Source organism: Leguminivora glycinivorella, chromosome 22, assembly GCF_023078275.1.
Source record: "Leguminivora glycinivorella isolate SPB_JAAS2020 chromosome 22, LegGlyc_1.1, whole genome shotgun sequence".
Classification (NCBI taxonomy): Eukaryota; Metazoa; Arthropoda; class Insecta; order Lepidoptera; family Tortricidae; genus Leguminivora; species Leguminivora glycinivorella.
In genome coordinates, this window is record NC_062992.1 from 9,970,128 (window position 1) to 10,104,128 (window position 134,001).

General features: G+C 39.4%; 5 protein-coding genes and 1 long non-coding RNA gene across 10 annotated transcripts in view; 3 read left to right on the forward strand and 3 right to left on the reverse strand.

The window, feature by feature from the left end:
- The first annotated feature begins 362 nt into the window (after positions 1–362).
- LOC125237710 (trifunctional enzyme subunit beta, mitochondrial) lies at positions 363–51,376 on the forward strand. Its single transcript, XM_048144868.1, has 11 exons — positions 363–566; positions 5,280–5,451; positions 7,344–7,531; positions 12,755–12,942; positions 14,412–14,586; positions 14,840–14,970; positions 16,120–16,221; positions 17,300–17,413; positions 18,328–18,402; positions 35,787–35,864; positions 50,215–51,376. The coding sequence occupies exons 1-11, from the start codon at positions 503–505 to the stop codon at positions 50,347–50,349; spliced, it is 1,422 nt and encodes a 473-aa protein (XP_048000825.1). The 5' UTR covers positions 363–502; the 3' UTR covers positions 50,350–51,376.
- LOC125237711 lies at positions 40,606–42,997 on the reverse strand. The gene is made up of 3 exons (XR_007178364.1): positions 42,959–42,997; positions 42,417–42,491; positions 40,606–40,763 (listed from the first exon to the last, which is right to left on the reverse strand). It is a non-coding gene; the product is annotated as an uncharacterized LOC125237711 (long non-coding RNA).
- Positions 51,377–54,746: 3,370 nt separating the features above from the next.
- On the forward strand, positions 54,747–56,782 carry LOC125237868. Its single transcript, XM_048145096.1, has 2 exons — positions 54,747–55,165; positions 56,568–56,782. The coding sequence occupies exons 1-2, from the start codon at positions 54,977–54,979 to the stop codon at positions 56,721–56,723; spliced, it is 345 nt and encodes a 114-aa protein (XP_048001053.1). The 5' UTR covers positions 54,747–54,976; the 3' UTR covers positions 56,724–56,782.
- A 1,047-nt stretch (positions 56,783–57,829) lies between these two features.
- LOC125237714 lies at positions 57,830–61,501 on the reverse strand. Its single transcript, XM_048144874.1, has 5 exons — positions 61,303–61,501; positions 60,269–60,556; positions 59,091–59,306; positions 58,530–58,734; positions 57,830–58,052 (listed from the first exon to the last, which is right to left on the reverse strand). Exons 1-5 carry the CDS (start codon positions 61,364–61,366, stop codon positions 57,917–57,919), a joined length of 909 nt encoding a protein of 302 aa, XP_048000831.1. The 5' UTR covers positions 61,367–61,501; the 3' UTR covers positions 57,830–57,916.
- Positions 61,502–61,644: 143 nt separating this feature from the next.
- Positions 61,645–112,960, reverse strand: LOC125237712 (von Willebrand factor-like). Of its 5 annotated transcripts, none has more exons than XM_048144872.1 (13): positions 112,837–112,960; positions 89,356–89,424; positions 86,802–86,933; positions 77,326–77,448; positions 75,870–76,016; positions 74,990–75,100; positions 74,084–74,142; positions 69,976–70,140; positions 69,385–69,513; positions 67,130–67,168; positions 66,345–66,492; positions 65,685–65,831; positions 61,645–64,064 (listed from the first exon to the last, which is right to left on the reverse strand). In XM_048144872.1, the coding sequence occupies exons 1-13, from the start codon at positions 112,892–112,894 to the stop codon at positions 63,931–63,933; spliced, it is 1,461 nt and encodes a 486-aa protein (XP_048000829.1). In that variant the 5' UTR covers positions 112,895–112,960; the 3' UTR covers positions 61,645–63,930. The 5 variants fall into 5 exon arrangements, with proteins under 5 accessions (XP_048000829.1, XP_048000828.1, XP_048000830.1 ...); XM_048144871.1 differs by having other exon boundaries at positions 69,385–69,516; XM_048144873.1 differs by lacking the exons at positions 69,385–69,513; positions 69,976–70,140.
- Positions 112,961–132,363: 19,403 nt separating this feature from the next.
- The window catches only part of LOC125237841 (EARP and GARP complex-interacting protein 1), a 13,336-nt gene continuing 11,698 nt past the window's right edge, over positions 132,364–134,001 (forward strand). The window contains exons 1-2 of the mRNA XM_048145058.1: positions 132,364–132,515; positions 132,706–132,840. Of these exons, the coding sequence (XP_048001015.1) occupies positions 132,474–132,515; positions 132,706–132,840 (177 nt within the window). The 5' untranslated portion in view covers positions 132,364–132,473. The remainder of the gene's footprint in view (positions 132,516–132,705; positions 132,841–134,001) is intronic.

The following is a 134,001-nucleotide window of genomic DNA, read 5'->3' on the forward strand; positions in this document are numbered from 1 at the left end:
GAAAGGGAGAGTCTCTCGATTGGGTCGTCCTTACGTTAGGGATTCCCAATGAAAGGCTTGTAGCGCGGAAGGGGTTGTCCGGTCCCTGGTCACCACAAGCCATCTTTCTGTTTTCGGGTTTATTTTTGATTCATTATGACTTTTTATCATGTACCACCAAATTAATATTTTTTTCTTCTTTCTTTTTTTAGATTCTCATGACAACACTTGACTAGTAGTCCCCATTAAAGAGTATTGAATTACTACGTGATCCCATTTAATTTTCAATCCAAATATTGCTCAATATAGCTGGGCGTCTGAAGATGCCATAAGCTGCGTCATATTTTGCTACTATATCTGTGGTAGAATTGAAATTTCACATCGTCGATCTGACAGGTCAGAGTCCAACTTTCATGAAGTTTATAGCAACTTTTAGGGCATTATTATAGTATTTTTAGTTACTTTACATCGTTCCAGAGTCATCTCAAGTTAGCTGTGATATCCCGTAGGAGTCCACTCAGCCATGGCATCCCATATAGCGAAAACTTTGTTGAAATCTTCACATGCCAGCTCGACGATCAAATTTGGTAATTTATTTCAATTATTTTCAATTAATATATCGTTATTTTTCAATAAAATCCGCCGCTGCATTATTAGGTAACATCTTGTTGCATAAAAATATTTTTCTAAGGTTATATGAAGGTAGTGAATATTTTTATTGAGACATAAACTTTGGACTTTTTCATGGTTGGCACTTGGACAAATATATTTATAAGGAATATTTCATAAGCAGCGGTTTGTCAGCTACCGTGTTCGTGTAGGGCGGTGACATAGGTCATATTTTGAACTGTATAATAATGCAAAACAATGGGGGTTACATGTTTATGTGTTTCAATGTTGATTGGATAAAAATAAAACAACCATCCAGTTATGAAATTAAGGTTCATCTGGAACTAGGGTCTTATCAGAAGGATTTGTATTACTACTACCATATTTAGTTCAAGATGTTAGAAATTCTCCAATATTTTCTCCAATATTCTGTTGTTGTTATTAGTTTTATTTATGGCTTAGATAGTGTACTATTAAATAATTTCAAGTGATCATGATGTCAATACCAAAGTGTAAGTTGTTTGTATTTACTGTTCAAATCCTATCAATAAACTATAACCCATTAACCTTCCATATTAAATAACCTAAAATTTGTAATTTATATCCTTGTAGCACCCACCATACAAAATTTTTGCTAGGGATTTTTGATTCTTATTGTACTTGAGATTGAATTCAATTTCATTTGTTCGAAAAGTTTTAGAAACAAAAGAAATTATATTCTATTTGTTTACATGAAAGTTAAGATTCCATTGAAACCATTATGTACTTTAGAAAGTACATTGCCACGAGGATATTGCAGTCTTAATAAACACATCTTGTATGTTGATCATATTATACATGGTGTAACATGAGGATCCCTCACTGTAAAACAAAGAGACAAACTTGCGAAGTGCCAGAGAGCTATGGAGAGGAGTATGTTGGGTGTAAAACTGAAGGATAAATGCCGTAACATCGACATAAAATCATCGACATCGACATCGACTGGGTTCGAATCCCGGTAAGGGCATTTATTTATGCGATGAGCACAGATATTTGTTCCTGAGTCATGGATGTTTTCTATGTATATATGTATTTGTATATATGTGTTTGTTAACAAATTTAAAGAACACATCTTAAGAAAGAATTGTTGGATACAGGCAACTATCAGTTGTTATAACTGCCTGCCTGATTAATAAATAATAATAATAATAATAATAACAACTGGTGTTACTTTCCTGCTCTATAAGTCCGGTAGTACCACGGAAGCAAAAAACTACAGACCCATTACGTGCTTGCCTACACTTTACAAGCTCCTTACATCCATTTTGAGAGCAAAAATTAACGCGCATATTGTCGCTAACAACATTCTGGCTCCCGCTCAAAATGGATGTAGGGTTGGGTCCCGTGGTACTAAAGAGCTCCTCCTCATAGACATGACCATCTGCCAACAAGTTCGGCGGAACAAGGGAGCCATCTCGGCCGCTTGGATTGACTATAAGAAGGCCTATGATTCGGTGCCTCATTCATGGCTGAGAAGGGTATTGGAGCTGTATAAACTTGATGCAGCTTTAATATCCTTCCTGACTGCATGTATGAGGCAGTGGACCACAGTCCTTCGTCAACCAGGAGGCAGGGATGGCCCCCTGGCCCGCAGGACTTCATAAGGATTGAGCGAGGAATATTCCAGGGTGACAGTTTGAGTCCATTATGGTTCTGCCTAGCTCTGAATCCCCTCAGCACGCTGCTGAAGGATTCTGGGCTAGGTTGCCGGCTTCGGAGAGAGGGTGAAGTCATCTCTCACCTTCTGTACATGGACGATCTCAAACTATTTGCACCGAACACCCAAGACCTGATGGTGCTATTGAAAACCACAGAAGTTTTCAGTACCGCCATCAGAATGGAGTTTGGTGTCGATAAGTGTGCGGTCATGCATGTACAGCGGGGAGGTTGTAAATTCAGAACATTTTCAACTTTCTGAGACGATGTCGTTCAGATCTATCTCTGAATCAGAAACCTATAAGTACCTTGGTATGTCACAGTCGTTGGGTATTGAGGATGTTGGCATTAGACGGTCGGTGAAGGAGCGCTTTTTCAGTCGGCTCACAAAAGTCCTTAACAGTCTTTTGTCAGGAGGCAACAAAGTGCGCGCCTTTAACGCCTGGGTAATGCCTCTACTCACATACTCCTTTGGCATACTACGGTGGACCCAGACTGAGCTGGACGCCCTGGATCGGAGGGTCCGTTCACTGCTTACCACACATCGTATGTTACACCCGCGCTCGTCTGTTATGAGATTGTACATCCCACGGAAGTGCGGAGGTCGAGGCTTCCTAAACGCCAAAGATCTCCACAACCGTGAGGTGTACAATCTCAGGAATTACTTCCTTAACAACGAGTGTGGGATGCATCGTGATGTGGTGGCAGTTGACGGAAACCTCACGCCGCTCTCCTTGGCGAAAGAGAACTGGCGCAAACCTGTGGTACTAAGTACTGCGGACCGCAGGGCGGTATGGGAGAGCAAGCAGCTACACGGGCGGTTCTACAAGGCCCTCACGGGACCCGATGTAGACCTACTCGCATCGGTGAACTGGTTACGATTCGGGGACCTCTTCGGAGAAACCGAGGGTTTTGCCTGTGCAATTGCGGACGAAGTTATGATGACGAACAACTACCGGAAATATATCCTGAAGGACGGTACGGTCGACATTTGTCGGGCATGCCGCCGTCCCGGAGAGTCACTCAGGCATATCATTTCCGGTTGTTCTCATCTTGCTAACGGCGAGTACTTGCACAGACATAATCTCGTAGCCAGGATTATTCACCAGCAACTTGCTCTTCAATACGGCCTTGTGGACCGCGAAGTACCGTACTACAAGTACTTACCTGCGCCAGTTCTTGAAAATGGTCGTGCCACGCTCTATTGGGATCGATCTATTATCACTGACAGGACTATTGTAGCCAATAAGCCTGACATTGTGATAATAGATCGACTGCAACGCCGGGCAGTGCTCGTTGACATCACCATCCCCCATGATGAGAATCTCGTGAAAGCCGAGAAGGACAAGTCCAGTAAGTACCTAGACTTGGCGTGACGAGATAACCGCCATGTGGGATGTTGATTCAACGATCATTGTTCCGATAGTCGTTTCAGCGAACGGTCTCATAGCGAAGAGTCTCGACCAACATCTTAAGAGACTCTCGCTAGGTGGCTGGATCAAGGGCCAGATGCAGAAGGCGGTGATCTTGGACACGGCGCGGATAGTCCGACGGTTCCTCTCTCTGCAGCCCTAACCACCGGCAGCTTGGGCCCTGCCCCGCTGCTGGCGGCACCCTAGGTTAGGTTTTTTATAATGTGTTTATATGTTTTTTTATATTGTTTTGTATGTGTTTTTGTATTTTACTTTTATATCCATATTATAAACAGCCTAGCCTAAGATAGAAAATAAATACTGGGAATAATAATATATTATATACATCGTTGTCTGAGTACTCACAACACAAGCCTTCTTGAGTTTACCGTGAGACTCAGGCAATCTGTGTAAGAAGTCCTATAATATTTATTTATTTATTTATAAGGGAAAGAACCAAAGTTAGAGACATCCTCACACACATAGATATGCAAAAATGGAGGCGGGCCGGCCACACTGTAAGATGTAAGACCGAAAAATGGAGTCAAAAAGTCCTCATGTGGCACCCCAGAGATGGTTCAAGAGCTCAACGCCCACCACTCAAACGATGGGAGGACGAAATTATAACCACTGTAGGGCCTTTCTGGACTAGACTGGCCAGGCAGAGGAAATACTGGAAAGAGCTGGAGGAGGCCTATGCCAACAGGCACACTGAACTACGCGACTTTATCTAAACAAACAATCATAAACACTAGACCACGTTCAGAAGAAAAGGCTAAATAGAAATAGAATAGAACATGAGGGAACCGAAAGATTTTTAGCCTGCATTTCTGAGGGCAAAATGAAGATAAAATGTTGTATGTATAATGTTCAGCAAACTTCGCCAAAAGAAATTTTTTTTTGTTTTTTTTTTGGATGTATTTCCACATAAAAAGTAAATGTTGTTCGTAAAACTGGCACTTAAAATAAAAATTTACATTTTTTTCTAAAAAAATACTTCTTTGCAATGAGTTACTAGTTGTTTTTTGACATCTATCAACAAGGATAGTTAGATTATGTCTGATAACAGCATCATCACTATGGAAACAGCATTTTGTTCTGAGAAATAATAAGTAATTGTTATTTTTTTAATGCTTATAATTCTGAAAGTAGGCAAAATCAAGAAAAGTTTATATGACATTTTGCTCCTCTAATATGTTAAAAATATTCAGTTTCTTCATGTTACACCAAGAAAAGAAGATCTGGTCATCAGCATATCAAAGTTTAAGTAATAGTGGTCCAATTAATAATCCAATTAATGAGCCATGATGCTAACAAAAAATAAATAGTTGTCTATTAGTTTTTATTTAATCTTAGGTTTGATCATCAGACAATTGTCATTAAATATTGTTTTATTATTTAAAATACGTAAAATATCTAGAATTATTATTTTTTCTTTTTTTTTACCTACTTAGAAATTGTTTTCATTTAATTTTAGTACCTACATTAGTAACTAAACAATTTTTTTTTTAATTTTATTAAGGTAATAAAATGAAATGAAGATAATTCAATTTCTCTTTAATATCATAATTATATCCTTCATAGATACTGCTAGGCGTGCCCTGAGCGTCGGGGCAGCTCTTCAGCAGAAGAAGACCCTCAAAGACCGCACGGGCAAGAATGTGGTGCTTGTGGACGGCGTCCGCACCCCCTTCCTCGTGTCCTTCACCGACTATGCCAGGATGATGCCCCATGAGCTTGCGAGACACGCCCTGCTGTAAGTACTGATATGTGCCATTATCTGGGTAAAAGGACTTTATTGTCGATGGCACTTACGACGTTATGAGGGTGAATCAACTTTTTCTTACTTGTTATTGCCATGGTTTCGGTCCCCTGAGTCACGCTGGTTTTATGCAAAATTATGCCACTGAAATTATGCAAGCATGCATGTAGTCCTAGTCCATGTTTGTAGGTGGCAAATTAAGGGCTTGTTAACACCAGTAAAATGCATGTTTGCATAGTTTAAGTAGCATGATTTTGCATAAAACCAGCGTGACTCAGGGGACCGTAACCATGGCAATAATAGGCAAGAAATAATTGATTTACCCATGAGCGTTGCTTGTGGACGCCGCGGGACGTAAGCGCCATCGACATTATTGTTACCTTATGGTCCCATTACCCAGATAACGTCACATATAGCTCGTATGATAAAACAAGTTTAAGTTACAAATAAATCAGCAATGTATTCCATAATATTCTTATAAGCTTTTCATCACACTTGCTCAGTAAGTGTACGATTACATGCAGCAGTAGTGGGACTTATAGAAAAACGTTTTTCCCAATATGCAGTTCCTTGTACCAAAATTGCCTTTTTTAGGGTTCCGTAGTCAACTAGGAACCCTTATAGTTTCGCCATGTCTGTCTGTCCGTCCGTCCGTCCGCGGATAATCTCAGTGACCGTTAGCACTAGAAAGCTGAAATTTGGTACCAATATGTATATCAATCACGCCGTCAAACTGGTAAAATAAAAAGTGGAAAAAAATGTTTTTTTAGGGTACCCCCCCTACATGTAAAGTGGGGACTGATTTTTTTTTCGTTCCAACCCCAACGTGTTGTTGGATAGGTATTTAAAAATGAATACGGGTTTACTAAAATCGTTTTTTAATAATATTAATATTTTCGGACATAATCGCTCCTAAAGGAAAAAAAAGTGTGTCCCCCCCTCTAACTTTTAAAAATCACAAAAGTAGAACTTTATAAATACTTTCTAGGAAAATTATTTTGAACTTGATAGGTTGAGTAGTTTTTGAGAAAAATACGGAAAACTACGGAACCCTACACTGAGCGTGGCCCGACACGCTCTTGGCCGGTTTTTTAACTTTTACACGTTGTGTGTGTGTGTGTGTGTATTTTACATACATATAACGTCCTCACTCCATCGTAGGCCACGTCTTTGCCTTTGGCTAGTCTGTGGTCAAGAGTAAGCCCATTCATAATAAAAAAAATATATTGTGTGTAACTCAGGCGTCAGAATGTTACAGACGCGAGTCTTTAACTCACCTGTAACTCCTATAAATAAACTATACTTTCGTTATTTAAACTATAAAACTCCCGTTATCAATTTGGAAGAAATCGCTCTTTAGCGATAAGACCGCCTGTTGTTTACCTTTGTTCGTGTTGCTTCCTTGTTGTATTTTATCAAGGTGTGCAATAAAGAGTATTTGTATTGTATTGTATTGATACTCAGACATATTAAAAATATATTTTAAGCGGGTTACTCACGTATTATGTCGATATAACGCTCGACATGTTTCGATCCATTTCCGAGGATCCTTTTTTTTCTTTTTTTAATATACTCTCGTTTGTAATATTTAACTTACACCCCATGTTGCATGGCAATTTAATCAATGAATTCATTCATAATCTCTCCATGCAATTTTTCAGCTCACTTGTGCTATTGCCTTTCTATAATGTCCTTTTTTTTTATTGCAACCATGGTATTTATACAGTTTTTATAAATAATATTACAGTCTCTCATGGACCCTGATGAGGGTGTAGCAAGTTACAGTCAATTTAACATTTCTTATATAATGTATTACTAAGTACTAAATGTTAAATAATAAAATCAACATTTTTTTTTTGCTTCTAATAACATTTCAAATGTCTTAGGGGTCTCCTGCAAAAGACCGGCATAGACAAGGAGCTGATTGACTACATCATCTACGGAACCGTCATCCAGGAGGTGAAGACTTCCAACATCGGCCGCGAGGCGGCGCTAGCGGCCGGGTTCAGCGACCGCACGCCGGCCCATACCGTCACCATGGCCTGTATATCCTCCAACCAGGCCATCACTACTGGTATGTAGTTAAATAAGATACATCAAGTATTTAGGAATTTTAGCAGCTGATTAGCCTTTTCACATTATCCATTATATTTAAGCAGCCATCTTTGATTTTTGCCTTTGAAATCCGTCCGACATCCGATATCGGATCAGATAATGTGAAATGCATTAACAGACGGGTTCAGGGCCTGCCTATAGTGTGGCCATAGTGCCCTGTATATACTACATCTAAACTAGGCTGATTAAATTTTTTGGCATCAGTTGATTCCGAATCATCTAGACCTTTGATTTTTGCCACCAACCAAAAAACTTGAAGCTAATTATTACAAGCTTTTATTCAACTTGCCTTGTTAGTATGTCAGCGTGCGTCAAAACGTAGAAGCTAAATTTGAACCACTTCCCGGTTTCCGATTGAGCTGAAATTTTGCACACATGTGTAAATAAGATAAGATAAGATAAGATAAAATTTATTTCATAGAAAAATGTCTAAAATTAAAACGATCACAATTCTCTTAAATAATGCTTAAAAACTATAACTATAGGTACAAACATGGTTTAGAAAAGACATAAATAACAAATAAATCTTGTAAGCAAAAATTGTAAGCAGGTCAACATAACATTATTTTACGCCAATACCTGAACTAAGTAACTTAATACTTGTATCTTAGGTATTTCGTGTTAGTAGGTCAGTGTAATGTAGTTAGGTGCTTATTGAGCAAAACAATAAAGGTTATAAATTGTAAGTAAGTAGGTTTACATTGACTTAAATAAGTGGTAATAAAACGTTTCTACTTAGACATAGTATAAATAACAGGGTAGGTTTTTATCAGGAAGCATAATTAGGTTCCGTCATAATCTATGGTATTTAAATACCTTATAAGAGCACTTTTTTTTTCCCGGGCACGAATCATCTCCAGTTTGGTGGTCAGCTGGTTTTTTGAATCGCATACATGTAGCGCATTTTGGTAGTTCAAGTATCTTAGGGCATTCTTTGTTGGTGTGTCCCGATAATCCGCAGTGGCTGCATGTGGATTCAGCTTCTCTGCAGTATGTAGCAGAATGACAATATTGCTGACATTTGTAGCATCTCGTTAACATAGTATAATCTCGTGCTGGGCAGGAAGTCCAATTGATAAAAACGCGCTGTTGCTGAATGAGTATCCGTCTTATGTCGGCAGAGCACTCTAATATATAATTACATGTGGCTTGGTCTTTCTTGCCAGATTTATGACTTAGGTTTATAGAGCTCATAAATGTGTCCTTAGAAATATTTGGCTGTTGATCTACAATATTTTGTTCATAAATGCAGTCGAAAACTTCGTTCTCTGTTATATTTGAAGGCACGCCCAACAAGATGATTTTAGGTCTTCTTTTGGTAGTTTCTTCTAATTTCAGTCCTGATTTTTGAAGCTGCTGGGATGCTCTTAGTTTTTCTAGGTCGTCCTTGCGATCGGTATTTATAATAACGCCTCCGTTTTTCGTTTTTCTCATTCCACGAACATGTAGCTTGAGAGCTTCTGGTTTTATCAGGTCCTGTACAAGTTTTTTGGTATCTTCACTGGATTTGTCCTTCTCCTTAGGGTAAATTACTATAGAGTTGGTCTTGGTAGGTACTATAGATGAGTTGTTACCTGTTCTCACTTTGTCGGCGAAGGATATAGTTGGTTCTATTTTGGGGGCAACTTGTAAGCTATTCTGGAGCTCTTTGATTTATTCTCGGATGTTATTCTGTTCGGATACAGCTTTTAGATAGGCACTGTTGACTAAAACTTGCTGCTTAACCGCCTGGTACTGTACGGCAAGCTGGGACACCCCACTTGATATATTAACAAGCTGAGCATTGTTAATCCTTATTTTCTGGTCCGAGTTCAGTTTCCCCTCAGTCGAAATATTACATATTTCACTCAAACATTGTTCAATCGACCGGTGCGGGCTGCGATGGATGTGCTGGCGAAGGCTGTGCTGAATGTGCTGGAGAAGGATGTGCTGAAGTGTGGTCCATATTCGCAAGTCCTTTTTCAGGGGGAGGAGTCCTTAGAGTGCGCGAACTTCTGTTAAATGCGTCTTCCATATTTCCGTAAACTCGTCCCCATTAGGTACACTTTTAGATAGCCAAACGTGCCAAACTCACAATTATGTATTGAAAAGTGCTGATTTAGACTTGACACAGATTACTCAATTTTTGTTATTAATTACGAGGGCTGATTGAAAAGTTCGCGGCTTAAATATGAAATCAAAACCAAAGTTTTTTTATAATATTTTTATTTCTCTACGTAGTCCCCGTTAAGGTCTTTGCACTTATTCCATCTGGATTCCAAAGCCATTATACCACTTTTAAAAAAAAATTCCTCCAGGCCTTCAAAATAGGTATCCACTTCAGCTTGGACCTCGTCGTTGGTCAAAAATTTCTTACCACCCATGTGTTTTTTTAAATTTGGAAATAAATGGAAGTCCGATGGTGCCAAATCGAGTGAATAAGGCAGATGCGGCAATAATTCAAACCCGCAATTATGAATTTCTGCCATTGACTTTAGTGGCGTATGCACGCGTGCATTGTCCTGGTGGAAAAGAACTTTCTTTGTCAGCACTCCAGGTCTTTTTACTTTCAAAGTCGACGTAATCGACGTAAAAGTTCGCAATAATAGTCCGAGTTTATAGTCGTACCTTTTTGGAGATAGTCAACCATTATTACACCCTTTGCGTCCCAGAACACTGATGCCATAACTTTATTTGCCGACAAAATGGCCTTTGCCTTTTTGGGTGGCGGAGATCCAGCACGAACCCACTGTTTTGATTGCTGTTTAGTCTCGGGCGTATAGTGGTAGACCCATGTCTCATCCATTGTAACATACCTGTCCAAAAAGTCTTGAGGGTCAGCTTCATACAGGTCTAGACAGTCGCGTGAAATTGTTAGACGAGTAATTTTTTGTTCCACTGAAAGGAGCTTTGGAACCCATCTCGCCGACACCTTGGAAAACCCTAATTCGTTAACTATAATGTTTTGAGTTTTTTCATAGGAGATGCCTACGATTTCGGCTATTTCTCTCACTTTTAACCGTCGGTTTTGGATTATCATTTTGCATACAGTTGCCACATTATTTGGATTGGTCGCAGTAGTTGGCCTCCCGGAGCGAGGGTCATCTGCGATACTGACTCGTCCCCGCTTGAATTCAGCTGCCCACTTTTTTACCATCGTATATGATGGACCGGATTGCCCTAATGTACACTGCATATCTTCATAAATTCGTTTCGCAGTCAATCCTTTTTTATGAAGATATTTAATTACATCACGTTGCTCCAAATTGTCCATTGTGAAAAAACTGCTTACACGTATTTTTAAATGAGAGGAAAAACTTATTTTAAAATATTGCATTTAATTAAAATTTCGCGGGATGACAACTAAATAATGACAGTTCAAAATGACGGCAGAAAAAAGAAACTAGGTTTTTTTTTTAATGGTCAGGCCGCGAACTTTCCAATCAGCCCTCGTAAATAAGTTCAGAATATTAAATGACACGACCGCCCACGACAGCGATCGCGAATCACGTGACAATGCCACAGTAGTAATTAGTAGTACTTATGGTATGATGGAGCTGATCTGATGATGGAGCAGAAAGGTGGTCATAGGAACTCTGTTATGAAACGTCGTATCCCCATCGAGTAAGGGGTTTTTAGAAACGTCTCGGAGAGTACTTAGATGACTGTTGAAAGAAAGTTACAGTGGGCGAAAAGCTTGTGCCAGAAATGAAATTTTTGTAAAAAGACTTATTAACCTGCTCAAATATTCGTACCAGGTACAAGAGCTGCGAAATTGCATGGAGAAATTATAAATTAACCCCCTTTTTCATAAACGTTCACTAAATTATCCGAGCTGATAAAGTTCGTTTGTCCCTTTCCGACGTATTGTTGTGATAGAAAGGGACAAACGAACTTTATCGGCTTGATAACTTTAGTGAACGTTTATAAGGGGGTTCTTTTAATTATATGATTAATGCCTAGACACAACGCCAAATCAACTTTACTAGACAACTTCTTCTTCCTCGGTTTCTCATGGCTGAGGGTCGCGACCACATGAGGTCGTTATTTTTCGCACCAAAGCCCTCCACTCCGCACGGTCTTCTGCAGTCCTCATAATAGGCGCCTGTGTTAATCCCTGGCAGGCCTTCTTAACGCTACCCAACAACAACCCAGACAGTTCTACCCAGAGCTAAACTAGCTAATAATATGTATTGAACTTTGTTCCCATAGTTTCAATTTATTCATAACATACATACTCAATAAAGATTCCTACTACAGTTATTTGGCTCCAACACATGGAAATACTTACATAATTGAAATGCAGCCAATCTAGTGTTCCTAGGTGTCTGAATAGGTCATGGTTACAGATGTTCTAAAGATAGACTTTGGCTGATTGATAAATTCTAGAATCATATCTATAGATAAAAACGTAATATAGTCCGGGTTTTAAGATCAAAGTACACTACTAACGAAGAAAACATGAAAGTTGCCATAAATTTAGTAGATAGGTAAAGCATAAATGTTTGAAAAACTTAACAACTCCAATGTTTCTTATAAAATACACCTGGGCCCTCTGGATATCAAAATACTTATTAAGCATTTTTTTTTTATGTATGAAAATCATAACTGTGTTTCAGGAAATGTTTAACGCTGTCTCTGTAACCATCACTCTAGATTGACTACGCTCATGATTTAATTTTCATACCTTGCTTTCTCGGGTATCAGTAAGGCATTAGGAGAGGATTAGAGTAGCGTCAGTTAACACGCGTAGTATTGCGTATGTAAACCTTGTAAATTCTTAAGAGTGTAATAAATGAACGGAACATTATTGCACAAGTACCAATTTCGTACTTCGTTCCTAAAAGCATTATCTACCACAAATTGCAACGCTTTTAGAGTTTCGTACATAAAAGGTACAAAAGGAACCCTTAGGCAGCGTCCCCACTCAGGCGACGCATGTCTCGCGGCGCGGAACGGACGTCTCCGCCACGCCGCCTGAATGTAATTCAAAAAACGTGCGCCCCGCCGCCACGACGCCTGGGGCGCGTCTTACGTCCTTCCTATACAAAATGTACTGAGGAGACGTTTTTTGAATTACATTCAGGCGGCGTGGCGGAGACGACCGTTCCGCGCCGCGAGACATGCGTCGCCTGAGTGGGGACGCTGCCTTATGGTGCGACTCTGTCCGTCTGTCTGTCACATTACTATTTTATTTTCCCAGGTATCGGCATGATCGCAGCTGGCGCCTACGACATCATCGTCGCCGGCGGCGTCGAATTCATGTCCGACGTCCCAATCCGTCATTCCCGCAAAATGCGCTCTCTACTACTCCGCGTCAACAGAGCTAAGACCCCTGCTCAGAGGCTGTCACTACTGGCTTCTATCCGCCCTGACTTCTTTGCTCCTGAGGTACTTATACAAGTCTCTCTAAACATTCCGATAGCGCGATGTAGAATTCGCCGTGCTCGGTTCAGCGACATCTAGCGGGATAATCGGTAAACACGCGTGATGAGTTCTTGTACGACGTGCCGAACCGTCATTTTCGCAAAATGCGCTCTCTACTGCTTCGCGTCAACAGAGCTAAGACTCCTGCTCAGAAGCTATCGTTACTGGCTTCTATCCACCCGAACTTCTTTGCTCCTGAGGTATGGAATGTACTTATACTATATATGTAAACATTTCGTTTTTGCGATGTAGAAATCGGCGCAAACGGTACAGCGACATCTAGCGGGATATTTGGTAAACACACAACCACAAATTGTTCTATGAGATTTGGTAAAAAAGCAGCTCACCTTTAATAATTCTGAAAGTGAATTATTACGAAAGTTCATAATATCCGACGTGCCGATCTGTCACCTCCCACAAAATGCGCTCTCTACTGCTCCGCGTCAACAGGGCTAAATACTCCTTGCTCAGAGGCTATCGCTGTTGGCCTCTATTCGCCCGGACTCCTTCGCTCCTAAGGTGATTTATACAATTTCTGTAAACATTCCGATAGCGGGATGTAGAATTTGCCGTGTTCGGTACAGCGACATCTAGCGGGTTAATTAGGATACACGCGTGATAAGTTCATATCCCGTCGTCCCCATCATCCGTCACTCCCGCAAGATGCGCTCTCTACTGCTCTGCGTCACGTCAACCAAGCTAAGACTTTTGCTCAGAGGTTGTCACTGCTGGCCTCTATCCGACCTGGTTTTTCGCTCCTGAGGTACTTATACAATCTCAGTAAACATTCCGTTAGCGCGATGTAGGAATTGTCGCGAGCGGTACAGCGACATCTAGTGGAATATTTAGTAAACTAGCAGCCACGAACGAAATCATGTTGATGGTACTTATACAATCTCAGTAAACATTTCGTTAGCGCGATGTAGGAATTGTCGTGACCGATGCAGCGACATCTAGCGGAATATTTAGTAAACTAGCAGCCACGACCGAAACGTGTTCGAGGTTCTTATACAATCTCTGTAAACGTTCCGTTAGCGCGATGTAGGAATCGTAGCGAACGGTACATCGCCATCTAGTGGATTATTTAGTAAACTGGTAACCACGAACGAAACCTGTTGGTAGTTATACAATCTCTGTAAACATTCCGTTAGCGCGATGTAGGAATAGTAGCGAACGGTACATCGCCATCTAGCGGGGTACTTGCTAAACATGCTCTTACCCGTTTCAACCGAGCTAAGACACCGCGTAACGGAAAATCCCACCACAGTAAGGCCTGATTTAGACGGCGTGCGAACTCGCATGCGATTTTAGTTACATTGCGGGCTGTTGAGGTTACACAATTTTGCATAGCCATCAAATACCACAATGTAATAAAACTTGTATGTGAGTTCTCGTACCGTCTAAATGGGCCCTAACTGTTGACTTTCTTCTAGCTTCCCGCCGTGGCTGAGTTCTCCTCCGGAGAGACCATGGGTCACAGCGCGGACCGTCTCGCCGCCGCTTTCGGTGCGACTCGTCAAGAGCAAGACGACTACGCCCTTCGCTCCCACAAGGCGGCCGCTGAGGCGCAGGCTAAGGGATACTTCACCGATCTCATCCCTGTCAAGGGTAAGTTCCTATAAATAAAGTGTCCTATAAGTGCACTAAAATGTACTTTGAATAAAGTGTCTAAGGTGTAGTCCAAAGGTTACTAAATAGCATTTTAATGCGGACTACATTTTGTTATCCCCGGAAATAAGTTTTTTCAGGGACAGAACCTAAAGAAGAAAAAGTTAGGTCTGGCAAAGCTTGATTATCCTGGCGATGTTCCGTAACTAGGCGATTTGCCTATTTTTACATGATATATTTTATCCTTTTCCAGTGGACGGCAAAGACGGTCTGGTAGACAAGGACAACGGTATCCGCGTGTCCACTCCAGAACAGCTCGCCAAGCTGAAGCCGGCCTTCATCAAGCCGCACGGCACCGTCACTGCCGCCAACGCTTCTTTCCTGGTAACTATCATTATCATCATGCGTAGATGGCAGCGACACCAAAATAGGGAACTTGACTGTAGTTAAAATAGAATATTTTATACCATGCACGAAATAAAGCATCAGATAATTATAACAAAGAGATGGACATAAGTTATTTTTAAATTCAAGTTCTATTTAATAAGTCAAGTAGAAATTTATAAAGTAACTGAGTTGACCGTGACGTCACTCAATTCAATTTCATATAAACTCTATATTTAGCAAGTCGTTCAAATTCGTTTTGACAGTTCTTAAAAAGAAGCTGACTTGACTAGGAGGCAAGTAGCCTATAAGATGTGGTCAAGGTACTATCAGCTGCAAAAGTGCATAAGGAAATTATGAATGAATTCATTGATACATTTGCAAAAGAACATTTTAAGCAGCCCACACCAATGATATGATTTTTTCCGGATCCGATGAAATGGGGTGTTGCCTTAAACATCAAATGAGGTAGTTCGAATTTGTATTATTAGCAGAGATCGGACGGATTTGCGACATTCTTAGTGACTTACGTCATTTTAATGACTTTTAGTATGAAATGACGCACAAAAATCCGATCTCTGATTATTAAATATGAAGTAGTAATGTCATATACAATTTTCCACCTCGAAATCCCAAGGAGTCAATCGAAAGCGCGGTATTTGAACCCGAGACCTCCACATCAGACGAACGGTTTACAAATAATACAATATACATAGTTAATGAGATAAATATTAGGTACACGGCTATACCGTGGAATGGAATAATAGGATATTAACATTGTTTGTAAGGTAAACTAAATTCAGGTGTGGTAATTTCGTTAGTAAAATAATAAGAATCATGTACATTTAGGGCCAGTTGCATCAACCACATTTGACAGACACATCATCGTCATGCAGCAGACATCTATGGAATTTCCCATACAATAAAATTTTACGAAGGCTTTAATGGTGACGGACGGTTTGATGCAACCGGCCCTTAGTATGATTTGACAAAGTTCGAACACAGGGTCAAATCTGGATAACACCCTACTCACTACTGTTAATTTTTCTACCGATGTATATTTCGTTAGCGCGATGTAGAAACCGCCGCGACTGGTACACTGCCATCTAGCTGGATATTTGTTAAACATGTATTTATCGTGTGTTGTAGACTGACGGCGCGTCGGCGTGCCTGGTGATGCCGGAGGCTAAGGCCAAGGAGCTCGGCTTCAAGCCCAAGGCCTATCTCAGGGACTTCACCTACGTCGCTCAGGTACTTGTAGATTATGTCCGTTCCAAAAGGGTCCTTATGCTTCCGACAGACGTTCTGGTAATAGTACATTACAATACAAGTGCGTAAAAAAGGAAGATAGAAACGAGTGGCAATAAATTAAAACACGACCACAGAATATATAATAGTACAAGTACAGAAGGCCCACTGCTTTGATGTTCACGAAATGCCGCCTTTTAAATGCCTACAAAATTCTAACAAAGAAACGAGCCGCACGTGCGCAGCGTCGGACGATAGGGTTGCCCATGTATAAAATGTTATACTATTGTTATACTATCTTGGGTACTTTCTAGGTATATGTATATACAGTATTTATATATTTTTGATTTAAGTCCCAACAGCACAAGCCTTATTGAACTTTTCCGTAGGACTTAATCAATATCAATAGTAGATCTGTCTAAGATTGTACTATTTTATTCACGATGTCTATTTAACTAAGCACTATTAGCCATTCACACGCGGACATCGCATATAAAGCTTTAAAAAAACTCGCGACGTAAAGTAACAATAGAAAGTGCGAACGTGCGTTTCGTAAGAACGCGCGCCACCCCTGATTAGGCCGCGAACTCGCGGCCGCCAGCATGTACTTGTAGCGCGGCGATAGTATCGCGGAGTGAGCCGCCCCTGACACGACCGAAGGGAGTGTTTTAAATCGACACGAGTTACGAATTTCCTTTTCGCACGTGTATCGTACAAATAGACACACACACTTTCCCATTTATAATATTACTAGCTCTCTCCATCCCTTCAACTATCTCCACCCAAAAAATCACGTCGATTTGTAGCTCCGTTTTGCCGTGAAAGTCGGACAAACAAACAGACACATACACTTTCCCATTTATAATATTAGTATGGATTAAGTATGGATTTTGTCATGAAGTCTGAATCCTTAATAATCAGTATTTATTTATAGTATTACGCCCATTTGCATTTGCAAACCACTACCTATTAAAGAAAGTGGAACTACTGATGAAGACCATAAAATTATAGCAGTATAAACGTCGGTTTATTTATTAAAACCTTAAGTCTTTTCATGTTATTAATCTCCTTTTTTTGCCAGGACCCTGTTGACCAGCTGCTCCTGGGCCCCGCGTACGGCATCCCCAAGGTCCTGGACAAAGCCGGACTCACCATGAAGGACGTCGACTCCTGGGAAATCCACGAGGCTTTCGCTGTAAGTATTCAGACAGACGGACAGAGTTGCACCATAAAGGTTTGTTTTGTACCTTTTTAGTACCAAACCCTAAAAATAATTGCAGAAGGAACAAAGGTCTAAAAGAGAGAATTAGCCAACGGTACAATCGTTCACTCTCTGTAGCGAAATGAAACGCAACTATCGCGTTAATATGGAAGAGTGATAGAGAGACACAATGCGTTTCGATATTAAAGCGCAAGCGATTGTCCTGTGGCACCCTGAACCCAAATTTATTGACCATATGTTTTGCCGGTTTTTTGTTCAGAATAGCCACCTTGAAAGTGATTACTAATATATTTAGGGATGTTACGAATATTTGCATTCGCATTCGCATATGCGAATGATTCGCATTCTTTTAAACATTTGCATTGACATTCGCATTCGCTTCAAACGATGCGAATGTTTTGCGAATGCGAATGTGTGCAAGTCGCAGCTTGTTCCTCGCCCGCGCCGGCCGCTCCAATTGCTACTTGTCGACTGTCGACTCGCGCATGCGCAGATAGGTCAAATTCGTACGGCGTGAAGTTCGTACTCGGCATTTTGACCAATAGTAAGCATTTTTAATTTTTTACCTAGCGGGTTGTTGGTGATTGCTTGGTTTTTATTTTGGTTTTTTATGAAATTCAGCGATATTCGCATTCGCACATTCGCATTCTGAATATTCGCATTCGCATTCTGAATATTCGCATTCGCATTCGCGAATGTGACACATGCGACATTCGTGACATCCCTAAATATATTATACTCTCTAAAAAGTTTTGAAAGGGTCAATATTTTATTCCCGACCACAATTACACATATGCTTAATGCTACAATTATTACAATCTCTTCCTATATTTAGGACTACCTGCGTGTTTTTTATAATATTTTTAACTTAATGTTTTTTTTTTCAGGGTCAAATCTTGGCCAACTTGAAGGCCATGGACTCTGACTGGTTCGGGCAGACCTACCTGAAGAGGCAGGGCAAGGTATGCGTGTTCTATTTTTACAAAAATATCTTTCTTCCTTTTTTGTCAAAGGGGCCCACACTGCAAATCCGTCACTGGTCCTCTAGTCATTTATTTAGGATACTGTTCTCTTTAATCAGATCAACTTGATGAAATAACCTCTTGAGCTTTTATAGCCGGTCATTTTTAACCCTCGACGGGGTGTTATAAGTTTGACGTGTCTGTCTGTGTGTGTGTGTGTGTGTGTAACCTGTGAATTCGGCCGGGTAACCTCCGTCGGGTAACCCACGTACTCGTGCGCCGCACTTATTTTAATTGTGAACGTCGGTAAAATGTCGTTAATAGCTTTGGAAAGTGTCATTCGTGAGCTACAAAGGACAGTGACCACACTCGTTAAAAAAGTGAGTACTCTACAAACTACAATAACTGAGCAAAGTCGATTATTGCAAGCGCAAGCGACAATGGCTAACCAGCCAAATATAGAAGACGCTGATAAAACCCCGAAGACTACCCGCGAGATTTCGATTCCTGCCGCACCAGCCCCAAAAGCGCTGCAGCGCCCTGCGCGCCAAGCGCGTCTGAACGCTGTTGCCGCGCTAAATAATAAACGCAGCGCTGCAGGTAAGCGACAGCCGCAGGTGGACGGAGTGCAGCATCTGAGTGACGTAGCGCCACAGCCGGCGACACCCGATTCTTCACGATCTCTGTCGAATACACCGTCAAGTGTTGGGGCCACTAAACCAGAGGTTAAAACTCCACTGACTAGCGCCGCGGCGGCGCACAATGACGAACTATGCTCCCAAGATGAAAATGACTGGCAAGTGGCGAGCGGAAGAAAAAACGCAGGCCGAAGCGCAAAATAATGGTTGGTGTCGGAAGCGAGGATGATGAGTTAAAGTCTGTCGAGCGAATTAAATACCTCCAGGCTTGGTCATTTCAACCTAATACTACAGAGAATAATGTCAAAAACTTTTTAAACAAAATTACAAACAGTCCAGACTTTTACGTCGAGAAACGCAATATAAAGTCGACGAGACACGCATCATTTATTATTGGTATACCCGAACACTTATTTGATCGCTTCAACTCGCCGACGGTATGGCCGCCGCGCGTCCGCATATCGCAGTGGTTTCTCGTGCGTCCCCGCAACGGGCGTAGTCGGGTAGCGATAACTTTTGAGGTTTCGATAATATTCATGTTGCTTATTTTTTGCATATGGTTTTCAGACTATTGATCAAATATAAAAATAATATTTTGGGTCGTCCTAGGTACTTGCTTAGCTCGAAATTTAGGTATTTCTATTTTTAAGCAGTGTTCAGTCAAAAAAATATTCGAGAAGAAATTATTTGTATCTATGTAAAAACAACGTGGTTGCCGATGTACATATGCATTTTGGGTCATTTTCATAGATGGGTTTAATTATATTTTAAAAATGTCTAATATTGGCCCTTAAACACCTAATAAAATATTAGAGTTGGTAAGTGAAGTCTTATACTATTCAGGACATTGTTATATATATATATTTTAAAAGTGTGTCACATTCATCCAATGCTTAGGTTAAAAAAATTTTTTTTAATAAAAACCCTGTCAAAGCCTCAAAAAATTTTCATGTTAAAAAGTTGACGTCTACATAATTATAATATGATATCAAGTCATCATTTTTAATTTGGGTCACTTTCATCCATGGGTTTTCAATATTTGGCAGAATAAAACGCAACGCAATAGAGTAGTATTTTAAATTTTCGCGCTGTGTGGCGCGCAACCGATAGCCAATCAGGTTGGCGCATGCCGCTGGTGCGACGCCGCGCTGTGACACGAGGCGTAGGTACCTACTTCTCGTGCGCAGTCATACATAATTTAAGATTGCCAGAACTGCCAGAAGTTCGGGCTTTGGCGGGATTCTCCTGATTTTTTTGGCATGTCTTCCCAATTAAAACTTATACATTACTAACCTTAAGAACTGTATTACATTAGTAATGAAAACAGACCAATTATAAATCTCGAAAACACGTAAAGGTATCTAAAATAAACGAATTAAACTAGCTAAACTATAGTTAAGTTTTATTGTGGTGCATTAGGGTAATACCGAATGACAAAAATGCTGTGGTAATTCCGAAAAGGGAATCTTGATATGATGGAAATAATGGTGATTTTTATGTGACTTTCGTAATTAGACGACTTTCGGAATTACCCTAATGCACTATTATTTTATTTTACATTTCCCTCGAATTTCCGGAACCCTTTGTTCCGATATTGAAGTGCCTAATTCGATCCGGCACTCCTATTCATATACCGTGATTAATATTATTGTAACTATTGATTTCAGTTTTTAGTTACACAATACAGGGTGTAATTTTTATGACGGTAAATATTTATGGATGCAAATAAATACAAAACCCAAAAACAGTAAAATAAATTGTAACTTGAATATTATTTCCCATATTTTCCTTAATTTTCATTTATAATGGACACGAAGCGCACGGCGGTATAATATATCTCTACACCTTATAAAACAAAAGTCGCGTGTGTCTGTGTGCGCGCGCGTGTGTGCAAACACGGGTGGTGAGACTGCGGTAGCCATTATTGTTATTATTCTCATTATATGGCATAAGAATCCTTTTCACAGACTTTCGACATTATCCCAATTGGTTAAGAATTTAACCCTACCTTAAAAAAAAAAATGGTAATTGTAGTGGGTATACTTATAAACATAATGTGGGTACTTGGGTAAATGCACGATAGTTAATAAACCAGTCATACGCCATCAGCTGTTTGATTTACATCTCGCTCCATACTACATGGTGTCAGGTGTGGTTTTAAAGTGTGTTTTGGTGCATAAAAGTGATTATATTGTGTATTTATTGTTTGCGAGACTAACGTCGAGTAAAGTATATAAGAATGGGTGACAAAAAGGTCGGCGTGTACGCGGCAATTCAGCAGCCAGCGCCGTTGCAACAGGAAGGCAATATGGCTACCAATTGGCGTGAATGGAAAATGTCGTTTGACTATTTCTTGATTGCCTCAGACAAGGCATCGGTTACCGACGCAGAGAAATGCGCATTATTTATGCATGTCATAGGAAAATATGGCCGGGAAATCTATGAGGAGTTAGATGTTGCCGAATCGGAAAAATCTAGTTATGACGTTTTGTGCAAAAAATTTAGTGATTATTGTGATCCTCTAAAAAACGTCAATTATGAAAGACATATGTTTTTTGAGACGTATCAAAATGACATGACTTTTGATAAGTTTTTAGGGGTGTTAAAAGTGAAAAGCAAAAATTGTAGTTTTGACAGTTTGAAAAATAGCCTAATATTAACGCAACTTATACGTGGTTTAAAAGACGTACAAATGAGGGAAAAGCTGCTGGCGAAAACGTCGTTAGGTTTAGAAGAGGCGGTGACTTGGTGTCGAGCGGCAGAACGAGCGGGTCAGCAAGCGGTAGGCTGCAGCGTGCAGCCCGCGACAAGCGGCGGTGGCGCGATTGAGCGCTTGTGGCGCGATGGCGCGCGAGCGGCGGGTGCGCCCGCGGCGCGGGGCCGGTGGCGCGGCGGCCGCGGCGCCCGTGGCGGACAGGGGCGCGGAGCGTCTCAACGTCAGGCGTCACGACAGTACTACTTCAATAATGTATGCAACAAATGTGATTTAAGGCATAGTGTTAGTGACCGGTGTCCGGCGTCGGGAATTTCGTGTTATCGGTGCGATAAGGTTGGACATTTCGCGAAGTGCTGTCGTGTGCGACCTGTGCAGCCGCAGGTCCGTGAGATGGTCAGCGGTGATGGCGGTGACGAGGACGGTGACGTAAGCGAGGACTTTGGTGAGCTTATTTTGTACAATATTGATATTGATGCGGCCGAGTGTACCGAGTCGTGGATCGAAATGATTAATGTAGACGGGGTGGATATCAATTTTAAATTGGACAGTGGCGCGGCCGTTACGGTAATGTCATTAAATGCATACATAAAGGCAGGTTTTAATACGCAAAATTTAAGGCAATGTAACACTGTACTAAGACAAATCGACAAACAAATTTTACCGTTAGCAGGTTATTTTAATGCGTCCTTGGTATGTAATAACAGGAAAATAATACAAAAGGTTTATGTTTTGCGAGTAAATTGTAATAATTTGCTAGGGTTGAAGACATGTATTAATTTGAATCTTATAGCCCGAACTAGTGATTCGACTAAGAGTGATAGTAGTCTGAAAATTAGTGCAGTTAATATTGATGAGTCAGTTTTCGAAGGTATAGGTTGTTTGCCAACGGTGTGTAAAATAGAATTAGATAAGGCTGTAACGCCGGTGGTTGCATGTTCGCGGAAAATACCAATAAAGCTGCGTCCTCGTTTAAAGGAAGAACTCGATAATATGGTCAAGTTGGGTGTGATTGTAAGGGAGGATGGGCCCACGGACTGGGTCTCAAACATAGTGGTAGTGGAAAAACCGGATAATAGACTCCGTATATGTTTGGATCCTAAACATTTAAACAAAGCAGTAAAACGGAGTCATTTTTTGCTTCCCACTCTGGAAGAGATAACTAGTAATCTCGCGGGAGCCAAGTTTTTCTCAAAATGTGATGCAAAAAATGGCTTTTGGATGTTACGTTTGGATGATGAAAGCTCTAAGCTTTGTACGTTTTCAACTCCTGAGGGTAGATTTAGGTATATTAGGATGCCGTTCGGAATTAATTGCGCACCTGAGATTTTTCACAATGAGATGTCAAAAATATTTAAAATGGAAGGGGTAGAGGTCTATTGTGATGACCTTTTAATCTGGGGAAAAACTGAGCAGGAACACGATTATCGATTACAAGAGGTTATGAGACGGGCTTCGCTAAATGGGGTGAAATTTAATAAAAATAAATGTGTATTTAAAGTGGCCGAAATTGTTTTCCTAGGCCACAGTTTCAATACTGAGGGTATGAAACCAGACAATAGTCGGGTGAAAGCAATAATTAACTTGCCGAAACCAACTGATAAAAAAGACCTGGAGCGGTTCCTAGGAGTTACTAATTATTTGTCGAGATTTATTCCACACTACTCAGACATATCGGCTCCGTTGCGCAGTCTATTAGCAAAAAATGTTCAATTTGAGTGGCTCCATATTCATGACAAAACGTTCGAAGAATTAAAGTCAAAAATTAGTAATAGTCCAGTATTAGCATACTATACACCACATAAACCGGTGTGTGTATCGGTAGACGCAAGTTCACGTGGCCTTGGCGCGTGTCTGATGCAGGGCGGGCGGCCCGTTGCGTATGCGGCGCGCACGCTCACGCCTGCGGAGACGCGCTGGGCACAGATAGAAAAGGAGTTACTTGCGGTGGTTTTTGGGTGCACTCGATTTCACCAATACATTTATGGGCATGGTGTTATTATTGTTGAAAGTGACCACAAGCCGCTGGAAGCTATCATGAAAAAACCACTCAATGAAACACCGGCGCGCCTGCAGCGTATGCTTTTAAAATTGCAGCATTATAATATTGATCTCCGCTACAAGCCCGGAAAGGAGATGTTTATTGCGGACACTTTGTCGAGAGCGCCTAGCGAGGCAGGCGTCGATAGTGACGTGTGCAAAGATGTGGTTGTACACGTCAACATGTTATATAATAATGTGGAGGCGACACCCGAAATGCTTGGTAAAATAAAGGATGAGACTATGAGAGACCCCGTATTGATGGCGATTTGCGAATACTATCATAATGGGTGGCCCGATAACAAAAGAGAGGTCAAGGACATCGTGAAGCCTTACTGGGAAGTGCATGGTGAGCTTCACGATGTAAATGGTATTTTATTTAGAAATGATAGAATTGTGATACCAGCATCGTTGCGCAAAGAGATGGTGCGTCGAGTTCATGAGGGACACCTGGGCGTAGACAAGTGTCAGCGGCGCGCGCGCGGCGTGATGTGGTGGCCGGGCATGGCGCGGGACGTGCAGCGCGCCGTGCTGGCGTGCGAGACGTGTCAGCGGCACCGCGCGGCGCCCGCGCGCGAGCCCCTGCAGCCGCACGAGGTGCCCGAGCGCCCGTGGCAGGTGCTTGCGGGTGACATTTTTGAGTTTAGAGGCAAACAGTTTTTACTGGTGGTAGATTATTTCTCTAAATTTGTTGAAATCAGCTATTTAAGTAACTTACAAAGTGGTAGTGTAATTACATCACTTAAACAAATATTTAGTCGTCATGGGATACCAGAAAAATTTGTCACCGACAATGGGACACAATTTACGTCTATGGAATTTAAAGAGTTTAGTAAACAATGGGAATTTGCTCACGTCACCAGTTCACCATTGTACGCGAGATCTAACGGTCTCGCAGAGCGAAATGTGCGCACGATAAAGGGATTAATGATAAAAGCATATGAGACTGGGGGTGATTGGTACCTAAGTCTTCTGAATTTCAGAAATTCTCCTGTGACAGGAGAAACTTACTCTCCAGCTCAATTATTAATGAGTAGAAGTTTAAAAACACGATTACCTGTAACAGATGCGTTATTGACACCCCGCGCAATTGATCGTAGTTTATTTAAAGACGAACGATCAGCCAGAATAAATAAATATAAATCTGATTATGATCGCGGGACAAGGGCCCTGCCAAAATTAAATCCTAATGATACAGTACGCGTGAAACAAAATAAGGAGTGGGTAAAGTCCCAAATAATTGACCAAGCTCAAGACGGTCGTTCATACTGGCTACGGACTAACGACGGGGAGTTTATAGAAGGAACCGTCAGCACATAATTAAGGTTCCAATTCCAAATACGACCAGCGAATCAGTGACTCGTAGTCCACCTAACACTGGCCGTACACGAGGTTATTTAGACTGGGACCAGTTTCAGGGCGCTGGGGGACCGACAGCCGGCGTCGCGAGCGCCAGGCCCCACCTGCAACCATCGACTTCAGCTGATAGGTATTATGTAACTCGAAGTGGCAGAGTGGTACAACCGCCTCAGCGATATTAATTCATTAATTTTTTACATTGTAGGTACCTAATGTTTATAAATGTGAGGTACCTATGTATGTCAAAGATTTTTTTTTACATTATGTCTCATAGTCTAATTTATGTGTATATTTAATTTCAATCAATATATGCTCATTATATCTGGTATATAATTTGGTATACTATAGATAAAAATACTGTTTAATACTAATCACTTTTTATTAAAATAATTTATGAACATTATTCTGTAAGAATAAGCACAGTCAAACACCTATAAAATCCAATAATTTGTTTAATGGTTTAGTACTATAACTATTGTATTAATTTCATTGTGTCCCTAACATTGCTTTTACACTTTATTGAGTATTTTTTTCATAAAAAATTGATTTTATTTGTAACATTTCTGAACACTAGGGCCATTTTTTTCAAAGTTGTCCACCCCACTTTTTTTTTGGATTTGGATTTTTTTTATGTGGTTTCCACTCAGATTCGCGAGCTCTTTCAAGTCTAATAGGAGAAAAAAAGTGTCCCAAGGTTTTTTTCCCATTCCGTTACCATTTTTTCATACATTTTGTATGGCGGTAACGGAATGGAAGGTTCGAAAAAATGTATGGAAATCTTGGGACATTTTTTTTCTCCTATCAGGATCGAAAGAGCTCGCGATTCTGAGTATTAATCGCGTAAAAAATACCCATGTTACAAAAAAAGTGGGGTGGACAACTTTGAAAAAAATGGCCCACTAATGGAAGTAAGTACTAGAAGTACTACATGTGTATAAATAATACCACCTAATTAGAAATAAATATGTACCATTGATAATGCACTTAGGTATACGAATTTTAAAGAAGGGAGAAGATAATAGATAATGAAAGATGTTCTATCATATTCTTTAGTGTCATTATCAAACTATATTGTAATGTTAATTTTAATACACGATAGTTTGTACATTGCATGAGAGTTTAACAGTAAAGGTCAAAGACCTGTATTTATTCATTGTATAAGAAGGAAGATGTAGTGGGTATACTTATAAACATAATGTGGGTACTTGGGTAAATGCACGATAGTTAATAAACCAGTCATACGCCATCAGCTGTTTGATTTACATCTCGCTCCATACTACAGTAATCAAAATAGGCACAGTATAAAGCAGTAATAACTCTTCTAACAAACTTCACTCCGAGTGGTGTGTCGAAAACTACTCTCCATATGCACCGAATACATGCGAAACTGGTAAGTATTGGGCTGGACAGTCGGGGCCGCGTTCGCGCGCTGTGTTGACGTGTTGAGTTCGGGAGAAAATGACGTCAGCACCGAAGACATATTTTCGTTACTGTAGTGTTTATGGGTGTATGGAGAACAGTTCTCAAAATGCGGAAATGTCAGAATGTTCTTTAGAATTCCTAGACACCCAGAAAAGTAAGTGGTTGTTATATTTTTTGCAGTGTTAGGTACATTATTGCTTACGTAAATGGCGTAAAAGTGAGATTTAAAGCTAGAATGACACATTAAAATCAATAAGGATTTATCTGTAACGACATTTAGGTAGATGCTGCGATCTATCTAGCTCGAAAGTTTGGTACCTACTTTTTATATATTTTTTTTTATACAACGTCGGTGGCAAACAAGTATACGGTCCGCCTGATGTAAAGCGGTCACCGTAACCTATGGACGCCTGCAACTCAAACAGTGTCACATGCGCGTTGCCACCCCATTAGAAACTTGTACACTCCCTTTTGCTGTGTGCCTACTTAAATATTGTGCAAACATCTATTCAAACATTTTATGTAAATACGATTTCGTCAGTATTTAAGAAACAAACACGTACTTGAATCTTTATTAGATAAAAAGGTAGAAAGAGCGTTGGTACTAGCATAGCGCCATACACAGTTACTACGAGTAGGTCAGTAGCACAGGTACAACCCTGCGTGACCTTGCGCAGTAGTAACGACCGCGTCGCCGCTGCCGGAGATTAACTACTGATTTATCCTTATACTGTGAAATAGGTATGTAATTTTTTTACTCACATTTATCTATCCATACTAATATTATAAATGTGAAAGTATTTCTGTTTGTTTGTCCGTCTTTCACGGCAAAACGGAGCGACGAATTGACGTGATTTTTTAAAGTGGAGATAGTTGAAGGAATGGAGAGTGACATAGGCTACTTTTTGTCTCTTTTTAACGCGAGCGAAGCCGCGTGCAAAAGCTATTATAATATAAAGCTGCAACACGACTGACATTTTTCCAAAAATAGCCAGAAGGAGGTTCCGCCGGTGGCAGTGTTTAGTGTGGCCGTATAGAGGTTTTTCCTGCGACCCTATAGAAATCCGACCGTCGGTCTACCTATTCCGGGTAAAAAAATATTGGACGGCCTGGCCAAACGGCGGGAGATAGCCGGGGGGTGTTCGACCAAATGTCATAGAGGATCTTGGGCTGTTTTTGACGCCGCCATTTTTTTCTAAGTGGCCGACTATTTTTGACGATTTTTCAAGTTTGTCGTAGAGCACTCAAATTTTGGTCGTAGAATCTCCAAGCAGCCTTGATTGGAATGAAATAAATTTTTTTTGGAAAAACCGGCCAAGAGCGTGTCGGGCCATGCTCAGTGTAGAGTTCCGTAGTTTTCCGTATTTTTCTCAAAAGCTACTGAACCTATCAAATTCAAAATAATTTTCATAGAAAGTCTTTATACAGTTCTACTTTTGTGATTTTTTAAATATTTTTTAAACATATTATGATTCATAAGTTAGAGGGGGGGGGACACACTTTTTTTTCCTTTAGGATCGATTATTTCCGAAAATATTAATATTACCAAAAAACGATTTTATTAAACCGTTATTCAAATACCTATCCAACAATATATCACACGTTGGGGTTAGAATAAAAAGAAAACCAGTCCCCGCTTTACGTTTTATTTTACCACTTTGTCGGCGTGATTGATATATATATTGGTACCAAATTTCAACTTTCTAGTGCTAACGGTTACTGAGATTATCCGCGGACGGACAGACGGACAGACAGACATGGCAAAACTATAAGGGTTCCTAGTTGACTACGGAATCCTAAAACTGCTGCAAATGTGAGAAAACTGGCCACTTTTGTTTTATATGGCAACTTTTAAATCGTAAAAGTTAGCCGGGGGTGCTCGACCAAATTAATGTCATACAAGTCTCGGAGTAGAAAAAAGTTGTACTTAAAAATAATTCAAAATGGCTACTAATAATACTACTAATACTTTTTTTTTATTTCAAAATGGTCCTAGCGCGCTGAGATTTGGCATACGAGTGGATGGCCACCTCAAAATTAGTATTCAAAAAGAATATTTTTGAAAAATTCAAAATGGCGGCCTTTGAGGGCCAATTGAAATTTGTGTGGAGGTTTTTTTTAGTCGCCATGGTTCCATAATAATACAAATAAGTTAAAAGTGCTTGAACAAATGTTGTACAGTCATCTGAGATCCATCGAATGACATTTAAAAATAAAACAAAATAGCCGACTTTTTTTTTATATTTCAAAATGGTCCGAGCGCGCTGAAATTCGGCACACGGGTGGACAGCCGCCTCAAGATTAGTATACAAAGTGGCGGTCTTTGAAGGCAAATTGAAATTTGTATGGAAGTTTTTTTAATAACCATATCTCCGTAACGGTTGGAAAAAGTTCAAAAAAGCTTGAACTACACTATTTCAAAATGGCCGACTTTGATTTTTTTATCTTCGGTCCGAGCGCGGTAAAATTTGGCACGAGGTAAAACCGGAGGCCAAAAATAGGAATGAGAATTTTTTTTTGGGAAAGTCAAAAACGGTGGCGTAACGGTGTAACGTTAATCGATCATTCATTGGGGTTGTTTCTTTTTTAAATATAAGAAATACATGATTAAAAATTGTCTTATTTAAAAGTCCTTTTGTAATCTATGTATTATTTCTCAATGTTCAGATTTGAGGAGTTTGGTTCTGACCATCATCAGCAGCTCCACTGCACCAAATGTCACTGTTCTGGACGAGAGTGCACGCTGTTCTTATAAAAATACCAAAGTCACTATAAGCGTGCCGTTCAGATTTGAGGAGTTTGGTTCTGGCCATCATCAGCAGTTCCACTGCACCAAATGTCACTGTTCTGGACGAAAGTGCACGCTGTTCTTGTAAAAATACCAAAGTCACTATAAGCGTGCCGTTCAGATTTGAGGAGTTTGGTTCTGGCCATCATCAGCAGTTCCACTGCACCAAATGTCACTGTTCTGGACGAAAGTGCACGCTGTTCTTGTAAAAATACCAAAGTCACTATAAACGTGCCGTTCAGATTTGAGGAGTCCGGTTCTGACCATCATCAGCAGTTCCACTGCACCAAATGTCACTGTTCTGGATGTAAGTGCATGCTGTTCTTAGAAAAATACCAAAGTCACTATAAGCGTGCCGTTCAGATTTGAAGAGTTCCGTTCTGGCCATCATCAGCAGTTCCACTGCACCAAATGTCACTGTTCCGTACGTAAATGCATGCTGTTCCTTTAAAAACACAAAAATCACCATATGTACACCTTTCAGATTTGAGGAGTTCCCTCGATTTCTCCAGGATCGCATCATCAGAACTGGGTTCTGAGAAAAGTGGGACCAATCTGTATGCATATTCATTCAATAAAAAAAATTTTTTTTTCAAAATCGATCCAGTAACGACGGAGATATCGAGGAACAAACATAAAATAAAAAACATACAGACGACTTGAGAACCGTCCTTCTTGAAAGATTTGAGGCGACGGTTAAAAACACTACGTGACGTCACGCGAGGCAAGTCCATTGGGCGTTTTTTTTTACTATGATGCAGTTTTACTTAGTGTTTTGTATTCGGTAACAGTTATATGACTTCACCTCCTTAAATATTGCCGGTTATAAAAAGTACATCCTGTATTTTGCTTTATAATCCTGTATTTTATACAGATAAATTCCTCACCGTTTTATGATATAATATTTTGAAGTACATGTGGGCATAGACGTACCTACGTCGATGCCCACATGTACTTCAATATAAAATATAAATAATCGGCGGTGCGTGTGTTAGCTCATTGAATTATATATTATTTTATATTGGGTTGGCACAAAAGTAATGACACACTCTACAAAACTCTATACATTTCCTTTCTTAAGTTAATTGTTTTCGATAATATTCTAGTATGTTGTAGAACATTCTAGGTACTTCTAATGTGAGGGTATATAAAGCCGCCCTCGTGATTGGTTTAGTTAGATTGAAATAAAATGGACGAGCGACAAGTTCAAACACTTTACTTATACGAGTACTTGTTAGGCCACAGTGCGCGGGCTGCGGCTGACAATATCAACACTGCATTGGGCGCTGGAAGTACAAGCCATGCCACGGTGTCCAGATGGTTTGACCGTTTTAAATCAGGAGACAGGAGCCTTGAAAGTCAGTCACGCTCAGGGCGACCACCTGCATTCAATGATGACGATTTACGCCGCGAACTACAGTCGAATCCTGATGCTACTACTCGTGAATTAGCGGAAGCACTTAACTGCAGTCACCACGCTGTGGAATACCATCTGCATGAGCTTGGGTATCGAAAAGTTTTGGCTCGATGGGTACCACACATCCTTACCGACGCCAGTCGTGCAGTCCGTGTCGCCATCTGTCAATCACTTTTGCTGCGACCCCGACGTAAAGAGTTTTTGACTGATCTGGTTACGGGAGATGAATTATGGATTTATTATGAGAACGATACACGTCGTGCTTTTTGGCTGCCTCGAGAAGAAACGCCACCAACTCAACCGGTGCTGAGTCAAAAGAACCGCTTAAAAGTTTTGCTTTGTTGTTTCTGGGACTCGCAAGGCATGCTGTTTCATGAACTATTACACAATGAAACTGTAAACGCTAACAAATATTCAACACAGCTAACCGAACTATCTTCTGCTATCAAGAAAAAACGACGAAGACGAGCCACTGTAATTTTACTACATGATAACGCTCGACCTCATGTCGCATCTACCGTTCGCCAACAGCTGCAGAACTTGGGCTGGGAGACGATACCCCACCCACCTTATTCTCCAGACCTCGCACCATCAGACTTTCATTTGTTTAGAGCCCTGAAACGACATTTGCGGGGTAAACAATTCAATGATTTCCATGATGTACAGGTGGAGTTGAACAACTTTTTCGAGGCACAGCCATCAGAGTTCTGGGCGAAAGGCATCCAAACTTTGCCGGATCGTTGGCAAGAAGTCATAGATGCTAATGGTGATTACATCATCGACTAAGCTTTTTGTATTGTAATAATAATAAAAAATATAAAACGTAAACCAAGTGTCTCATTACTTTTGTGCCAACCCAATATATGTGGATTCATATTGAAAGATAAGCGCTCTTCAATCTGCATAGTGAGTGACACGCTTAATATAAGTATAATTTTAAAGTAAGAAGATAAATCGACTAATTATTTGGCAGTAGTAGTAGTAGATTCCACGTTGCATACTAAATTTATTATTTAGAAATGAAATTATTTTATTGATGCATGTGGAAAATAGGTATATTTAATTAAAATTGCTACTCTAGTGGTCTTATCAAATACAACCTTTTCAGGCTTAGCATTAAATAGCGTGATTCGGGCGCACAGTTGAAATAAATTTGCGTTTTGTACGCAACGTGCGGTTTGTCGAATATCGAGAGAGGTCATTGCCCTTCCCTGCTCCCGCGCCACGGCCGCGCGGACGCGCCCGCTTGACTTGATCGAACGCAAATATTAATACCGTATTATTTTTCGAAGCATTCTATTAAACTGACCCAAATTCATGTATCTTATTTACCCTGTCTTTTTAGTTATTAAGATGTGAACTCTAGTAACTTTAATATTTTTTTGTAATGGTAAGAACCTATTTTAGCTAAATTATCGCAAATTTTATAAAGCATTGGAGTAGAAAAACACAATTTCAGTTTATTGATATATTTAAAGGAGGTAATGCGGCTTTACTAATTTTTTTTAACATGAATATTTTTTTGCGTCTGTTTCGCTAGGTATGACAAATTGTCATATAGCATTCGAGGAAATTAACACAAACTACGTATACACGCTAAAAATGTCATACTAAATGCATTACAGTTACATTTTTATTTCTCGAATATTTTTTTGACCACATTAGGTGAAATTAAAAATTATAACCACAAATTACCAAATTACTGAAAAAGCACCCTAGGGAATGTGACCCAAAACGAAATATTAAATTTTATATGTTAGCAAAGTATTTATAAACGAAAACAAAATCAACTTTAATATTTTTTTGAACTTAGGACCCAAAATATAGCCAGCGCCGCAGGGCACTAGTTTGTACTGAGGGCGATTCTACTATATTCTTCAATCAATTAGAATTATTGCTTAGCTCAATTATAAATGAAAATGCCCATATTTTGATAATGAGTGATGTGAATATCGATTTACTACAAACATCCAAGCAGAAGCGTGAACTACTGGGCCTTTTGGACTTATTTAACCTTAAATCGCATGTCAACTTTCCTACAAGAGTTCAGGGAACGTCTAAAACGTGTTTAGATCACGGCTACGCTGATCTCATGAGGGATCAATTAAAATCATACCCCATCGATCGTGCGGTCAGTGATCATTTTGCAGTGTGTGTTGAAATAAATATTCCTGATAACAATCATCGCCCTAGCTACTGCTTACAGCGGCCACTGACTCAAAACAAACTACTATTTTTTTTGGACTTAATCAGCCATATTGACTGGCTAAACTTAGCGAATGGGAATGTCAATTTCGATAGCGTTATGACGGCCGTTGCAAACAAGTTTAATTATTACTTTCCACTAAAAAAAGTCGCAATTGCGCATAAAGAGAAATCATGGTGCGATGATAGAACTAATGAAAGTAAAAACTTTGTTCAACTTTTGGCAATGCTGCGGAGATTTTACCCAGAAAATACAGAGCTAAATAATTTATTCCTGTCTAGTAAATGCAAACATGACGGTTTGTTAAAAAAGGTAAAAAGAGAATACTTAAACCGCTCGATGGCTAATGCATCAAACTCTTCCAGGTCCCTTTGGCGCATGATTAAATCTCAAACAAACAAGGGGCCGCGGGGGGGCGACACGCTGGCCGTGCTGCGGCACGCAGTTTGCGGACCTACTGGTTCGAACATCCAACTCGCCGAATCACTCAATGCGTATTATCTGTCAGTCGTGCGTGATACACCTCAGAGACCTAATTCCTAATGCAATGAGTTACCTGCGTATGAATGTTCCGTGTGTGGCGAGAACGATGTTCCTCACGCCGTTTACAGTTGGGGAACTCATGGCAATAATAAAACAGATAAAGCCTAAGGCGACTAAAGATATATATGGCCTACCGACGCATATATTACGTGGCCTCCCAGCAAATCTTCTGCATGCTTTGTGCTTTTTATTTAACCAGTCCGCGTGTAACGGAAACTATCCATTCACTCTAAAGAAAATCAAGGTAACACCGGTTTATAAAGGAAAGGGTTCTAAGAAAGAACAAAAATGTTATAGACCCATATCCATTGTCCCGGCTGTGTCAAAAATGTTCGAGATGGGATTGTGCAATCGATTGAATAAATTCTTAACCATGAATAACTCACTATGTAAACAGCAGCACGCTTACCAAACCGGTAAATCTACGATCGGTGCCACTCGACTTTTGTTAAGTACTGTAATAGGCCATCTAGAAAATAAGAAGCGTGTAGCTGCTGTTTTCTTTGATCTATCGCGTGCGTTCGATCTTGTCGACCACAATCTCATCGAGAACAAATTAGAGCATTACGGCGTCCGTGGGATTGCTCAGAAGATCATCATGTCGTTCTTGAGTGACAGGGAGCAAGCCACGGATGTAAATAACGAACGATCGAGCCTTAACCCGATAGGTGATAGATCTGTGCCCCAGGGATCAAATATAGGAAATAATATATTTCTTATCCTAATGAACGATCTTCCCTTCGACTCGCCTATTGTAGACTTTGTAATGTACGCCGACGACATCTGTGCCATCGTGAATGCAGAAAGTAGGGGCATACTGCTAAGAAATGTCCAGATTGTCATTCAACGCCTTTCGGATTGGTTCACTGTAAACGGAATGGTTCTAAACCTTGAAAAAACAAGCTCCATAGAATTCAACTTGAAACAAGGCGCGGATGCCGCGAACTCCTCGAATTCGGTACTTGTGCAAGATACTACCATCACTTTTGTTGCACATGCGCGGTTCTTAGGTTTTACTCTGGATTCTGGTCTGAGGTGGCATGAACATATCGACAAGATATGCACAAAACTGAATTCGGCCTATTACATAATATCTCGGCTTATGCCTATCCTGTCTAAGGAAAACCTAATGATAGCCTACCATGCATACTGTCATTTTGTGTTGTCGTATGGTTTGGATTTGTGGGGCTTGGCTGCTGACAGGGACAGGCCATTCCTAATACAAAAGAAAATTATTAGAAAAATGGCGCGAGCCGCCCCTGATGCGCCGGCTCGTCAGTTATTTATTGACCTCCGTATCCTTACTTTACCCTGTATGCTGATTTTGGAGGTAGGCAAATATGTGAGGCATAATCTGAGTATGTTTCCAAGAAAAAATTGGACCAGCAATCGCTTCCGTGACCAGAGGCAATACGATTTAGAATTGCCAATACATAGACTTAAAAAAAACCGCCCTTTCCTTACATGTATTAGGACCTAAACTTTATAATAAGATCCCAGTATGTATTAAAGCTGCACGCACCAACTTAGGGTTTGTTCTAAAACTAAAATCCCATTTAATCCAAAAGGCCTATTATTCAGTAGCTGAATTCTTGGATGAATAGAACAATAGAACACAAAAATTGTTTCAATGTTTTAATTGAGATCAAATGCTAATTTAGTCATTGCTATATTTATTATGACACCCATCATTTTTGACATTTTGTATTATTCCTTTGTAAATAATATACCTATGTACCTAATTGTAAGACTGACGATGTATAATTAATACAAATAAATGAATATGAATATATGAATATGTGTCTGTCTGTCTGTCTGTCTGTGTGTGTGTCTGTGGCATCGTAGCTCCCGAACGGATGGACCGATTTAGATTTAGTTTTTTTTGTCTGAAAGCTGAGTTAGTCGGGAGTGTTCTTAGCCATGTTTCATGAAAATCGGTTTACTATGTCGCGATCAGGGGGTTTTTTCAAAATTTCAATTTTGTGGTTATTACGACACGCAATTCTTCTAATACTTCTGAAGACGCTAAGAAAGTGAAGTTGTGTTTGTTAACTGGCTATTTTCTCGAGCTTTAAGGATTTTATTGAAATAGCTGTCATACAATGCAAAACCATGTCGTAAGCAACGTTCTCGTGGAATGCCCCATGAGTGGAACCTAACTAGAAACTCTGGTGAATGAGTGCTGTTTTCTTTCTCAATACCTTTTTAGCTTTACCCAGTATGGAGACAGACCTGCTGATTATTTGGTGTTGTTTCAGGTTGGCTCGCCCGATATGTCCAAGTGGAATAACTGGGGAGGCTCTCTGTCCATTGGTCACCCCTTCGCTGCCACTGGTGTAAGTAACTTAATAACCACAGACTTCACATACAGGGTGGAAAGATAAGTCAGGCCCTGGAGGGAAAATACCTTAAATCAAAGACTCATATCTAACTCCGTATAGACAGATAAGGTCTAAGAAAAAAACGTACCTCAAAGCCATAGAGAAATAGCCAAGATGGCGTTACACCTTTGGGGAACGCTCGGCTAGATGGCGCTAATATTAATATTTGACATTTTAACACATATCAAGCTAAGATGGGCCAAATTGTCAAATTTGACGTTCAAAAGTTTTAAGCTTGTGTCGAGAGATGGCAGTCTGTGCATTGTGATTACACATTTTACTTTGACAGTAACTCTCTATAATACTCGATCCTCTTTGCCTTAAATCCATATGCTGGCTCATTTTACTTGAAGAAGACATTCCTTTATTTTTAAAAAGAAATAAAACTGCATAAGTCTTCTAACATACGCCGCTCGGTATGTATACTATGTATGTATGCGCGCAGTGTTCGTACGCAATACATGTAAGCGGATGAGAAAGATTCATTCTCGTACATTCCCATCCTCATACCGCGCGGCGTACCCCGTGTTATATGCAGCACCAGCACTAGTGAGCAATTGCCTGCTGCGCCGCGGTCCCGGGTTCGAATCCCGGTAAGGGCATTTATTTGAGTGATGAGCACAGATATTTGTTCCTGAGTCATGGATGTTTTCTATGTATATAAGTATTTATATATATCGTTGTCTGAGTACCCACAACACAAGCCTTCTTGAGCTTACCGTGGGCCTCAGTCAATCTGTGTAAGAATGTTCTATAATATTCTATAGTATTAATGTACACGCGTAAACTACTTACGACGCACCATTGACGCCATAGCATCCATACTAATATTATAAATGGGAAAGTGTGTGTGTGTCTGTTTGTTTGTCCGTCTTTCATGGCAAAACGGAGCGACAAATTGACGTGATTTTTTAAGTGGAGATAGTTGAAGAGATGGAGTGTTAGCTAATTTTCTCTCTTTCTATCCCCCCACTTCCCTAAAATGGGGGGTGAAAGTTTGTATGGAGCACTCCGCAATTTCCGAATTTAACGCGAGCGAAGCCGCGGGCAGAAGCTAGTTAGTTTATAAAAGTATGTACCTGGCCGTTTTCACATTATCCGATCCGATATCGGATGTAGGAAGGATGTAAAATGTAAGATTTATGCGCTTCCAGGTCTTCATTTATGTATTTAATAGATCACTATTACTAAAAAAACGATATAAATCGCAAAAATTGCGGATTTAATGCCGATGGCACTTTCCTACAGTTTTTGTCCGAGGCACCATCGAACTGCCGATATCGGCAGGACGCTTCCGACATTTTTTGGCATGCCGGAGCCCCCGCCAGTTGTCGGCCGATAATATTTGTTTGTGTGCGTATATAATGTATGTATACGTTTGTAGTAGTATGCGTGACAAAAATGGCGTTGTAACAGAACAAGCGTCTAAGACGAGGAAAATGACTCGTTATTACATATAAAACTTACGGTGAATCAACTTATCCTTGACCAACTTTTTGGTGCATATTTCCTTCGGGATTTCATTGAATATTTTAACAAATAATATCTGCGAAGCTTTATCACATGTTTAGTTACGTCATCACTCATAAAATTCACTATTATTTGATGCACAACTTATTGGAAAAAGCTTATTTACAAACTATATTCACATGGATGGATTGTTGACATTGACAATCTGATCTGACAAACGAATGACGTTCCGATATTGCGTCTTGGTTCTAATTACAAGTCAGAGAGGTAATAATCACTAATATTGATTATTATACTTCCTGAATATATCATTCAATGTAACAATTAGGAACAAATGTGATCTTTCATTGCGAAGTTACTTACTAAATTGATTTAAACAATCTTTCACAAAATAATATTTACGTAAAAATATTTACGAAACACTCCACTATTGGACTACATAGGTAACAATATCAATAGCTCTGTCTCTCTCTAAAACACGTGCAAGCATGCAGATGTTACTACTGATAGGTAAACGATTATTTGCTGAGAGAACATGGACGTTAAATGTATAGGGTGTACGGCTTAGTAAACAAACCAGTCTCCATTATGTCCCCAGTAGGTCTCCAGTCTCCATTATGTCTCTGTTGTGTCTCCGGTATGTCTCCAGTCCCCAGTATGTCTCTGTTATGTCTCCATTGTGTCTCCAATATGTCTCCATTATGTCTCCAGTCTCCAGTATGTCTCTGTTATGTCTCTGTTAAGTCTCCAGTATGTCTCCAGTCTCCATTATGTCCCCAGTCTCTGTTGTGTCTCCATTAGATACTATAAAAGGGTCGGAGCGAGCCGACGCGCGTCATTCTTAAAATATCCACAAGACTAACAGTGTCTCTGGCTTTCGTGTGTTATACTGGTGAGTGAAGTTGTTCTGCTATTATTTCTCTGTTTGTTTTTACTTGGAAATTATTCTAAGTGATTGTAAACTTTGAAATTGTGTCTCTGTTTGATTGTGCGGGGACAATATCGTCGTACAATTGAACTTGGACCTGTGGTGGAATTGCTTTACTGTCAGTTGTGGGGTTAATTTAGTGTTCTATTTATAGTGTAGTGTTACATTTAAATTGATGTGTATAGTGAAGTTTTCTGTGCTTTGTTTCATGAGTGCCGTTAAGCAATACAAAGACTGGGTCGATGTATGGCTGGTGCTTGGAGATAAGTCTGTGTTTGGTTTTGTAGGGAGTAATTCTTGCAAAACTAAGCTTAGATTATAGCACGTAAAGGAAACTTCACTCGTTTGTTTAGTTGGTCAGTAAAATTGAATTTAGTAATTTTCTATGGGGTTATTTTGTGAAAGTTATAAGCCAGATCATTGTTTGTGACAGACTGTTGTCCGGCTAGGCGCTTCTTCCCTTACGGTGTCAAATAAGAGGCGTTTAGGGGTCTTTTTGTTCCAAGTGGAGGGCTTGGACGCTTTTCTATACTTACAAAAGCGTATTTTCTCACCGGTCTCAAAGAGTCCAACTGTTAGATGGAAGTGAGGACTTTCACGATTGACGAAAGGCATTAGGAGTAATCCTTGCTCACTAAAGTCGGCAGTATTTGAGGCTGGGGTCCTATATATATTTATATTTATTTACTCGGTGTTCTGGTCCATGCTGGTGTTGGTCGCTGGGGATTTCGGTTGTGATCGATCCACATCTAAGTAAAGTTGATCGCAGCTGGGTCTCTCATGTGGCTGGTACTGGTGTGTCCTAGAATACTGGATATATACACGGATAGGGCGATCTACTCTCTGCTACCCTAGCCCGCGGGCAAAAGCAGAGGGGGGGATCATAACTCAAGCCTATAGGTTGCCTATCTCAGCTTCGCTGGCTGAACTGTACAGCTTATGGTAGGGATACACTTGTGCATATTTTGAACACAAGATCTATGGTAAGTGATGGTCTGTGTTTCAGATATGCTAGAGTAGGGAAAACGATAGGACTAGGGTAAAGTCACACACTATTTCTATGAAAGTAGAGTTCTTTTATGATTGGTCTTGGAATATAATTGGTCAACGTGTATTGTGGAGAAATAATTTAACTACTACTATTTATATGGTTTAAATGGACTTTAAATGTGGTGTTTACTATCTTAAAATATGTGGTAAAACTGATAATTTATAAAATCTCTTATTATTTAATTTATTTGAGTGAAATTAATAATTGTGGTAGCAATTTCTGATTCTTCATGTAGCATCGAGCCAGTGAGTGTTGCTAACTAGTTTTTCATGGTAAATTCTATCAAGTTGGTTAGGGAAACAAACTATACTTTGGAATAAAAGCATAGGTTTGTTATAGGGCCCAGTGGCATGCGAGCGCCGTCCACTGATGACAAGTCAAAAGCTTCAAGGAGTTACTAGACTTACTTACTTCGTTCTCAGTGGTAGCAACTACTCGGAGCCTTGATGATACATTAGAAGGATCGAGAAGTTATGGTCTATTAGCAGTATTGGGGAAAAGGGGGGTTTAGCTAGGGAAAAAGAAACAAAATAAAAAAGGGGTTAGTTTGTAGATAGATAGCCCTTCAGGCTTACTTGCTTAGGATGCCCGATAATGTGGTTTGATTGGGCCTAAGGATTCCAGACGGTATCGCAAGTTCTCACCCCAAACCGGAATCGAAAATAGAGCGTAGCCGATGTTTTCCAAAATAATTTTTAATATTTATTTCATGTATGTTTCACTCACTAACTTTTATTCTAAAATTTCTTCATCACGTCATTAATTTTCTCACTCATAACTTTCTAGGCCTAAATCTGATAAATTACTCTTCTATAACACTATATTATTATGCTACAATAACCTTTATTCTTCTTTAAAATATAAATAAATAAAATTTTAAAAATTAGTCAAAAATACAGCTGATACTCATTAAAGGATCTAGGTTATCGCGGTTCACGTCGAAGGGTTCTACTTATTCACGCTAGACGATCACAAGGCCAAATTTACGGGGTATATTTAAAGGGGGGTTAGCTATACTGTTGATTAGTCGAGTAAGTAAGTAAATAAGTAAGGTGAGCGGAGGTTTAGTTACATTTGGTTCCGTGCCCAAGGGATCTAAGATGTGCTCTGTAGAACACATCTTGGATACCAAGGTTTATAAATAAATAATAGGAATTAGCCTTACCAGGCTACATTTGTTGTTGTGAAGATGAGTGGGTGTGCTGTATTTCTTGACTTATTTCATCTCTAAATAAAACTCATATACCTAATATTTTTATTCAATCGCTATTTCATAAAAACAAAAATAACTTTATTGTTAATAAACACGTCTGTAGTATTTTCTTCCATTGTTAATTCTTGCCGCGTTCCGAGCGAAGTCATGCATCAGTATAGAACCAATGATATTTTCGTTTTCCTTTGGTACCTGAAAAATAAAAAAATTAAAATTAAAATAGCGTAGTAAACCTAGACAAAATCTATTTCCAGAAAATTAACTCATAATCGTAGTGGTTGAACTAAACATCGTCCCGATTAGGCCATTTGGTTGCATTGCTACGTAGCAATTGTTGGCATTGGCGCATCTTGACGTTCCCTTGCGCCTGTGCGTAGTACTATTATTTATTCTGTGTCTTAATGTATGTTTTATGGCTGTTGTATAGGCAGGGCTAGTACGTAAAATACTAGGTACTTATAGAAAAAATATTCATGTACCTAAAATAAAAGAAGGCGCGGAGCTGTAGTAGTTTAGAAGAGTTTCCCACCTAGTAATCGGAATTGGAAACATAAGTGTGTACACTATGTATAATAGCAATAGAATTTCATGTCAAAACAAATTGTGCTCTATCGGCCTAGTACATTTTCATAGCAGGCTCTGCCATCTTCAGGGCTATTTTGAAAGCTCACATCACGTTTGCGCTTTACATTGGAGATCGGATAGCTTCGATGCTGTCTTATATAGTCCATGAACACTCTGATATGTATACTCTTAGTAGGCGCCTGTTATACAGAATTTCATTCATAGGCAGGATAACTACAGTCTAGATGTAAGGTTATTTTCCTAAAATAATCTAGGATACCTAAGCCCTAGATTTAAGACCTAGTAATACAAGAAGATAGGCTCTAGTCTAATGGCTATGGGGGCGCGATTATTCATTGTCGCGCTGAAGTACAATATTATATGGGGCGCCCCGCCATTTTTCTATGAATACTGAATAGCTACACGCATGTTATATTATGACAGGTACCTCCTTCGATGGATGGTTTGTTTGCATTTTAGTTGTCACGCTATAATCTACGTATTGTCTCACAGGATTTCATACATCATACAATAAATTGACAAAGTCTTTATACTGAATATTTTCACTATGAGAACAAATGTCTGTCTGTTAGGATATAGGTATTAATCTATTAGGACTAATTTAAGTTCATTAGCTTATAAGTCATCACACATTTTCATATTACATCCGTAGTAAACAAGCATACGTCCCTCTTGATGGTGAGAGGTCACCGTAGCGTAGCCTATATCTGCCAATTATTTCAATAAATTAAATGCACTGTGCGAATTTCAACTTTCTATAGGTATATATTTTTATTGTAGTAATACAAATAAGTATGTATGTATAACAAGATTTTCAATAGGTCCATATGACATGAGTTCGTTATCTCACATGATAAGCTGTAGGCTAGTCTAAAATAGTAAGTGTAAAACCATACAATCATTATGTTCGGCAGATTGTGTACACAGCTTTTATACGGAACCCTAAACTGTCACAAGTCAGGAGTATGCCAACATACAACCTCACACAACCTCCTTCATTACAACCATGTCAAACATATCCTACGAAATATTAGCATTACCAGCATCTGGGAGGTCGTACCTCGCCATACCCTTACTCCACTACTGCTTGATCATTGTCACAATTGCTTAATGAATTTCATGAAAATTGATTGAAATTTGTAATATTCCTGTTAAGTAGGCATACTCGTAGATAATAAGCACCATTACTACTATAAAACTATATTTTACTGAGGTTCAGAAATAGTATGTATGTAGTATGCAGTAGGTATGTAAACTTACCTAACGTGACCGGGTCCAGTCTGATTGTCGGATTACTTTGTTACTGGTAGTGCAGATTAGTGAGTCCTTAGTACACTGAAAGGAAATAGTCAGACATTAGAAATTTTCATATATTATAGATAGAGTAAGAAAAGGGTTTAGTTTTAGAGTTAGGTTCTGCCAAATTGGGTTCAATATTATTTCATTTATCTACTCACAGAGGCGCGTCGCTTAATTTTGGAACTAAGACACGCCCGTGAGAAATATTGTGTCAGAAAAACAACACATACAACAAAATTTACAAAAAAAAAAAAAAATATTAAAAACTTTGAGAACCTCTGCCTTATAGTACATTTTTCCATGAGTTAGGACATAGATGAGTTAATAATAAGTTAACTTAGCCAGTAAAGTCAGTATAAGTTAGTTCAAGTTCAATTTTCACTTCATCGGTTATAGTCATCGCTATCCCTCGAAACTAAATTTTCTAAATAAAATATTATTAATGCCAGCTATTAACTTTTAAATTTAATAATTAGAACGTGTTATTATAATAAAACAAGTACCTTTCATTTATATGAAGTCAGTAGATATATGGAAGACGGTCCAACCTGAAGCGTGGCCTCTCGGGTAAAACCTGAAATTGTATAAATGAAAAAAAAATTTGTTAAAAAAAGGTGTATGTATGTTTAAGGAATCTTATTTATAAATACGTATCATTAAGATTGTTTATATTTATCTAGGCCATTCATGGTTAAGAAAAAAAAAAAGAAGAACAACCATATCCATGTTTCTAAGTAATGTAAACTTTCCTGCCGAGTCGTTTTACTCACTAAGTAGAGTTAATTAAGTTAAAAAGTAGCTGTTTAGTGGCAATGATTTTTTGTACTTACTTGAGGATAGTGCTAAGACGGAGTACAGTCCATAAAGGACACACTGGAAAATTCCTCAGTCCATTGTCATGTTTTAAAAAAATTTTCTAAGTTTGCTGCAGCTGCGAATGCCATGAAGAAGGAATAAATTGTCTGAGGTTACAAAAGACTGTCGGGGCATGTTATACAATATTGAAGACATAGAATAGGACAATACAAGTTTTAAGCTCGTTTCAAGAAAAATTCATTATTTTGTTATATTATTATCCAATCAAATAAAAGTATTTTGAACCTACTTATGACATCATTTTGTATTTTATCATAAGGCAATTAAAACCAAAATAAAATTTTGCAGATAGTTTGAAAAAAAAAATCTATTTTGAATATATTTTATCAAAACCACATCAAATTTGATGTTACATTATATTTTACAAAAAATATCAAAACCATATCAAAATTAAGGATACATCATATTTTGCGGGAAAAAATTAAAAACATGAAAACCACTTCAAAACTGCAATTACTTTTTTTTTGCAAAATTGTATTATATAATTGTATTATGAACATTACATGATGTGTAATGTAAATTCTATGAGTATATTGGTTACAAGTTAATGACTTCTTAGTAAAGAATGTTTATTTATTGCGACATACTTATGTGGAACATTATTATTTTTCTTTAAACGTGTCATGAGTTCTTCAAAATTTTATTGAGATGCAGTGTTATTATTATAGGGGTGGTAGAAGTCAAAATTTTGTCTGAAATTAATTTTATTTCTATAGTGATCTGTGTGATAAAGGGCTTTATTGGCTAGCACATCGTATAATTTCTCTGTCATTTAGTAGTTTCGTTCCTAGGATTATAAAATGGTGTATGGTGGATGTAAATTTATAATACGGATTTTTTTATTATCTAGATAAAGAAGTCGGTTCATTATATGGACAACTATTTTTTTTTAAAATCTTTATTTTGTAAGAAGAATGTATTGGATATACATTGTATGGTTAGATTATTTTAATATAACAATAACTGGACATCATAGTAGCTAGTCTGCCTGGGGTAGACGTTAGGAAAATCGAGATCGGTGGAAAAGCTATTTTTCATTTTAGTTATTACAGTTAGCAGTGATATTTATTATTTATGCGTTATCGGTTTTACATTATATAGGGTGGTATACTGTACGATGTTGGTTGGCATCAGTGCAAATCCTCGTTTCTAAGCATAACGATTTTATCAGACAAAGATCAGAGTAGGGAGGGCCACTATTTTTTTTTTTGCTTACTTACTTTTATAATTTTTTGCATTTTATGCTATCAATTTTGCATTATGAACTGTAAAAAAAAAAAACAACAAAGACAGGGAAATTGAAAGTAGGCTAGTGTTCTTACAGTAATTGACTCTAGTTAAGATGTGAACATAAAATATAACATTCTGTTCGTACGAACATTTTATTTTTAGTATGTGCATCAAACAATTTTCACACATTGTCAAATTGTTTGCGGTTAGTAATTATTTTATAAAATTAAATATAGATGTATAAAATGAAACCTATCATAAATAAATTGAAATTTTCTTTGCCTTCGAGTCAGGGTAGAGTGGAGTAAAATGGGATACGTAAACTTTTGAAGTTATTGTGTAATTTTATTTCCATTTTTATTCGTTATTTTGATTACTTTTAAAAGCGTTGGCTTTCTGTTGAGATCGAGTGAAAGAGCGAATGAGGAAGTAAGAATGGTTACATTGTGTGTGTGTGTGTGTGAATAATTTAGAGATGATGAATGTTTATAGATGTAAGAATGTTTTGAATGGGATGAATGACTGAATGAAGTGTGTCTCGAATGATTTTTTTTATGGAATGAGTGGATTGATACAGACAGACAGCGCTGGAAAGTGGTCAAAACTAGTTTGGTCGGAATTTGAGGGGAACAAACAAGGGGGGATTTTGGGAACACATTAGCCATAAAAAGCTTATCGGTTAGGTTAAAATCCATTTGGATTAGACCCATTTCAAGGGTAGTTTTTCGTGGCTACTCACTCTACAAGGTAATAAGACCCATACTAAAACCACACACCTCATCTTGAATGGGATGTATTTGACAATCGACATAAATAAAAGGGCCAAAATCGTCTAGTGAGAACGAGGCTCTTTTCAATATTTGGTTCCTTGTTATGTGTTCAAATATGTGAAGTTTAGTATCATCAAATCATTTCTTCATTTGATCATGATATGGTACCGAGTTGAGGTACATGCTTATGTCATTTAAGATTTGTTTTATAAAAAAAAAAAAAACACATCCAAACAGATCTTAAGTCAGTATATTTTATTCAAGTATGAGACATGCGCCAAAACATGTGGCTGGAGTGATTAGGTAGAAAAATTGGTTTGAGTTCCGACAATGGAGATTGAAGGCTCTGGACTTATAATGAGAGCTCTAAAGGTTTCTTCGTAATTGCGTGGGAAGTTATTGTGAACTCGTTGAAATTATTACGGTAATTATTCCGGTCCAACAGTGTGGATGGAATGAATATTCGCCGCGACCGGGGAACGAGCTAGCAAGAACGGGTTAGTAGGACCTATCAGATTCACAACCTGATATCCCTGGCGATGCGTGGACTCTGAGAAAGGGGTTATCATGGTTCATTGTCGAGATTCTGATGAGCTGATTTCAAAACTGAGTCGCTAGCAGTTGCATAGTATTGGAATACACACCACACGATTAGAAATGGGGGAATATTTCCGACTGATCTAGAGATATTAAACTTTTATTCAATTTATTGCTTCTTTTGCTAAATAAGATTAGATTTTTTTACAAACCATTTTGTATTCTGTAAAATAAATCTAATCTGGGGGCGAGTTGTAACAGAACAAGCGTCTAAGACGAGGAAAATGACTCGTTATTACATATAAAACTTACGGTGAATCAACTTATCCTTGACCAACTTTTTGGTGCATATTTCCTTCGGGATTTCATTGAATATTTTAACAAATAATATCTGCGAAGCTTTATCACATGTTTAGTTACGTCATCACTCATAAAATTCACTATTATTTGATGCACAACTTATTGGAAAAAGCTTATTTACAAACTATATTCACATGGATGGATTGTTGACATTGACAATCTGATCTGACAAACGAATGACGTTCCGATATTGCGTCTTGGTTCTAATTACAAGTCAGAGAGGTAATAATCACTAATATTGATTATTATACTTCCTGAATATATCATTCAATGTAACAATTAGGAACAAATGTGATCTTTCATTGCGAAGTTACTTACTAAATTGATTTAAACAATCTTTCACAAAATAATATTTACGTAAAAATATTTACGAAACACTCCACTATTGGACTACATAGGTAACAATATCAATAGCTCTGTCTCTCTCTAAAACACGTGCAAGCATGCAGATGTTACTACTGATAGGTAAACGATTATTTGCTGAGAGAACATGGACGTTAAATGTATAGGGTGTACGGCTTAGTAAACAAACCAGTCTCCATTATGTCCCCAGTAGGTCTCCAGTCTCCATTATGTCTCTGTTGTGTCTCCGGTATGTCTCCAGTCCCCAGTATGTCTCTGTTATGTCTCCATTGTGTCTCCAATATGTCTCCATTATGTCTCCAGTCTCCAGTATGTCTCTGTTATGTCTCTGTTAAGTCTCCAGTATGTCTCCAGTCTCCATTATGTCCCCAGTCTCTGTTGTGTCTCCATTAGATACTATAAAAGGGTCGGAGCGAGCCGACGCGCGTCATTCTTAAAATATCCACAAGACTAACAGTGTCTCTGGCTTTCGTGTGTTATACTGGTGAGTGAAGTTGTTCTGCTATTATTTCTCTGTTTGTTTTTACTTGGAAATTATTCTAAGTGATTGTAAACTTTGAAATTGTGTCTCTGTTTGATTGTGCGGGGACAATATCGTCGTACAATTGAACTTGGACCTGTGGTGGAATTGCTTTACTGTCAGTTGTGGGGTTAATTTAGTGTTCTATTTATAGTGTAGTGTTACATTTAAATTGATGTGTATAGTGAAGTTTTCTGTGCTTTGTTTCATGAGTGCCGTTAAGCAATACAAAGACTGGGTCGATGTATGGCTGGTGCTTGGAGATAAGTCTGTGTTTGGTTTTGTAGGGAGTAATTCTTGCAAAACTAAGCTTAGATTATAGCACGTAAAGGAAACTTCACTCGTTTGTTTAGTTGGTCAGTAAAATTGAATTTAGTAATTTTCTATGGGGTTATTTTGTGAAAGTTATAAGCCAGATCATTGTTTGTGACAGACTGTTGTCCGGCTAGGCGCTTCTTCCCTTACGGTGTCAAATAAGAGGCGTTTAGGGGTCTTTTTGTTCCAAGTGGAGGGCTTGGACGCTTTTCTATACTTACAAAAGCGTATTTTCTCACCGGTCTCAAAGAGTTCAACTGTTAGATGGAAGTGAGGACTTTCACGATTGACGAAAGGCATTAGGAGTAATCCTTGCTCACTAAAGTCGGCAGTATTTGAGGCTGGGGTCCTATATATATTTATATTTATTTACTCGGTGTTCTGGTCCATGCTGGTGTTGGTCGCTGGGGATTTCGGTTGTGATCGATCCACATCTAAGTAAAGTTGATCGCAGCTGGGTCTCTCATGTGGCTGGTACTGGTGTGTCCTAGAATACTGGATATATACACGGATAGGGCGATCTACTCTCTGCTACCCTAGCCCGCGGGCAAAAGCAGAGGGGGGGATCATAACTCAAGCCTATAGGTTGCCTATCTCAGCTTCGCTGGCTGAACTGTACAGCTTATGGTAGGGATACACTTGTGCATATTTTGAACACAAGATCTATGGTAAGTGATGGTCTGTGTTTCAGATATGCTAGAGTAGGGAAAACGATAGGACTAGGGTAAAGTCACACACTATTTCTATGAAAGTAGAGTTCTTTTATGATTGGTCTTGGAATATAATTGGTCAACGTGTATTGTGGAGAAATAATTTAACTACTACTATTTATATGGTTTAAATGGACTTTAAATGTGGTGTTTACTATCTTAAAATATGTGGTAAAACTGATAATTTATAAAATCTCTTATTATTTAATTTATTTGAGTGAAATTAATAATTGTGGTAGCAATTTCTGATTCTTCATGTAGCATCGAGCCAGTGAGTGTTGCTAACTAGTTTTTCATGGTAAATTCTATCAAGTTGGTTAGGGAAACAAACTATACTTTGGAATAAAAGCATAGGTTTGTTATAGGGCCCAGTGGCATGCGAGCGCCGTCCACTGATGACAAGTCAAAAGCTTCAAGGAGTTACTAGACTTACTTACTTCGTTCTCAGTGGTAGCAACTACTCGGAGCCTTGATGATACATTAGAAGGATCGAGAAGTTATGGTCTATTAGCAGTATTGGGGAAAAGGGGGTTTAGCTAGGGAAAAAGAAACAAAATAAAAAAGGGGTTAGTTTGTAGATAGATAGCCCTTCAGGCTTACTTGCTTAGGATGCCCGATAATGTGGTTTGATTGGGCCTAAGGATTCCAGACGGTATCGCAAGTTCTCACCCCAAACCGGAATCGAAAATAGAGCGTAGCCGATGTTTTCCAAAATAATTTTTAATATTTATTTCATGTATGTTTCACTCACTAACTTTTATTCTAAAATTTCTTCATCACGTCATTAATTTTCTCACTCATAACTTTCTAGGCCTAAATCTGATAAATTACTCTTCTATAACACTATATTATTATGCTACAATAACCTTTATTCTTCTTTAAAATATAAATAAATAAAATTTTAAAAATTAGTCAAAAATACAGCTGATACTCATTAAAGGATCTAGGTTATCGCGGTTCACGTCGAAGGGTTCTACTTATTCACGCTAGACGATCACAAGGCCAAATTTACGGGGTATATTTAAAGGGGGGTTAGCTATACTGTTGATTAGTCGAGTAAGTAAGTAAATAAGTAAGGTGAGCGGAGGTTTAGTTACAGCGTCTATTAAACAGCTGCTAATGATCGAAATTCAAAATAGTTGACAATTTCCATGGAAAAAAGAAGCATGTAATGCATCGGTCCGAATTGCGGATACTAGTTTATTTATCTTTTAGTAGATATAGTTGAATGTAAAATTCTTTATTTTGCCTGACACTCTGACTATTTTTTATGCTCGTTATTTTAATTTTACAATATAATATTTAGGATATAGTGCTTATAATTATTAAATATAAAACATTTTTTAAATATTTTTTGATACAGAATCATACTTCATTGATTTGGAACAATGCGTTTTATCGGACCGACATCCGACACTATCGGAAGCGTTTATCGGATGTAGGACGTCGGTCCGACATCCGATATCGGATCGGATAATGTGAAAACGGCCTAAGTAAATTAGACTAGTTGTAAGAGAATGTGAAGGTACGGGTGACAAGGTATCAGCAAAACTGCATAAAATTTGAATACTTGTGTTTACTGTCACGGTTAAAAATGTAATGCAAATACAAAAATTCATATGATTAATTACAGCTAGGTTATGTGGGAGATTTTCATGCGTATGCAAAATGACCTTCTACTTTTGGACAAAGTCCAGATGCATCAGTTGCATTAAGATGTTGTTTTGGGTCGATTGCATGTGCATAGTTGCAAAAATGTACATCTTTGTACACTAGTCTAGTGAGTAATGTTTTAGCTTCTTAATTAGCTCCTAAAAAAAAACTGTAATGGTCAAGTGGTGCTGGACAGTAAGAAGTAATGGTGTCAATTTTGAGTTTTGTTTAAAAAAAACTCCCACGGAAGCTGCCCTATAACAGTTTGTTAAAAGGGTTATTAATAAAATAAAAAATAAAAATAAAATAAAAATTGTTTATTTCGTTAATTGTTTTGTTATTAATGGTCTTATATTGTGTTTAAGCTCAATGATTAGCTTGATTCTGCGTGTTTCATGGTCTTACATATTATGTGTTTTCCGCAGGTCCGCCTAGCCATGCACACTGCCAACCGCCTGGTGCGCGAGGACGGCCAGATCGGCGTCATCAGCGCCTGCGCCGCCGGCGGCCAGGGCGTCGCCATGATCCTCGAGAGGCACCCTGACGCCACCGCCGACTAGACTGCCACTACGCAACTGTCACCACCAGCAAACTGTAGCGTTGTAGGCTAACATGTTAGTCCATCCATCTCAGTTAGGAATGTCATCACCATTTAACATTTTAAACTGAGTAGCTTGTGTAGGCTAACATGTGCCTGGACGTCCACCTAAGTTAGCATACTATTATCCTTAAACTGTGTAAGTCATATTAACTTGTTCGACGACGAGCGACGCCTTAATAAGACGCTTCCTGACTCCACCCCCGACTAGACTGCCAACAAAACTGTAGCTGTGTAGGCTGGACATCCACTACAGGACTACTATCAGACTCACCCTTGAATTTTAAATGTTGGACTGTCTATGTCGTATTAACTTAACTAGTCGCCATGGACAAGGCATCGCCATTAGAGATAGCCTGACGCCATCGCCGACTAGTGTGGCTTTGTGGGCTGGACGTTCACATATTTTAATACTATCACTCTGGAATTTAAATTTTTTAACTTTTTAAGTCATGTTAATGCTGATACGCTGCCAGGAACATCCTAAAATACTAAAGCTTACACAAGAAAAATAAAAACTTCTCGTAAAAAGCAAATTCTCCATGAGAGCTTTCTTTATGTTGCTAACATGTTGGAATAACTTTCCGCCGCCTGCACCGTCGAGTGTTGTCTGCGAGGCCTGTTTTAGAATCCCCTAATGTGAATTGGATCAAAATATTGTCTTACAAAGACGTCTAAAACGTATAGCTTGTTGACAGCGTCAAAAATATTTTAATAAGTACAAATTCAAACAAAATTGTGCATGTTTAATTATTCTACTTAAAAACTTGAATGTAACCTATCGAATGTGTGTTCTGAGATTTCTAAGTTTATTATATGTATTTATTGGTATTTTTCCTTGAACCTACAGTAAATTTTGTAAGATTTACCTATTTATTACATCGTAGGTTAAGTAATACAATGACAAAGTTTTAAGCATGTCCTACATTTAATTGGTTGGTAAGAATTGTGTATGTAATCAATTATTTTATTAAAGAATGTTAGTAAAATTGTTGTTTATTTCAAACCTAGAACATCTTATTACCTTTCTAAAGCACTTTGCAAAGGGACGTTAAGTTGTAACTAAGAAATATGTAAATCCGTATAGACAACTAAAGTCTCAGAAAAAAAACGTACCTCAAAACCATACAGAAAAATGTACGGTGACCTAGATGGCGATACACATTTGGGGGACGCTCGGCTAGATGGCGCTAATGTTAATATTTGACATTTTAACACATATCAAGCTCATAGATTTAGAATTATTAAACTAGATTGTGTAGTTAGGTCAAAAAGTGTGTCCACATGCGAGGTCATTGTTTGGGCTGGTGTCCCTCTCGCACTTAGGTACTGACAATGTCAACATTATTAAGTGACGTCATCACTGTCATACATTGGGGATACCAGTCAATTTTCAAAGTTAATACCAAATCTACTAATACCCATTTGAACGTACATACATACTATCACGCCTGTATCCCATGAAGGGGTAAGCAGAGCACATGGAACTTCTCAAGTTTCAGTGCCACTGTTGCAAATAAGGGGCTGAAAGAAAACGAAACTGTGACATTGCAGTGACAGGTTGCCAGCCTCTCGCCTACGCCATAATTTGCCCCATGTCCCACAGTCGCATTTGAACGTATTTTTTAATTATACAAATCTTTGATTTATTGGAATCAAAATAATTACATTATAATTATTTTCCAATTCTTTGAAATATATCGAAACCCTAGCTTGAATATAACACTAAAATAATATAAGAAATTATAAAGTCTGGTAATATACAGATAAAAATACTACTACTATGGTAACCTCATTAACACTGGCCACACGTGCGAGAGGGACACCAGCCCAAACAATGCCTTCTCATGTGGACCGTTTTCGCTAGTCTGATACGATCACCTTTCTGTCTCAGTGATAAGGTTCAATTTAGTATGGCAAAAAATGTAATTCCGCTGTCCCCTGTCTTTGATCAAGCTAAGAATATTGACCAAATTGTCAAAACTGTGGTTCAAAACAGGTTCAAAAGTTTTAAGCCTGTGTCGAGAGATGGCAGTCTATGCACTGTGATTACACATTTTACTTTGACAGTAACTCTCTATGTATAACACTCGATCCTCTTTGGTTGTACCAACAGTATGTGCGAGCTAAACATAGGATCTCCCAGTGTCCGACCCTCGCCTCGAGTAACGAAGTGTTAGTAGACAGAACACTTTGGGTTTCATTCAGACCATTTGCTTAACCATTATAACACGCATAGGACACACCTCGGACAATGGCGATCAAATATATGAAAGTAGCGCGTTCCTACACACAGCCTATAAGCTCGTGTAGGTGAATGCGTACCATGCTTCTATACGATGGAACTCTTCATAATACTGTGCATAGGATAGGGTGTATGCGTATAAGCGGCGCGCGAACTCGAATGCGATTCTAGTTACATTGCGGACTGTTGATGTTACGTACAATGCGAGTATAGCATGCGGAATCTCGCACTGTGTAAATGAGCCCTTATACCTACAGATCACTGGACGTCACTAATATTGCCTTTATCTAACGCATGACATGTATTCTTTTCCAAAACCAATTAGTTACATATTATTGTAAATACTACGCATACATTAATATTTATTGCCTGTTTATCGTCTTCTGAATCATCGATTGTGAGGAATCTCAATAAACAAATATTATCCGGACAAATTGAAAATACAGTCGCAGTAAAGTAAACATTGATTATATTGACAGTTTAATGTTGAACGGCTGGGGGCCGAGATTTGAATTTGGACCGCTAGTATTTTGTCAATTTACAAATTACGACGATAGAAATTGAGAAACTACATCAATCAATCAGTCATTTCACTGTATTCAATTCACTTTGTAGGATTCCATAAAGGGGTAGGCAGAACACAGCACAACTCAAGGTTCAATGCCACTCTTGGCAAATAAAGGATTGAAAGAAAACGCAAGGGTCCATCGGTCCACACAGAGCGAGGCACTTTCCTCGCGGCAAATGTGCTATGTAGACGTGCCTCGACCGAGGCAGGGCGTGCGTGCTACCTCAGCAACCTGCCTCAGCCTAGGCACAGTATAATAAAGAGAACTATCGTACAGTAAGTATGGCCACTCCCGCTCCCCGCTGAAAGTGCCGCCCACACCCTCTCGATTACCTCACGTTACCGCCTGTCAAAAACGCGAACAGTCGACCTCTCACTCGTACAAGCATGGTACGCGTTCACCTACACAAGCTTAGAATGTGTGCTAGGAACGCACCTCATTATCGCCAGTGTCCGAAATGTGGCCTCTAGGCATGTCTACATTGGACGATGGCTGCGCTAGCGCATTGCCTCGCGACGTTTCTCACTCTGTGTGGACTCTGTTGGCCATTAGTTACAGAAATGCTACTCCATATACCTACCTACTGTAACTGTATGCTACAAAAACGATTCTATTCTAGTCCAGCATTCTCTATTTGGTCTGGTTATTGTCGGGGACAAATTCGAAGAATTCTTTAATTGTTTTGTAACAGGAAATTATATATATTTACAAAGCAGATAGGAAAAGGAAGCTTGCTAAAAAAAACAACTGCTGATGTTTAGGGTTCCGTACCAAAACTATACTTAATAAGGCCATTTTTTTCTGCTACTGAAAAACAGAGCTTTGATTTGACAACACTCGACTTTGTCAACCAAAGTCACAATGGTTCTTGCTCCGTGACGAACAAAACCCAACTGGCCAATACCAAATACTATGTAAACTCTACGAGTTAATACGTGCAGCTTGGTGCCAAAATTGGCAACACGCGATACTAGCGCCCCTAGCGGCATGAGTTGATCAAAGTAGTTTAGTTCATACAGTATAAAATTAAAAAAAGTCACACATTCTTATTTTTTTGTTTTATTGCGTCTAAAAATGTTAAAGTAGATCAAGTAATCGGATTTTCTATTTTAATTTACCAAAATAAAAGTCTGACAAACTACTTTGAACAACTCGTACCGCTAGATGGCGCTGCTAAAATTGTTGCCGCTCCATTGTATGGGAAACGTCAGAAGCTGCACGTATTAACTCTAGTATTTGCCAATACGAAGGAGCTAAAAAAGAGATACCTAACTATAATACTTAAGTAAGATAGGTACACTACTGAGAGTAGGTACCTACTGAGCGTGATTGATTAGCAACTTGTCTACGCACCCAGAACACGTAAAGTGTTTAGTACCTTAAAGAGGTCCCCATTATTTTTGTTACCTCTTATATAGACAGAATAATATAGGAATATATTTTTTTAATCGTTTTGTATACAGTCCCACGGAACACTAAATCTGTCCATCGGACATACATCCGTCCCATCTGACCTCTGATAACTCGCCGGCCTTGTTCGACTTGTTCGCATTACTAGTTCAAACTTTGTGAACAACACACGCCTTTGATTTGATCAACTAACAATCAGTGCTAAAGTTTTGACATATCAGCCAGCAATCAACCTACAGCTTACGAGACTTTGACATTTAAACTTTTTAAAAACTGACTGTGACTTGTTACCAGCCAGTGCTTCCTAATTTTGACTGTGACTTTTTTTTTTAAACTCACTGACTGAGACTTTTATCGAAACAGCCATGAAAACCATCACGATTCTTGCTTTAGTGCTCGTTCTGTGTAATGTAGAAGCTTCACATCTTTTGATGGGAAATATAGCAGATAGAGTACAGTTGTGGCACCATGAGAGAGTGCAGTATAACGCCATTCCCTTTGTTAAGAGGGTGAAAACTTGGTTCTTATCTGTTCCGGAGCATAAGAAGATTCTGGTAAGATTTGTGTGCTTATACACTTTATACCTAATTTTTAAGATATTGTGTCACAAGACTCACAGAGTAGGAAAATGACATATTCACAGCGAGGTATGCCCTTTCCATTGAAGGAATCCTGAGCGTAGTGAGAAACTTGTTAAAGCCCAAGGTGGGATCATTAATTACCTAATACGGCTATTCACCTCACATATGAGGAAATTATTATGTTGTGAAGTATAGGTATGCTAATGTGTCACCTAATAGGAAAATTATTTCCACCTTAGGTACATGGTACATCTTAACATTACAATATTTCACTACGCTCAGGATTCTATTTTGTTCCCTTTGCTTCGTCTAGGGTTCAATCAAATAAATATAATCATTTTGTTCCTTTGTGGCATAATTAATTATTTTTATATTATAAGGAATCTTAGAATAAATCGAGACAAAGGCAAACTATAACGGCGCCATCTAAAAATTTGACAGTTATTCGCCAACCCCACCTAACTGCCAAAGTATGATGTTTCGAGACAACAGACATTGTTTGACGCGAATTATCCAGAATGACCGCAGTTTTCAAAGGGGCAAGGGCAAAGGTCATAGCGTCATAATCATAAGCCAGCGTTAACTAAATGCTAATAAGAAATGATTTGTTTATTGCTGATGCAAATATTTAACCGTAGTTAGTTTGTCTAAGATATCTACGCACCGAGTTTGATTCAGAGAGGAATCGTTTTTGTATGAAGTTTCTGCTCTGCACGGTAGAGTCACGGATTAATAATAAGTTACAAGTAGAGTATCGTAGTTTTCGCAGAGCGACACTCTTTTGAAAAGGTGAAGTCACATTTTCAGCTTCGAGCCGCATTTTGTGTATAATTATTATGAGAAATCGCTCATCAGTATGAACATGCGTAGGTACGCATACTTTAACTTCCCGATGCGTAAGCGTTTTCATACTACTTAACGAGCTATTTCTCATGTGACAAAATGCAGCTGCGACCCTATAAAGTATTGGTTCGACAGAGCCAGTTTGCATTTTTGCGAAGCGTGAAGCGTCACGTCGGCAAGGCCGGCTAAAGAAAGAATTGGCGGCTGTGACAAGACCAAACCTTTTATGGTGTTAAATAATAAATAAATATTATAGGACATTCTTACACAGATTGACTGAGACCCACGATAAGCCCAAGAAGGCTTGTGTTGTGGGTACTCAGACAACGATATATATAATATACAAATACTTATACATATACATAAAAAACATCCATGACTCAGGAACAAATATCTGCGCTCATCACACAAATAAATGCCCTTACCGGGATTCGAACCCAGGACCGCGGCGTAGCAGACAGGGTCACTACGCGCTAGGCAAGACCGGTCGTCAATATCGACGTGATGACTAATAGTTACGTTTCTCTCCCAGGGTATCCAGGCTCTGGACATGCTGCAGAGTAAAGCGTCGATCAACGTCACAGCCGGCGGCGTGGGGCACAGCTTCGTGAACCTGCGCCTGAAGAGCGAACGCGGCTACGGCCTCGACTACGATGTAGGGATATACGTCAACCCGGATTACTTATAATAATTATAATACAGTATTGTTGGATAAGTAAATAGTTAATAATAATTAGACATTACAGATATGATCGTTTCATTTAAATGACAAACTTTTCCGTCCGTTGACCGCCGTTGTCCGGTATACAAGACATGGATTGAACGATACTCTGGAGTCAACGTCTTGTATAAAAGACACAAATTGAATTGCTCCCTAAATATATTTATTTTTTTAGACTGTTAAACAGATCCGGAAATTTAAACTACCAAAATGTACAATATACATATCGTCACTACTTTTAAAAAAACTTGTATCTTTGTCTGTCAATAAAAAGAAAATTGTAGTAAGTATCTATGGAATGCATATAGACTTACTGCGTTTTAACTTTGAGGAGCAGCGTGAGATACGAGATTTTTTCAAAGTAGTGACGATATATTGGTATTGGTAGTTTATATCTTAGATATGGTACTAACGTACCTTCCTAATTTATGAAGGGACAATACTTTTCCCAAGGATTTGAAATGTAAGAATAACGCAATTCGCGTCGAGTTCGCATTACGTGCGTGATTGGTCTCATAGACTGCTCGCCTGGTTCGCATTCGTGCGTAGTGCTGTTACTGACACAGCTGTCCTAGAACCATTTTTGGTGCTCGTACGCCATACATAAAATACATTATATTTATAAGTTACGTTTACGCTTTTACGTTTTACGCTAAGAAGGCAAATAAAACCGTCATATTTGTTGAATTCTTTTTAATTCACTGCTTGCTAACGCTACTATAATAGTTTTTGAACTTAAAACATTCGTGTCATTAAAATCCATGTCGTCAATGGTGACGCGTCAGCGAAGTGGAGTAATGATGGGAGTCTTAAAATCTATTTTTTTCCTGAAAACATTTTTCCGAGTGTTATACAAAATGATCCTTCCTGTCACTGTTACTTTTAGCAGATGAAATACTTAATAATCGTTCTAATATTATTTTTAAGGGCTTAAAATATAAATTGCTCAGGTGTGCCTATTGCATGGTTGACGCGTCACCGTTGGATCAGGTGCCGTAGTCGAATGGCATTATTGTGACGCGAAACGAAAACAAAACGCCACGAAAGGCAGTCTGGCTCTGTCGCGTCAATACGCAAGCGCGATAGAGATAGATATCTATGAGCGTTTAGTTTCTTGAGCGTTTGTGCCATTCGGCTACGTACCCAGTACTGGTTACGTGCTAATCATCTGGGTCCTCCTTGTCCAGTTGCAAGCGAAGTTTCTTGAGGCGTTCAATCTCTGAGCGGTTGAGGCATGATTTCTGTGTGCAGCGGAGAGAACCGTCGTCCTGGCAGTAGCATTTGTTGCAGTGGACCCTGGACGACAGAAATGGATAGGTAGGTACTTAAAACTTAAGATGTCTCTCGGATCCAACTATAGGTTGTTGTAGACCACACGTTCTATGAGTTATAGAAATTTATTTAAACATTTTAGTATTGGTAAAATATGTTACTTATTACCTTGCTTATTATGTTGCCATGCCTGGTTGACATTTGGTGCCCGGCATCACATTAGAACGCTCACCCAATGGTCCTACTTACGTTTCGAATCACCTAGGTACAAGTGCACCTTTTATTGACGTGTAGGTAAACAGGGCAGGATTAAGGGTAGAGCGAGTGCAGCGGTAGGAGCGGCGCCAAAAAGCAACATCGTAAAAAAAACAGATGGTAATTTTTCAGTGTTTTTTTATCGGGCGCCAAAATTATATTTCGTTCTACCCTGATTGAGTTCTCGGGACGCGCGGTACTGTAGATAGACATGTCGGTAGGTATTTTGATATGACGATTACTTACTTATAGGTCATGCCAGGTGGACACTTCTCCGTCAGGCGGTTCGGGTCTATAAAGTTCCTGTCAAGTTTAGATGGGTAGTCTCCGTGCAGCATTCTCCGTCCGTCTGTGTGTTTGCAGTGGGGCTTCGGCTCGCATTTATATTTGCCGGCGTTGCATTCACACTCGAGGCACTCTGATGTTGTAACGTTGCCTGTGCACGGTTTCCCTGGATGAAAAGTTTGATTTCATTAATACATTTCTTTTATTGGTACTTAACTAGTATTTTATCGTATAAAGTTCACTAAATCGACTATTATGGAATAGCCTAAGAATCGCTAAGAATTGGTTGTATTCCACATTAGGACCAACAACTTACGAGTCTCTTAAGACGCTACAGGAGCGAAAATGCTAAAATGCAATTTGGGAACCTTATTACTATCATGATAGTTGCTTTTTAACTACACTGAGACTATAGCGCGTACCGTGGAGACGGGAGCTAGCCGCCGTGAATAATAGAAACAGCAAAGATTACGGCAAAAGCCAAAAAAACAAATCAGAAGATTCATACTAGGTATATCTCACCCGTCATCTCTTTAGCCTTAAACTTGTACACATCGTCATAGCTCGGACACAGCAGGTTCTGGCACATCAGGTTGCCGGTCTCCAGACAGAAGCAGGTGTTGCAGTCGATGCGATACGTCGCGCCCGGCGAGCATGGCGACCCTGTGTGCGGGAGCGCGGGGAGCTTGTAGAATTCCGAGGAGGCGTAGGGCTTCACGTGCTCGGGGTTCACGTACGCTGGAAATAAAAGATATTTGTCTTGTTTTAATCACGTTTTGCACCGCCTACAACTTTTCTGCTTTGCCTAATCGTTGACTGGTAGAGAATGCCTTACGGCATTAAGTTCGCCTTTTGTACGATGTTTTTCTTTGTGCAATAAAGAGTTAAATAAATAAACTTCTAATGCGACTTCTAACTGATAGCGTTAAACGGCATTACGTTTAACGATTAGTCTTGCTAACTCAAATTTTGAAGTAGGTAGGTACCCATTCTCATTTTCATTTTCACATTACGAAGTTTCGCTTCTTTCGCGCGAAGGGAATCCACGCACCATTTTATTTCTTAGATACCTACTAAATAAGTAATGGCCACGTATGCATAGACAAGTGTCTTGATGATTAGCGTCTAGACTAACGAGTAGCTTTAGCTCTCGGGTTAACCCTCCATTTTATATGGAATTTGACAGATGACAGCCCACTAACCCTGAGTTAAGTGGTTGGTGCAAGTGGGCCTAATACGAACGTTCCAGAATTTTACGACCGACTGCATTGCGCGCTTAGCGCCTGGTCATAGTTTCTGAGCACGAAATAGTTCAGTGTCAGTCAAAACGTGATATTACAGTGACAAGTTGACAGCCTATCTGTCATTCCCAACACCCATTTACAGGCTCAGCTTCTACAGGCTCTTACGCCAACTTAAACGCTAAACAAAGCAAGGCTGTAATATATATTACATTGTTTTTAACATATAGTCGACCGGTCTGGCGCAGTCCCGGGTTCGAATCCCGGTAAGGGCATTTATTTGTGTGATGAGCACAGCTATTTGTTCCTGAGTCATGGATGTTTTATATGTATTTGTATATTATATATACCGTTGCTGAGTACCCACAATACAAGCCTTCTTGAGCTTACCGTGATGGGGCTCAGTGATCAATCTGTGTAAAAAAAAAATGTCCTATAGAATATATGAAAATAGCTCACCTTTATTAGCCAACTTGCAATCCTTTATGCTACATTTCACCCTCCCCTTATCCGTACAGAAGCATTTCTGGCAATCCTTCTTATACAGCTTTCCCGGGATACATCCGTTCCCCTCCGACCTCCTTCCATCCTCTTCATGAAACTCGTTGAGACAACCCATTTTAGTGCAGAGTAAAGTTGACCGTTCGCCGCAGTGGCAAGTGTTGCAGTCCATCCTGTATATTTGTCCTTTCACGCATTTTTGGCCGGCTTTTATTTCTGGATATCTTCGGGTTTCATTGAGGCCGGCTGTGAATTTCAAGTACATATGTAATAATTAGTTTTCAAAAATTAAAATTTTGAAAAAAAACCCGCGACATAGTAGACCGATTTTCATGAAACATGGCTAAGAACACTCCCGACTAACTCAGCTTTCAGACAAAAAATTAAATTTTAACTTCTGATTAGCAGAAACGTCTGCAATCGATGCCACTAGGCTTAGAATAAAACAAATCAGTTAATCAAATCAGTTAAATCAGTTTCCACTTTTAAATTTATCTAAGCCTAGTGGCATCGATTGCAGACGTTTCTGCTAATCAGAAGTTAAAATTTAGCATGGTTAGCGCATCGTAACTGGTGAATTTCCAATATGACTTGGAACTCCGGTTGCCGTTTAAGAAGTTTAACACTCTTACGGTAGATGTCGCTACGGGTCCCATTGACCTTAGTAGTGGAAAATTTCGCTGGCTTGGTTGAAGTCTTGGTGGCTCAGTTGGCAGAGCGCTGGAATATTGATCCAGTGGCCGTGAGTTCAAGTCTCACCCAAGGCAGACATTTTCCACTTTTAAATTTATTAAAAAACTAAATCTAAATCGGTTCATCCGTTCGGAAGCTACGATGCCACAGACAGACAGACAGACAGACAGACACGTCAAAGTTATAACACCCCGTCGTTTTTGCGTCGGAGGTTAAAAATTGGAACTAAAAAAGTAAAACAGTTATTTTAAGGGACACCCGTCCCCCTTCAGTACCTATAAGTATAAAGCTTTACTTACTTAAAGATGCTTTAATAGCCGAGGACACGATCGCAATTATGAGCCCTGAGAGTAAAGGCCCCATATTTGTCACAGACTTTTATGCGAATACTGTATTCTTGTGACTTTAGTCACTAAACTACCGATATAACGACTACAAGCTACTAAATCACAGCCACAGAAATGTGGTGTTACTCTTCCAAGGATTTAGTTCGTAAATAAAGTTACTAAGACCAATTTACTCACCTTTCCTAATTAAAAATCAATTAATGACCATTCCTTTATCGATTTAATAGCTTTATTAATGATGCATATCGAGCAAATGAAACTCGTAAAGCTCAAGGCATAAAAAAATAATAAAAGTTTTCAATTCACACTTTTATTTCCTAGCGATTCAAAACTTAAGTATTACGTAATTATTCTAATACATATTGGGTACGAATTGTACGAAGTCAGCCACTTATAAAACATATTTGATCAAATGATCACTACACTAAGACCATAGATATCGAATGAACACAATGACAAATAGGTTATACATAATATCAGGGATACCTTATTATCCCGTGGCCTCTAATTTACCATTTATAAAAAAAAAAATGTTTTGATCGAAAATTGCCGTCAGACGTCATATGAAGTCTTTGGCGTCTAGAATATAAAAAAATTCTCACTGCAGAAGGCGCGCGAGAGTGTTTAGAATGTTTAGATTATGATAAAACGATAATAGCACTATGTATTACTATTATTAAAGTAAACAAATAAAACACATAAAATTGAGTATTATTTATGTCTCTTAGCTTACTTTGATTTCAATTTCTATTTGTATTTTACTTCATTCTCAATCCAGGCCTTCACACAAAAACAGTAATAAACATACAACATTTTTTTAACCACGGACATGTTTGAAAAATGTCACCCACACACAAACAGAGGATGAAACATTTTTTTAAATGTCAAATATCAGAAATATCAAAATAGTAGGTTAGATTTCGCTTAAAATCACCCCCATACTTTAGAGCACATTAACATAGGCTCTTGTGTACCACGATGGATATATGAGTGACATTTTATCATTATATTAGCGGTTAAGGTATTATTAGCGTTTAAAATGAAAATTTAAACATGAGAAAAATTGTATAGTTGTACATTTTTACATAAGTAAATTAATGTTACAATCACATAAAACAATACATGCACACATTACTAGAATCGGTTGTAAAGAAATAAAAAAATGTCAATGTAAGCATTAATACTGACTTAAGCCGTTCGTGGACGCGACGCCAGACACAATAGAGAGACGACGTCGTCTATAGACGTCTAGTGTCCGCAAACGTGTTAAGTTGGTTTTCAAAATACCGATTCTAGATCATTCATTATAGTAAATTCAGAAATAGCCTACAAAATCACTTATAACCTAGAAAATCACTACAATCGTGTAACAGATCAGTTACAATAGTTACATTAAAACAAAACAAATATAAAGCAATAAGCTGCAATGTCTGACCTTTATTCGATAAGTACTTAACTTACTAGGTAATGTAAAAACATAGTTGTTACGAATATTATTAACTGTTTGAACGCTTTATGAAAAAGTCATTCAGTTACTCATAGATCGTGTCATTAATTATGACGCGTGTCAGGACTCTTATTGTCATATCAGTAAAGTTTATAGTTGACAAATTTGAGCGTCATCGTCAATCACACGAACTATTTGACAGCAAACGCCATAAAATTTATAGTTGTCCTTGGCGTTGTGGGCACGATTAATTATTGCAACTTTACTTGTTCTTGGCGTTCAAAAGGTTAACGAGTTTACCTGATTGAATGAAACTTATTTACAATCAAAATCGTATTCACCGTCAGTGATCATCTTTAAACTTTTAAACGCAAAAGCGTTAGATTTGACGTCAAATGACGTTTAGATATATTTTGTTTAACTTTCCATAACGTCATTAGCGATCAAAGGTTTAAAGATATGTGAATCGACATGTTGAAAATAAATGTAAAATACGTAAATTAAAAGAATTATTGTATTCAATTGATTTCTAAATGGATAGTTATAAAACTAGAAAAATTAGTATGCTAAAATACACTTTACATATTGGATGTATAATTCACATGTATTAATGGACAAATTACCAATTACCGTACTTCAAAATGTCAATTTTATATGGCACAAGTTATACAGTCTGTAAATCTAATACCGGCGAATCTCTTAATGGTGGTTAGGCTTGTGTCCGAATAAAGGAATTATTTAGTAATCGGTTAATCATATACAGACATTTTTCGCTAGTTTTGTTTTTTACATATTTAACGCCAGACGCCATATTCACGCAAGAATATTGTAAATCTAAATTACAAGATACAGACATAAAACAATAATTAAAGTATAAAAAGATATTTTCAACCATATGTTATTCATCACTGACACATCACATTCATAAGCCACTCGACGTCATCGGCATAAAAAAGAACGTGGCGTCAAACCTGTCATTATAAGATGACACTGGCGTTTCAAGGGTACACAGTAATTATGTTTGCGGCATCAGTGTGGCCTTCATCGGCGTACTAAAGTTATGACCGTGGGAAAAGACTGTCGTGATATGGCATTGTCGTGATATGGCGTCGTTGGCGTTAACAATAGTAATACTATTGAGGCGAGAGTTCGTCGTCGCAGACGAACAGCGTGCAGAACACGCTCTTGCCGTCGGCGGAGCAGCTGCAGTCGTTGCAGGACTGCTTGAACTGCTCGCCGGGGTTGCAACGGAAGCTTGACTCGGTCACTGAAAAAAAAAATACAGTTTTTACTATTTTAATTATTTCCATGACAACGAGGCTCACAAATCAAAACACCAGTCTATAAACTTTTGGAATTACTTTCTGATACAGTAATGACATTGCGATGAATCTTGAATTGAAGATTTATTGAGGCTGACTTGTCCGTTATACCTGAACAATTTTAGAAGAAAATACTTTCGGGAAATTGTATTTCAACCTAATGTATAGTGATGTGACTACATGTTAGATGCAGTGAAGCAAATTGTAATTTTACTGGAACGTCTACTCATATCTCACTCGCATGTTAAGATGAGATGTTCGGTGCAGCTACAAATATTGTAGATCTATTCGAAACGCATCTAAAACAGGCATCTTCTGGGCGAGCTCACTTCATCGTTAGCCACGTCATTGCGTTTGGCTAGTCTGTGGCCAAGAGTAAGCCCATTTATAATAGTAAAAAAAAAATTGGTCGTCTGTAAAGTCGGTTTACGGACGGTAGTTTGACGTGATAACGTCAAACATTACAGTAGTATAGACAGGAGCGGCTCACTCCGCGATTCTATCGCCGCGCTACAAAGTACATGCTGGCGGCCGCGAGTTCGCGGCTTAATCAGGGGTGGCGCGCGGCGCGTTTTCACGGAACTCACGTTCCCACTTTCTATTGTTACTTTACGTCGCAAGTTTTTTTAAGCTTCTTTTAAAGTGAATGGCTTAATAATGCTTAGTTAAATAAACATCATGAATAAAATAGGACAATATTACACAGCTCTACTATTGCGTAAGTTCCACGGAAAAGTTCAATAAGGCTTGTGATGTTGGGATTTCAACAATAATATATATACTGTACATGTATATACCTAGAAAGTACCCAAGACTTGAATATAATAGCATTTTATCTGAGTATTAAATCGTTTTAATTATTAGGCAACCCTATTGTGCATGCAGCCCGTAGTAACGAGTTATTAGACGTTGTCACGTCAAAAATACGTTCAAATGGGTATTAGTAGATTTGGTAGTAACTTTGAAAATTGACTAATATCCCCAAGGTATGACAGTGATGACGTCACTGAATAATGTTGACATTGTCAGTAAGTGCGAGAGGGACACCAGCCCAAATAATAACCTCTCATGTGGACACACTTTTTGACCTAACTACACAATCTAGTTTAATAATTCTAAATCTATGGTGAGTTCAGACGGTATATGTTCTGTCAAAAAGTCGTGGCATAAATTGAAATAATTAATTTTCTTTTTATTTAACTTATTTAGAACACGTTCATATTGGAAGCCATCTTTTTATTCTGCCTAGGCAACACACACCAAAATGGTCCATACACAAACCATCTTCACATGACTTACAACACTATGTTCACTTCACTTTATAAACAAAAACAGTTCACGTGTATCTTTTACGCTAGGCTAATCGAGTAGAAGGGAGATAGATGCAGCACGAACCGAACTGAGCCGATCACGCTTCTCTCTCGTTTGTGCCGTGCTCTCGCTTGCGGGCCTTGCGGAACGGGACAATGACGTCATCTTTTTCGTGCATGCAGCCCGTAGTAATGAGTTATTAGACGTTATCACGTCAAAAACATATTACATATAAACAGTCATATCACACTCACCGGTAAGCGTGGCGTTCTCACTGCCCTGGCAACGTTTGAGCGTGCAGGTGGCATGGCCGCCGTCCTCTGTGCAACGGCACATGTTGCTGCAGCCCTGTTCGAACACGCTTCCCGGAACGCAGTCCGCTGATACCTTCTGCGACGCGTCTGTATCACACACAAAATTGACACATTTTTAATCTTATATATTTTACATTCAAGCTTGAAGTATCAAACGGGGTAGGCAGAGCACACAAGACTACTCAAATTTGATTGTCACACTTGGTAATCAAAGGGAAAAAAAACGAAATTGTGTTATTGAGTTGACAGCTTTCGACTCCATCGTCCACACCACAATGGAACCAATATCCCACAGAATTTACGATACGGGATGAAGGGGGAGAGGGGTGAATTTTACACCCGTGACGAAACGGAATATACGTGTATTATGTGCAATGTATGTGTGTATGGGAATTATGTTCTCTTATTAACTCTTTCGTCGCAATACACTATTAGAATTTTTAGATTAATTATATATGGTATAACCTCACTATCCAAGGCCCTAAGTCACGCGGCCGCTGTAGGCATAAGAAGTACTGGCTGGACGTCGAGACAGCGAACCCGAGCGCTAGGCCGGGAAAACGCTAGGTTGAAGAAGAAGATATGGTATACTGAACTGACCTCTCTTTCTTCTATTCCCATTATGGTTGTTGTTGAGCGCAGTACAGTCTATGCGGGTGCAGGAGAAGTTGGAGCCCTCGTTGTTGCAGAGACACGTGTTGCAGTCCATACGGAATTCTTTGCGTGGCTCGCAGGCTTTTGGCGCTACCTGTAAATAAATTAATAGTTTAAAACACTAGAAAAACACGCTTTTATAAATGCATGTAAAATTATTTCTAAGAAATACAAAAACAGCTATGATACGATGTTCCATCATGAAGTTCCAGTTCATATCTTTCGGCTCCATCATCAGATCAGTTCGACAGTACCATATATTTAATTACGCTACGATCCTTGGAAGACGGTTAAATTAGCTACCTTAGAGGCCTCCACACATCTAGCGTCTCGCGAGCGTAACGTCGGGCCAACTGTATGGAAAAAGACGCTGCGTCGACGTCGTTGTTCCATACAGTTGGCCCGACGCTACGCTCGCGAGACGCTAGATGTGGGGGCCCTTAAATTATATTACATACTTAGTTATATACAGGTCGTCGGTCGACCTATTAAAATAGTGTTAAAAAGGGGATTTCTTCATAAGTCAGCGATATACTATCAAAATCTGCCTAAGCATGTTATAAACTGATTTGTAAGGTGATTGTTGACTTTGAGAGGTATGAGATGTCGAGTCGAATGCAAATAAATGTGATAAATGCTTATATTTATCTCACATTACCCAAAAGATGTTGCTGGTTTCATGCAAATTTTGGTAAAACTCGGCAGTTTTGATAAAAGGAGAAACATTTTACCTGTGTAGTAGTTCTAGTTTTCCTGATTAATGTCTGGTTCTGAAAAGAAGAAAAAATATGTTTTCGTTAAACCACTCTTTTTTTTAGATCGTAGAGGTTGAAAATTACCAGCACCTTGGGTCAGTCAAGTGTTAAGAATAATGAGACAATCGTTAACAAGCGTATTCTTGTATTACTTAATCATAAAAGGAAATGATTGTAAGACTATGAATATTGGTGTCACGTTGTTACTAAAACCTCGTAGTGCCTATACACCGTATCTGACATAATCAAGATAAAAAATAGCTTACAAGGACACCAGTATGCATATGCACAGCTCACGCTAGGATGAAAAAAAAAATTAAAAAATTAAAAATTAAAAAAATTAAAAAATTAAAAATTAAAATTAATTACTTACTTACTTACTTACTTACTTAAAAAAGGTATGTGAAATAAAGTAAAACACCAACAAACTCGAAATAATTTATTTATAACCAATAACCCGCCACCGTTATTAGTACAATATTATCGGAAACTGCTTAAAGGTTACATCCCATCTTTGGGCCGTGGCAGCATGAGTAGTACAATAATAATAATAATAATAAGCCCGCGGGGGCAGCTTGTGGCGAGCTGACGGTGAGTGGCGACACCGCGGACCCCTATTCCAGAGGGCACTTCCATCTAGCCCTCGCCTCTGCGCTTGCCTTAACCGGCCGGCCAGAGTGGATTCGCAAGAGCGGGACCTATGCTCCAGGTTGGAAGTGTAAAATGTCATAACGCCGGCGGCCTGCTGAATGGAACACCAGGAACCAAGCTACCGCAGACTCACCTCTCGACAACCTTTTAGCCACTCTCAAGTGTTGCTCTGTTGTCGCACCGTGCGTGCGGCCGTTTTACAGGGCCCACTCAATGAGTTGGCGAGTCACCGCCTGCCTTTTACAATTGTGAGACTAATTGTCACGGCAGGTGTCCGATAGTCTCCTCCCATAGCCCTTTAACCAGTTCATCCAACTTTCAAAACAATAACCCATGACCTTAGCTCCCATCGCAGCACAAAAGTGCTGCACTGCAATAGTCTTTGCACCTGGTGGGGACCATCTCCGGTTGTATCATATTGTGCGCTCGGGGGTGGTATCCGCCACGTGTATCCCTTGCCTTTAGATTAAAATGTCTAAAAGGGCCTCTGTGATGTTGGCTTTGGCCCCACGCATGCCTCCCAAAGGTCCGGGATCCCATGGTCCCGAGATATGGAAAAGACAAATAATAATAAAATGCTTTAATTGCACACTACAAAAATAAAACATAAATGAAAACGGTTACAAAGTGGTAGGTAACAACAGGCGGTCTTATCGCTAAAACAGCGGTCTCTTACAGACAACCTTCAGATAGTCGAGTGGCGATCGGAGAGAAGTTAACGGGTGGTGCAAAAGAGAGAGACGGAAAAGGAAATTAAATCAAATTGGTATAATATAATACATAAACTACAAATATATATATAAAAAAAAAAAATGATAAACTACATTTACTAATATATACAAACAATATAAGCATAAATATAAATACATATATACATATATATATGTAAAAATAAGAATAGTAGTAGAACAAACTAATTTGACAATGTACGAACGCCAATGTCGTTTCTACATGACCAGGAGTACAGTACCACTTACCTTGTCGTGTATAAACGACATCGGGTCTTTCCCGCGTTGCAGTGGTACATTTCAAAATATATTTTTCACAATCCTTTCTTCCCGTGGGTGTCGTAGAATTCGACTGTGGGATATGGGTTAAATTGTGGCGTAGGCGAGAGGCTGCAACCTGTCACTGCAATGTCATAATTTGGATTTTTTTCAACCCCTTTTTGCCAAGAGTGGCAATGAAACTTAGTAGTTCATGTGCTCTGCCTACCCCTTTATGGGATACAGGCGTGTTTATATGAATGTATGTATATATATTTCATAATAAAGGAGGTAAATGGGCAGACAGATCCCATGAAGTAATTTAATTACCACTGCCCAAGGTCTATTAATAGCAACGACAGAGGAGTTGTACTTGCGTTGCTAGCCTTAAATAACAATTTAAAGAAGATTTAGCTAAGAAGTACATTCGGAATGGTTTCTATCGTTCCTTAGTTTAATAACCTTACTGCTTTCTAGATAAAGCAAATATTATTATTCAGTTAGTTAGGTAAATAACGTTTAAATAAAGCCAATTTAAAGATTATTTTTTGTCACCCAACAAGAACCACCACCGTAGCCCAAAACGAGTCAAACCTTCTCTTCATCGAAGCAAGCCCGCCGCGTGCAAGAATACGACTTCCCGTCCGGGTTGCAGTGGCACATGTTACAGTCGATCTCGAACACTTCGCCGGGGTTGCATTCTTTCTTTATGATCCGGAGTTTCTGCTGGGGAATGTAATTTCTGGTGAGCCCGTTTCAAATTAATACATGAATTATTTACGAACGCCTGTGACACTAACGTCGAAGTAAACTAGAACTAATGATGGTTTCTGTTTCCAACGTCGATGAACAGAAAATTAGTTATCGAAACTTTATAGCTTCTTGACTACAAAACAATTACCTTCCTTATTAATACAGGCAGTTTTTTTAGTCATCTGTAATAGGTACTTTGATTGAAGCTAACACCGAAATTTCGAAAGAAGTTGAATCCCCCTTAAAAAAATGTCATAAAGTTTTGCCAACCAAACAGTATGAAATAGTTTTTTTCGTTGTTTAGAATTGGTCCCATAGTAAGATTTTCTCAGTATAACTTATATAATAATACTTTCACATCTTACATTACTGCCCGCCTATACAACACGCTTTTAAATGTGCTGCCATCAACTATAATATTGGCGTCAATACCTCAGCCCCCTCCTCCTCAACCGGCTCCGCGTTGGTCACACACACTTTCCGCGTGCAGAAGTAGCTGGTCCCGTCCTCGTTGCACCAGCAGGTGTTGCAGTCCATTATGAACATGCGGTTCTCCACGCAAACCTTCTTCGTGGCGTTCTTGGAGGATTTGGTGGCCTGATGTGGAGGAAATGGTGATGATGAAATAGGTGAAAATGGTTTATTTACGTAATGTTATATGATTAAATGTGTTGCTTAACTTCAAACTTGGATTAATCCATTCTGCTTTAAGTTTGAATATATAAAAAACTATCTCCACTTATAAAAATCACGTCAATTCGTCGCTCCGTTTTGCCGTGAAAGAAGGACAAACAAACAGACACACACACTTTCCCATTTATAATATAAGTATGGATGTAATATAATCTGAAAGATAATCAACCTTATAGCAGATAGGTGAGGTGAATGTGTAAAAATAAGGTGAAAGTGGCAAAATCCGTCATTTGGAAAAATTCCGTCCACGGGAATTATTTACGAACTACGAGGAATTGGTAATTTAATCTACAAATCACAGATTGCTTTTAGTTCCAGCAAAAAAGCAGATGGGCATTATCTAAGGATGAAAACAATACATTACACACAAATTAAAAAACCCAAGCTCTGTTTGCATTTAGAGTGAGCAATAGTGAGCATTACAACATTGACAAATTATCCAATTCGATTTGCGTATCAAATAATTCGAGAGAAAATAGTAAAATAAAAATAGTGAACTCATGATTCATGAAATAATCGTGCGAATGATGAATAAATATCGGAAAAAGGCATTTACCTAGTACTTAACACAGTTCTCAATATTATAAAGATTCCTGAAAAAATGGGTAAATAAAAGATTAATGATAATTTTATAGCTTAATAATTTATGACGCCTTATGCTATTTAATTCTAATTTGGTGCGATTCATATCTATTTTGTTGGTTTATTCTTATGTTTAGAATCTTCTCCTTTTAAGGGCACGATTGGGTTCATTTCCTGTAACAAAACAAATATTGAATTAAAATACAAGCGGCAATGTTATTTTCTCATTCTACTTTTTACTATGGGGGTTGGTTACAAGTTCTTAAATTTAGCTAGCAACACTACAGGTTCTTCAGTAAAAATGTGTTAAAAGTTTAAGTAAGAATGTGATGTTTAAGTTAAACGTAGTAGGTACAAATGCTTAGCCAGCTTCCGAGAAAAAAAACCTTGACTATTCAGGGATGCAGCCAACAAAAAAAAGTGTTGTGACCGTTAGACGGCGCGCTCTCACATGCGACCTTACATTGCGGACTCAATGAGGTCACATACAAGTCAGCACATCCATCAAAAACCGCAATGTAACGAAATTCACCAGTTTTCACACTGTTAAAATTAGCCCTAACAGTAAGAAACGTACGTGCAACTCATGGAACACCTCGACGTCGTCCGGCAGCGGACACGGCTTGTTGGCGCAGCTGAAGTCAGTGCCGTCTGAGTTGCAGTGGCAGCAGGGCCATGTTTTTTTTTTCAAAGTTGTCCACCCCACTTTTTTTGTAACATGGGTATTTTTCAAGCGATTCATTCTCAGAATCGAGGAGTTTTTCGATCCTGACAGGAGAAAAAAAAATGTCTCAAGATTTCCATACATGTGTCAAACCTTCCATTCCGTTACCACCATTCAAAATGTATGAAAAAAGGGTAACGGAATGAGGAAAAACCTTGGGACATATTTATCTCCTATTAGGATAGAAAAAGCTCGCGATTTTGAATAGAAACAACTACGAAAAAATAAATGGCCCAGTAACGCAAGGAGGATGAGGGTAACAAACGTACGTGCAGCTCATGGAACACCTCCACGTCGTCCGGCAGCGGGCACGGCTTGTTGGTGCAGCTAAAGTCAGTGCCGTCCGAGTTGCAGTGGCAGGGGTTGCAGCCCACGTAGAACGTCGTGCTCGGCTTGCACACCGAGTGCCTCTCTATGTGATCTACACCCTGGAAATTTAAATCTTTAGTTTGTAAACTGGCACATATGTAAAGAGTACCTAAACTTTTGGCAAAAAACCATTTTCGATACAAGCTTTTATAGCTGATTGCATTTTAATACTTTTAGTGCGTTTTCACATTATCCGATCTGATGTCGGAACGATTTCAAAGGCAAAAAATAAAAATTAAAGATGGCGGCTTGGATCGGCGGATCGGTATCGGTCCTACGTCCGATATCGGATCGGATAATTTGAAAACGCACTTATATGTCATTAGGATATTTAGTTATGGTGTTTTATAACATACAAAAAATAATAATTGCGGCAATATCGAAAATTTTATTTTATGAATGAAACACCTAAATGAAATTAGATTGAGTTGTTTCATAGAATAGTTCTTATGGCCTCCTATGTTCATTATCAGATAAACTCGATGGTACCACAATATCTAGTATATTACTGTCGGTGTCTGTTTACATACGCATGCAAATTTAAAGATTCATTGAAAACCGGGATCAAGGCAAATTGGATTTGCAACATTTGACTCATATTTCAAACATAGTTATGTTAAATAAAAGTTTTAAATTATACATACCTCATTTTCCATGAAAACTTCGACTTCCTTATCCACATCTTTACCCCCATCTTTGCCATCTTTATCCATACATTCATTTTGAGTGCAGCTATAACTTTCGCCGCTTTCCGAACATTTGCAAGTGTTGCAATCATTTAGAAATTCCTCATTTGGTTTACATGCTGATCTTTTTACACGACCACCTTTTGCGTTTTCATTAATATAAGAATCATCCAAGATTTCAACGTCTTTATGTACTTTTAAATTGTCAGAGTTACTTTCTTCTTCAGTAATTTCGAGTTCTTTAACTTTTAAGTCATCAGTTTGTTCTTCAACTTGATCTTTAGTTCCTTGACTTAATAAAGTTTCTAATAATTCTAAATCTTCATCAAAAAGGTTTGTACTGTTATTAGCAGCAAAATCGGTCATAACTTGGTCAGGTATTTGTATTGGTGTGTCTACGTCGTTGTTATCAAAATCCTCTAATTCTTTAAGATTTACTCCAGTAAGATCTTTATCTGGATCAGTAGTTGTATCGAGATCTTCTAAATTTTGGTTTTTATGTTTTTGATCTTTTGCGCCAGATTCAAGTATATCATTACTGTTAAGATCTGGTACTTCAGGTAATTCGTTCTGAAAAGTACAAAACTTAAGTTAATATTATGAAATGAAGGAATCACTGACCTTCTTAAATAAACAATTCAAAATGACCGACTGGCGATCACATACCATAGTAATTGCAAAAATGTTTTTGTTTGTGCAAATAAATTTAAAATATAAAAGAAATTTCATTTTAGAAATAATGGAATAAACTTATGTCTATGCATTCAGTATTGTTCCAAACTTTCGGTCAGTATAACTTATTAAGTTAATAAAGTAATGGCACATACCTGGTCCTAGAAGGTCCAACTCCTGCTGCAACTGTCATTCCAGTGGACATCCAATCACCAAACGTTGTTTAACACAAAAACAGGTGCAATATGTATGAACGTGGCTGTTAAACCGTTTATGAAAGTGTAAATCTTAGTAACTAAGCCGGCCAGGTATTCAAAAAGATCTACACAGTAGTAAATGGGGTACAGATATTATTGAATACCAAGCTCATTTAGCTACTTTGGCTGAAGTGCTGTCCACATATCTTGACGGGCTCAGGTCGATCTTAAAAGTATCTTTACATAAGTTTCTACCTTTACGTTATCGAAATCATATACCTGATTCCTTAAAGATAGACTGTGGATGGATAAGTGTATTAAATGATCACGGATATATTTTAAAACATCTGCAGGTTGGCTACAAACTCTAAAAACATTATGGGTTTGCTGGTCAAATACTTTTCAAGTGGTGCCATGACAGGTTGCCCAGGATTTTTTATGTCCAGGATTTCCACAATTTTATAGAACAAAACCTGAGACAGGGACAAGCTATGACGGCGCCATCTTTGTAAACCTCTTTTCCTCTTTGTAAACAGTTGCAACCGCATTAGTGCACACCGGATGAAATCCCCAGTGCAATCCCCAACTTTAAATATTATATAAATCTTTAGACTCACCGGTTCTGCGGTTTCTACTGCACCAGTTTCCCCGTGTCTGTCTTCGAAGTGCATGTCACCTGAAATTCGTAATAATATATGTATAAGTACATAAAAATAATAAATAAATATAAATAAATATTATAAGACATTCTTACACAAATTGACTGAGGCCCACGGTAAGCTCAAGAAGGCTTGTGTTGTGGGTACTCAGACAACGATATATATAATATATAAATACTTATATACATAGAAAACATCCATGACTCCTGAACAAATATCTGTGATCATCACACAAATAAATGCCCTTACCGGGATTCGAACCCGGGACCGCGGCGCAGCAAGGCAGGGTCACTACCGACTGCGCCAGACCGGTCGTCAAATTTAAGCAAGCAGAAACTGCGAACGATACGATTATTAAGCTTACAATATTGAGGGCGTTAATTCAAATCTCACCCAAGACATTTTATGGTATTTATAAAGATGTTATAAACAAAAAATATTGCTACATTAAAAGTTATTTTCATTAGGGCTTTTAGTCAAAAGCTGTCAATCAACAATAAACTGCCATTGTCTGCTATACACGACAGTGGCAACAATTTAAAATTAAGGTTAAAAAAGAGAGAAAGTTGAGAGTATCTGGCGGTTACAAGTATTTCTGTCTCTCGTATGTACAGTTAAAAAGCTGTGAATACAGACAAAGTGCCAAGAATATGTAAGAATATATACACCTTCATATACAGGCAATAAAGTTCTGTATACATATTTTTGGCACTTTGTACAGCTGTGTTTTTGACTGTAATTGGGATATGAGATGAATTCTTGTTGAGCTAGAGATTATCACGCCATTGAAGAACTTTAAATCCTCTTATAAGCACTAAAACACAACATTACATTTTGATTATAATAAGTAAAAAAAAAACTAACTAGGAATAGCCATGCAGCCCATCTTGGTGCACATGGCGCGGCCGGAGTTGCACCAGCACATGTTGCAGTCGTTCTTCCACTGGCTCTGTGGCGCGCAGCGCAGAAGGGGTTCTGGAAGGTAAATGTGGTATTACGTTTTGTGGATAGAATTATGAAGGATACAACTAGATCCGTTAGTGTATGAGGCTTCTTAACTCGAATGCGGGTAAACCGTAGCTAAGGCAGTAGTCCCACCAAAAGCGGGCGTTTTACAGTTCATAGCCAGACTACGAACTATAACTCGCGTCTCTTTTATTTACACGGGAGCGACTATCTTTTGTTCATTTCTATAGCCGATAGCTCATAGCTTAATCACTTTTGGTGGGACCAGTGCCTAAATCTCTGAGGCAAATACGAAAAGGAGTATCATATTCGTGTTATGAAGAATATTGTTTGAAAATACATTATTAAAATTTTTAATTATGCTAACTACATTAGGTACAATGTAGTTATTTGGTTATGATGGACGCCTAGCGCCTCTACAACATAAAACAGAAGCTCCTCAATTACGTAGCCCAATAGATTCTGGCGTAAGTTCGGAAGCTAGCTAGCAAGACAGTTTGGCGAGAAACATAAGTGTGTTATAATATAATGTGCCCGCCTACTTATTTATTAAATAAAAATAAAAAAAACATTTACTGAGACTTTGTGCATAAGAACCTTTCCCTAATGGGAAGCGATATATTACCTGTCTCCTGTCCAGGACAAGCCTTGTCCGTGCAGAACCGCTTGCCCTCCGGAGAGCAGACACAGTCGTTACACTGGCTCTGCCAGGCTGTCCCGGGAGCGCAGTGTACGCCTTTAGGTATGATTGCCTTAGACTGTTATTGTCGTATCTCACCTGTCTCCTGTCCAGGACACGCTTTGTCCGTGCAGAACCGCTTTCCCTCTGGCGAGCAGACACAGTCGTTACACTGACTCTGCCAGGCTGTCCCGGGAGCACAGTCTACGCCTTTAGGTATGATTGGCTTGGTCGGTGCTGCTTCGGCTGAAATGAAAAAGACTCATATGAAACACTAGCTTTTGCCCGCGGCTTCGCTCTCGTTAAAATTGCGTAATGCTCTATACAAATTACCACCCCCATTTTAGGTAAGTGGAAGGATAGAAAGAGATAAAAAGTAGCCTATGTCACTCTCCATCCCTTCAACTATCTCCACTTAAAACATCACGTTAATTCGTCGCTCCGTTTTGCCGATAAAGACGGACAAACAAACAGACACACACGCTTTTCCATTTATAATATTAGTATGAATTGTTATTCTAGACCATCTAGGATGGTATGGCTATGGACTCACGCACGAGAACTAGTGCTACACTGTCTGGAATAAGTTAACTTATGTAGACGTTGTTATAATTACATAGCACATTTGCTATTGCAAATAAATACCACAAAATGGCAGTATATACGAAATCCGACACTGGTTTGATCAAGTTTGATAATATTTTGACGCAGGTGGGTAACTTCATAAAATATACCACGATTTCATAATATTAACCTTAGTTTCTTATACATATAATTATGTAAATATGTATAAAAAAAATTAACCAACATATTCGAAGGGGGCCTTGGGTGACAACCTATTGTATAAAAGCTCCATGACAGCCACAGTCTGCTATAGACGACAGAGGTTAAAGTGCAAATAAAAATGAATTTAAATCAAACTGGTTAAGAATTCAAGCGGTTTATTAGCCTGCGTGCGGTGTGTAGTACCAGATACTTAAAACACTAATACTACTTACTAATGATGTTAAACCCTGCGAAAAGGATTAGTCTGAAAATAAATGCTGGGTATTATAACCTAGCACATGTTGAGACGAATCCTTAAACTAAGCACGAAAAATGTACTTAGCTTAAGTGAATTTGCATATTACCTTTTTATTTTGTATTTTTTATTTTCCATTGCTGTACTATTATTAAACACATAACACAAAAGTATTATGGTAATAATAGTACATTACATCAGAGGCCGGGAAAATGAGGATTTCCGGCCAAGTGGGTATATACGGCCGAGCGAGCGTGCGAGCGAGGCCGGATAGGGATACGACGTTTTCACGCCAAGGCATGTATAGTGCTTTTCTCAAACATACAATGAAATAAAAAAAAATGCTCTAAAGGACAATATTTTATAAAAAAAAGTTACTTTGCAGGCCTAGGCCTAAAAAATAATATGAAATCCCTTTACAGTCCTCTCGAGTTGTTGCGCCCAAAAAGCGATACTTCCCAGCCCATTTTAAGGAACGTAAAGACAATATTTCATTGCATGTTTGAGAAAACGTACCTATTTTTTTTTACTTACTGGTAACGCTGGCACACTCCATGATAGTGCAAATCCCAAGTCCGTTGTCGAGGCAGCGGCAGGTGTTGCAGTCGCGCGCGAACGTCGTGTTAGGCTTGCAGCGGATCGGCTCATCTGCAAAGACTATTTTCTTTAAGATTCTATTGGTAGCTGGACTTCGAAACCAACAAGGTACACGTTAATAGTAGGGATGTACCGACTATTGATTTGGCCGACTAAGCCGACTACCGACTAGTCGGCGCTTTGGCGGCCGATTAGTCGGCCGACTAGTCGGCTAGTCGGCCAGAACATAATTTTCGATAAATTCACATTTTGAATGTCATTTTTGACCCTTCGTTTGCGCTTTTCATGATTTTTTTACAGATGTTCGAAGGTTCATGACAATATTTATATACATTTTCCAGTTTTAACAACCGGCTTGGCTTAGTGGGTAGTGATCCTGCCTATGAAGTCGATAATCCTAGGTAGGAAATTTATTTCTGTGGTGATAACAAATATTTATTGTTTTGACAAAAAAAGGAATAGCTACATAATACACCCATAATTTTCAGCTGGTAATTTAATTTTGTACTGTTTTTCTATCACTAATGAAGTGCCGACTAATCGGCCCTTTTTACCGACTAATCGCCGACTAATCGCCGACTACAAATGTGGCCGGATATTCGGCTTTCCCGACTAGTCGGTACATCCCTAGTTAATAGTTATTTTCTCCTCACTAAATAAATAAATAAATAAATATTATAGGACATTCTTACACAGATTGACTGAGCTCCACGGTAAGCTCAAGAAGGCTTGTATTGTGGGTACTCGGACAACGATATATATATATATATAATATACAAATACCTATATACATAAAAAACGTCCATGACTCAGGAACAAATATCTGTGATCATCACACAAATAAATGCCCTTACCGGGATTCGAACCCGGGACCGCGGCTCAGCAGGCAGGGTCACTACAGACTGAGCCAGACCGGTTGACCTTGAATATAATCAAATTTTCTGCTTTAAAATTGATAAAAGTGGGTGAATGAAGATGAAGATGATTTACCACCTGTGGAAGTACTGGAAGCAGTGATAATTTGCGAATATATATCATTTATATAGTAAGTATATTTGTTTATATCTGCATTTATTTATATTTATGTATTATACAGTATGTAAACTAACGAAAACCATTTACTGTAACCCGTAAATGTCCAGGTGATACTGAGAAACTTTTACTATGGGATCAACCCCGAAATCACGAAAATATAAAAATTTTACCTTCCAATAAAATTGTTATTATTTTGCCTGGTATATCCGAGGTCTTATATAGAGAGAGTACGTCGTAGACGTCGCATCGGACCGATAGATGGCGCCATCGTTCGTTGTAAGTCGCTCCGGCGTCACACCGCCGCGATGTTGGTAGTCCCGTTTTCCCCACCTGCAACATAAGGCTCCTACGCGCCCCGGCCCGCCACCAGCCACCCTCATTGTTGAGGAGAAGTGCCGACGGTATATTAAGCCTACCAGGAAGGCATCACTCAGACCTCGGATATACCAGGCAAAATAATAACAATTTTATTGGAAGGTAAAATTTTTATATTATTTGTGCCGTTTGTATATCCGAGGTCTTATATAGAGACCTGTTTATTATCTCCTGGTGGCGAGTCAGCTGGCGCGCAAGCCTTTGGTAGCCCTATTGGCATAGCATAGAAGAATAAGTGAATCGGTTGTTGAACCGATTTGACAGATGTATCAGTCGAAATCGCCTTCGATCCGCGAATATCTCGGTGCCAGAAACGCCTAAAGAGATTTTCGTGATGACGTTTAGCTTTAGTCAGCGAATAGTTAGAGAAATGACATTATTATACATTGTAGGCGAGGCTGACTTGAACAAGATACAAAAACCTTAGATACACTTTTATTATTAACAGACACGTTATTTTATCAGGTTATTATAAACCCAATTTCAGACACAAAGTGTGGAAATTAACTGTAAAAGTAGTGTAACTATCTGTACTGTAGCAGGGTAACGTAATTGATACTGCTTTTGTCAACCCTTCGTAAAAATTATCTAAATCAATATTAGCTTTGATATGACTATTTAAAGTCCAACGTCTTACGTCCATATCAAACACAGAAAAAGGTCATCACTCACGCGCCCGAGTGCTATTTGTTACGATACTGGTATTTTCGATCAGACTATTTCGCGTCAAGCGAGCGCGGTTACAAGCGAGACTCCTGAACTCTGAACTCTTTTTAGTGAGGGCATTTGAGGATACTGATCGCTCGGTAAAACTAGCCTAGAAGATGAAAAGTACGAGCGCTGTCGATTGCTACTACACTGGACGGAGGTATCAGTCGATTTCTTCAAGTCAGTCATTGACTCTTAGGGTAATCCATTACCTAATCCAAAACCCGATGCGACGGATTTCTACTTCGTGCAATGAAGGTCGACAGTGTAGACTGAGAGGTGACGTCCGTGTCGCATCGCTGGTGGTTGCTGAACACGTCGTGGTAGCAGGTCAAGGGGTGAATTAAAACACCGCCACACATGCGCGCTTTGAGAGCGTAGGCGGAGCGCAATAATGGCGGTGCACCGCACAAACGCTGGCGTTGCGCCCAGTGGGCACTAGCGGGAACTAACGAGCGCGGATTGCGAGCGCAACGCGCGCGGGACGCGAGCGGAATGCGCGCGCATTCAGCGCGCTGATAGCGTAGCGTTAGCGAAGCGGAATGCGCTTTATGTGTGGCGGAGGCTTAATACGTACCGTTGTACGGCGTAATGCAGGGCTCTCGCAGACGAAGAGGTACGATGACGGGCGAAGCAGAAGAAGGCGAGGTCACCGAAGGTCACTTACTTGGCTCCCAGGGGTGCATACTGACCTCGTACGACAGTCTGTTGGAGTCAGCAGTTACTGTCGTAGTTACTCGTAACCGAAGAGATGTAGTCCTGCCATCGTACAGCATAACATAACATACAACCGAACTGTGCATAGCATATAGTGCTATGCGAACCTTAATCCGGCTGCATGTCACTTCAGTCGCCAGCGCCACCGCCTGTTGAAGATTATTTTCCATCGGAAGAGCTTTACTTTGTACAATATTCCGATTATTTAAGGTCTTATCGGGCTGCAAATGCAAGCAAAACAGGAGCGATTGGCCTACAGCTATCGGCAGCTGTACGAGGTAATGCTGGAAACCAACCTCCCTCTGTAGACTACGAAAGTTGTGAAATTGATGAAATCAGGTTCTACGATCGAATCAAGCTCTATATTAATTCAGTATAGTCGAGCCAGATGATAACTACTGAAGTCCTCCTGAGTTCCTGGCCCCTTTCGCTTTGAGCTGGAATCTCAAGTTCACTAAGGCGAAGCGGGTTTATTATTCCCAATTTGTTTATTAGAGGCTCGGCGAATAAGTTAATCTCTCGAATGGACAGGGGGCGCCACAAGCCTCCGGGAAATCGTCGTGTACTTGGAACCCCCGCGGCCAGATTACCGATCGGTTTTGGTGTCCGCCCGGTAAACAGACGCACGCTCAGGATGCAGCACGCTGGCTCGAATTCAGATCTGGACATTCTGAAAGAGTTTTTTTTTTTTTTAATTCCGCAAACCTTTACGATGTCTTTGACCTACACAATGAGCGACGTACAGGAATCACAGGGTCGTCTCGCGAGGCGCCTCTCCGATTAGATAGCTCGCGAACATCGTCAGGACACCCTCGCAGCAGTGCGGCTCCTCGTCCGGTTATTGACGTCTTACCTCGTTCAACTATGGGTGGCCAAGCCACGTTAGGACGTAGCATCTTTAGAATTTATCTGTTCTCACTTCGGCGACGGAGGAGTCATTGGTCAAAATAGAGTGTAAATACTGTCGAAGTACTTCACGGGAACTGGAAAGAGAAGAGTGGATACCATAGTGTACGGGATGTCAGCTGATAGCGGCGCCCGGCGTCACATTGGAGGGCAGTATCAGCCTGGTCAGCAACAGAGTCTGCAACGATACCGTAGCAGACGGAGCCCGGATATGGTCGTGGCACCATTGTAGGGGAAGACAGTGCTCGCGGTGAGCGTGACATCTTAGGCGCGACGGGCGTTATCAGCGTGGCGGCTAGCAGTACCAAGGGACCACATCAGCAATCTTACCAGCTTGTCACTGCAGCAGACGATGTTACGTTCGGCGGTGAGATTGAGACGGCCGTCGTCAGCTCGAAAGGCGTCTTCGATGCCCCTGTCGCGTCACGCAGTATCGTGCTCGGTGGCCCTCTCGAGGTCGCCGCCGTCAGCGCGGGAGGCACCGGCGCCAGCATGACAGTCAGCTACATCGGTGAACAGCATCAACAGAGTTCGCGGCGTCGTCACGGCAGACGCGGCAGGAAAATTAGCGACGCCTTCGCGGCAGCCGCAGTATTGCGCTCGGTGGCGCGATGAAGGTCGCCGCGTCTGCAATCTTACCTCGTGCGATCGAGGCGACATCAAGGCGCCAGCATCAGCGTGTCGGCCGACGACACCGGTGGAAAACTTCAAGTAGCTTGCGGCGATGTCACGGCAGACGCAGCAGAAGGATTGCGACGCCTGTGCAGCGGTTAACAGTATTACGCTCCGCATCACCACTGAGGCTTGTCACCATCGAGGCGCCAGCATAAGCGTGGCGGCCAGCGATACTGGTGGACAGCTTCAGCAGGGTCGCGGCGTTTTCACGGCAGATGAGCGCGCTGCATCACCATCGAGGCGCCAGCATAAGCGTGGCGGCCAGCGATACTGGTGGACAGCTTCAGCAGGATCGCGGCGTTGTCACGGTAGATGAGCTCGCTGCATCACCATCGAGGCGCCAGCATAAGCGTGGCGGCCAGCGATACTGGTGGACAGCTACAGCAGGATCGCGGCGTTGTCAGGGCTGACGCACGCTCTGCATTACCATCGAGGCGCCAGCATAACCGTGGCGGCCAGCGATACTGGTGGACAGTCAGCAGGATCGCGGCGTTGTCACGGCAGACGAACGCTCTGCATCACCATCGAGGCGCCAGCATAAGCGTGGCGGCCAGCGATATTGGTGGACAGCTTCAGCAGGCTCGCGGCGTTGTCAAGGCAGACGCACGCTCTGCATCACCATCGAGGCGCCAGCATAAGCGTGGCGGCCAGCGATACTGGTGGACAGCTTCAGCAGGATCGCGGCGTTGTCATGGCAGACGAACGCTCTGCATCACCATCGAGGCGCCAGCATAAGCGTGGCGGCCAGCGATATTGGTGGACAGCTTCAGCAGGCTCTCGGCGTTGTCAAGGCAGACGCACGCTCTGCATCACCATCGAGGCGCCAGCATAAGCGTGGCGGCCAGCGATACTGGTGGACAGCTTCAGCAGGATCGCGGCGTTGTCACGGCAGACGAACGCTCTGCATCACCATCGAGGCGCCAGCATAAGCGTGGCGGCCAGCGATATTGGTGGACAGCTTCAGCAGGCTCGCGGCGTTGTAGGCGGGGGCAGAAGGTGGCCGCGCTGGTAGCCTGCATTGACGACAGATCACTAACGGCGCGGCGCTCGCGTCGGGGCAGCAGCAGACATACTTACAGCGTCGCACGCGACGCCTATGTGGCGGCCACAACGTTGTTCGGCGGCACCGCAGAGATGGCCATCGTTAACGAGGAGGCAACTTCTACGCAACTTCGGCGGCGCCGACGCGGCGGACAACACTGCCGCGGTCAGTGGCGCTATCGCAGCGCTACAGTAAGTTCCGGCGCCGACACGTGGTTTGGGGCCTCCGCACCGAATCGGAAACCGAACATGTTCTTTCTAAAATAATATGAATCTGCTCACCCATTCGTCGGAGAAATTCAAACCTCCTTGGAGCGCGGTATTCCTCCACCGCGCCCGCCGCCGCCGCCGCCGCCGCCGCAGCCCGCAGGTCGCGCAGCCCGCGGTCGCGAAGCACGTGGTCCCCGGAGCACGTGGTCCCCGGCGGAGCAACTTACCTACGTTACCGCTTATATTCTCGCGCGAAACTTTTAATACGCGGATAACACTTCCTACTTTAGTCTCGGAAATGCGAATAGTTTAAAAAGAAAACTGATTAACGGTAACGATTTTTGCAGCATGGAACTTTCTTACAAAAAAGTGGGTAGAATCATAAAGCACCGCTCGTTCATTTCTATCGTGAGAACCCCGAAAGACGAATAATGATCGCTAGCGAGGCATAATATATCTCATTATTCAAGAAGAACGAGCGTAAATTAAAAGGGAAGAAAGAATTGACGGTGAAAATTGAAATTGAAAAATTTCATAATTCCGAAACGTTATAAGCCACTTTTTAAATAAAAACACGAATAACTCTGGTTTGACCAGGAGTAACAAGGAAATAGAAACTAAAAGATTAATTTCGAGACACCATGCTGTAAAAATGTTCGAACGGAATACGCGACAACCGGTCACTTCGGCGTTCGACGAAACAATGAGGGTGGCTGGTGGCGGGCCGGGGCGCGTAGGAGCCTTATGTTGCAGGTGGGGAAAACGGGACTACCAACATCGCGGCGGTGTGACGCCGGAGCGACTTACAACGAACGATGGCGCCATCTATCGGTCCGATGCGACGTCTACGACGTACTCTCTCTATATAAGACCTCGGATATACAAACGGCACAAATAATATCTTCTGACAGTTTCATAGGTAGTTTTATTTTATAGTAAGTATTTCCTATGGGAGAGTAAATTTTTATTTCGCGTTTTGGGTGTTGGTCCCATAGTAAAAGTTGCTCTGTGTAACTTAAATATTAACAGGCTTCAGTAAATGGTTTTCGTTGGTTTACATACTGTATAAGTATTTTATGAAGTTAATCAGTTGTTTTCGATTATTCTACCATTGTCATTTTTCCTTCTCCTTGCACCATTTTTACATGTCTCTGTTTAGCCCGATGGTTGACTGGTAGAGAATGCCATTAGGCATTAAGTCCGCCATTCGTACCTTTTTCTTTTATTTATGCAATAAAGTTAATAAATAAATAAACGCGTTTTTAGGGTTCCGTAGTCAACTAGGAACCCTTATAGTTTCGCCATGTCTGTCTGTCCGTCCGTCCGTCCGTCCGCGGATAATCTCAGTAACCGTAAGCACTAGAAAGCTGAAATTTGGTACTAATATGTATATCAATCACGCCAACAAAGTGCAAAAATAAAAAATGGAAAAAAATGTTTTATTAGGGTACCCCCCCTACATGTAAAGTGGGGGCTGATATTTTTTTTCATTCCAACCTCAACGTGTGATATATTGTTAGATAGGTATTTAAAAATAAATAAGGGTTTACTAAGATCGTTTTTTGATAATATTAATATTTTCGGAAATAATCGCTCCTAAAGGAAAAAAAAGTGCGTCCCCCCCCCCTCTAACTTTTGAACCATATGTTTAAAAAATATGAAAAAAATCACAAAAGTAGAACTTTATAAAGACTTTCTAGGAAAATTGTTTTTAACTTGATAGGTTCAGTAGTTTTTGAGAAAAATACGAAAAACTACGGAACCCTACACTGAGCGTGGCCCGACACGCTCTTGGCCGGTTTTTTTCGTTGTACTTTCCTGGCTTTAATGAGCGGAAAAGTTTAGTGTTACACACGGGTGCACATTTGTTTAACTTCACATGTGTAGAAAAACTCGCCAAGTTCAGGATTCTATTCTCGAACCACTCGCTTCCCTTGCGGTGCAACTATAGAATCCTTTCATTTGCTCGTTTTTTCAATTACTCGGCGTTAAAATACAACTTTTCGCCCTTGTACCATCGGCAACACTGTTAGCTGTACATTTGTAATCCTTATTACAAGGGCATAAAGTTTACCCATGGTTAGTTAAGAGGGTTGCTGTTAGGCCTGTTAGTATAACAAATAACTATTTCAGTACAGATGGTGTTTTTTTACGCACTAGTGCGAGAAGTGGTTCATTATATGCCAGGTCAAAACTACGGAGGGCCATCTGTACTGAAAAATGTCGTAGGAGACACGTGCTAAAAGGAAATTCGTAACTCGTGTAGACTCCCTCCCTTCGGTCGTGTTTTAATTCATCGCCACTCGTTTCGAACTTGTATCGTAATGTACTATTGTTTTAAAGCTCGGCGACACATGCGCGTTTTGATAGTGTAGGCGGAGGGCGTTCCGCCGGCGCACCGCTATCATTACGCTCCGCTAACGCTACGCTATCAAAACGCTTTATGTGTGACGGAGGCTTCACAAGGATGGGTTATATTTTAGGCCTAGGCAGTAAGCGTATGGAGTGCTTACCTACTTACCGATAGATTCGCATTCACTCTGGCGCACGCACTGCGACACTCCCGCCACACAGCGGCACTGGTGGCAGTTACTCTCCCACTCGCTACTACTAGGACTACTGATATAACGATAGATCTTGTCTTCTCCACAGTAGCGTTTGTAAGGAGGGGGGAGGAAAAAGTTCAGCATCCCCGTACAGTAAGCGTGCGAAATGCTTACCTAGGTACTTATCCATAGATTCCTACTTAATGTTAGGTTTAGCTTGAGACACTAATACCGGTGTTTTTATGCTTTTTCCTACTCCCGAACTGTTATTCGTCATTTACAGGGCCGTGTACAGATCTTTAAAACCCTACATAAAAGTCTATTCCCCAAAGCCAGCGTACGCCGGCTTTCGGCGAATGCACGCAGTATCGAAAAAACTGCAAACGCATTGTTTGACTCCGTAACCATGGCAACGCATTGTTATAACGATACTGCGCGCGTGCGCGGGAAGGCTTTGGGCAGCTGAGCTGACATCACAAACCTTTGTGTGAAAATACGGGAACCATTGTGAATTTCACGAAAGTTATTCAAGAAAACTATTAAAAACTGCAAGTGCATGGTCGTAGAAAAAGTATTGTATGCAACGGCGTTTAACTGGGTCAAAAATACTCGTGGCTTCGCCTCAAATTGTTACCCACGCCACTCGTCTTTTTTGACCTCCTTTAAACGCGTGTTGCATAAATAGTTATTTGTTATACAAGGGGGCAAAGTTGTATTTTAACGCCGAGTGTGGAATTTGAAAAACGAGCAAGTGAAAGGATTCTATAGTTGAACCACGAGCGAAGCGAGTGGTTCGAGAATAGAATCCTGAACGTGCGAGTTTTTTAACACACGAGAAGTAAAATACATTTGCACCCGAGTGTAACACAGAACTTTTCCCCTCACTGTAGCGAGGAAACTACAACGCAAAAAATGCGTTTATCACTGCTTCCAGTAGTTCCACAGGTGGTAAATCATCTTTATTACTAGATTAACCTACTTTTATCAATTTTAAAGCAGTTATTTTGACTTTATTCAAGGTCAAATTACTTTACCCACTAGTGGATAAAATGCGTTTTTACCCGCTGGTATTAAAGGACAAAACACGTGTTTCCGAGCTAGTGAGGGGAAAATACTATTTCTTCACGATGATTTTAATGTACTCCTTGAACTAGAAAATCGTTTTTAGGCAGTAAGCTTATCGAATGCTTACCTACTTACCGATAGATTCGCATTCACTCTGGCGCACGCACTGCGCCACTCCCGCCACACAGCGACACTGGTGGCAGTTACTCTCCCATTCGGTTCCGGACAGGCACTCGGCAGACCCGTCGGAACTCGGCCGCCGGATCTCTGGAAATTACAATACAAAATTTAACTTCTGATAAAACCATGGACAAAGTGGATTTGCATCAAACATGGAAGAACACTCCCGGCTAATTCAGCTTTCAAACAAAAAAAACTAAACCTAAATCGGTCCATCCGTTCCGAAGCTACGAAGCCACAGACAGACACATACACAGACAGACAGACACGTTAAACTTATAACACCCCGTTGTTTTTGCGTCGAAGGTTAAAAAATAGCCTTTTAGGAGAATAAAGGGATGATGTGACAGGTTAAGAATTTCGCCACTCCCTTTCCTTTGAGTTTCCTTCCGTGGGTGTCAAAGAAATGGGATCTGGGGTAAGGGAAGAGTTGTAACTCCATGGATCAGTAAATGCGGGTTATTTGTAGTGACATCTAGCGACAATCACGCGTCAAATAACGTAAATTATCAGTACTGCTACTTGTCAATAGATGTCGCGACGAACGAAGAATTTGTTGACACTGTTGACACCTTTTTTTCTGGAGAGGAAAAATGCTGTTACGCATTCCACTCGGGTACGGGGATGAACCCGAGTGGGACTCCTTTACCCGAGTTTACCCACTAAACGGACGGGGGGTGTCTTACACCTCGGTGCTATTTTGGAGCACATGGGAAATACAGGTGTACCCTACCAATTACCATGTCCCCAGCAAACGGCTGTTAAGCCCCAACTTACACTTTTGACACCTAGTATCGAGTAGTGGTACTGACAATTTACGCTATTTGACGCGTGATTGTCGCTAGATGTCACTACAAATAATCCGCATTTACTGATGTATGGAGTTAGGTACAACTCTTCCCTTATTCCTCTATGATTGTTGTATGAGCGATACGCTGACAACTTGTCACTATAATATCACAATTTCGTTTTCTTCGTGCCCCTTCTTCTTAATTGCTAAAGTGCACGCACTAAGCGTTTCGCTTCAACATTTCTTTTGCGAACCGCCAAGGAGTGGAATGCCCTGCCTGAGTCTGTGTTTCCGCACGAGTACAATCCAGGGTGGCTAGCCGAATGGCACAATCGCTCACGAAACGCTCACTAAACGAAGCGCTAGTAGATATCTATCTCTATCGCGCTTGCGTATTGGCGCGACAGAGCCAGCGGCGTATCGCTTTCGTTTGGCGTCGGAGAAATGCCATTCGGCTACGGGGCCAGGTCTCTTTAAAGCAAGAGTAAATAGGTATCTCATAGGTAAGCGTGCTCCACCGTAGACCGCATCATCACTTACCATCAGGTGTGATCGTGGTCAAACGTCTACCTATTCATACAAAAAAAAAAGTGCAGTTTTATGTGCTCTACCTACCCCTTTTGGGAACACAGGCTAGAGTTATGTGTGTACATATTTATGTATCATCATGTATGTTAAGTCAATAAGATTGCGCTGATTAATTCCGTCATCCATCATGATATTCATGATCGAGCAAAATACGATTCTATTTGTAGACCATTTATCTTTGACATACGCGAAACTATTTAAAGCGTGTAAGGCATTATTTTAGAGAGAAATAATTGATGTCGCTGATAAAATGCTATTATTGAACACATATTAATAGCACTCTCAACAATTGTAGCGATAAATTACCTATTTATAACGCAATAAACAACCATTTTAGATACGTTTATCAATGAGGGATTTTTTACTACGCCGACGGCATCCTCCTTGAGTTAATCCCGGCATTTGCCACGGCTCATGGGAACCTGGGATCCGCTTTGACAACTAATCCCAAGATTTGTGGCGTAGGCACTAGTTTTACGAAAGCGACTGCCATCTGACCTTCCAACCCGAAGGGTAACTAGGCCTTATTGGAATTAGTCCGGTTTCCTCACGACGTTTTACTGCACCGAAAAGCGACTGGCAAACATCAAATGACATTTCGCACATTAGTTTCGAAAAACTCATTGGTACGAGCCGGGGAACCCGCGACCTCAGGATCGTAAGTCGCACGCTCTTACCGCTAGGCCACCAGCGCCGTGTGGAGTGGAAATCGCCCGGCATGTCAAATCTCCTTCCTTCCTATATCTGTGGGTTTTTTTTTATACTACGTCGGTGGCAAAGAATCGTACGGCCCGCCTGATGGAAAGCGGTCACCGTAACCTATGGACGCCTGTAACTCAAAGAGTGTCACATGCGCGTTGCTACCCCATTAGAAACTTGTACATTCCCCTTTGCTGTGTTAAATACACAGTAAAAAGGAGTGTACAAGTTCCAAGGAGGGTTCGGGTTGCCGACGACTCAAAGGACAATAGACGGAATAAGTCAGTTCCGTAAGTCCTCCCGTCATCAGCACACCGCACCCTTGTTGAGCTCTGGCAGCCTTACTCACCGGCAGGAACACAATACTATGAATAGGGTTTTCTGTAGGCCTGTAATGACTATCCAATAAAGTGATCCATTCATGAAACTTACCCATTTCCTGTTCTTCTAAATCGGATAGTTGCGTAGAGCAGGCCTCGTCCCCCGGTGCACACTTAAGTGCTGAAAAAGAAAACATACTACTGTAAAAACGATACTAATAAAAACTTTCCAGAAAAAAGTCTAAAGCCTCCGCCACAAGAGTTCGTCCGGCGCACCGCTATCGTTGCGCTCCGCTACCGCTCCGCCTACGCTATCAAAACGCGCATGTGTGGCCGAGCTTTAAGTTTTCACATTATCGGATTTCGATTTAAATGGAAAAAATCCAAGATGGCGCCTGTAATGTATGGGATATCGGTCCTACATCCGATATCGGATCGGATAATGTGAAAACGCACTTAGGGCAATTATAAGTCTAAACGGAACATTTTCCAACTGTTGCAGCCCTTTTTCGAAGTATGATTATAAACTTGAAATTTATATCTACGGCTGTCATAGTTCTAAATATATTCCGTAAAGAAAATATCTTCATAACCTAACCACAAAACCAAAAATTTTGGAAAAACCCCCGACCGCGACATAGTGGACCAGGACCAATTTTCATGAAACATGGCTAAGAACACTCCCGACTAACTAAGCTTTCAAACAAAAAAAAACTAAATCTAAATCGGTTCATCCGTTTGGGAGCTACTATGTCACAGACAGACACACACACACAGACAGACAGACAGACAGACACGTCAAACTTATAGCACCCCATCGTTTTTGTGTCGGGGGTTACCTACAGCTTGTCCATAAATGTACTAAGAACAATACCGAGTAGGTAACTTTCTCAAAGGCAGCGTTCCCACTTAGGCGTCGCGTGTCTCCGCCACGCCGCCTGAATGTAATTCAAAAAAACGTCTCCTCAGTACATTTTGTATAGGAAGGACGTAAGACGCGCCCCAGGCGGCGTGGCGGAGACGTCCGTTGCGCGCCGCGAGACACGCGACGCCTAAGGGTCCCCCCACATCTAGCGTCTCGCGAGCGTCGGGTCAGGCCAACTGTATGGGCAAAGCGTCTTTTTCCATACAGTTGGCCCGAAGCGACGCTCGCGAGACGCTAGATGTGGGGGGACCCTTAGTGGGGACGCTGCCTAATAAGATCATTCGCAATTTATGAAACTTCTCTTCCGTGCACTGATAGTTCAGTGTGGTTCAGTCTTCGACCTTTGTCTGTAGTCTATACCAACTCTGACAACTCCTTTGTACTAATTGTACTAATAAGGAAAACGGATGCTTAGAACTTCGTATAATTAGTGATACAAATTCAAGGGACAGCTTCTAAGAAGTTAACTTATTGATAAGCGCACAATACAGCTTGTTCTAACTGGGTTATGTGCAGATAATCTTAATTATTTAAAGCGGGTGTAAAGTCAGGAAATTACACATGTACATGCATACATAAATATCTTGCGCATGTATTCCTACACTGAGAGAAATTTGCATTGTGAATATAACAAGTTCGACTTGTTGCGGTTTATCCGTTTGAATCAGCCAAACGTATGTTTGAAACAACATGTGTCAGGTTGTTTTTATAAAATCGACTTGTTGGTTCAAATATATTGGCGATTCAAATGACAAGTAGCTTGTTGTTTGAACCAAAGAGCACGTAGGCGCTATTTTAACCAAAAAACTTGTTGAACGAACATGAAAACTGGTTGTATTTTCTCTCAGTGTAGGGGTAAGTAGAGCGCATTAAATTGCATGACATTGCGCAACACCCAAGGGAGGAAAGGGAGTGGTGAAATTCTTACCCCCTTATTTATAAACGTACTCTAAAGTTATCAAGCCAATAAAGTTCGTTTTTCCCTTTCCTACGTATTCGTGTGATAGAAAAAGACAAACGAACTTTATTACTTTGGAATATGTTTATGAACAAGAGGGTTTATCTGATAATCTGCTACTAAGCGGGCTAATCCGGGAGAGGTCAGAAAATGAGAAAAAATACAAAAATCATGTTGTCATTTGCAACAATTGCGACGAAAGAAATGGCGCAAGGGTGTTTAACATTCATGTTTCTCAAAACGTTTTCCCGACCCCCAGACACACACAAGAACCGACAAAAAGCTGCAAAACAGTGATAAATTAAAAATGGTAGCGATTTTTGGTTTTAGCACTTGTACTTTTATACAAGGTGCTCGCGAGGAACCCGCATAACTTGAACCACGCGTTTCTGAGGCAAAAAGAAAGAAAAAAATTTTTTTTGGTTTTTTTTTTTACTTTTTTAGACGTATTTTCACATAAAAAAATTTTTTATCCATAAAGTTGGGAATTAAAATGAGTTCCTTCATTTATTTTTCTAAAAACCAAATTATTTGGAAGTTTTTCTTGTCACATTTTGACATCTATCAATGACTACTGTGAGACTATGCTCCACAATTGCGCATCAGCGCCGTTAAGAAACCTTTTCTACTGAGTAACAATACGGAAATGTTTTTTTTAAATTGGCAATAACTCTGAAACTAGACGAAATCTAGAAAAGTTTATATGACATTTTAGTCTTAAAATGTGACCAAGAATATGCCGTTAAAGTTATATGGGTTCCTCGCGAGCACCTTGTATGTATATTCCGTGTGGTTTTAGACAATCCAGTATCTACTTTCAGTATATGCCCCAATTATTGTAAGACGATGTTTCCTACATTCTCCCAAAGGCCCGATCACTCGAACAATTGTGCCCGTCTAATAATAGAACTGCAATAATTGTCGGGGCTAAAGGGCAAGTGTGGCTGTGCGGTGGCCAGCCCTCTTGGTCAAAGCAGGACAAGTCTACTGAGTGTATTCTATAACCCCTACGCTCCCAGGCCTCTTGGCAGTTGACATGACACTAGGCTTGTGTAGTACATGTAGTAATAGTACAAAAGACACCATTCCCTGCACTGTACTAGACCGAACTACTCCCAAATGATTCTGCTCTCTTGTACAGTTAGTACACTCACACACGCGCAACAGAATGGGAGCGAAAGGAGCGAAGAGTTGAGAAGTGAAAATGACAGCAAAGCGATCCGTGTGATCTGACCGCAACCGAAGTAGAACCGACTAACTCGGACCGAGAGCGCGCAAAAACGGCCGATCAGCTCTCGGCTAGTACGAGCGAGCGTTACTGTACGTCACATGCACAACTTGTCTCTCGCTCTCTCGGTGTACTACTGTACTAAATGTCTTAAAAAAACGAACTAGTACACTTCGGAGATTGTACTAGTTGGGAGCGATCTTTTCAGTGAACGAGCAGGCACAACTCTACATGACACTTGGTTCCACTTCACCCCTAACATTGATCGGGTCTTCTCATCCCAAAACGATCAGATTGCTTGGGCCCCATCAGCTTTCTTATGCGCACAATATCGCCTCGTGTTTAATTGAAGTAACACACTTGTACAAATGTACACTCAGCAATAAAAATGTGCCGTTATCTGGGTACGGGACAAAGTAAAGGGGTAAAGGGACCTTATTATCGGTGGCGCTTACGTCCCGCGGCGTCGTATTTGTATACGAACATCGCTCATAACACCGTAAGCGCCATCGACAATTAGGTCCCTTTACCCAGATAACGTCACAAATATGCATAGGTTTTAACGTTAATATCAGTGACATTAAGGTCGTGTATACATATTGTTTACACTTTGGCTTTATTTAATTACGTACGTTAAAATCTTAGGCTGGTTTTAGTGTCACGCAGACACTGCGCATGTTTAGTGTGCGTCGCCTGAGTGTGGGTTGCCGCTTATAGAGTAAAACGGACGACAATATCAACTTCATACACATTGGTGGTGCGACTGGTGCGGATCATAGAGTATATTGAATAGTATGGTATAGAGTTATCAGTCAAGATTTTCGAATGCAGCGCCATCTATTATTAAGTTACGACAGCTTTTCATGTGGCTTTCCATGCCGAAAGGTTGGTACAGCGACATCTAACGAAATATTTGGACATCAAAAAAATTCTTATACATTTTACGACAAGTCATTACCCAGTTTGCGGGGGTAACAGTGACATCTAGCGAACAACTTGCACTACGGCATATAATTGTTTTTCACGTCCTCTATCGTTGATTTTCCTAAACATATTCTAAGTACATCGGATTTACTATTTCCTTTGACTGAAAACACCGTGGTGCAGATAGCTCCGCGGTCGGTCCGCGTGACACTAAAACCAGCCTTAGGTAGGTACTTCACTCGGAAGCTTGGGCACCCTCACGAGTTTGACAGTTGTGGCGTACTAATCAGTGCACGGTTCTAATTGACGATCTAATTCAAAAGGATGACAATGTTTTTCGCATAATTAACGAATAATTTTATGTACTGCCGGCGTAGCCGAATGGCAATCGTCGACGCAAGAGCGATAGAGATAGAGAGCTACGAAACATACATGTATTATCGTGAGCGTTTGTGCATTTGGTTACGTACCCTGGGCCATTCAGTGCAGCGTTTCATTATCTATTTCAGCCAGACGGCATTCGGGTATAAATTTCAATTCACACGTCTCATACGATTTTACCGTTTGGTATTACGCGATATCGCATCGAGTACGGTACGACTTCGTAATCGGTTCGTAGTAACGCACAGTGGGTCTTGTTTAGGGTTTATCTTACTACGCTGACCCCTGATGAACCGTTATTATTTCGTTTTTAATTATTCAAAGTTAGGTATGAGTATAATTAATCCATACTTACTAATATATACATGGGAAAGTGTGTTTGTTTGTCCATCTTTCACGGCTAAACGGAGCGACGAATTACGACGTGATTTTTAAGTGGAGATAGTTGAAGTGATAGAGAGTGACATAGGCTACTTTTTGTCTCTTTCTAACGCGAGCGAAGCCGCGGGCAAAAGCTAGTATAATATATTGTTAGTTTACTAATCGTATCAATTGGGAAAAATACTTGGAACAGATGGAACACAAAATAAGTCCTAAAATTTTGTGGCAAGCCATCGCGATTTGCCTGCTGCTGAGCCGCGGTCCTGGGTTCGAATCCCGGTAAGGGCATTTATTTGTGTGACGAGCACAGATATTTGTTCCTGTGTCATGGATGTTTTCTATGTATATAAATATGTATTTATCTATTTAAGTATATATATCGTCGCTTAGCACCCATAGTACAAGCTTTGCTTAGTTTGGGGCTAAGTTGATCTGTGTAAGGTGTCCCCAATATTTATTTATTTATTTATTAACTTACTCTCGTGTGCAATATTCAACTTCCGCCCCACGTTGCACTATTGCAAATGCAATTTATTAGGCTACCTCTACACTGTAAGCACACCTCGGACACTGGCGATCAAATAGAAAAGTCGACCTGTCATATCTCACTCATACAAGCATAGTACGCGTTCACCTACACGAGCTTAGACTGTGTGCTAGGAACGCGCCTCTTTCATATATTGGATCGCCAGTGTCCGAGGTGTGGTGTAGGTGAACGCGTACTATGCTTATATGAGTGAACTATGACAGGTCGATTGTTCGCGTTTTTGACAGGCGGTAACTGTGAGGTAACCGAGAGGGGGTGGGCGACGCTTTCAGCGGGGAGCGGGAGTGGCCATACTGTACGTTAGTACTCTTTATTATACTGTGCTGTAAGTGACATCATTGCTCAAATGACTCCATATTTGCGTACCATGCTCGTATGAGTGAGATATGACAGGTAGACTGATCGCGTTTTTGAGAGGTGGTAACTGTGACGTAAGTGAAAGCGGATGGGCAGCACTTTCAGCGGCGAGCGGGAGTGGCCATACTGTACTGTACGATACTTAGTACTCTTTATTATGAGGGCTTTCGTGTTAAAAATAGTGAAATCGCAACCGAGCGCTCGATCATACCGTGTGTGGTATCAAATTAAAGGGCTTTGCGAGTAGTTTATAAATATATATCAAATTATAGGACTTTTTCTACTTGGTCTACCAAAATATGAGAAAATGTCCAAAAGTGGTAATAATTGTACCGGTGAAGGGTCGTTTTCAAAAAATTGGCAAAAATCAATAATAGCAATTTATAATCACTAAGGCATAACAGCAATTTAAGTAAACGTTGCAGATTAATTTAGTACAAAACTTACTTCGATGTGATGTAGATTTTCAAAGAAATTGTCACTTAATTTTAGGTAATTTCTGAAAAAAATTGAATTCGCCTTAGGCTAGTTTACTCTTTTTCAAAAACTTAAAATAAAAATCTAGTCTGAAATGATTGTGGTACAGGATATACGAATTATAAATTTACCCGTTTTAATATTAAAAATTGTCCAAATTTTACAAATAAGATCGACTGATTCAGCTCTATACGTGCGCGTTTTTCTAAACGTGCATTAGAGAAAAATTCATAATTAATTTAATGAGTTAGTTTTCAAAAATCCAGTCTTATAAAAATCAAGATAATAAGATGCTCTAACTGGAACTTGAATTAAATAAATCTATTGGATAACGGAAAGTGTAGTATTTCACCGACTAAAACTATCAATTTTACATTCTTTTGACGTTTTTTTTGAAAGCAGCCTTATACTGTGCCCCTACGTTCCGTCCCGAAGGTAGACGTCGTTAAGGATGTTGTTGTTAGTACAACGGCCCAGAGTATCGGCCTGGACCAAGGTTTCAACGTCATCCAAGTTTGATCGCACTTAAACAGTAAACAAGACTCATTACACAGCAGTGAGATCATTGTGTAATCATAATAATCAATGAGATTACTACACTGGGTCAATGTTGCGTGGAAAATATTGGGCCTATTTGTTTACTATGCCTTCATTATCTATTAAATGAAGACGCACACCCTTGAAACGCCACGCCTATTAAACATACGTCAGCGGAAAAATCGGTTAGATTTCCGGGACATTTTGTGTACGAAGACGCGTAAATCATTAAGTTTACGAAGCCCCGGTACGCGGGGCTCCTTTTTCTGTAATTGTTCTATAATTGTGTTATTTTCTGTTTTACGTTGCTAATAAAGAAATAAATACTCTAATAATTTGAACTTAAGTACCCCTTTAATGACCTTACGAGCTTACTATCAGTAAATAAAATATTTTTTTTGCAAAAATTTAATTTTTGGCGCAAGCTTTTATCGCCGACTGTACCTTTCTTTCAAAAGTCATGTACTGCTCTCCGAGACGTTTCTAAAAACCCGTTACTCGATGGCGATACGACGTTTCATAACACAGTTCCCGTGACCACCTTTCTGCTCCATCATCAGATCAGCTCCATGATACCATAATATTGCATTGTCACGTGATTTACATATGTGTGCAAGATTTCAGCTCAATCGGAAACAGGGAAGTGGGTCAAATTTAGCTTCTACGTTTTGACCCAAACTAGGAAAGTAGAAAAAAAACCGGCCAAGAGCGTGTCGGGCCACGCTCAGTGTAGGGTTCCGTAGTTTTCCGTATTTTATTCAAAAACTACTGAACCTATCAAGTTCAAAACAATTTTCCTAGAAAGTCTTTATAAAGTTCTACTTTTGTGATTTTTTTCATATTTTTTAAACTTATGGTTCAAAAGTTAGAGGGGGCGGGGACGCACTTTTTTTTCCTTTAGGAGCGATTATTTCCGAAAATATTAGTATTATCAAAAAACTATCATAGTAAACCCTTATTCATTTTTAAATTCCTATCCAACAATCAATATATCACACGTTGGGGTTGGAATGAAAAAAAATGACAGCACCCCACTTTACATGTAGGGGGGGTACCCTAATAAATTTTTTTTTTACATTTTTTTATTTTTGCACTTTGTTAGCGTGATTGATATACATATTGGTACCAAATTTCGGCTTTCTAGTGCTAACAGTTACTGAGATTATCCGCGGACGGACGGACGGACAGACAGACATGGCGAAACTATAAGGGTACCTAGTTGACTACGGAACCCTAAAAAGACAGAATACCGCCCCTGTTACGTCAAGCACACGCGACAGTGCCAAAGATGACGGCTAAGGACACGCGCGGGTATTGCCCTCGACCTGTCCAGCCAGTCCGGTACACTGGCGGACAACGCAACGAGTGTAACTATTTAAAATTGCAAAACGGGACCTGATCGAGTTATGAAGCTTAACACGCCGACGTTTCAAGGACGGCATTGTCCCTGTGGTCTCTGAGCAGGATTTCAAATGTGTGTAAAAATCGTGTAAGTTTAAATCAGTGTTAGTCTTAACTATCACATCATTTGGCCATACCTAATACCTTAGTTTGGTCCTATTGTTTTTAATAATTTTGTGTGTTTAAATAAGTAAATAATAATAGGGTAAGCTCAAGAAGGCTTGTGTTGTAAATGTACTATAGAAATCCAATCACAATAAATGCCTGCTTTTCTGCAGTCAGGCGGGTTTATGTTTTACGCTGCCTGATTATGCGACTTAGGCTTAAAAGATTAGAATGGGCTTCACAAGAAAGCTATGTAATGCTTGCCGTCGTCAAAAGCGTGACTAGATTTTGAAAGACTTGTCAAATTAACGGTAAAAAATCCTAGTAGGTTGACTTAACCTACTTTTTGATGTAGTTACAAAGTACATATATGTGCCGTAAAGACTTCGTACACGAACTAGCGAATAGTTTAAAAATGTATAATGTGGGGCATTGCAAGCACTTAAAGTTCTCGCCTTTTGTACACGTAAGTAGGTATTTATTGAAATTTTGCTGGGACATCAATCTTCCGTGACCGCGGCCAGTGCAACCTGCGGGCGTAGCACACTAGATGGATAAATTTTATCGCATCAGTGCATCCCTATCACACTTACAAACAATGCGTAAAGGACGGCCTGAAGCTATAACGTTTGTCACGCGACCGTGCTTGCTTGCATGGCCGAAATGTCAGAAAAAAAAGAAATAAAGAATGATGTTTACTCGCTTTCAACCTTTAGTGATTTTAAATTTAGTAAACTGAATGCTAGACGAGCTAGACCATTATTAACACTTTATTAACTGTTCCTCGCTTTACCGGAAAAGTCGGTTACGTCCGTGCATTACATTTAATGCACGAATGTTCCGATCTCACCATTTCTGACGTCACATACAACACGTCATGTCATAGTCAATGTGTTGAAATGCTAACCCTATTGCCCCGTTTCCATGTCCGCCAGTGTCCCGCCCTTTCGCATGCAAACTGTTGCCGAGCAGTAACGGGACCGCACTTTGTTTTGATAAACCCGTCTTAGAAAGCTGTTTTCTATTCCTTGCAGCTTCAAAACACGCTTTCTATGGCAAATATATTGGTGCTTAGGATTTTCCAATGCATTTAGTTTTACCCGAATGCTTTCAAATAAGCTACTTAATTAACATTTAGAGCGGTTTCGCACTGCGTCTGATCCGAATCCGTGAAAATAAGATCCGTCGTAGCCGTAGAACTATAATACTAACTAACTATTTTGGCTCACTGATACAAAGTGAATCTTGGCCTCCGAAACTCGTTCTCTCGAGATCGCCACCTGGGGGCCGATTTTTGAGTCTCACGGCGTTCGAATTCAGAAAATTGTCACTGAAAATAATAGGCAATTCACCGTTTTCAACCGGTGTTTTAGTGACAGTGAGACTCAAAAATCGGCCCCCTGTCCCGATCCTGCGCAGCTTCTTGCCAGTCACCGATTTGAAGCCGACGCAGATCCGCCACCACACTGTCCTCCCAGCGATACCGGGGTCGACCCGCCGGACGGCCACCAGCCGGTCGAATCAAGAAAGCGAAGTCTGTGGGCTTTCGTTTCGCCGATAATGTTGGTTTCGGCCACCAACTCCTCGATCTCGGCATTTTCCCGGATCCTCCAGGTGCCATCGTCTCTCTGGATAGGTCCCAGGATCTTGCGCAAAATCTTTCTCTCCGCTACCAGAACTATTGACATTATTTTTTTTTTCGCTCGCGTTACATAAAAAATAAGTTAACACAATCTATATATAAAATGGGTTCGGGCAGCCGCGTCGACAGATAAGTTGGTTTTGTATGAATGAACCGCGACCTTTGATACGTGACGTGATACAAACTTTTGTGGCGCTCCTTCTGATAAATGTGTGGGAAATACAGCTATAATGGAAATGTTGGTGGACGACGAACTGGACTTGATTGTACATCCATACTAATATTATAAATGGGAAAGTGTGTGTCTGTTTGTCCGTCTTTCACGGCCAAAGGGAGCGACGAATTGACGTGATTTTTTAAGTGGAGATAGTTGAAGGGATGGAGAGTGACATAGGCTACTTTTTGTCTCTTTCTAACGCGAGCGAAGCCGCGGGAAAAAGCTAGTAAGTAATAAACTGAAATAGATATCATACACGAAAGAAAAAACGGCAAGGCCCACTGGTGGCCGAATCGGGAATCGAATCCGGGTCTTCAGCTTACGCGGCTAACGTCATTACCACTAGACCACCCGTCCACCTAGTGACCTAACCACTAGACCACCCGTGGTACCCGACGAAATTTCTATATTGTATGTTATCTCTGATAAGGCTAGGCGCCGTTTTGACTAACTCTAAGGGCAAGCAATTTGTGCTTACACTTCCTATTTGTATCCTTTGCAGGATTACGATATAAGTAGTCAATTCTAATTTTATGTTAAATAAAGTATATTCTATTTTATTCACTAACAAGTCGCTGCACCATTTACTTACACCATCTCAACCCATCCGTGTGTAAAAATAATCATTTCATCACTTTCAATTTCAAAAGCATGATCACACATCTTAAGCGACAAGGAAACAACGCAACAACTACAGATTGTGTCATTCACAAAGACGCGTGTCTTGGTTCTTATTGTCATGATTCTAAAGTTTAGATTTGTCAAAATGAGAAAATGTGTATTTATATCCTATTACCGCCCATGTCCGTTTCCCACAATACAATTGTGCACTAATTGCGAAGTATTTAATTGTTGACGATGAGCAAATGCTAGGTATAAAAATGAACCTCATTGTAAGTACTAGCCTGTCTTCCGTCCACGAGGTCTTCCTTAGGGCCCATTTACTCCGTTTAGACGGTACGAGAACTCGCGTAGGTAAGAGTTTTATTACATTGCGGCATTTGATGGCTGTGCAAAATTGTATGAGACCTCAACAGCCTGCAATCTTATACTATTAAACGAGCAATTCTTGTATATTTATTTATTTATTTATTTATTTATTTATATATTTATTTATATATACCGACGATCTTGGAAACCGCTCTAACGATTTCGCTGAAATTTGTTTTGTGGGGGTTTTCGGGGGTGAAAAATCGATCTAGCATAGCCTTAGATCCCGGAAAACGCAAATTTTCGAGTTTTCATGAGTTTTTCTTTCGCATTTGTAAACGTAAAATATGGTCCTTAATTTCGCCGCGCGCGCATCGATTCCGCTTAGCTCAGTCGCACGAGGTCGGTCTAATGTACGCAGATAGATCGTAGGTGTCAGGGTTTCGAATCCCGGTCAGAAATTAAGTTTTTGTTTTTTGTCTTTTTTTTTTGTTTTTGTATTTATAAGAGTTTTTTTTTTATCTAAAGACGTGATATATTAAAATAGAACCGAGCGAAGCTCGGTCGCCCAGATATTGTAACTAAAATCGCATGCGAGATCGCATGCCGTCTGCCTGAATTAGACGGCGTGCACAACAAGCTGTTTAACCGTTTGAACTAATACTGATATCCGAGAAAACCAATTCAAAATTGAACCATCAGCGTATCGTCTGAATGGAATAACGAAATAATATTAAATTAAAACGGGACTTAATCGCGTACAACTTACGTTTTTATTTAACCCGACTTTCGTACATGACATTACGTCCGTGTTCACGGTTAGACTACGGGTACGGACGTAATGTCATGTTGGAAACGTCGGGTTAAATATAAACGTAAGTTTTACGCGATTAAACCCATTTTCATTTAATAATACGATTGAAGATCGTGTTAGTTTAAATCAATATATTTGAATAACGAAAGTTGCGAGGGACAATTTGCCTACATGCTGCCATGTCCATTTCTTTAGCACTTCTGAAGTTTTGACGCAGTACGGTAAAAGATCGGAAATTAAGCCGTAATTGTTAAATAATAATAAATAATAATAAATTCTTTATTACAAGCCTATATTGTGTCCCACTGCTGGGCAAAGGCCTCCCCCTTAGATTTCCACTCGTCCCGGTTCTGGGCGATCTCCGGCCAGTTGTTGAGATACACGTCCAGGTCATCCCGCCATCTCCGCCTGGGCCTGCCAGATCCTCGTCCGTTTTGCGGCGTCCATACTGTGGCTACTTTAGCCCACCTCTGTGGATGCATACGGCAAACATGGCCTGCCCAGTCCCATTTCAGCTTGGCGGTCTTGACTCCAACATCTATAATGCGTGTTTTTGAGCGCAGCGTAGAGTTTCGGATTCGGTCAATCCGTTTTACTCCTAAAATGCTACGCTCCATAGCTCTTTGACAAACCTTCAATTTGGTCTTTTGCGCCTCGGTGAGTGACCACGTTTGAGCACCGTAGGTTAGGACAGGCAGGATGCACATGTCGACGAGTTTCCGTTTCAAGGTCAAAGGAAGGTCACCCTTCATCAGTTCCTTCATAGACCAATAGCTCCTCCACGCGTTTTGAATCCGTCTTTCGACTTCTTTTTCTTGTCTATGGCTGAAGGAAACTAATTGGCCTAGGTACAGATACTCGTCGACATAGTTTATTGCCTGCCCGTCTACCTCGACCCTAAGTTTTGTGCTGTTGGTCATTATCTGCGTTTTGGTCCTATTCATTGTAAGACCAACTTGAACTTGAATAAATTCTTTATTTGCAAAAAATATGGTACAAGGTGACAATGGTAAGATTCCTGTACAGTGACATATTTTGCTGGTTAGGCATGCAAAATGTGGTCTTAATCTAATAGTATATTGTGCAACAAGGGAGGTAAGGGGGATTTTGTCAACGAGTGTTAATAACTCGCGACAGCCGCAGGCTGGAGAGAGTTATAGACACGAGTTTACAAAATCCTTAGGTACCTCCTGAGTTACACACAATATTTTTCATCACATTTGAGAGGAAAACACAGAGAAAAAAAATCATAAGGCAAAACCTTCAATGAATGGCGGTGTTGTGCTGCCCGTTGCTATGGCAACGCTGTCAAGCGCTAATCGAGATGGACGTCACAATTTCCTGCCAGATTGCAATTTATAATGATTTATCAACGTGAAATTTACAAAATAAATGTAAAACACACTGAAATAATTGTCAAAACATAAATAAAATGCATTTTTCATACCGTATAATATTTTTTTATAGCTTAATAGTCAAATTTTAGTTGTGCAAAAAAATCCTTCGCTGATTGAAACATCCTTTGCCTGAAGTATTGAACGGATTGTATTAATTTTTAAAACTAAATCCATTACTCCCTTGGGAATAAAATAGTTCATTATTCTTCAGTACACGTAGACGCAATGAGACCTTTAAATAGCAAATGTGATGAAAAATATATAAGTGGACAAGACATAGGTTGGGTAGGTACTTAAAGCTATAACTAGATACTAACATTATTACTATTATTAAGCTTGTAGAAACTCATTAATAGAGTAAAACACTTGTGTTTTCAGCCATATATATAAATTGAATTTAAATTGTTTCAGAGGCAGGGCAGGGGTTTAAGATTTTCAGGAAGTGCATTAAATATTTGCATACATAAATAATAACTATTTTTTGTAAAAAGGGAACTGTTTGGAATGAAATCTAGTACAAGTTCTGATCACGACATTGATTGATGGTTCAATCGACAGATGTGACGTATAATATTTATATTTGTTTAATAGTCGTCATTCGAAAACAAGGTCTATCCAGTTCTGTGAAGACCTTTTGACCCCGTGACGGTCACATCAACAATGACTCATTCTACGTTCTGACCTGGTCACTGTTGTAACGTAGATTAGGGTGCCTGACTGCATGTGGTGAATTTTGATGGCGTGATCTTGGCGCCTTGGACAGAGACAGAGGTAGTGGGATCGGCGGAACTGTGAAGAAGTTTTCCTATTGACTAGATTCTATGCCTAATCCTAGGATTTGCCACCAAAAGGGATTTCCAAGCTCTCGTGAGCCGTAGCTACACTTCGGAAAATGGCGATCAAATATATGAAAGAGGCGCGTCTACGCTCGTGTGGGTGAACGCGTACCATTGCTTGTATGAGTGAGATATGACAGGTCGACTGGTCGCGTTTTTGACAGGCGGTAACTGAGGTAAACGAGAGCGGGTGGGCCGCTCTTTCAGTTCAGCGGGGAGCGGGAGTGGCCATATTACTTACAGTACTCTTTATTATACTGTGCCGTGGCAAAACACCGGGTAGAGATGTATACAAAAGCGTTTGTAGGATCAAACTATGTCCAGATTTAATCAGATTGAACCACTGGTAGCCAGTTGCCAAAAATGTATGTTTATTGATCAATCGAAACAATCACGCATCCTTTCCATTTCAATATCACTCAATTGCTTTCAATTTGGCCATTTTACGCACATTTTCAATATATAGTCTGCCAATGTCAAAAGACATACATTGATTAAGAGTGTCTAACAAATGTTTATGATATCCATCGCATCAAGCACAGACTTCTGGGGCCCATTTCTCAAAACTGAAATGAAAGTTACAAGTTACAGAAGTCTCTTTCCGACTTGTCATATTAGACATTGACAACCACTTGTAAATTGTAACTTGGTAGCTTCGAAAAATGGGCCCCTGGCCGAAGGGTGTAGTTTTTCGTCGGTTCCGGGGCAACCTGCCGAATCCTATGCCGAGTGACGACGCAACGGAGCCACGCTGTTACTTTTGTATCATGTTTATTTTTAATCCCCGACGCAAAAACGAAGGGGTGTTATAAGTTTGACGTGTCTGTCTGTCTGTTTGTCTGTCTGTGTGTGTGTCTGTCTGTGGCATCGTAGCTCCCGAACGGATGAACCGATTTTGATTTAGTTTTTTTTTGTCTGAAAGCTGAGTTAGTCGGGAGTGTTCTTAGCCATGTTTCATGAAAATCGGTCCACTAGGTCGCGGTCGGGGGTTTTTTCAAAATTTTAATTTTGTGTAGTTTCACATTGCCTTGCTGTAAGCTGTAATGCTGATGTGTAATTTTTTGGTAAATAAATAAATTGTGGTGTGGAGGACTGGCTGGCAAGTCTGGCAACCTGTCACTGCAATAGATATCACAATATTGATTCCTTTCAATGAATTCCTTCCATGGTACTAAATATTCAAGCTGACTGTACGTTAGATAGCTACGCCATGATTTCAGACGGCGCCGGAATTTATCTGCGAGCGACAACCAATTGACTTTAATTATTTGGTAGACAGCAAGCTAAATATAGGCTGAAATTGTCGTCAAGGTCGGCTGGAGCTTCGGTTGTACAATAAGTCCAGAATAGGCTTTTTCCTCATGAGATCATTCCCATATAACCATAATCGGTCGCCGTTCCTACGCAAATCCTCCTATTTTGTGTACACACAGGTCTTCGGGTCTCAATGTTTAGTCGCAGTACGGTCGACGTTTAGTCGCGGCGACCCAAATGGGGACGATTGGTAACAGGCACAAATGGTCACAGAAGTGACAGAAGTGTGCACTACGCGTGCACACATTGTTACCGTTTGGCGACTACTTTCCGAAAATCATTCGTTCATTTCATTCTTTTCAAATGGCGACTGTCAGAGACGTCAAAGTAAAAAGAAATAAAACCATTTGACATTAAAATGTAATGGCGTAAGAATTTGTTAAAGATAAATATTGTTTGCATTTGTAATATAATGTGGGCTAATTACCATGGCCAATTAAATTGCTCGAGTGATTTCATAAAATAAGTCTAAATTTATCAACGCGCCATCAATTTACCTCAGTTTAACCAGTAATAATATTATTGACTACTCGGTGTTTGCGTGTTATGTATATTGATTGGTGAAGTTTTAGTGCTCCGGTGCATACACTATACTGAAATATTAAAAATAATGCCTAGAAAACCAATAAAGTTGTTAAAATATGGATTAAGACGGTAATATTCCATGTAAAAAACAGTCGCCAAACGGTCACCAAACGGTCGACAAACGGTCGCAAAATGGTCGCAGCGTACACGCGTGACCGAAAGCTGTTTTCAAAATGGCGTAATTCTTGTATTATTTTTTTCCAGGTATCCTCAAACTTTATAAACAATTAAATATGCCGTCGTACTCAGTTGCCCTCACTAAAGAAGATTTAAAAAAAAATGTAACGTGCGTACCGAGCTGCTGGGTTGTAAAGGATCGGGGATCATATTATTATGGTCTTCTATAGAGCAACTAGTATTTTGCGGCATTTCACAATTGACACTTGTTGAAGTAGTCGTCAATAATATTACTATCAACATTAATTTCAGCGATCTGTACTTCTTTTGTCAAGATTTTTGTATAGATAAGTGTCTACAAATTTGTAATGTTAAAGAGACATAAATAAAACGTAGTAGAGTAAATAAAATGTTTTTTTTTGTAACCCAAACAAAATACTTGTAGATACGAGTGCGGAAAAGAGGAAAATCGATACGAGTAGCGATAAATTAATACACGAACGAAGGGAGTGTTTTAAATCGACACGAGTTGTGAATGTCCTTTTCGCACGTGTATCGTATGACGATTTTCAGTACCTAAATCCAAGCTAAGAGTTTCGACCAGACAAGAAATGAATCATTGCTTGATTTGCTCGCACTACTGCGTGTAAAAAGCAGCATCTGTACTGAAAAAACTATCATTGCGCAACAGAAATTCTATTAATATCACAGTAAATACTCTATTTCATTTGATTCCTACTTTTATTGTGTAAAGCAACACTGCACTTCATTTTTATCAATAAGAATTAAAAATTATATATTTAATACATTAAGTAACTATAAAGTGCTTATCTATTTGTATTATCATTCTGCACTTTTCTTAACTTTCCCACATTTCTATAAAATGTCGAAGAGTGCTTAAATGGTCGTCGTCGTTTATTATTATTTAATTCGCTCATATTTAAATGATTCAAAGCAACCAGTCCACAACTTCACAAGAAAGTTTGAGAAACCTTCGTATTTCAGATTGTCATTTGCGGTTACAGTGGTTTAGGAGCAGTTCGGTAATCAGACCTACACATGTGTGTACAAATTCTGTCAATGTCACTGTCAGAAACCGTTCTGACAGTGACAATGACAGCCACAAATTCGTCCACATGTTGTTACCGTTATGTGTGCAAACGTCGACTAATAAAGTGTCGTTAAAAGTCATTCTGACAGTGACATTGACAGCCACAAATTCGTACACATTTTGTTACCGTAACGAGTGCACACGACGACTACACTTTGTTATTGTAACAATACGGTCGCATTGTTTGCACGACGTTACCACGCGTTATGTCACATTTGACAGTTAGTTACTGATTTGAAGATTTTGCGACTGAAATGGTTGTATGGGATGCTCTCGCATGTTGGAAAGCCTTTTCGTTTCAGTATTATTACTGCAAATGCAATTAAAACTATACCAAGGATAAAAACAATAATATAACTTTTTGCGACTTTTGGGTAAAAATGATCACTAGAATGTTACGTAACGTTTAGAGGGGGGGGGGGGGGGTACAGTAAAACGTTACGGTGCGTTACGAGGGGGTCAAAAATCTTCAAAAATTGCGTTACGTAATACTTGAACGCTCCCTAAGCCCATTTATAATTTAAAAAAACTTTCATCGCAGCCGTGCGTTCCTATTGAACTTACAATACATATTAATATTACAATACATACGCGCGCGACAAGGCAAAATGTTGTGCTAAAGGGCTGGAGTAAGAATAGAATATCATAAGAACCTTGCGGACATCTTAAAAATATTCGACAATTAGAGTCATAGCAAAGTTAAGCTAAAGGTAGCATTCGGATCCCAGCAGTCGCGACCTTGCGTCGGAAACTATCGCATATAAATCCCTACAAAGCGGTGCGGCGCGACCCGGTCGCGGCTGCTGGGCAGCGGCTGCCGGGTCGCGACTGCTGGGATCCGAATGCTACCTTAAGTAGCGATGTTGCCGCCAACTTAGCTTTATATACCTACTAGCTTTTGCCCGCGGCTTCGCGCGTTAGAAAGAGCCAAAAAGTAGTCTATGTCACTCTCCATCCCTTCAACTATCTCCACTTAAAAAATCACGTCAATTCGTCGCTCCGTTTGGCCGTGAAAGACGGACAAACAAACACTTTTCCATTTATAATATTAGTATGGATATGGATCGGTAGCTGCCGGCGTATCATGCTGCCAATTTTATCACTTATCCACGTGGATAAGACATCTGTCACTCTCACACTGATATACTTGCTAAAGCGTGACGGATGCTTTATCCACGTGGATACTTAAGTGATAAAATTGGCAGCATGATACGCCGGCTGGGCGACCGAGTTTCGCTGAGAGTTATTTTTTATTACATATAAAGAAAATCGCATGATAACTCGAAAATTCACGTTTCCCGGGACCTAAGACTAAGCTAGATCGATTTTTCACCCCCGAAAACCCCGACATAACAAACTTCAGCGAAATCGTTAGAGCTGTTTCCGAGAAATGCTCGTCGTTTAAAACACGTGCATTTCCAATTTGGGAGTGGATATTATACTTCCAATTTTATCACTTATCTATGTGGATAAAGTATCCGTCACGCTTTGGCAAGAATGGCAAGTATGCCAGTGTGAGAGTGACAGATGTCTTATCCGCGTGGATAAGTGATAAAATTGGAAGCATAATACGCCGGCTGAAAAACTTTCGTGTGGAAGCGTTTATAAAATTTTCGTAAGGATTTCCTAGCTTTTAGCGTCTTTAAAAATAATAATAATCTGTGTTGAAAAGATCAGCGTTCTACCTTCAAAAACCGAGGAGGAAATAGTCGAGAGCGTTTGTATGGAGAATTGACCCCTCCTGCCGGCGTATCATGCTGCCAATTTTATCATTTATCCACGTGGATAAGACATCTGTCACTCTCACACTGACATACTTGCTAAAGCGTGACGGATGCTTTATCCACGTGGATAAGTGATAAAATTGGAAGCATGATACGCCGGCTGTATCGTTTTAAAACGAACCACATAAATATGAACGAGTTCATGTTCAATTTTAAATTCAATTCGTTCCGATTAAAATAATCCTTGTTTACTTGTTTAGTTATCCGTCATCCGTATCGAATGACGTTATCCGACATCCAATCCAATTATTTCATCAGGTCCGATGCTAATTTCCCGAACGGACACAATGCATCAGGCAGTATACAATAGTACAAGTGCGGAGAGGAAGACTTACGAATTTCCTTTTCGCGCGTGTATAATGCGGCATAGTTCAGTACAAACGGTTACAATAGTACGATACAAGTGCGGAAAGGAAGAGTTACGAATTTCTCTTCCGCACGTGTATAATGCGGCATAGTTCAGTACAAACGGTTACAATAGTACGATACAAGTGCGGAGAGGAAGAGTTACGAATTTCTCTTCCGCACGTGTATAATGCGGCATAGTTCAGTACAAACGGTTACAATAGTACGATACAAGTGCGGAGAGGAAGAGTTACGAATTTCTCTTCCGCACGTGTATAATGCGGCATAGTTCAGTACAAACGGTTACAATAGTACGATACAAGTGCGGAGAGGAAGAGTTACGAATTTCCTTTTCGCACGTGTATAGTGCGGCATAGTTCAGTACAGATGGCCCTCTGGAGTCTGGCCGGGAACTAACGAGCGCGGATTGCGAGCAGAATGCGCGCGGATTGCGAGCGGAACGCCAGCGTTCGTCCGGCGCACCGCTATCATTGCGCTCCGCTAACGCTCCGCTAATACTACGCTATCAAAACGCTTTATGTGTGGCGGAGACTTTATTGTTCAGCTTATTGTTGTTGTTTTTTATTTATATGAAACGTTGGTACTTATATCTTTATCGCTGATTGTGCCTTTCTTTCAATGGACAAATTTTACTTTAACAAATTTAAAGAAGTTAGGTTAAGTTGTTTTAGTACAGGGTCCCTATGGATTTGCTATATCCATCATCAGATCAGCTCGGTGAGACCACGATATTGTGATCCGTGGTGTCTGAGATTCAAAACCAAATTTGGATTTGCATGTCACTCATGCACTTAACAATGGAATATAATCAAACCCTCCCGTTTGTTCATAAATTAATATGATATTCGGACATTTCTGACACAGATTAACTGTGTCCCACGGTAAGCTCAAGAAGGCTTGTGATGTGGGTACTCAGACAACGATATATTTAATACACAAATACCTATATACATTATAATATTATACTACATAATAAATATTATAAATGGGAAAGTGTGTGTGTCTGTTTCTTTGTCCGTCTTTCACGGCAAAACCGAGCGACGAATTGACGTGATTTTTTAGGTGGAGATAGTTGAAGGGGTGGAGAGTGACATAGGCTACTTTTTATCTCTTTCTAACGCGAGCGAAGCTGCGGGCAAACATTATAAAACATCCATTTCTAAAGCATACTTTGGGATAAAAGTTTAAACCTGAACAATAGGCTACTTGCGTTCTTTCTAGTCAAATCAGCATTTTCTAGGAGCTGTCAAAACGAATTTGAACGATTTGCTAATATAGAATTGATAAAAAATTGTGCGGTCAACTGTTTTACTTTATATATTTCTCTCTGACTTATAAAATATAAATTGGGTTGAAAAATAACGTCTTTCCGTGGTTTTAGTATAATTATGTGATGTTTTTTTTCGTGCGTGGAATAATAGTTATTTGTTATACAAGGGGGCAAAGTTGTATTTTAACGCCGAGTGTGGAATTGAAAAACGAGCAAGTGAAAGGATTCTATAGTTGAACCCTGAACCACGAGCGAAGCGAGTGGTTCGAGAATAGAATCCTGAACTTGCGAGTTTTTTAACACACGAGAAGTAAAATACATTTGCACCCGAGTGTAACACAAACCTTTTCCCCTCACTATAGCGAGGAAACTACAACGCAAAAAATGCGTTTATCACTGCTTCCAGTAGTTCCACGGGTGGTAAATCATCTTTATTACTAGATTCACCTCCTTTTATCAATTTTAAAGCAGTTAATTTGACTTTATTCAAGGTCAAATTACTTTACCCACCAGTGGATAAAATGCGTTTTTACCCGCTGGTATTAAAGGACAAAACACGTGTTTCCGAGCTAGTGAGGGGAAAAATATTTTATTTTAACTACAGTCAATTTGCCTATTGAACATACAACCATTGCAAATGGAAGATATACTTGTAACGTAAGAAATAATAAGAATAGATAACAGATGCCTATTCCTTCTAGCTTTAAACGTACCTAGTACCTACTCGTTTAAATTAGAACGTGACAAGAATATAACAAACGTACTTGTTACCATTTTGAGAACTTCATTGCAATGTATCTTCTGTATACCTACATATACATCTATGAGGAAAACTTAAAAAAGAGTATTATTTAATTATTTGCATATTGTTTTTTCCTGAATCACCGATAAAATGTTATAATGGAACATGGAACATCTATCGCTAATTCAAAATAATGGAAAACTGTAAAAAAAAAAGAGTTGCCTGAAAATAACCTTAATTTTTCGAGATAGCTACTTAAATAATTTATTTTAGCTTTCCACTTGATTTAAATTGACTCCGAGTAACGGTTTTTTAAGTTTGATTTTAAATTACTAATAATTTTGTGGGTAGAAATGAATTTGAATATAAGTAACTTGTAGCCGTTTAACGTTTAAATTAGGTGGATAACGATAAAAAAAGAAGTGGAAATGATAAAAAAGTTCATAATAACTTGAGCACAGATAGAACTTAAAGTTAAACGTTACGATAATTATTTGAATAAAAAGTTATAATAATGGAGGTAGTTTTCGGTTTGCCAAACTTATTATAAATAGGATTTTTTTTTACTTTAATGTTTCGTGAGAGAAATATTATTAATTTACCTATTTATTATACACGTACGAAAAGGAAATTCGTCACTCGTGTCGATTTAACCCCCCTCCCCCCCTCCCTCGAACTTCTTCTTTTCCGCACTTGTATCGTAATTGTACTATTTCAGTTTTCATGGGCATAATGAATGGATTTCAATTTATGGTGTTGCAGTGCACTTTGAACGACACACATGCGAATAGGACTCGCAAGTCGCAACTTATGAAGCTCCCTTCGGTCATGTTTTAATTTATTTTAGCTTTCCACTTGATTTAAATTGACTACCAGTAACGGTTTTTCAAGTTTGATTTGAAATTACTTATAATTTTGTGGGTAGAACTAGAAATGAATTAGAATGTTAGTAACTTTTAGCCGTTTAACGTTTAAATTTGGTCGATAACGATAAAAAAAGAAGTGGAAATGATAAAAAAGTTAATAATAACTTGAGCACAAATAGAACTTAAAGTTAAACCTACACTGTTAGAAAAACGTTACGATAATGATTTGAATAAAAAGTTATAATAATGGAGGTAGTTTTCGGTTTGCCAAACTCATCCAAGCGCACCGTATACATATGTAATTTAGCTTAAAAATCCTATAAAGAATATATTATTATAAATAGGATTTCTCTTAACATTAATACGAAACATTAAATAGGTAAATGAAGAGAAATATTATTCATTTACCTATTTATCATACACGTACGAAAAGGAAATTCTTCACTCGTGTCGATTTAACCCCCCTTCCCTCGAACTTCTTCTTTTCCGCACTTGTATCGTAATGTACTTGTATGTACTATTTCAGTTTTCATGGGCATAATGAATGGATTTCAATGATTTTGCAATACATTTATGATGTTGCAGTGCACTTTGAACGATACACATACGAATAGGACTCGCAAGTCGCAACTTATGAAGCTCCCTTCGGTCATGTTTTAATTTCCTCTTTTCCGCGCTGGCATCGTAACTTTTTTAAACCTAGCTATTACAGGAAAACGTAACAGAAACGTCAAAATTCCCAGCACTGCTGAACAATACCTAGTATGCCTAATATGTCTATATTACCTATTTGTCACATGTCAGTACATTATATGTCACTCATAGGTTATAGTCATACATGCTCAGGATCGTTTATTAATCGATTGACCTGATTTTCTTCCACTTGATTTAAATTGACTCACAGTAACGGTTTTTTAAGTTTGATTTTAAATTACTAATATTTTTGTGGGTAGAACTGAATTTGAATTTAAATACCTTTTAACGGTTTAACGTTTAAATTTGGTCGGTAACGAAATAAAGAAGAAGTGAAAATGATAAAAATGTTCGTAATAACTTGAGCACAAATAGAACTTAAATTTAAACCTACATTGTTAGAAAAACGTTACGATAATTATTTAAATAAAAAGTTTATAATAATGGAGGTAGTTTTCGGTTTGCCAAACTCATCTAAGCGCACCGTATAAATATTTAATTTAGCCTAAAAATCCTATAAAAACTATTATAAATGGGATTTCTCTTAAATTTAATATTTCGTGAGAACAATATTATTAATTTACCTATTTATCAAAAAGTAACATGATAGTATGAAGCACGCTTTTGCTCCAGATTACTTCCTAAAGCTTTTCTTCTCAAAAAAGTCAATAAAAATACAAAAACTCACCACCCCCTTCCCCATGCCTCGCCCACAGTAGAAAACACGCCAGAACTAGCCACTTCATCACTGTATCCTGTACTACACCCGCGACCGGCCGCGCGCGCTGCTCACGAACAACTGAGGACCTCTCCGCGCCGCGTCTCATATACTCGCAAACCTAACCGTGCACTCAAAAACAAGCATCATTAAACAATTAAGAGGGCTTTCGTGTTAAAAATAGTGAAATCGCAACCGAGCGCTCGATCATACCGTGTGTGGTATCAAATTAAAGGGCTTTGCGAGTAGTTTATAAATATATATCACATTATAGGACTTTTTCTACTTGGTCTAACAAAATATGAGAAAATGTCCAAAAGTGGTAATAATTGTACCGGTGAAGGCTCGTTTTCAAAAAATTGTCAAAAATCAATAATAGCAATTTATAATCACTAAGGCATAACAGCAATTTAAGTAAACGTTGCAGATTAATTTAGTACAAAACTTACTTCGATGTGATGTAGATTTTCAAAGAAATTGTCACTTAATTTTAGGTAATTTCTGAAAAAAATTGAATTCGCCTTAGGCTAGTTTACTCTTTTTCAAAAACTTAAAATAAAAATCTAGTCTGAAATGATTGTGTTACAGAATATACGAATTATAAATTTACCCGTTTTAATATTCAAAATTGTCCAAATTTTACAAATAAGATCGACTGATTCAGCTTTATACGTGCGTTTTTCTAAACGTGCATTAGAGAAAAATTCATAATTAATTTAGTGAGCTAGTTTTCAAAAATTCAGTCTTATAAAAATCAAGATAATAAGATGCTCTAACTGGGACTTGAATTAAATAAATCTATTGGATAACGGAAAGTGTAGTATTTCACCGACTAAATCAATTTTACATTCTTTTGACGTTTTTTTTGAAAGCAGCCTTAACTTGCGAATTAATTCTGCCGACCGCAAAATTAACTTTGCCAAACTCGCTAATTTAAAATGTCGTTTTCTTATAGGAATCTCTTGGCGCTTACGTCCTTTTGGTTGTTGAGTTGTGAATAGACGTAAATGAATTTAGCCGGACGTCGGGAGGCGCTAAAATGATAAGAGATAAGGTTTTTGACCAGTATGGGAGTTGACCTTATGAACCTTTCAGTGGCAGTGACACTGTTGACGAAATTAGTATCTGGGGGTCAATTCTCGTATTGCTGTTTCAAGTAAATACATATCTAGACCTACCCTACTTATTAGATTTAAATTGGTATGATGTGACCATTGAGTAATTATTACTTCGTATAGAGGAGCTATAGCAAACAACGAACGTGTCACAGCCTGTAAGCTGAAGGCGGGGCGAGGGGGCGGGGTGTGAACCAATGGCCTGCTTCCGTAACGTCGCAAGCGCTACGATTTTACTCGGCGCTTACGACCTTTCGGTCGCGATGATGAGCCCTGCATAGAGTGCATAGATTAGAAGTCGTAGTATAGAAGCGACATGGGTTTACATGGGCACTTTTTTAAATTTATGACTCTCAATTAGCGTGAGTTGTTAACAAAAAACATAAATAGCTGTTAGTTTTGTAACGACAATCAAGCTTGAAATCTGTATTTAAAACTAAACTTTTTCACGTTCTGAATTTAGATTATAGCTTAGTATAATTTACATAATTAAAACAAAAACGATGTTTTTATTGAAATTCCATGCTTAAAATTATCGTTGCAAAACTGACAGCGATTTAACTTTTTCTTAACAACTCTGTGAGTCCCAATTTTTTTAAATGCCCACATAGAAAGCTGCATACGGACTGAGCGTACATGTGTACACGTAGCCGCAACTGGATATTAGTTATTTATGTGACATTTGCATAATGGCAGGCATTAAAACATGAGTGTTGTTTTTGTTGTGTTAATAAGATAACATGAGTGTTTTAATGCCTAATTATGTATAGTCGCATACATAACTTTATCTGCATCCATGTATGTATTGGGCGCGGGTTTATCGTCCCATAGAAAATTTGGATTTCGCGCGTTTTATACTCTCATAATTTGCTTGACCGTCTACCTACCCAAATTCATTCAGGCAGGTTAGGTACTGCACTTACATTTACAGACTCACATGAAATTCGACACGCGTATTGAGAGTCTTATAACATATTCTCAATACGCGTGTCGAATTTATATAATTGACCGAAATGTCGGAAAACTGTGCAATTTTCACAATAATAATTAAATAACCTTTTTTGCGTCGATAAATATATATAATTTAATGTATGATAGGAAACTTGAACTTGAACTTGCGATATTGTCACGTCTGCTTTTGTTGCATTTTTTACTCTTTGGTTTCAACGAAACATGGCCGCCGCGACATGGCGCTTTGGCATGAGTTTATATTGATACATTTTTTAAAAAGTAAGCGTGTTTAAACAAAAATGCAGTAAACCTACATATGAAAAGTCACTCCTTGGCTTTTGTTAGATTTTCCTGAGCAGTTTGTACAGTACCTCACTACACATGACGGCATTATTTAGACGAAATATTTATCATTGCGATACGTCAATCTACCACAGCCGTTCGGCACAGACTAAGCGCGTTTGTGCTGATCAGCTCTAAGTGTTGTTACACAAAATCAAGTTGAGGTGCCCTCTCTAGTTAACATAATTACTCAAAGGATGTGACTTTAGAAAAGGATACAAAGGCAGTCCGGAGGAGGATTGAAGAATGAAGAGAGATTTTCAGTGAGCTCTTAAGACGCTACAGGAGCGAAAATGCTAAAATGGAAAGGAGCCCCCCTTTCAATTCGGGAATATACTAATTCAAAAAATTCAAAATTCAAAATATCTTTATTCATGTAGGGTAGGCATAATAACAAGCTCTTATGAATATTTCATTACTTACATATATATTATGATCTTAATCTAACCTAATTAACTAGATTTATCGAAAAAAATTGTCCATTCAGAACAAATATTTAAAATCGAGGTTCCGCTCTCGTCACTCCTTTGTATCCTGACATTCCTGACATTCCCAACTCCCAACACGTCTTACTCAAAGGATGTGACTTTAGAAAAGGATACAAAGGCAGTCCGGAGGAGGATTGAAGAATGAAGAGAGATTTTCAGTGAGCTCTTAAGACGCTACAGGAGCGAAAATGCTAAAATGGAAAGGAGCCCCCCTTTCAATTCGGGAATATACTAATTCAAAAAATTCAAAATTCAAAATATCTTTATTCATGTAGGGTAGGCATAATAACAAGCTCTTATGAATATTTCATTACTTACATATATATTATGATCTTAATCTAACCTAATTAACTAGATTTATCGAAAAAAATTGTCCATTCAGAACAAATATTTAAAATCGAGGTTCCGCTCTCGTCACTCCTTTGTATCCTGACATTCCTGACATTCCCAACTCCCAACACGTCTCGCTCATTTCTGTTAGGTAAATCTTAATTTGATATTTTCTAACTCGGTAAAGTATCTAAGGCACTGGTCCCACCGCGAGCTAGTAAACTGTCAGCTACCGGCTAATCCGGCTATAAAAACTTACAAAAGATAATCACTCCCGTGCAAATAAAAGAGACACGGCGATATTGATAGCTCACCGCTGGGCGAGTAGCTATAAACACGCTCACTATAACGCGTCAACTATAATCGCTCCCGTAGCCTCTTAATCATTGATAAATTCGCCATGCACTTTTGCAGCTGATAGTACCTCTCACATAGCTCATGATCTCTCATGATCTTAAGATGATGATCCTTACGACAAATCCGCCTGACTTCATTGGATTCGTCTTCATTTGCACTATAAGTAATTGAAGAAAATGTTTTATCATATTTTATACGCCGCAGTTACAGAAATAAATGTGCTGAATTCCCGTTTTTAAATGTCCAGGAACTTTTTATGTAGGTAGGTATATGTATTACTCTTAAAAATAGACTGAATAGACTGATAGAGATTATCACTCGATCTTCATCTTTTACCTAAGATACCATTACAATAGGCTAGTTTCATATACTTAAAATAATAGTTATTTGTTATACAAGGGGGCAAAGTTGTATTTTAACGCCGAGTGTGGAATTGCAAAGCGAGCAAGTGAAAGGAGTCTATAGTTGAACCACGAGCGAAGCGAGTGGTTCGAGAATAGAATCCTGAACTTGCGAGTTTTTGTAACACACGAGAAGTAAAATACATTTTTTTTTTTTTTGCACCCGAGTGTAACACAAAACTTTTCCCCTCACTATAGCGAGGAAACTACAACGCAAAAAATGCGTTTATCACTCCTTCCAGTAGTTCCACAGGCGGTAAATCATCTTTATTACTAGATTCACCTACTTTTATCAATTTTAAAGCAGTTAATTTGACTTTATTCAAGGTCAAATTACTTTACCCACTAGTGGATAAAATGCGTTTTTACCCGCTGGTATTAAAGGACAAAACACGTGTTTCCGAGCTAGTGAGGGGAAAAATATTTTATGCAGTGCACGAAATAAAGCACCACATGATTAGAAGAAAAACATGGACAGTAGTTATGTTTTAACATAATTTCTATTTAATAAGTCAAGGAGAAAGATATAAAGTAAATGAATTGACCGCAACGTCACTCCTCAGAGTCCTCAGTATTTCATAGTAAATTCCATATTACCACATCGTTTTGACAGTTCTTAAAAAGAAGCTGATTTGACTAGTAGGAAACTAGCCTATAGTCGATATTCCAGACACTGCCACCATCACAGATTCGAGGTTCTTAACTGATCGAGTAACAAAATATGGCTACGGTACCTAAATAAAAACTTAGGCGACCATTTTGACCATTTTTAAAAGAAAGCGCGTTATACGACACCGTGACCCTGGTCATTGTGGGTTCAAAAACGAGCAAGACTTAGTCCAAATATAGTTCAGAATGGCATTCTTGCGTTTTTCGCCGTGTGCGGCGTTTGCCGAGGCAAAACGACCAAAAGTGCGCTTAGCAACAAGCGGTCAGTTTACGATGGCAGTTTGGAGCTGGAAAGGTAGCTGGGTGTTTGACATGAAATTGTCAAAGAGAGAACCAAACATAAAATTATCCCAGTCAATTGATTGTCTGGGTATTTATAAAAAAATCCCTGATATCGAATTTCACCAGATCTGGACGTGGTTGGGCTCAGTCTTCTCAGAATCACAAGCTCATTCGATCCCGACGATAAAAAACGTCTTCATTTTTTTCCTTTACGTCACGATTTTAGTATGAAGTTAAGCGTGACGTATTGGAAATTCGAATTTTGTATGGAATAACACCCATATTACGATTGGCGAAATATATAGTATTTCGGGACAGCTTAGTAAAATGTATGCAAAATGGGAAACAAAACATTAAAATCTCTTCGAAGTAGAACTGTTGGTATTTCATGTTAGCAATCAGAGTCGAACAAAAAACGTAGTATATGGTGTGTTTGGACTTTTGGACAAACTAACGAGTGTGAATGCGACGTGGTAACTAGGGTATGCAAAAACCGGTTAACTTAAAAAACCGGTTAATAACCGAGACTTTTTCTTCAAAACCGGTTAACCGGTTATTAACCGGTTTTGAGGATTTTTAGTAAATGGCCGTACTACGCAATAATTACCATTACCTTTAAGAATTCTGATGTTGATGATATCGTAGGAGGTATTACTTGCACGATGAAGATCATTTTTATCCAGTTTTTGGAAATTTGGTAAATGCGGAAATTGCTAAAAAAGGCTTGTGTGGTTTGAATGTGATTCGTCAGTTTTGCGTTTTCTAGGCATGTCGCGAAGGTCTACAGCTCCCAGAGCCCCTAGTAATACAAGCAATTGATGTAAGAAAACCAATATCTCCATTTTACCTTTCTTTTAAAAAATATAGTTTGAAATATACGGTAGACTCCGGTCACAACGACGCTCAAGGGACCGCCGATATTACGTCGTACTAACCGGATGTCGTACAAAACGAATTTCATTTCTTTTAATTAAAAGTAATATCTACATCTCTATTATGTACTAAAACATTTCAATCAATAGGTTTATTTACAGAGTATTATTATCATAGTATTAATACCTTATTTTATTGTGACTTGTTTAGTTAGAAAAGTCCTTTTTAGTATGCGTGCTTGCTCATCATTTGTAAGTAAAGCTAGTTTATACGCAATCGAAATATAAAAATTGGGTTCTATTTAGCTTATAAGATTAGACCCGAGGCGAACAAATTATTAAAATTTTAAAAGCAATACTTCAAAAAGTTACATGGCCACAATGTAATTTTGCTACTTGTTGTAGGCAAGACAGGGGGCCGTCGGGTGGAAGTAGCTTTGTTTCCTCAATTTACTAGTAAAACTAAAAACGTTGTCCCTCGTCGTTGTAACCGGACTTGACGGACGGATTCTGTGTAAAATGTGTCGTAAAAAGCGGCTGGTCGTTAAAATTGGAGTCGTAATAAACAGATGTACTTTCATACTATCACATACGAAAACCAAATAAATACCTGTGCTTATGTCGTTGTAAGAGGTTGGACGTTAGGTCTATGCGGAGTCGTAATATACTAACCGGACTCTACTGTATTGTATAAAATGTATAATTGAGACTCGGGACAAATTTTTAAAATAAAATCATTACATATAATAATGTTGTCAATGAAAAGTAATGAATAAATCTTTTTAATACAGTTGCTCAAAAAGTGCCCGTTTTTTGGCTGTTTAGCGTGCGAGAAGTTGTATTTTACGAACTAGTGCGTAAAAAGAAGTATACGTTCCATTTTACGACTACTTACCGAGCTGTTTTCATATTAGTCTAGTTTACTAAGACAGAATAAAACTATAAACATACTATTAAGTTCCTAATATTTAAAACGTTAATTTTCATATGTAATTGTTTACTTTTAGTCATGCTAAACATAATTTATAAAATGGTTTATACTTTGAAAATTCGGTCATAATGAGTCGTGTAAACATAACATGATTGGAACGAAACGCGTCTTCTACTGTCTAAGTAGAGGCGTCTACCATGTTTTAACTGAATGCACGTACAAAAACCTCAATATGTTACGCGATTTGTCATAATTATTTTACGTTATTTGCAATACGTCGGGGCATAAATGGATCGATTAAATTAAAATGTGGTTGTACATTAAAGAATCGTTCCAAATCGTAAATGTTTATGTTTTTATGTCACTCCATGAAATAAATTATGTTAGATGAATAGCAAACTCGAAAATATGCACGCAAGTTTAAAAGCTTCAAAAATACGCCTTTGAATTGTCAAATAATCCGTCAATGTCCATGGGAAAATTGATAGTTCGGATTGTTTTATTTCGTTGTAGTAGTGTTTTTTCGCAACTGTATTAAAAAACGTCGTTCGTCACACGTGCGAGAATGTCATTCTTCACTCGTCCCGAGATTTGCCACTCGCGTGCCGCTCGTGACAAAATGTCTCGGGACTCGTGAAGTAATGACATACTTCTCGCACTTATAACGAAATGTACTATTATTATTACAAAACATTAAATAATTACGTATTTTTGAACCTTTTAATGCCTAATTTTCAAAATTTTGAGAAATAAATACAGTTTCGGTTATTAACCGGTTACAGACTATAAAAACCGGTTTTTAACAGAGGCCAAAAAGTCTCGGTTAACCGGTTTTTCGGTTAACCGGTTAACCGGTTTGCACACCCTAGTGGTAACGTTGAAAGCGAAAGCAGCCGACGCTCGCAAACGAGGGTAGATCACGCGCTGTCTACACAACTTTGACATCCACCCGCCTTCTTCAGCTTTCCATGATCATGGTGCAAGTGACTGCGTCAAATATCGGGAGCTCGACAAAAATCAAAAACGTAATCACGGTCTATATTGCGGTCAATATAAGTCTAATAATTGTATTCCTTCCTACAAAATTTTCGGTTTTAGAATCTCAGTGATAATGATATAAGATTGATAAGAGCCAGGCCAACGAAGTCACCTTGGGAAACCCGTCGCTGTTGAGAGACCCTGGGGTAATGAGGCTTTTGAGCTATTTAGGGAGTTGGGCAAACGTTTACGGGACAAGGGTGGTGATGCCCGCTCTGGGTCTTGGCTGGTCCAAGTTTCCATCGCTATACAGCGTGGGAATGCGGCCAGCGTAATGAGAACTTCTTGGGAATAATTTGTAGATGTTGTTTTTTGTGTGTTGACGAAACTTGTTGCAGATATTGTGGTTTGTTTTGTTTTTTTTTTTTACGGATTACGAATTACATCTGTGTTTCGACGAAGCATGTGGGGGATCACGTTAGTTTTTTTTCTCGAATTCAAGGGTAACAGTGACATCCTTGGGAAAGCCTGAGCTTGAACTATGGAAACTTACAGGGCACTTCTTACTGAATTCCCCGAAGATAGGTAGCACTTAAAATGTATACATCTACCAACGGAATCCATTTAAAACCTCAAAGTCTGTTAAAAGCGAGCATTCCAGCAGGATCGTAAAAACGCGGTAAAACCTTTGGTCGCGCCGCCATCGCCATACCAATAACAATATAAAATAAAATTTTTTGTAAAGAACCGACTTGACAAAATAGTGCTTATGCCATAATTTTATGGAATTCGATAGCAGTTCCACTTTGCCAAAATGTTATTTCTGATAGTACATGTAAGGTACAGCGGGCCAAATCTCAACTGGGGGCAATTGTAACTAATCATTTTTTTCCGTTATTACACTATGATGTTGAGTTCTACATATATTCACTGAACACGCCTACATAACACGCATAATATATAACCGGTGGACACTCTATTTAATAACGCAAACATTGTAAAACATGGAAAAAATGGACCAGTTACATTTGCCCCCCAGTTAAGATTTGCCCCGCTATACCTTACGAGTTATAAAAATTACCTAACCCTTTCAAGTCATGTACCTACTACCTACCTACGTAAGAAAAGGGACAAAAACCAAAGTTGTCACTACGTCATTTCTACAATTTTATGTCCCTACAGGAGGGCAATTTTTGAATCTCACATACGGGATTTTGTCACTAAAATACCGGTTGAAAACGGTGACTTGCTTATCATTTTCAGTGACAATTTTCTGAATTCAAACGCGTGAGACTCAAAAATCGGCCCGCTGGATGGTAAGTTGTGCTACAAACATACGTTTAACGTGATAATTTCCAGGAATATTTAGTACCTATACTTTCAATCCTCTAAGAGTGGTGTCGCACTACGTCTTATGCGAATCCGTAAAAATAAGATCCGTAGTAGCACTAGTTGTAGCCGCCCAACTAACAAAAATTAGTCTTATAGTGGCTTATAATGCCAAAAATAGTACTCTTATAATAACCTTGTAAACCCTTTACAAGAGGGCATTTGGGCACACCTTATAAGGCCAAAAACCTTATATCCCCCTTGTAGTTGCTATATTATTAGCTTTCTTATCTTGTACGTGCTTTATTATGGCATGCAATAAGAAAGTTAACCTTATAATGGCAAGAAAAGTGCTTTTAAAAGGCTAATGTACTAATAAGAATCATATTTAAAGCTTTAATAAAGGCAATTATATTTGTAAGAATCATATTCAAAGCTTTAATAAGGGCAATAGCTCTTGTACACGTTTTGTGATCATCAGATATAAGGGAGTAAAACTCATAACAGCGAAACAGGATGCTGTTTTAAAAGTTTATTGTGCTTTTCGTAGTGATTTATGTGTACATCATCATCAAGTCATCCATTTTGCAAGTTAGTAAACGGTAAGTTAACTTTTACATATTACAATTATTTGCTTATTTATTATGAAAACTGTGTGGGAATCCAATTTCATGGTGAAATGTGATATAAAATGTGTTGTATTATTAATGCGCCCTTGTATTTCAACGGTTTTGTACTAAAAATGCGGTTAATTAATTTTGACATGTCTTAAGCAAGGCTGTTATAAGAGTAAAAGCAGTAAGCACATCATTTACAAATACTCTATAAGAGTAAACACTTTATAATAGCCACCGGTGTTACTTAAGATTCGCCATTTTATATATCTTTAGGGTTCCTTCTCACAATTAGTGAAATCCCGAACCTTACCATCTAGTTAAATATTTGTAACGGATACCAGTTAAAAATTCATAACGTTATCGTTAGAGAGCAGATTTCAGGTAGCGATTTAAATATTAATATGAATATGACTCGCATAGAATATTTATTATTTTTCTACACACGAAAAAATGTATGGGAACATAAAAGTAAAACCCTTTTTGGATGCTTTTGTGAATATTGGGCAAAAATTATAATGATAATAAATAAAAATAAAAAAATATTTATTTATACTTATTTCTTTAATATTTCTTCTGCGCATTGCACAGTAAAAACTTCTATTATGGCTCAAAGAATATAAAAATGAAAATAATTCGCTTCTTATATATATTTAAATTGAAAGTCCATTATTTAGAATAAAATACTTTTTTTTAAATGTAGTTTGTTGAAAAAATAACATTAATTTAATCTAATTATTCAGTGAAGTTTGTGGTGTGCGATGTAGGTAATAATAATAGATTATAAACCACATGACATGTATTTAAAAAATTGCACTAGTCATATCCATATTAATATTTAAATCGCTACCTGAAATCCGCTGTCTAGTTATCATGTACTTGGCGCAAAACTTTGAAATTGCATTTTTGTTCTTTTTAAACCGGTATTTTGGGGAACGCTTTGATAAAGGTTTGGTTCGATTAACCGGCATAGAACAAAATAAAACCGTGTAGTCCGCAGCATGTCAGGTAATACTGATATTTTCAATATTTCATTAGGAAGTTATACGTAGAATTTTCAATTTAAAACAAACTTGTGCCTCGGAATATTTAATCTTCTGGTGCCTTATTTTATTACTTCCTATTGATTTATTGTAAATGCTGAGTCAAATACTCTATTGATATTTATTATTATGGTTATTGTTACAGAATCTGTGGATGAGATACATAGTCAGCCGTTTTTAGCGACGTGAAGATGACACTCTTCTCCTCCTCTTAGTAAGTAAGTGCTATTGAAAACCACAGACGATTTCAGTACCGCCATCACAATGGACTTTGTGTCGATAACTATAAACAGCCTAGCCTAAGACTTCAAATATTTTTTTTTTATTACAGATGAACTACAACAAAACGGCACATATTCTGATGGAGAAAATCAGTCACAATCATTACTTACACCCAAAAATAAGCCCGGAGTGGTGGATCAAAAAACATGCAAAATGGATGAGGACGCAGGAAATAGTTGAGGTTGTAAGAAAATCACACCAAGCAAAGATGGCGCTGATAATTCAAAACAAGAAAACGAAAATCAATATATCTTTTGTGAATTTGATGAAGACCTCGATAAAGGAAACTACTTATTATTTTGGAAATATACTGATAGGTTAATTACAATTTCTACCACCGTGTAGGCGCTCTGAAGAATATATTAATATTTTGAAGTATGTAGACTCATTGAAACAGCAACATCGTGAGCAATAGAACTGAAAATATTAATCTTATAAAGTTACTTGTATCGGTTTGGTTTCGTTGCACATAAATAAATATCTTAAAAACAGTGAGTTTGTCTTTATTTGTCCTCAATTTTAATCTGTCTTAGTCCCAAAAGGACTACATATAAAATCGGTTTCTTCTTAAAATAGCCGAACATTGTATTCACTTATTCAGATCGTCCAACATTCACAATGATAATCCGCAATAAAAGATTTTTTTTTATTTCAGACCAAAGTCCATAAAGTAAGGAATACACTTTTGGAACTTATTCTAATAAAGTTAATCTTAAAAATTAATATTAGTAGGCACTGATGGATAAAAAATCTGAGTGCCTTGGTAATAGTCTCTTATACGCTCAGTTATGTATAATTGGCCACCTCCGAGTGCATGCTAGTCTGGTATAACCGGTGGACACTCTATTTAATAATGTGAACATTGTAAAACATGGAAACAATGTACCAGTTACATTTGCCCTCCAGTCGAGATCTGCCCCGCGGCCCCGCTGTATATACTCTAACATTTTTCACCGCAGAGCTACAGACACCTTAAATAAGAACAAAAAATATAATTATTAAGCTAAATCCAAACTCAATTCATCATTTAACGATATACCTGTATTACTGTCACTGCTGCTTGCCTGCATATTCTTATAATTATTCCATAATGGCATCCTCTACGGAACCACTAATCGATAAGTTGGGATCAGATTGTTCACATTCGCTGGATTTTCAAAATGACGAATCAAGTTTTATAAAAACTTTTAATACGACACTTTCAAGAATAATGCCTTTATAATTATTGTATAAGAGAAAATGTATTGCTTTAATTCTTTTAAACACTTTATAAAATGCTATAATTTGTTTGCTGGATAGACGTTTTATAATATGCTCCTATGAGGCATAAAGCATCATAGTTATCTTATGCATTACTTTTATAAGAATAATTGGCCATAACAAAAGCTTTTATAGTGCTTTGAATATTATACAGCGAAAAAGCATTTTAAATGGCTTCTATAAGAATACATATTTTTAAACCCTTATTGCAGTCATATAAATTGGACTTATTAACGTGTACATGGCCAAGTTATAAGAGTAAATGTACTATTGGCCAAATCCTCTTATAATGAGCTACTATAAGAGTAAATATTTTTAAACCCTTATTGCAGTCATATAAATTGGACTTATTAACGTGTACATGGCCAAGTTATAAGAGTAAATGTACTATTGGCCAAATCCTCTTATAATGAGCTACTATAAGAGTAAATATTTTTAAACCCTTATTGCAGTCATATAAATTTGACTTATTAACGTGTACATGGCCAAATTATAAGAGTAAATGTACTATTAGGCCAAATTCTCTTATAATGAGCCGCTATAAGGAACTCTGGCATAATGAATGCTATTTTAAAACTACTATGAGTGTTTAGCCCTTATAGATAGATTTTATAAGGATATTTTGTTTGTTGGGCCGTAGATCCGATCCGATCTAGTAGTGCGTATGTATATTACCATACAAATAGTTCTACGGCTACTACGGATCTTATTGTCATGGATTCGGATTCGGATCGGACGTACCTAGTGCCAGAGAAAAGAGACTACAAAGAATGGGAACTCCGTAGTCCAATTTATATGTTTGACTCGTAAAACAATAGATGGCATTACTATACTCTCGCGACAAATGGTATTGTTCAATTCACGAAATAATTTCATTTAAATGACCTAAGTCGTAATATTTAAAAATTTGGAACTTGATCATACAACATTATCATTATATAACACCGAAATTTACAAAAACAATAAAGTATTTTTTTACCAATCGGGTACTTGAATCCGTTCCGTAAGTGCTCCCGTCATCAACACACCGCACCCTCGTTGAGCTCTGGCACCCTTACTCACCGGCAGGAACACAACACTATGAGTAGGGTCCAGTGCTATTATTTATTTGGGGTATTTTTACATATCGAATATTAATGGGGAATAAAACAATATATTTGTGGGATATTGTTATGCCTCGAATGAAAACCCAGCAATAAACAATGAGTAACTTTTAATTAAGCAGCAAATAAGAAATTAACAGATTTTACTAAATTCTTTCACGTTCGAACGCTCATCGTTCAAAACTATTCTCCCATTGCCTTTCACACCTACTGTCATTCTACTATCATACAACGTTCTGTTTCACGCCATCACCTTACGTTCCGATCCCACATTCTCGGCTGTCCTGCTCTCATATCTGCCCTCAGATGGGCATTTCTCAGTGTTTAATATGATCAATATACATATAGAATAGAATAGAATAGAAATATTTTTTCCCCTCACTAGCTCGGAAACACGTGTTTTGTCCTTTAATACCAGCGGGTAAAAACGCATTTTATCCACTAGTGGGTAAAGTAATTTGACCTTGAATAAAGTCAAATAAACTGCTTTAAAATTGATAAAAGCAGGTGAATCTGGTAATAAAGATGATTTACCACCTGTGGAACTACTGGAAGCAGTGATAAACGCATTTTTTTGCCTTGTAGTTTCTTCGCTATAGTGAGGGGAGAAGTTTTGTGTTACACTCGGGTGCAAATGTATTTTACTTCTCGTGTGTTAAAAAACTCGCAAGTTCAGGATTCTACTCTCGAACCACTCGCTTCGCTCGTGGTTCAACTATAGAATCCTTACACTCGCTCGTTTTTCAATTCCACACTCGGCGTTAAACTCGGTGTTGGTTATGATTAGAGAAGCATCTGAGCACCTTTCCAGGTTGCCTCATGGACCTACTCCAAAATCCTGCCAGCTCTTGGGCCATAATCATTGCAAAAACCACTTCAGTCCTTTAGTACATGATCCTCTTGACACGGCGGCAAGTGATTGGAGAGTCGAGTAGGTAGATAGGTACTTCCCTATGGGCCTATCGGTTTTATAAACACACATACAACAAGTAGGCGCGAACAATTTATACTTACTTTTCTATGATTCAAATTCACATCATATTTTATTTTTCTAATATTCAACTAGGTAGATAAAAAAAGTGAAAAACAACAACATAATTATTTTTAAACAAATTTAAAAAAAAAACGGAGCTGGGTCTCGAACCTGAGATCTCAAAAATGCAAGTCAAATACTCTAACCCCTGAGCCAAAAAACGAGGTGCCGCCGCCTCAAAATATTGAATCATATTCAGATATGGTTACTCGGCAATGTAATTAATTATTATCTCACTAGACGGCACTTTTAAACATTGAAAATAGCGCCATCTGTAAATATCTCGAAAACTAAGAGGTACCAGCGACGATAACTCGCGTTAAGTAGGCCATGTAGCGATGTACTGAGTTACCAATCTTTCTTGATTTATCTATGCTAGTGCGAAGCCTCTCTAAAGCCTCCGCCACATATAAAGCGTTTTGATAGCGTAGCGTTAGCGGAGCGCAATGATAGTGGTGCAACGGACGAACGCTGGCGTTCCACTCGCATCCGCGCGCATTCCGCTCGCAATCCGCGCTCGTTAGTTCCCGCCGGTGGCGTCCGCTGGGCGCAACGCCAGGTTCGTCCGGCGCACCGCTATCATTGCGCTGCGCTAACGCTCCGCCTACGCTCTCAAAACGCGCATGTGTGGCCGAGCTTTAAGAGTAGCGCTGATACTTGAGCAGTTTATGTGCTCTGCCTTTTGGGAATACAGACGTGAATTTAGATATGTATGTTAAAGTTTATTGTTGACTATCGCTATCACTTTTCGATAACTAATATAATAGTAATATTCCTTGCCGCGCTAAGGCGGAGAACGAACAGGGATTTCCTGTCAACACTTCCCAAAATGGATATTTCCACACTGACTGCTGTTTATATTTACTTGGAATTTTATTACTAAACTTCGGATTACGGGGAATCTTCCATTCCAGAACTGAATTCGAACTATATGTTTGTTGTATGTGGTCATTATGGACTTGTCATTGCGGTTATACTTGGAAAAGCAGAATGATCTAAACAGTGATCTTATTTAATATTCTACTCGTGACGCAGTGCCTTGTTTTAGAAAAGGGGAGACACCGTCACTCGTGTTTACCCCAAACGTAACAGTTACAGGAAAAAGGTGGAGGAAGATACTACCGTGTTTTTATTTTGTTTTCCGTTAAATTCGACACGTCGCTGGGTTCAAGGTGCTCCCAGACTGGGCTGTTATAAATGTTAAATAACATGGTGTGAGAGGGGCAGGACAGCGTAATACTTTCTTACGCCGTAGCTTGCGTGGGCGACGGTCGCGCGATGGTCGCGCGACGGCGATGCGACGCATACGAAATCAAACCTTATTGATATGGAAGTAGACGATGCGATGAGACGCGACGGCGACGGTCGCGCGATCGTCGCCCACGCAAGACACGGCGTTAGGGAAATTAGTTGTATTTGACCTAAGGAACCTTCCCTTAAAGCTCGGCCACACATGCGCGTTTTGAGAGTGTAGACGGAGCGTTAGCGGAGCGCAATGATAGCGGTGCGCCGCGCCGGACGAACGCTGGCGTTGCGCCCAGCAGACGCCGATGGGAACTAACGAGCGCGGATTGGGAGCGGAACGCCAGCGTTCGTCCGGCGCACCACTATCACTGCCCTCCGCTAACGCTACGCTATCAAAACGCTTAATGTGTGGCGGAAGCTTTAAAGTTAACTCAAATCAATAAGTACAGGTGTATAGTGATATATTCTATAAGGTCTATAAGGTGCGTCTGATTTGCGTACGTAAATGAATTTGTATTATGGATACAGCGCTGACGACGTTACAAAAACGCGGTGTGCAGTGTAACGGCCCAGCCACGACATTGGTCTAAGCGCGACAGCGGTGAGCGGCAGCCATACGTGCGAATGAAAAGTCCCATCGCTGTGTCTCGCTCCAATACCTCTATATGGCCGCCGCTCACCGCTATCGCGCTTAGACCAATGTCGTGGCTGAGCCGAGTGGACGCTCGGAGCGTTCGGTTCGGCGGGAAGGGCAGTGGGGCGGGCTCGCCCTCGTGTACGCTATGCAGTGTACTCAGGAGCTCAGGATACTTGTATGAGCTTCAACTGTTTCACATGCACGCCGCACGCCCTCCCCGCTGCATGCGCAATATGAGCGTGCACTCAGGCCTTACACTAAAAGCTCGGCCATACATGCGCGTTTTGATAGCGTAGGCGGAGCGGTAGCGGAGCGTCAGCGGAGCGTCAGCGAAGCGCAACGATAGCGGTGCGCCGGACGAACGCTGGCGTTGCGTCCAGCGGACGTCGGTGGGAACTAACGAGCCCGGATTGCGAGCGGAACGCCATCACCGTTCCGCCGGCGCACCACTATCATTGCGCTCCGTTAACGCTACGCTATCAAAACGCTTTATGTGTGGCGGAGGCTTAATCCCCACGACTTCCGATCGTGAGTTTTTTTCGGAATTAAGTATTTAGTAGGTAATAGTAAAAACTCACCTCATCTCTTCTACCGCCACCATCTCAACTCCAAGTAGCGGCATCCCTGAAACACGCCACAGATAAGTTACGCGTAAAATGGAAGCGGTCGAGCGGATTTCCTGCCGGAACTGGGCCCGATAGCCGTGGGAACGCCACTATCAGCTGAAGATACTATGGACATGCGTTACGCGTACATAATGATACATACACTACACATGTAATGAGTACGAATATGCTTTACGTTGTGTTGAAATCAGTAGCAAACTTGAGGCTAAGAAGACCAATTTTTTTATCCTCTTTGCGTTATCCCGGCATTTGCCACGGCTCATGGGAGCCTGGGGTCCGCTTTGACAACTTATCCCAAGATTTGGTGTAGGCACTTATTTTTAACCCACGACGCAAAAACGACGGGGTGTTATAAGTTTAATAGTCTGTGTGTGTGTCTGTCTGTGGCATCGTAGCTCCCGAACGGATTAACCGATTTAGATTTAGTTTTTTTTTGTCTGAAGCAGTTAGTCGGGAGTGTTCTTAGCCATGTTTCCTGAAAATCGGTCTACTATGTCGCGTTCGGGGGTTTCTTCAAAATTTTAATTTTGTGGTTAGGTTATTACGAAAGCGACTGCCATCTGACCTTTCAACAGAAGGCCTATGTATTTCGAAAACCGAATTTCGCAAAATGATGCCGGATCCAGACAGGGCGAGGCACGTCGCGAGGCAATGCATTCGCGAGGCAAACATTCTGTGTAGGCTTGCCTCGGCCGAGGCGACAAGCACGTTTTGCTCGGCCGAGCAGACTAGAGTTGTGCCTGCTCGTTCACTGAAAAGATCGCTCCCAACTAGTACGATCTCCGAAGTGTACTAGTTCGTTCTTTTAGGACATTTAGTACAGTAGTACATCGAGAGAGCGAGAGACAAATTGTGCATATGGCGTACAGTAACGCTCGCTGGTACTAGCCGAGAGCTGATCGGCCGTTTTCGCGCGCTCTCGGTCCGAGTCAGTCGGTTCTAATACGGTTGCGGTCGGACCACACGAATCGCTTTGCTGTCATTGTCACTTCTCGGCTCTTCGCTCCTTTCGCTCCCATACTGTTGCGCGTGTGTGAGTGTACTAAATGTACTAGAGAGCAGAATCATTTGGGAGTCGTTCAGTCTAGTACAGTGCAGGGAATCGTGTCTTTTGTACTATTAGTACAAATAGTACATGTACTACACAAGCCTAGAGCAGACTGCCTCGGCCGAGATTCGTCTACATTGCCTCTCGACCGTCCGTCCGTCAGTTCGCGGATAATCTCAGTGACTGTAGCACTAGAAAGCTGAAATTTGGTACCAATATGTATATCAATCACGCCCACAAAGTGGTAAAATAAAAACTAGAAAAATATATAGGTATAGAGATACAGAGAAATTCTCTAGAATTCATCAAATTTAAAAATCTCCTAGCTCTCAAAATAATTGATACAGTAAGTTCGGAACTCACCAACAGCCTGTATTCCACTCCGCTCCACTTCGGTAGTCAGCTGTTGTGAATGTTTTGATTGACTTTTCATATCATATATTCATGTATGGGTATGTACTCATGGATGTCATCACCATCACTAGAGTTCATGTTCATTTCTAGGTAATCAGGAATCTGGCTATCTCTTCTCTATGCTGTTCGTTTGAATTCATTTTGTTTTGCAAAACTGCAACTTTTCGAAAAACTGGTATAACAGGCATGTATGAAAGCGTAAGGGTATAAAAGATAGATCAATGTACAATAATGCAGAATATAACACTTTCATTTCATAATTAATAACTTTACATACTGTTATTTTCCTTAATGTTTAATTTCATGTTTTTCTTTTGCATAAACAAAAACAAAAACATAGAACCGGCGAATTGACAGCTGTCATAATTGTTGTAATGATGTAGCCATCCCAATAATATCGATTTTGAGCAATTATTACGATATTGTGGTAAAATAAATAATTATGTCTTGGCATTAATCAAGGTTACTAAAAGAGTCTTATTCCAGTTTAATCAAGGTTTTTTTAAATCTTATTCAATGTACGTCGCGTCTTACACTCTCACTCAGCAGAATGTCAGATGCGGATACGATTTGCATTGGGTCAGATTTTGATAGATACAAAGACCATTGAATCACTACAATAGATGTAAATCGAAATACCACTAAAATACACGAGTTTTACGATTTCATCAGCAGCAGAATCGATAGATTGATCGATTATATCTGCACATCCCTACAAGAAAATGAGCGTTCCGTTTCCACTGACAAAATAAACTGAAGGTTTACTTACATTTCGCGGAAAATGTACCGAACACTAACTTTGATTTATAGGCTCCCCACAGACAGTCTTAAAAATTCATAATCTTAAAAAAAACTTGTATGCAATCTGACAGTTCAGATCTGTCAGTGTCTTGTCAGTGTCAGTTTGAACTGTCAGATTGCATACAAGTTTTTTTTAAGATTATGAATTTTTAAGACTGTCTGTGGGGAGCCATACACGGTTAATAAAATGACACATTTATTTTGTTGTATCGTTATATTTTAACTTTAGGTCAGATTTCATCTATTAAAAGATTTTTCTATTTGTATTATTTTGGGTGGAATGGGAAAATAGCAGACGTCAAAGTCATCTGTGATTTCTGATTCTGTAAACGTCAACTTCAAAGGACTGGACGTCATCTACTTTACTCATCGATTTGCAACAAAATCTAGTAAATAAAACATGTTTTTACAAATCACCACTCTTTAAACCTAATTTTTTAGGTAATAACATTAAATATGGATGAAGGAAATTCTATCATATACGGTCTAGAACACCAGGTAAGGACTCTTTGTCATTAACATCAGCTATTTTTCATCAACAAAGTTTCGATTTTTCTTCTTTCATGTTAACCACAGGATATTACTATCATCAGTAACTTTTAATAAATGCATTGTGTACCTTGATATTTGACTACCAGTTTTACTTGAAGATGTTATAATTCAATCTAATTTGTGGGTGTTATTTTAGACACGAGCGCTATCGCCGCAGTATGGAGAAAACGATGCGATTCGTTTCCTCATCGGAACTCAGAGTCTAAAGCCGGGGACGAACCAAGTACACGTCGTCGAGCTAGAAGAGGACACGGGCGCATTGCACACTAAGGTATATTACTGCAAAAAAAGTTTCACAAAATATTCTGCCCTCTAATGGGCTACCTGCCTCCTAGTCAAATCAGCTTTTGAACGACTTGCTAATATGGATTTAATATGAAATCGAATTGAGTGACGTCACGGTCAATGCAGTTACTCTAAATATTTCTACCGGACTTATTAAATAGAAATTCGATTTAAAAATAACATCTGTCCATGTTTTTCTAATAATTATCTGATGCTTTATTTCATGCATGGTATAAAATATTTTATTTTAAGAACAGTCAATTTCCCTATTGCAGGTGTATAAGAATTGTGTGATAAGATACACTGTTAGACTTATATTGACCGGGATATAGACCGTGATTACCTTTTTGATTTTTGTCGAGCTCCCACAAAACAACAAGGTAATCATGACAAAAATCAAAAAGGTAATCACGGTCTATATCCCGGTCAATATAATCTAATGAAAATAACCGTGAATCATTCAAAACTTTTAAGATACACTGTTTTGCCATAACACTAAGAAACAACTAGTATAATGTCACTCTAATCTAAACCGAGTGTGTCCTCTCAGGTCTCAGAATAAGGGTCGGTTGCACCAGACCGTCCATTACAGGTTTTTATTTGTATGAGAAAAACCGAAAACTTCTGCTGCATGACATTTTTGCGAAAAAAGATTCTAAAATTTGTTTTTTTTTCTGAAATAGGTAAATTTATTGTTTTTTGGTGAAGGAAAACATTGTGAGAAAACTGGACTAATTCCAATAAGCCCTAGTTACCCTTCGGGTTGAAATGTCAGATGGCTGTCGCTTTCGTAAAAGTAGTGCCTACGCCAAGTCTTGCGATTAGTTGTCAAAGCGGACTCCAGGCTCCTATGAGCCTTGGCAAATGCCGGGATAAGGTAAATTTATTGATTTTCTCAGAAGCACAGGCCCTTTTGATTTTACCTACCTTAGAATAGTACATTACGATACAAGTGCGTAAAAAAGGAAGTCCGAAACGAGTGGCGATAAATTAAAACACGACCGAAGGGAGTGTTTTAAATCGACACGAGTTACGAATTTCCTTTTTGCACGTGTATCGTACGACGTTTTTCAGTACAGATGAGCCTTCCAAGTTTCGACCTGGCGTATAATGAACCACTTCTCGCACTAGTTAGAAAAAACACCAT

What these genes read in the sequence shown, in the direction of transcription:
- LOC125237868 (XM_048145096.1), top strand. Translation starts at nt 54,977, where the DNA reads ATGAAAACCATCACGATTCTTGCTTTAGTGCTCGTTCTGTGTAATGTA. An exon ending in CGGAGCATAAGAAGATTCTG is followed by an intron (nt 55,166 to 56,567) that starts GTAAGATTTGTG and finishes TTTCTCTCCCAG; the next exon opens with GGTATCCAGGCTCTGGACAT.
- LOC125237712 (XM_048144869.1), bottom strand. Translation starts at nt 112,894, where the DNA reads ATGAAGTGGCTAGTTCTGGCGTGTTTTCTACTGTGGGCGAGGCATGGG. An exon ending in TTTAGAAGAACAGGAAATGG is followed by an intron (nt 86,934 to 89,355) that starts GTAAGTTTCATG and finishes TGTAATTTCCAG; the next exon opens with AGATCCGGCGGCCGAGTTCC. An exon ending in GAGTGAATGCGAATCTATCG is followed by an intron (nt 77,449 to 86,801) that starts GTAAGTAGGTAA and finishes TAAAGAAAATAG; the next exon opens with TCTTTGCAGATGAGCCGATC.
- LOC125237710 (XM_048144868.1), top strand. Translation starts at nt 503, where the DNA reads ATGGCATCCCATATAGCGAAAACTTTGTTGAAATCTTCACATGCCAGC. An exon ending in CAGCTCGACGATCAAATTTG is followed by an intron (nt 567 to 5,279) that starts GTAATTTATTTC and finishes TATCCTTCATAG; the next exon opens with ATACTGCTAGGCGTGCCCTG. An exon ending in AAATCCACGAGGCTTTCGCT is followed by an intron (nt 17,414 to 18,327) that starts GTAAGTATTCAG and finishes TTTTTTTTTCAG; the next exon opens with GGTCAAATCTTGGCCAACTT.
- LOC125237714 (XM_048144874.1), bottom strand. Translation starts at nt 61,366, where the DNA reads ATGGGGCCTTTACTCTCAGGGCTCATAATTGCGATCGTGTCCTCGGCT. An exon ending in GGCTATTAAAGCATCTTTAA is followed by an intron (nt 60,557 to 61,302) that starts GTAAGTAAAGCT and finishes TGAAATTCACAG; the next exon opens with CCGGCCTCAATGAAACCCGA. An exon ending in CCACCTGGCATGACCTATAA is followed by an intron (nt 58,053 to 58,529) that starts GTAAGTAATCGT and finishes TCTGTCGTCCAG; the next exon opens with GGTCCACTGCAACAAATGCT.